The sequence below is a fragment of the Colossoma macropomum genome, unplaced genomic scaffold (genome assembly GCF_904425465.1).
Source record: "Colossoma macropomum unplaced genomic scaffold, Colossoma_macropomum, whole genome shotgun sequence".
Taxonomy (NCBI): Eukaryota; Metazoa; Chordata; class Actinopteri; order Characiformes; family Serrasalmidae; genus Colossoma; species Colossoma macropomum.
The window spans coordinates 41,739,884-41,884,062 of NW_023494784.1; the positions used below are offsets into that span (position 1 = coordinate 41,739,884).

Consider the following 144,179-nt stretch of genomic DNA (forward strand, 5'->3'; position numbering starts at 1 on the left):
TAAGCGATGCTTCATCTCAACCCCTTTGTGCAGTTTCTGTTCTTCTTAACGTTCGAGCTAATCTTATTGACATATGCAGGATCATTATTACCACCAAGGCGAGTGACGGCGCAGCTAAACCGCTATGCGTGTCAGTGGTGCACGTGATACTTTTATAACAGGCACAACCTCAGATTTTCTCATATGGGCTTTTATCATCAACTGATATTGTCTTTTATAGCCTATCATTTTTTTTACATCATTTTTAATGTTTGCATGGTTTCAAATACAACTGTTGAAAATAGATTTTTTTTGCTAATAAGGCTGAGAGACAAAATTTGCCACCAAAAACTGGCTTTCAAAGCATCACTAACAATGCTGAAATATAATAAGTCTACCCAACCGAAGGAGCTGTTGGAGGAGGATCAGGCAACCGTTTAGCTAGCCTGTTAGCCAGCTTAATTTTGCTCAATTTTACTAGAATTAGCTCTTCAAATTGCTTTGCTAACTATCTAAGCTGCCAGTTTAGCTAGCATGTTCAAATTGACAACAGATTAATGACAATAAATTGCTAATTTGGAGAGCTGGCTGTGGTGTGTGTGGTTTTTGAAGTCAAGAATTGAGAAAGTTATTGTGTGGAACTGACTCAATTCCCAAAATCACTCACACCACAGCTAGCTCTCCAAATTGGCTAGCAAGATAGATTGTTACTTTATGTAGATCATATATTAATGACATTAAGTCTGTGATCTACACCAAGTAGCTAGCTGATTTTTGATTTTTTTTTTTTTTTGTTTGATGCCAACAACACATTCCAAAAAAGTTGGGACGGGGGCAACAAAAGGCTGGTAAAGTTGTGTAATGCTAAAAAAAACACCTGGTGGTTGATTTACAGCAAGTCAGTAACATGATTGGGTATAACAAAGCATCCCAGTGAGGCTGAGTCTTTCAGAAGTAAAGATGAGGAGGGGTTCACCACTCTGTGAAAGACTGTGTGGGCAAATAGTGCAATGATTCAAGAACAATGTTTCTCAATGTAAAATAGCAAAGAACTTTTGCTTTTCATCATCTACAGTACATAATGTCATTAATAGATTCAGAGAATCTGGAGAAATCTCTGTATGTAAGGGACAAGGCCAAAAAACAATACTGGCTAGCTGTGATCTTTGGGCCCTCAGACGGCACTGCATTAAAAACAGACATGATTCTGTAGTGGAAATCACTACATGGGCTCAGAAACACTTCTGAAAGCCACTGTCTGTGAAAACAGTTTGTCGCTGCATCTACAAATGCAAGTTAAAACTCTAAAACACAAAGAAGAAACTGTATATAAACAGGATCCAGAAATGCTGCCACTTTCTCTGGGCTCGAGCTCATTTAAAATGGACTGTGGCGAAGTGGAAAAGTGTCCTGTGGTCCAACGAATCAACATCTGAAATTCTTTTTGGCAATCATGGACGCTGTGTCCTCCGGGCTGAAGACCACTCAGCTTGTTATCAGTGCACAATTCAAAAGCCAGTATTCATGATGGTGTAGGGGAGCATTAGTGCGCATGGCATGGGCGACGTGCACATCTGTGAAGTCACCATTAATGCTGAATGATATATACATGTTTTGGCAACATATGCTGCCATCCAGATGACGTCTGTTTCAGAGAAGGCCTTGATTATTTCAGCAAGACAATGTCAAACCACATTCTGCATGTATTACAGCAGCATTGCTCTGTATTAAAAGGCAGCGGCTAATCAGTATAGATGTGCTATTTGGCTTCCTAGCATAAACTTCAACTAGCGTTAGCTCTCCAGATCACTTTGCTAACTATCTAACTGCCAGTTTAGCTACTATGTTCAAACTGACTACTGATTAATGACATTAAGTCTGTGATCTACACCAAGTATCTAGCTAGCTGGCCCACTAGCTAATTTGGAGAGCTGTGATGTAGCCGCTAATAAATACAACTATTTGGCTTCCTATCATAAATGAAAGCTTCCTGGCCTCCTTCTGCATCAGCTAGTTAGCAGATAAAAAATTCAAACGTCTAGCCATCAAGTACCCCACCTACCTATGTTTACAACCGATGAAGCAATGATTACATTTTTTAGTTTTGTATGGACTGCCCCTTTAAGGCTACTGTAGCTAACTAGGCTATCTGTTGTCGCAACTGTCATCTGGCTAATACTAAAGCTTCAGCCTTAGGACTCTCAAGGATGCTGTGCATTACCATGCCATGGCACGTTTTAGCTTAAATTACTTAGGTTTATACTGAATGTAATACTGTAATGTAATAAAATTTGCATATTTATTTTGTCCAGCAAACATTTCTGACCATATGTCATAGTGTGTACATACTGGACCTCAAAAGTCAGAATCTAATAGAGGATCAGAACTGAGTAGCTGCACACTACAGCTCACAGAGTTGCGTGTATGTGCTGCCTCCATGGCCCAGTTTGCGAGGTGCAGGGTCCAGCCAGGCCAGGGCCGGAGACAGGGCCAGGCACAGTGAGGCCCAGCTGTTCCAGACACGGTGGGACAGAGGGTTAGCAGTGGGAGATGGAGCAGAGGCAGTCGTCCAGCTGTGGCGCACTCGCACCTGCCCTTAACCTGCCGCGCTGCACACACACACTCACACACCTGCCCCCCCACCCCCACCCCCACTCCGCTCCCCTCGCCTGCTTCCTCCTCTGCTCACGCTAGCAAGCAAAGCTGAAGCCATGAAGCCAGACGCAGCTGCATCTCCCACGACATCTGACAACATCGCCCCCCCCCCGACTGTGTGCGCCTCCACAGCGCCGAGAAAGCCCTCGGCTACAGGAACCCAGCTGCAAACAGCTGGTATCTTCTAATGCACGTTTCTGTCAGAGAAAGAGAGAGAGAGAAGCTAACGTAGCCTCCAAGAACAATGCACTTTCCCTTCCTACCCCCCGAATCTGTCCACTACCAACCCCCACTCCGGCTAATTCTCACTGGCAGAAAGACCTGTAAAAATCAATAGGGAAAATGTCCTGAAACAGCCAATCTAGCAACCATCTGCCCCCGGACTCCGCTGAGACAAAGCCCCGTGTCCCCAGGGAGAGCGGAGCGAGAGAGAAGAAGCACAACACACATACAAACTCAATTACTCGCCACCGCTAAAACACTCCATCCTGCTGCAAAGTCGGACCACCGTTTTCGCAGGGCAGCCACTTTGTCATAATGGGAAACTAATTAAAAGATGGTTAAATTCGCGTTTTGTCACGTCTCTCTCATTTTGTCCTGCTAATAACATGCGTTACATCCTAAACATAAAGGTAAATGCAAGTGTGGGCTGTAATTTATCTTTGTAAGAGCAGCAAGCTCTGCTTTGTACAGCTAAGCTCCAGCATTAGCTTTTTGAATGTGGTTCTGCCGTTAATCCCATACAGTAAAGCCTATGTACTACTAAAGGGGAATTTCACCATTTCCTCAAAATTGCATGTTTAGCTTATTAAAACAAAGTCGTTCAGAGTGATGCTCCTCTCCACACTGCAAAAAATGGTATCTTATCAAGTGACATGATCTTAGATCTAACTGATGTATCTAATATTCCCCATTTGAGATGGATGTGCACTCATTATTAGGTTATCTTGCTTATTTCTAAACATTTTTTATTAGTTTTAGGTCATTTTATCAAGTAAAATTATCTCAGACAGATAACTTTGCTGGTTTCAAGCTCATTTCTTAAAACAAGCAAAATTATCTGCCAATACAGTGAGATCATTTTACTTGATAAAATTACCTAAAACAAGTAAAAAATGTAAGGTAAAGGAGAAATATTAGATTTATTGACTATATTTAAGGCAATTTTACTTGACAAGATACCATTTTTGCAGTGTAGAGAAACCTACCAAGTTGTTCAAAATGGTGGTGATGGGAACCAGACGTCTGAAGAGTTTAAAGCCTATATCATATACTTCACAGAAAGTTGTAACATAAGTAGCTAAATATGATCCCTGAGACATTGTTTTATGACAGTTCTGAGGCCTAAAATGTATTTTTTAAGATCCATTCATGCAAAAGAGGTGCAATAGCACCCAAAGACAACCATTATAATGACATAACATGCAGTGCCAAGCAAATCACTGTTAAATTACAGTAAAATACTGGTAAATTACTTTCTCAGTAATTTGCAGTACCATATTAACAAGTGCAGTAACAAATTACACTAAAATAGCAACTCTACACTGCTACTTCACAGTCAACGGGACCACAGATTACTGTAGCTGTAGTCTGCTGTACACTTACAGTAATAATTTGTAATTAAAATACAGTAATTTCCTGTATTTGTATGACTGTAAAAGTAATGCAATGCAGTATCCAGTAGTTTACTGTATATTTACATATGAAAAAACTGGACTTTTAATTTTCCAGATCTGTAAGTATGTTAATTTAAAAAAAACAATGCAAATACATAGTTTACAGACATTTTAACTTATTATAATTGCTTAGAATTTACAAAAATATGACCAAAAACTTAACAAAATACCTGACAATGCAAATAAAAAAATGACATTTGTCTCAACACCTCAGTGCTCCAGCATTTAAACAATAAAAAAGAGTTGTAAAAGATTTCAAAACACCAAAACCTGATTTATGTTAAAATGTCTTTATTAAAATATTTACACGTTTTTAACTCTTAGTCACTGTCATATGCCATAATGCTGTGCAGTACAGCTCAACGTCAGTCTCTTATACGCAATATATCTTAAGCTGAGTTGATTTCACAACAAAATGATGAATACAGTATTTTACTTTGGACATTTTGGGTTACATTTTGTGAAAACTAGACAATAACAGTGTATACAAACTCGGAAGGGTCACTGGTCATATTCGTGACCCCTGGCTCCTATCACCACCAAATCTGAGTTTCCCTACAGCGCACCATTTAGCATCAAATCACTCTGAATTACTTTGTTTACATCTCAGCAAATTGAATTATGCAGAAATTCTGAAAAATCAATGCAATTCTCCTTTAAGGTTGGGCAATTAGAAACTGTCATGGAAGTGATTGAATGTAACATTTCCTTCGCTGATCAAATCTGTAGGCTAATTAAACGACAGATGTTTTCCTACTTGCACCACCCATAGACAATATTAATGATTTTGCCCTATACTGTTAATTGACATTAAACAGAAGCTTCTTTCTGGGGGTCCGAAGTAATGATGGGAGACACAAGCACACACAACTTACTTCTGAACCCAAAGAATGCACATTGTTGTGAGAGGTTGCAGAGTTTAGAGTGGTCATTTTGAAAAAAAGAGAGAGTGCTTGGCCTAGTTTTACTGAATGTCTGTATCTGTTAGTCAGATTGAAGAGAGATATGTGGCAACTCACTGTGTATATATGACTGGCCTATATAATCATGCAGGCATGCGGGTGGGAAAGCCACTTTGTCAAGTTTTTCTGCAGTAAGCAACATATCTTGACAAGGAGTTCAACACATACCGATTTTTTTGTAAACACTGGACTCTAAAACCTTATTTCTGATGTGATGAGGTATGACAGTTGTACTGGGTGAAATAGGCATCTGCAATGTGAAATGTTCCAAAAATAAAAGTTATGGCTGTATGCTTGTATGATTTTTTTCTTTTTAACTTCCATAAATGTCTCATTTCGGCCTTAGGGTTTGTAAAAAGTCATTAAAGATTTTTTTTTTTCATTTTATTTGATTTGTATTTATGTGACAGGGACAATACAGATTGTCACATAGAATGCAACACATGTAATGTATATAGGGCATCTAGCTTAAGCTAATTTGCAGCCCCAGTCCCTGGTTAGGCCTTTAAAAGTATAAATGAAAAAAAAAAATACTAAAATAAATCAATAAATAAATAAAAATAAAAAGGAAAAAAAGTTTATAGCACAACGTATATGGGTGTCAGATATCTCATTATGGCCTTAGGGTTTGTGAAAAGTCATTAATGATCTTTAGGATGTGTTGATTCTCAGCTTTATTGTGGCCTAAATACCTACAATACGTAGGTAAAAATTACAGCAAATATACATATATGCAATATGCATACCTGTTTGTATGATTACATTTGTGATGAATGCATCCTTATGGCTGTATATCAACTAAAACTTGCAAAATGTTCCAAGTTTGTTTCTGTTTTAATCCAATGTTTCACTTTTACATTAAAAACTTTAAGCTCACTTTGTGTTTTGATTTCTAACGGTAAAATATTCCATAGCCGATCTTTAGGATGTGTTGATTCTCAGCTTTATTGTGGCCTAAATAACTACAAATTGGTTCTGCCCAATGGAAATCAAGTAGTGATGTTAGGACTTCTCTTCAGCTCCTGAAGTCCTCATCAATTAGCTACATCTACCTAGATACCACAGAGAAAAGCAATTCCTGATTGGCCAATTTTCCACCCAGCGTTTCAAGAATTGAACCCTTTTCTTTCCATTCTGTACTTAACAATGAAACAAGGGCAGTGCTGCATTGCAGGCAGACCTAAAATACAAGCATAATTCTATTGAATACAAATTAACTAAAAATTACAGACATGGATTTTTAGAATCATTAGACTATTAGGTAGGTGGCCTTCAAATAAAGTGGTGCCAAAAAACCCACAAACGCTATACTTGTTTGTGTGTGTGTGTGTGTGTGTGTGTGTGTGTGTGTGTGTGTGTGTGTGTGTGTGTGTGTTTGTGTGTGTGTTTTGTTTGTTTAAATAAATTCCTCTTTACGGCCTTAAGGTTTGTGCAAAGTCATTAAAGTTCAGCATATATTGATTTTCAACTTCCTCGTGGCCTGTGGGTGTTGGATATCTCATTATGGCCTTAGGGTTTGTGAAAAGTCATTAATAATATTTATGATATTTTGTTTGTCAGCTTTATTGTGGCCTAAATACCTACAAACTGCTTCTGCCCAATGGAAATCAAAATGTGATCGGTTGATTCCTGTCACTTCACAATGATGCCGATAGTTTGTAGCCTTCTCTTCAGCTCCTGAGGTCCTCATCAAATAGTTACATCTACCTAGATACCACAGAGAAAAGCAATTCTGATTGGCCAATTTTCCACCCAGCGTTTCAAGAATTGAACCCTTTTCTTTCCATTCTGTACTTCACACTGAAACAAGAGTAGTGCTGCATTGCTTGCAGACCTAAAATACAAGCATAATTCTATTGAATAAAAATGAACTAAAAATTACAGACATACATTTTTAGCTCTCAAAAATCATTAGACTATTAAGTAGGTGGCCTTCAAATAATGTTTTCCCAAAAAACACACAAAAGCTACACTCATGTTATTTTTTGTTTGTTTGTTTGTTTAAATCTTCATAAATTCCTCTTTATGGCCTTAAAGTTTGTGCAAAGTCATTAAAGTTTAGCATGTATTAATCCTCAACTTCATCGTGGACTATGGGTGTTGGATATCTCGTTATGGCCTTAGGGTTTGTGAAAAGTCATGAATGATATTTATGACATATTGTTTCTTTGCTTTATTGTGGCCTAAATAGCTACACATTGGTTCTGCTCATTGGAAATCAAAATGTGATTGGTTGATTCCTGTCCCTTCACAATGAGGCTGATAGTCTGTAACATGTTAGGCCTTCTCTTCAGCTCCTGAAGTCCTCACCAATTAGTTACATCTACCTAGAAACCACAGAGAAAAGCAATTCCTGATTGGACAATTTTCTGCTTGGTGTTTCAAGAATTGAATAAAAATGAACTAAAAATTACAGGCAGGCATTTTTAGTTCTCAGGAATCATTAGACCTTTAGGTAGGTGCCCTTCAAATAAAGTGCCCCGCCCCCCAAAAAAAAACACACAAAAGCTACAATTATATGTAATTTAATTATTTATTTGTCTAAGCCTTCATAAATTCCTCATTATGGTCTTAACATTTGTGCAAAGTCATTAAAGTTTAGCTTATATTGATTCTTAACTTCCTCGTGGCCTGTGGGTGTCGGATGTCTCATTATGGCCTTGGGGTTTGTGAAAAGTCACTATTTAATATTAAGGATAGACTGATTCTCAGCTTTATTGTGGCCTAAACACCTACAAATTGTTTCTGCCCATTGGAAATCAAAACGTGATTGGTTGATTCCTGTCACTTTACATTGATGCTGATAGTCTGCAACATGTTAGGCCTTCTCTTCAGCTCCTGAAGTCCTCACCAACAGGAGGGCTCTCTTAGCTACATCTGCCTACACACCACAGAGAAAAGCAATTCCTGATTGGCCAATTTTCTGCTTGGCGTTTCAAGAATTGAACTCTTTTCTTTCCATTCTGTACTTGACATTTGAAAAGAAGGAGTAGTGCTGCATTGCTTGAAGAGTTAAAATACAAGCATGATTCTATTGAACAAAAATAGGTGGCCTTCAAATAAAGTGCCACCAAAAAAACACACAAAAGCTACACTCATGTTTTTTAAACCTTCATAAATTCCTCATTGTGGCCTAAAGGTTGGTGCAAAGTCATTAAAGTTTAGCACATATTGATCCTCAACTTTATCGTGGCCTATGGGTGTCGTCGGTTTGGAATTGTCCATTACAAACCAATAACCGGATCAATGTGACGAATCAATATGACCAATTATGTAACATGAGTTAATGAAGCTATACATGCTGGGAGAGCCAGCTCCATCCCCACCATCACTACGGTCCATTGGCTGCTACCATTAAGCTGTGGTGCCTTTTCTTTCGCATGCTCAGTCTGATGTCGGTGCTTTAACGACATTCAACTGCAAGACGAACGTCTTCACCTCTTTTTCCCAACTTTACTGTCCATGCAGCACAACGACAGAGCCTCAATTAGAAATATCTTTCTTAATAATGACCATAACAGGAGAAACAGCTTTCCCTCTCCTCCTCCTCGCCTTCTCTCAGCCCGTGTGTCCGAGTCCAGCGTGCCGAGGCTGTTATATACCTCTCTAAAAATAGCTCACCTTTCACTGCCATCTACGGCCGGACTGACAGGCGCGCGCAGCCAATCGCGGCCCCTGGCCCCGCCCACCGGGCCGCTTTAGCGCCGCCTTAATTGGACGCCAGTGAGATCATCAGCCCTATTTGCCTTATATGGTCACGCACGGAATTGACTGGCAGCTGGCCACGCCCACAAACCCCACTCAACGCTCCACCCACCCCCTGAGAGTCCCCTCAGCCCCCCGCCCCCCTTCTCCAATCCACACCGACTCGATCTGCTGGAGCTCAGCAGAGAGACTATACCTGGATTTACAGAGAGAGAGAGCGAGAGAGAGAGAGCGAGAGAGAGAGAGAGAGAGAGAGCGAAGCAGCCGGAGATGAGGATCTAGGTGGCCGCTTCTCCTCGCCACTCTTTTGCATCCCACTCTCGGGCTGAGCGCGGGATTGCAATAAAAGTGAGACTAAATTTGAAACTACATCTCCTTTTTTTCCCCCCACCTCCCACCTTCTTGTCGCTCATCTGCGCCTTCTTTTCTCCTTTTTCGCCTCTGCATCACCGCCGCACTTCCAGGATCGGATCTGAAGAGTTGTTATTGTTTATTCTCACTGTTTTTTTATTCTTGTTGGGGTCTTTTTTTTACATTCTTGCGCTCGCGTTGAGGATCACCAGCAACAATAACTACAAAAAAAAAAAGAAAACAATCTGATTTGCGAGCTTCAGGATGGACGTGTTGGCGAATTACAGTATCTTTCAGGAACTTCAGCTCGTGCACGACACCGGCTACTTCTCGGCGCTCCCGTCGCTGGAGGAGAACTGGCAGCAGGTGAGCTCGCTTTGCTGGCTGTTTCGGTGTATTTGTTTATTTGTTTGTTCGTCTTGGGAAGCGAAGTGCGCGGAAAGTGAACTGAAGTGAACGTGCGTAAAGAAACCACGCGCCTCCGTCTAGGCCGGCGGTCACTAACCCTGCTGTCCTGCAGAGATGAGTTCCAACCTGCGTTTAACGTGCCCACTTAACACAGTCCGGTCCAGCCCATTGTGGATCTCTGGAGAAGTTAAGTGCAGGAAGGACCTCCAGGAACAGGCTTGGTGACCACTGATCTAGATGGTCAGCACTGGGTTTAGGATGCTGGTGGTGTTTTTTAACGTGTTTGCTCGCGCTTTTAGTTGGCCCGTTCGTTTGGTTTTTGGTGGGAGGCTAATATTGGCTGCTCTGTCGCCAAATCGACGCCTGGCTTTCTGTTTTTCTACGTGCGCGTGTCGCCTGGCTTGGCTAATTCAGGCGCGCGCTTGACTAATAACGAGAGACTCGTCATTAAATAATGTATCTGCAGCTGTCAGCCCTGCTTGGTTGTTTTTCAGCCCCCGTCGGTATGAGGAGCAGCTCCCGCTCCTAATGCATAATGCATTAGCCTTAGCTATCTCCTGCAGGAGTAAAGAGAAGAGCAGGAGGAGGAGGAGGAGGAGGAGGGGGGGGGTAGTTGTGGTCAAATGACCACTGCTTGGGCTGCAAAACATCACAAACCGCGCGTTAGCTGCGAAACTGCGATTTAAAAAAAAGGGGGCTCGTGCTGCACGCGGTTCATTCATTCACTGAGTCCCTCACTCGCTCACTGGCAACGTAAAGCACGCGCGGTGGCACGCGCTCGGCTGGAGTTGGCGTCCCTGACAAGCTCGCTCCTATTTTATTAGCACGCGCCATGCGCTTCAAGCTCTGCTCCGTTACGTGCGATGCATTTGAAACTGCTTGGCAGGTTTTCGGAGACGGATAAATTGTCTCGAGTCAATTTTCGTAGCGCTGCGCTTTAGGGTTGGGGCTCACACGCGCGCTTGTATTCCTGCGTTTGTGGGATGTTCCATGTGCTTCTGTATGTAAATATTGCTGTGCTACACCGAACCACCCCCTACACCTTAACCTCAAAGTCTTTTTGGACCTTTTATGGATTTTTGGGGGGTGGAAAAAACATTTTTCCTCAGCTGAACATCATCCTGAGGACGTGGTGGTCTCCATAAGGAGCTGAATACACACGCGCACGTGCTCAAGCTGTGGGAGAAACGCCAGATACATTCGAAATCTGTGCTGCATCCTGGTTGTTGTCTTGTCAGGGATCAATTTTTGGCATCATGACATTGTGATATTGCAGTGGTAAACAATGCAATGCCCAATGCGATTAATTGCAAGTGCATTGTTTCATGGCAAATGACCAAAGTTGGCTAATGATCAGCACCAATCACCAGCTCACTCCAGCAACCCCCCTGCCTCCCAGCTGTAGTGTCATTAGTAAGTTGGGCAACAACACGATTATAGTCCTTTTTCTTCATTTGTTGCAAATATTGTAAGAATTTGTGAACCCAGTATCGTGATTTGGATGAAATCATGGGCTGAGTGTATTGTGGCACCCCTAGTAATTAGCCAGACCGGACCTGGTCTGCATCACCTCACATCTTTGACATATCAAACGATAGAGGCCGTAATGAGACAATAGGTTGTGGCGTATGTGTGCATGTGGTGAAGTCAATTAGCTGCGCAAGCACACATGGGATCACAGTTTTTGCCTGCTGCTTTGCATCCGTTTGAACAGAAGGCCATCACTGGTGTGTGTGTTATACCACAGATAGTCCTTTTGATTACCTGTTTTTTTTTTGGACGATGTGATAGTACAGGTTAGTTACAGATAAAATCTTATTGATTATCAAGTTTGCCCTATATTTTACACCACCACAGCATAGGAAAGCAAGCAGAAGAGTGTTTTTACCTTCACAAAGCCTGAGCAGTATATAGTGGATCGGCCTTGCGATGCCTGATAAGAAAACATTCAGCTGTGACCCTGCACTCGTCTCTGTTGACATGCTTTCTTACTGTTGGGAGGTCCTCTGTTCAGGTTTTAGAGCGAGAAGAATGTTTTGGGAAGTGCAAACAGTAAAAGTCCTATTTAATAGCGAGAGAGTATGAAGGGGAGGAAAGCAGGGCCTTGCCAGCTGACAAGTAAATAAAAGAGGGTGGCTGTTGAACGGCAGCGCTGTTAAAAGTCTGATGCTTTTACTGGCAGCGATGGTTTGATAGTGTAGCCCCAGATCTGCCCGAGGAAGGGAAACAGCACCCTTCATCCTGGGGACAAGATGGATGGGCACTCTCGGCCCTGAGCGAGCGGCGCATGAATCAGACCTTAATGGACGCGATATGGGCGAATTGAGTTTCAGTGTTCCGGCTGGGGCCAGGGCTGGGCTGGGCTGTGTGGAAGGGAGAAAGAAAGCAGGACGAAGCACCGGGAGATCAGGAGGGTTTCGTCACCCAGCTGTGATGAAGTTCTCTCTGGCCTGCTGGCACTGCCCCTCCATCCACCCCCCCTCTTCTTTGAACAAAGACACCATCTCTCATTGCCAGGAGAAGAGCAAAGGGAAGAGGCAGCGAAAGACACGGTTTGGTGTAATTACAGCATGCCGACATTTTTTTTTTTCACAGAGAAGGGAGGGATTATTTCGGCAGTGACCCACGAAGAAGGTTAATTCAGAGAGCGGCTGTTTGTGCAACAAGGGGGCCCCTGTTGTCTCTCATTCCCCTCCCCAGTAGCACCACCCAGAGAGGCTCTCTCAGCTCCATGCTAGAGGCGGTCGGAGCAGGTGGAGAAGCCTGGGGAATCAGTCTGTGGTGGTAAACAACACCATTAGAAGCGAGTGAGGTAGCCGAGCCAATTAGCAAAGATCACCTGAGAGACTGATTGTGGGTGGGTGTCTGAAGGGGAGGGGAGTGTTTGTTAGTGTCTGTCCATCTGTCCCCTATGATCCAGGGCTCCACGTGCAAGTGTTAGTTTGTTTTCCTCAGACGACTGACCTTTTTTTTTTTTCTCTTCGCTGGCCGCTGTGAAAATGGGTCATTCTGTGCCTCTTTGTCTACCATGCCTGGCAGACCTGTCTCTCAAATTTGCCTTGTTGTTTTTTATTCCCCGTGTTTCTGCTTAGAAAGTGTCTATTTTGGGATAGCCAGGAATTTGAAATATCCTCCCTCTCTGCTTTTGTTTCAGAGAGTATTATTTTAAGCTCAGAATCAGAGCCCATGTGACAAGAAGTGACTATCGAAAGCTAGCAGACACATTTGTCCTGAAAATCCCAGAAAGATTATGGTGATAGACTTGAAAGTTAGTCGCTGCTCTGGTTTGACCGCCTGTTCCATTAACACCTTTCGTAGGTGTGCCTCACAGGGACCTGATCTGGCTGAGGGGGTTTTGGTATGTCCAAGCATGAACCCTTCAGAGAAACCTCCAGAGAAAGCTTTCCAATACTGCAGCTGTGCAGGTCAGATGCCTAAGCCAGAGAGCCACGTTGCAGTCAGTATAACGGCCGTCTCAGACCAGGGTCGTGTAACCCCGAGAGAAAGGCCGCAGGCAGCCATCCGAGGTGACGGCAACGCCGGCTCTCATCCAGGGAGCTTGCCTGTCCCAGAGTAGCCAAGTTTGACAAGATAATGAATCACACTGCATGCATATTCTGTGCTGCAGTTTTTCACATTTCACAGCCCAGTAACTTTCGGAACAGCGGCAGCAGGGGGGAGTGTGTGTGAGAGCACCCAATACCATTAAAAATGAATTCAGATGGAGTTCTGATGGAGGCTACGTTTCTGTGTTTCTGAAGCCTTGTAAAGCCCCTGTCCGTCTCACAGCAGCCCCCTCAACTTCCCCAGCCCACTCTACTCCAACTCCCCCGCTGTGGGTGAAGGCCTAGGCAGCGGCCTGCTTTACATTTCATCCCAGACTTTATTTCTCCACTGACTGCGTTGAGCTCAGTCCAGCTGAAGACGCTCCCATTTTCTGTCGGCTATGAGTGGCCGAAATGCATGTTACATAATTCTCGGAGGAGCGCAGCTGGTTTCTCACAGAGTATCCGCCAAGGGCACGGAGAAGGCTCAAGCCCAATCTCTCGACTGGCCCCCGGCCTACTCTGCCACTGGAAAAGCTCCAGGATTACAGCCAGACAGAGCTGCCAGGCTGGTGAGCTGCAGGCCCTGGGAGAAAGCCTTGCCGAATCCCTCTGCATTAGGGATGGGGGCGTGGAAAGAGTGGAAACACCTGGACGGTCTTAGAGCTGGAGACACTGCTCCCCTCTGTACTTTATTTTTGCGCCTGCTGGAAGTCCATTCTTTTGCACATTCAAACTAAAGCAGTTGTTTAGTTCAGCTGTTTCCCACTCTGTCTTAGAGCATGTTCATAATCACAACTTGTTCACATTGTTGCATCTGACAGACCTTGCATTGCATGGAGGCCACTGCACCAACTAACCACCAACCAGATTTTCTGGTTCCTCTTTTTAACTGATAACATGGCATTCTGTGTGCGTTGATATTCAGGCATGTAGGAAAACGTGAGGACTCGCAAGTTTCATGTTCAGCCTGATAAACCCACTGCTACAAAGTCAACTCTTGGCCAATGCATCTTTGCTTGGCCAATGCATCACTGCCTTCGCACTTCCACTTCTATAGCCATGACCTCAACGGCCCCGGAAAGGCATGAGTTGTGGACGGCGCAGTGCAGTTTTTTTACACATTTATTATGTGAGCAGTTCATAGGTAAACTGAGATTGATTGCAGTCTATTTGTCCAGTAGTTTTGCTTTGCTCAGTTCCTGAAACCTGAATCATAGACAGAAACTGTCAATTAAATGAATGTGTTCCAGTAGCAGTAGGTTTAGGTCTGTGTCTCACATGCCACATTCTTACTTCTGTACTACTGTACCTTGTTGAAACACAGAAATGTTGAGACAGAAATGCTCCCCGCCATTTTCTGATTAGTGTGCTTTGCAACTTTTAATTGATCCCTTATCAGGCCTGTGGTATCAGCTCTTCTGTTTGAATGGGTTACCAGGAATCAGCATGTGCCAGACAGCATTGAGTCACCCACAGGGATTTATCAGTGTGACATCAGAAAGCCAAAGCATTGTAGCAGGCATTTCCTGGATGCTGTCTCTGCCACAGAGCAGAAAGGGCAAAATCAACATAGTCTGGGTGGAGCGTAGCCCGTATTCACACTGACTCATGGGCTGGGATTAAAACAAATGCGGGAATCTGCATCTCCTCCCCTCTGCCTCTCTTCCTCATTTGCCTCAGCCCAAGGTACAGTAAAGGGTACAGTAGGACCCAGCTGAAGCAAAGCTGGGACTCTCTCTGTCTCTTACTATCTTGCTCTGAGACCCAACCAGAGCAGATCAGTCAGCCCCCAGACAGCTGACAGTAATTAGACTCTGGCATGAGGCAGCAGGGTCTTTCATGTGCAGGGCTGCACCAGGTCTCCTTTGAAGTGAGGGGGGGGGGACTTCTACTTGCGCACTCATGTTGTTTTCGAACATACGCCTTGCTTACACACGCTACTTCTTACACAAGCATGCAATTTTGTGTCGACATGAAGAATTCTTTTCCAAGGCTTGTAAACAACCAGCTGCACCAAAAGAATGGACAACTTCAGATTGAATTAGCTGAGGAAATCCATTCAGTCAGGGAAAATCAGCTCTCGATCGTCATTCTGTCATTCGGTGGTGTGAAATTGCGTCCACGATGTTGTGCGCATTCCGAAGCGGACACTGAGGCCTCACCCATCACACAATGCTGTTTACCAAATATCTGTTGCCATGAAATTTGACAATTGCTCTATAATTTATTCTCTCTGCTAGAGGTAGATCAAAGTAGGCGTCAAATTGGCAGTGTGTAGGTCTTCTTGCAGCAAGGTTTTGGTAGAATGAGAAACCGAGAGGATAATTAGCATTTCTGATGCACAATGGAGAGAAAACAACCATTAAGGGAGATATTCTGTGTGCGGAGAAGGGAATTGGCTCAGAAATTGTCTGTATTTTTCTTTTAGGGATTTAGCAACTGTAAAAGGTCTTAATCAGTAATATTTAAAAATATTGTGTGAAAGAGAATTTATACTAATTTAAATCTTCACATTAAAAGAGCATCAGTGTAGTTATTAAGCTTGTCAGCTGGTAAGTGGGGGTGCTGCAAAACTATACAACATAAGAACCTGATAGTAAGAAGGTAAAAGACTACCATATAAAGCCAAGAAAATAGGTCCAAGTAAACCACAGCCTGACTCAGAGATGTTGAATAGCAAGACTCCATAGGCAAGGCTGTTCAAGTGTTCACTAGGATTTGAATCAGAATTACAATCAGGATTACATCTAGGAAGTCCCATATTGCTCCACCAAATCAGTATTATATCTACCTCAGGACACTTGCTGACCGTTTCTGGGGGTCCTATGACATCCTGGTAAGGGGACATACAGCCATCTGTCCCAATCATTCATTTGTATGCAAGAACAGAACAGGAATTAATAATTCTGATCAGGAAAAAATATGAATAAGCATTGATTCATTTAAAAAATACATACTCAGGGCACCCTGTCGGCTCAGGTGCCGTAAGCAACTGCTTATAGGGCTTGTAGCAAGAAACAGGCTTGCATGCGGTTGTGAATTCAAGAGCAAACGTTACTCAGAAAGATGCATGCTCACTCCTGGCTCGACAAGCCGGGAGCACTGAGATGTTTCCCCTGGCTGTGAGTATTTACACTGCGGTTTGGTGACTCCTAGTGAGATCATGATGACTTTGCTTATGATTGATGGCTAAAATTCACTCTCTTTTTGCATTTCCACCAAATGCGAAGGAGGGACGACGGGAAAGTCAGTGTCCTCCAGCAATTAAACTAAACACGCTTACATTCATCCTCCCACTCAGGGCACTCCTTAAGCCGTGGACAGGCGCTGACGGCCTAATTATCCCTTCACCTGTTGGAGCACTGATGGACGCAGGCTTGTTATCGGGAGATCAAGAGCTTCTCAGGGGCTGCAATTGAGAAGAGGGTGGACGGAGGAGTGGTGAGGTGGCGGGGGCGAGGTGTGGAGGGGGGGGGGTCATTTGTCTGACCGCTTCTCAAGTGTCTGTTAGCCCGTGGAGAAGAGGAGCAGCGGAGGGATGTAGACAGAACAAGAAGCAGAGAGAGAGAGGAGAGAAAAAGACAGAGAAAGATGAGAATGCGGAATGCATCTTTATGCATGAGGCCCATCGTCCCCTCAGCCCGATGGAGAGGCAGCTTAGCCACTCAAGTGTTTGATTAACAGCCTGCAAGGAACCAGCCATTTTTCTCTAAGTGCAAGTGCCCACACACACTGCTTAACACACACACATACACTCAGACTGACAGACAGCTTGATGGCATATTTTGCCTCTTTTTTCTCACTTTAAAAGATGGCAAAATTCACGCCGAGCTTTGGAGACCTTCTTTTTTGCCGTTTTCATGCGGCACCAGCTCTGCTTTTGCAGCAAACCCACCTCTCTGTATTCCAGCCTAGCATGTTTAACATAGGCTAGGAGGGAGTTGCTGATGAATAATAGATAATGATATTTTTGGTATTCCTAACCAGCTATAAGTAGCAGCGCAGACTGTCAAAACAGCTAAAGAAAGAGGGAGTGAAGGGAAAGGGAGAACAAGAGAGAGCGAGAGACGAGTCATGTGAAGATGTGAAGGGCATCTCAGCATGGAGCAGAGAGCTTATGTTTATTCAACTGCTCCTAGGGTTGGGGAGGGGTGGCACAACCTCCCACGCCATTCTCTCCGTTCGACCTGCTGGAAATTCCCTCCTTGCGTCCAGACACAAAATGTGCACAGAGCGAAACACCGGGGCTGCTTTCGGATTCACTACTGCTCATTTTCCACAGATGGTAATGGCAGAAAATGGAGCAGGCCTTATCATCTGGCTCGAAAATTACAGCGCCAGAGGGACAACATTTGCCCTTTGTTTTTGTTTTGTGTTTTTGAGGCACCTGCGTGTCGTCTGCACACGGAGATTATTCTGTTAGACTCACATTTAAAAGCTGTACTATACCTACAGGTCTAACTTTCAGTTATGGGATGTCACAGTTGGGTAATTCCCATGAACATGACACAACAATGACCTAATATTTACTCCCTTTTTTTGGTTATGCAAGCAATGATGCCTCATAATTAAAAAAAAAATAACCCTAAATGATTTCTCTTGATTTTTACTAACATTTTCCAAATTCAGTGACCAAATTCTCATCACCGCCACACAGTAAGATATGAAGATAAATCTGTAAACAATGGGTTTTTACCAATTTATTATAATCTGTTGTTGGACAAAGTGTTGTAAAGCTAATTGTCAAAACACATGTATTTTATCTTATTACTGAAACAACATAGACAGCCATTGCATTTTATTTTTACTTGGGCAGCATAAAATGTTGCTGTTTTGGTTTTCTTAGAGTTCACAAATAAAATATTAAAGTTAAAGAAGTCAAAGGCTGAATGTTATACAAGCCAATTTGTTCTAATAAGAAAATATACTATATAAACTATAAAATAGAAAGTATATATATATACATACATATATACATACATATATACATATATTGATGCCTTAATGATGCCTTCCCAGATGCCATAGGCACATGACAGACTTGAAATTTGTGCTGGTAATTTCCTTCATTGGCCCAGGGAGCACACCGTCCATTATTCCTATAAACAATCTGTGGGTTGATTCGTCAGGCCGTACGTCTTCACTGTGCATCAGTCCATTTCAGATGAGCTTGAGCCCAGAGAACTCGGTGGTGTTTCTGGATGTTGCTGACATTTGGCTTCTGCTGTATGTACTACAGTCTCTGTGGACGTATCTCTGGATGCAGTGATCAACACTGTTAGTTTATCAAGGTATTCCAAGCCCATGAGGTGATATTCATTACAGAAGCATGCTGGTTTTGATGTATATAATGAGAAACAAATATATGAACACACTGCAATACTGAGAAATTCCCCAAAAAATTTTGCATTAGAAAATGAATAATTTAATGTTTTGCTGTACCTTGCAGAGCTCAAGTTGACCTACTAAATTATAAGAATTTTGTTTATCTGTATAATGATTGACACTAAAATATTTGTGGACATGGTTTGAGGCAATTTCATGATAACTTCCCAGCTGCCAGCAATGAGTAAAGTATAATTTTATATTAAATTTCTATAATAGGCATAATAGCTTTATTTAAATAGCACAATTTTACTTATAACATCACAGGGTTCTTTACACAGGAAGATAAGTGAATTGTTGGACAGATAAAAGTCTACATGTGAAAAAATGAGCTATGGTACACCAGAGCTATGCTAGCATGAAGAAATATGCTTTTAATTTGGATTTTAAAACACCCAACGAGCTTGCATTCCTAATAGTTTCTGGAATGCTCTTCCGGAGTTTAGGAGCTACACAGGAAAAGCAGCTGTAAGTGATCCTAGGAGTTAACAGTAAGCCTGTCTCACTCATTCAGAGAAAGTCATTTGAAAAGTGTGCATTGTAAGCAAACAGTTGATATTTGTGGTTGTAAGTAGGAGACAGTTCGCTGTGATCTTGTTAGTGCGGTCTTGTTTTGTGGAAACAGAAACTTTATTTCACTTTTTCCCATTTTTTTGTTATTGACATCAAGACAAACCAAAAAGAGTCAAAAGTATTATTTGAGTATTATTTAAGTAACAGTATTAGGGCTGAACGGCTTGGGGAAAATATCTAATTGCGATTGTTGTGGCAAATATTGTAACTGATAAATATTGTAACTAATTTAAATTGTGATTATTGTCTATAAATTAAGGCCTGTTTTTTGGCCAACAAGACCAGAATATCCATTTTTCTAGCTTGAGGCTTGAATCCCGAATGTAGTGTGCCAGACTGCCTGTTAGCTGTGGTTGTGATGTAACAAAAAGTGTGTATTTGCTTTTGATTGGTCTAACTCATCTTTGTTTATTAGGTTAAACTTCGCCACTTAAACCTTAAAACAATGTTGACTATAATAAAAATCGTAGCTCTTGTGATTTAAAAAATTGGACTCTTTTAAATTGTGATTTTGATATAAAACTGCTCATATTTCAGCCCTATTCAGATTGTAAATTGAATGCAAATATAATTTATGTAATTAACAACGTCATTTCATTACACAGTACAGCAAAACTGCAGTAATAACTCCAGCCTTCTATGGATTAATCTTGATGGAGGACAGAAAAATCCGAAAAAGTGTAAGTGCCCGGATGAATCAGATTCTGAAAACAAAACCCGAAGGCCTTTTGTGAATGTGTGTGCGTTTAAGTGAGCGCGCATGTGCTAACAGGGCAGCAGCTCTGGTCTGGATCACCAAACGTCTGTTGTATGGCTGCCAGGCAGGAGCGGTGAGCTCATCTGTTTGTTTTGGTAGCAGTGAGGTATGATGAATAGGCATCAGACACAACACTGCCCGCACGTTCAGCAACACAAACACTCAGGGAACAACAGGTACTTTTCCATCAAGGCTAAAAGTGCCTTTGGGGCTGTTTCTGTGGCCTGGAATAGACCCTGAAAGCGAAAGAGAAACCAAACAGAGAGGCCAACCAAATGTCAAAGCTGGATGCGAGGCCTACACGTGAGACACTGTAATATGGGGGAAGTGCTTGTCCTGGAGCAGTAGGTTTAGGACAGTGGTAAGGCAGTGCAAAACAACAGGGACATAGTTCGTTTCCCCCAGGTTTTCAAAAGCTGCAGTGTGTGATAATTTGTTTGTACTGGCGTGTGCGCGTGTATTTGCATATGCTCTGCGTCTGTGTCTCTGGTGGCCGCGTGACCTGGCTACTCTCCAGACTCCCATTGTGTCGGAGCTGGGTTACGCTCGACTTGCTCATTTCCACTCATTCCACTCTCTCTCTCCCCGCTGCTGCTGCAGGCAGGGTTGGCATGCATCGCCCCTTCGCAGAGCTTTCTGCCTACCTCTAACAGCTCTTCCCACTAAAGGGATGGAGTGAAAATAAAAAGGGCAGATGCCCCCTTGGCACCAGGTCCCGGAGCTCTTCCCGTGCACGTCTAAGACCCGGCGCTGGCTTAGCAGAATGCCGTACACATGCTGCTCTTTGCCCTAGTGAGCAGAGCAGGTCCCGCGCGGAGATGTCGCTGTCTTTTGATGTTGGTCTTCCAGGACGTGTCTTTGAGTACGGTTCTGGAGGTGGGACTTCCCCATTCGAGTGCAGACAGCAGGCCTGAAAACACAGTTGACAGGAAGTTGGCAGTTTCACTATCGAGAGGGAGGTTCTGCTTGTGGAGCTGAAGTGAGTCTGCGTCACTCACGGAGGTTGCCAACTTCCTAGTAGCCGTTTCAGAGCAGGACAACGAGCTCTTCATTTCAGAATTTCTGCAAAACTAAACTGAAACTTGACAAGTCAGAATCATTCACAGTGGTGGTGATAGGAACCAGACGTCTGAAGAGTTTAATGCCTCTAAAAGTCTGCTCACAGAAAGCTATTACATGAAATGGTTGTAAACACTGCCTGATGCCTGAGCCATTGTTTTACATTAGTTTTGTGTTAAGATTTGGGCCTAAACATATTATTTAAAACCCATTTATGGCAGGGTGCTGTAAGGCAAAATAATCCTATACACATTTTATCAGTATCAATAGTATATATAAACAAGCCTGTAACATGTATATGTTTACTCATGGTTTTGGCTCCTAAATAAAATGGCTATTTTTGTGTTGTAGACTTTATGACCCCTGGTTCTTATCAGCACCACTGTAAACAAATCTAAGTAACTTTCTCTATGATGAACAATTGAACCTTTAAACACCAGACCCCTCTGAATGACTTTGTTTACATCTCAACAAATCAGTTATGCTAATGTACTGGTTGAATTCCAATGTCATATTAGGACTCCGCCCTGTGATGGACTGGTGACTTGTCCAGGGTGTATCCTGCCTTCCGTCCAATGACCGCTGGGATAGGCTCCAGCTCCCCCCCGCAACCCGGAAGGATAAGCGTCTTAGAAAATGTGTGTGTGTGTGTGTATTAGGGCTCCTTCACTACAAACCTATGTCCACTCTTGGGACAGCATAAACTAGTTGACTAGCAACTGCAATGCTGAAATAGGGCAAAAACACTTTTGCTATCCATGACCACTGCAGAAGAAGCATCCACACCATATGGTTGTGGTCAAACCAAGAGCAGAATCAGAGCCAGAGCATTTTATGTGACACTGAAAGTGACTAGGATAGTTAAGCACTCAGTCGAGTGTCTGCTGTGCTGAAGGCAGGTTTGATGTTGTTTTAATTACATGCTTCTTTTTTGCCAGCAGCTTAGGCTAAATGTGCATGTAGATGCATTTTTACTAATTTCAATCAGCTGTCGGAAGAAAACTTTATATCTCCATTTTTGTCGTTTTTCAGTTTTTGACGTGATTTGAAAATGTCTGTTGTCCTTTACATTGTAAATTTCATGATGAATGGACCAAAAGAAACAGCCCAAAAATGACTTGGAAAAAATTCTGGTTCTGCTTACATTCAAAGTAAAGTAGGTTTTTTCCTTTTCCTCTAAAGTTGTCATTTTGGAGACATGAGGTTTTCTTCCGACAACAGTGAAATGTAGTCTGCTTATAAAATACTCCTTATTATTTTTAGAGTGTCTTTTTTTAAGAAGTCACCTACTTTCTTGAATTAGTAGTTGACTAGGAAAAATAATGATTGTGCAACCCGTACTCTACTTTGCTTTATTCTCACCTCCAAACACCATTTTCCAGAGAGATGTAGATGTAGATATTAGAGATGGCACTGATCTCATACCATGTGACATGGTGTTGGTGTCCAATCCCAAAAAGTTGTTTATGGGCATCAATTTGATTTCAGCAGAAAATGCTGTGTATTTCTTCCTGTGGGGTAGCTTGAGTGTTTACGTAGCATTCTTGCCTACTTTAAATGGTCGTAAGTGAAGTGTTTTAATTAAAAAATGTCTATTTAAAAGCTTAACAGATTTTATGAAAGAAACTCAATACTCTAATTACTCAAGGTACTCAAAGTACTCAAGGTTTCAATATCAGTACCAGCGTTGCAAAAGAAATTGTGATATCTTGCCATCTCTACCCTCTACTCAAATATCGGCCCTGCCTCATAGACAGGTGCCAGCCTCCTCACCATTTATCATCCATCCTGCCTTTCCCCACTACTTGGTTACAGCCCCTGGCCATGGCCGTGAAGCACTATGTTGTTAGGGTATTTTTTTCTGTATGTGCTCTTTATTTTAAGCGCTCCCTAGCTTGTCGCATTCTGGGCTGTGCCAGGTGGCATACTGTATGCCCGATATAGCTCTGGCTACGGATTCACCATCTCTGCTGTCTCCCCTCGGAGCGTCTGCGTGCCGTTCTGCTGCGAGACCCACCTGTTCTCCTCTGATCCACTTTGGCGGGGAAAAAGACAAACGAGGCGCTCTGCATCCTCTGCCGTGACCTCACGTCAGAATCAAAAGAGCAGCCGCGTGCCAGGAGATTTTTCCTATTTGACATTAACGTCCCACAGATGGGCCATTCATAAAAGATGCACGGTACAAAAAAAGGAAAGAAGCGCGTTTAAGTTAAGCCATAAAAATTAATGAAAAGACCTTTAGTTCCCTTCCTGTGTAACAAATTAAAGCTTCTTTTTTATGCTTATGACCGCAAAAGATATTTAGGCAGTTAACAGAAGCCAAATGTTTGGCTTTTTTTTTTGGAGTAGCAGGCTGTGCTAATAACCCCCTAACCCCTTAAGAAGCTCCCTAGACTTCTTCCCGAGCACATGTCCACTTTCTGGCTAAACGTTGGTCTGTCCTGAAGGTTATGTACCAGGAAGGCTGGAAAGTGCTTTTGGAGGGGGTGGGGGGGTGGGGGGGGGGGACTGTGCAAGCATGTTACACTCAGCCATTAGGGCTTGTGTACGGCGACGTTAAATGGGTCACATGCGGAGTCTTGCCGACCTTGGGAATTTGTCCTGCTCATTGAGACGTGCTTCTTTTCTTTGTTTTGCCAGCCAAGAGCTATTTTTCAAGGGGGTGAAATTAAACCTAGCAACTTTTTCAAATCATCACATTTACTTGTGAAAAGGTTCATAGAGATCGATTTTGAGAATATCTTTTTTGCGCTAGTCACCTGGATTGGAGTTGTGTGATAACGTTCGCACCATCTGTTTTAGAAATGGGACGAAAAGGTAATTATGATCAGGAAGGTACGGGCGGGCGCATTGGTGGTGGTGCATGGAGTGCAAAGTCTGTCTCCTCTGAAGGGGAGGCTGAGCCAGTACGGAGCTATGTGGGTCGTCAGCTATTTTAATCCACGATGTTGCCGGGAATACCTGAGGGAATGGCCAGGCTCTGTCGGAATGGGGGCTGTCGGTGTGCAAGTGCCAGTGAGTGTCTGGATGGGTGGGTGGGTATGTGTGTGCGTGTTTGCAAGCAAGTGTGCGCACACAGGCATGTGAGCTGCGTGTATAATCCAAAAAGGTTTCGTGTGCATGTGTGTGTGAAGGAAAAAGAGAGAGCCCCACTGCACTGATGCACTTTAAGGGATGAGTATTGAGTACTTTTCCCCCCTTTTCTCGGGTTCATTGGAGCAAGCGGTGTGCTTTTAAGCATGGGCTGCTGCTCTAGACTGACTTTCTCCCTTCCTTTTCCAGTCTACTTCCATCCCCACACACATACTCGCACCAGCCGGAGCTCTCTCTCACTCTCCTAGGCTATCCACAGACAGGTCAACAGCTTCATTCTCCACAGAGAGCGCCAGTGACTCATCTCCCCTCTTCTGTATTCAGGATGAGATCACTGGTTCTACCACTAAAGTGCTTAGAGTTGCTCAGTCCCATCCACACTGTAGATTCCTGTAAAAAATGATGAGGTAATGCTTCTGACTGGTCCTGGTTTGCATTCTTCCTAGTAACCATGCCGTCACTGCTGCCTCTGTGACCTTGTGGTACGCTGGGGAAGGCAGCAAGGCGGAGTTTTGGAGGGAGTGCATCAGGGCTACGGCATGGGGCCCCCTGCGGTGCTGACAGGTGTGATGGCAGCAGGGGCACCTGCCGCACCAGCCCGTCCTGATGGGGAGCGCGGCAGCTTCAAAAAGCTCAGCTCCCAGCCGGGTGTTATTTATACACTAAACAGGTTGGGCCGCCTCGGGTGAGCACGCCAATGCTGGAGGGGCAGAAAAAAAAGACGGGGTTCCACATGGCCGGCTGCGGAAACATCACCGGCTTCCGTGGCCTACCTTTGCAGCGCACTCTTGGCAAAGGTCTGCTTTTCTGCGGCTTCCATTGTAGTCAGGAATTAATGGACTGCAAAAGCATTCATCAAGTCCCAGTTAGGTTCCCTTTTATGTCACTGTAGCGGCCGTGTCAGACGCTGGTAATTGGGTTCAAAGTGCCTTCGCTGTAAAAGGCTGCGTGGGAGTGAGTCAGAGGGAGGGTGGGGCCCTTGCCATCTCAGGTGACCTCACTCTCAGGCTGGCTGCTCTGGTGTGTGTGTGTGTTTGGAAGTGGGGGGTGTGGTGGAGGGGAGGGAAGATGAGGTCATTCTTTCATCGAGACTCCGCAGGAGGGAGTTCGGTGCGTGAGTGTATGCATCAGCGATGAAGACGGTGGAAGAGAAGACTAGACGGAATTTTCTTCCCTTCGCATGTGGAAGAAGCAAACATAAGTTGCTGTGAAAAGCGAGGACTGTTTTATTTGTGTGTGTGTTTTTGTGGATCAGGTGGGCTGTGAAAGCGCCATTGTTTCAGAGACAGCAAAACACATTGGTTTCACCCACACTTTGAGCATCGCCCAAAACAGAGGCATTGTTGTCATGCATTGTTTAAAGTCCCTGGTCGTGAGTTGTGGTTTCATACCTTAGAGGAGCATTTTCACGATGACCATTTTCCTCCTCCCACCACTCTCGCTCCCTCTCAGTGCCGGCTGTCTGAGTGGCAGGGCATTGTGTCTGGTGTTTGAGAGATGAGATGAGGCTGATATCACGAAAGGAAAGGACAGCATGCACAGATTGAGACGTCACAACAAAGCCGTGGCACCCAGTTCAGCATTGCAGGCACGTAATAGGAGCGAGATCAGATCAGAGGAGGCTCTATCCACATCTGTGTTTTGTTTCTTCAAAATAGTCTTAAGGGTTTGTAAGGAGGGGGATGTACTCTCATGCATTTGTACTTGACATTTGGTCAGTAAGTGGTCATGTTTTAGAAAACAAGGTTTGATTGCTCCCTCACAGCTAAATCTGAAAATCTGAGTTTTAGAGACCATCCTGTGAAATTGCCTTTGCTGTTTCATTTTACTATCAAAACACAATTATGCACTCCAATTCTCACCATGATAGACAACAGCCTCATTCCTCCCGCTAATATTTCACCAAATCATCTAACAGCAAGCGATTTTTTTCTTTTTTTGTAAATAGCTCCTGCGCCAGGCTTTCAAGGCTTAATTTATCCCAAAGTGCCCATGTTTATCCATTATTTGACGTAAGCACAAGGGGGAAAATAGAGCCCGGGAAAAAGCAAAGGAGTTTGTTGTCCCATAAAATACTGGCTGAGCTCGCTCTTTGTAATTACCACTCTGCAAGATAATTATAAAGAGGACAGAGTCAGGGATGAAAAAGCCATTTACGTGTTCTTAAGTGAGCATCGGCAATTAACTGGGTTGCCTGACCTGGTGCTGAGAAATTGGGTTGGACCAGCATCACGTGCGGTTATCACGCAAAACAGAACCCGCCAGCCCTCTCCTATCTCTTGGAGGTGAGCCCTTGAAAGGGGGCTCGCGCAAGTTGTTTAATTTTTTTAAGCGGCTTTGCAAAATCGGCGTTCTTCGTTTTGTTTTGGAGCCTTTCGTGCGTAAAAAATCCCCATGGCACAAAGGCTTTTGGCGGCAGTGCTGCTGGATTGGATGAGGGCCCGAACATGGGAGGGACGGAGGGGGGGTTTGAATTCCTGTTATCTTAACTGCCTTTGTCCATCACTGCTGGCTTATCCGGAGTCTCGAACAGAGATTGGATGGGATGACGTAGCCCTCTATGCCCCCCTCCTCCTACCTTGGGTAGCATGCCCACACTGGTCCACAGTGACCCAAGCCTGGAATGTGCCAGGCAGAATCTTTTGTGTGTGATTGTTCTTATCAGTAGGATTGCAACTCGTGCATGGAGGCCAAGTAGCATTGCATAACCTGTTTTGTAAGTCAAGGCACAGATGTAGTATCGGCAGTCAGGCACGGATGCCTGTATCCTACCTGTGCAATTTCCTGTCCTGTTTCCTGCTGGCCAGGCCAGACTGAATCACTTTCTTGGTTGGATGGGACAGGAAGCAAGCTCACATGTATGGAATGTGTTTCCTCTCCACTAGGGCGTCTATGTCACTGCTGTCACACTCTCTCAGCTGGTCACATCCTGTGGGTTGGGTACAAAGGATCACCCAGAGTTATATTTAGCGCAAGTGTGATTGCAGTTTTTAGGGCTTCACGCATTGCGCAGGGTGAAATCATCTCAGGAAATGCGTTAACAGAGAACTTTATTGTCCTCTTTCTTTCTTGTGGTTAACACAGAACTATACAGAATTGTACAGAAGCTGAGAAGCATGTTCATCTGGCTCAGTACATGTTGAGTAAGACTGGTCCCTTCAGTTCTCCCTTGCTGCTTCATTGTTGGATGTGTAGTTCCTGTGGTTTTACAACTTACAGGCCTCATGCTTGCTTTGGTTAAGGAAGGGGAAGCAGGAATCCCTGACTGATAAGTGTAGGGCACTTTTGAGAGGGCTTCATAGGACAGGTAGAAATGGAGAGAAGTGGTGACCTGAGCTGACGGGGCACATTGCTCTGACATAACTCAGAACAAGGTAACTCTACCACCTCGCCTTCATCGTTCGGTAATTTTAGCCTCTCACCATGTGGCTTCCCGCTCATAATGCAAAAGTGCCGATGTGTGCTTTGGACAAAAGCCCAGAACCACTGAAAGAGGAAGAGAGAGAGAGAGAATTTGGATCTGCAGTCTTAAATGTAAGGGTTTGCAAATGGATGAATCAAATAGACAGATTTGGTTCAGTAATGGTTACATTAAAAAACCCAGAGAAAGAAAGTGCTCACAACTTCCTTGGTGACATAGTTTTGTTTACTGAGAAGTCAACTAGGATTGTACACTTAAATCAGGGGTCTTGCAGTCTTGGAAGGCTGGACTCCAGAACAGTTTGGTGATTTGTCTGCTCAAACACAAGTGATTCAACAAACCAGTTAATGACTATGTGTATTTGAACTGTGCTGTGAGTTTGACCCCCCTGCTCTTAGATTAAAAAGCCTTGTGCAGGTGTTTATAGGCCAAGATTCATTTGAAATAACAGATTCTGCTTGAGTTGGGTTCTTTTATAATACCCTGCACATTTGCTAGGTACTTTAGGGGCCTTTCACTCTCTGTCTGTTACAAAAGTCTCTCAGGACTTAAGCTAGACCTTATGACACTTCTGTAGCTGGCACTGACTCCCTCAAAGAACTTGGCCTGATAGTCAGATCACTTGCCTGTACCCCTGTGTATGTAACTGGAGCTCTCCACACAAGGCCCAGAGGACCATCCATCTTATTAGACAAAAAGACCCACTGTCAGCCCCCGCCTCCAACTCTCTTTGTTGCCCATCTCCCTTTGTCTCCCCACATTCTCCCCTCTTGTTTCCTTTTGTCTTCTGGTGTTGTATCCACCGCTCGAGCACCAATCTCTTGGCATTGTGTAATGAAGATTAGCCCATAGTGTGGCACAATAGGACTCCCCCCTCACTCACACACACTCACACACCAGTATCCCTCACTTAGTCTCCCCAATCTTATAACAAGCTGTTAACCCCATTTAAAAGTGTCCCCTTTCAATCGGCTTGTGACGGGGAATAATCCCGCTTGAGCGATTTAATGTAAATCGCTGTATCCTGATTAGATTACCCCAGTGCCACCAGCCGGCAGCCATTAGTCGACCCGTACACAGATAAACAGCAGCTCGTTCCCCAAATCCAGTTAAGGGAAGACAGGGATCCCTTCTCTAGAGCTCAGCCCGGCTCTCACCAGCCCGCTGTCTCACTGCTTTTGTTAGTGGGATTACCCCACATTTGGCATGTCTTTGCCGTCAGTTGAACCTCCTCCTTCTCTTTGCTCTTTGCCCACTGCATCCCACTCCACTTACTGGGCGTAGAGTTGAATTTGCATTTATAACTCACTGCTGTCAATTTGTCACACTTTTCACAGCCATTATTCCACCAGTTTCTTAAACTGTTTTATTTCATTTATTCATTACTTGTATTCACAAGTCATTATGCTAATTCTTTGCCAGCCAAAAGGGCGGAATTTGATCACAAACAAAAGCTGGTTATATTTGAATGGTTTCTGAGAAACATTCAAATGTTTGAGCTAGTGTATATGCCTGAATGGTGTTTATTTATCTCTTAAATCCTCCACTGTTGCCTCAAAGGGAGAAGCGCACACAGGGAAATCTCTGTCCCTTTTCCCAAAACAAGTTCATCTGTGGCCTTGTCCCCCCTCCCAAAGTCAAGAGTGTTTGACTGGATTTAGGGTGAGGGTTAATGGGACCTGTGTTGGTTTGGGACTCGATCAAGGGGGTATTGTCTCTTCTACAAACATTTGCTGATAAAGAAAACGAGTGTGGGAGGGGGGTTCGTGCCTTTTCTCTTCTCTCACAGCCCTTTTGTCCCCTCTGTGACCTCTGCTGTACACATTTGGCATCATTCTGGGAGCTAAACCAGTGTTGGTCTATGCATAAACAGCACTCAGTGGCCACACACTAGTGCACCCAAAGGCTGATTGGCACAGGGTCCACCTCCTCCGCCTTTAAATGGATGTATTCATTAGCTGCAGCTGCACAATGTCAAGCTTAAAGTCTCCTTGTGTATCTGGATACAGATGGTGGGGTTGGCAGACACAGCCCTCCAGTGGTGGTGCCAAATAAACGAAGGTGTCCCTTAGAAAAGCTATCTCCCCACTTCAGTTAAGTCGCAGTAAGCCATAATAGTGATCAGGATTGCCAGCTCTGTTCAGATAGGGACACTGACCCGTAGGGGCATGCTGGATTTAAACTATCTAGGATCATTGACTCGTCTGCTCCAAGCCTGTAAACAGCTGCTCTACTGACCGACTACTGGCCTCTAACTAGAATGCAGTCTCACATCAAACTATTGACTCTCTGCTGTGAAAATAAGGTTATGACAGGGTTATGACAGTGCATGACTCCATCAGGGAGTAAATGACCAGTGCTCAGGTCTACACTGTGCATAATCTTTAGTGCAAATGGTGCAATCAGGAGTATTATTTCCTTCCAAGGTCATGTCTCAGTTTCTTAAATGAGGACCCTCAGTTATAAGCTGGCCTTTGCTAGCATGGATGTACATATTGGCAGTAATCCCAACCACCAAGGGTGTGCGGTCCAGATAACACCCGCTAATTACCATGCATGGTCAGCATCGCTCTGTTGCTCATTACATGTACGTCCGCCAAACATATGTAGAGAAATGGGTCATGTGTCTATAGAGAAATAAGGCTTAATGAAGCCCTTCTAGAGTTGTTTATGAAGACAGGAGGATTTCTTCGGCCAGTGCGTGAGTGTTTTAGAGCTGAAGCGAGGTGTTTTCTTCTCCTTAGGTGGCCAGCCTCAGGAGAACTCATGTCATAATAAACCTGTCTCTGTTATGTCATGAACCTGTACGGGGGCCCTAATGTTCTGCCAAGGGCTGTCAACATGGATCAGCTCATGCACAACTTCTGCACCTCCGTCTAATGAATGTTTTCCCATTTCCTCACTTCCTTTCAAGGCAAAAGGCTCTGACAAAGGATGCTTTCTAAAGAAATTGCTCTTTTGCCGCAGATTGCTTGATGGCGCCCATCCATAATCCTGAGGGAGTCTTAACCCGACACTCTCTATTATGTAACTGAATGAAATAACCGTCCACTGTCTCTTGTATTTTAGGTGTAAGTGAAGTACTGGTACCTAAGTGAGTGTGTAGTCCCACAATTTTGGTTGTCAGTTGATAATGGAAAGAGGAAGGGAGGAGTAGTGGTAACTAAGAGGGTCCTGAGGTTTGTTCAGATTTTGCTAACAGCAAAACGTTAGCAGAAAACAGCTGTGCACAGCGGTTATACCTCAAGAAACCGCTCTGTGGTTGAAAAGATATGATGATTGTATTGTTTTTGCTTTAGAAGTTTGTAAGATATTCTATGGCTGCCTCTTTCACTATATGCGGTTTGTGCTTGTGGCAAAGAAAACCAATGGGGGAAAAAAGTTCGTTTTGTACAAACAAAGACCAGATCCAATGCACTTCTCAGATCTTTTTCGAAATTTTGAAACCCAACAATGCGGCTGCCATGGAAACAGCTGCAGGGGCTGTTGTGCTCATCTCTGGCCGAAGCTCTATCTGTCTGTTTCCTCTCGTCTCCCAGAGGAGCTGGCCTGCGCTCGCCAGCCAGAGACACGGAGAGGAAGAGGAAGAGAGAGCTACAGTTCAGCTGCTGCAGCGCCAGAGAGGCCCAATCTCACGGCACAGCTTTAGACACAATTTTTAGCGACACAAAAGGAAACGGAGGCTTCGCGCCGAACGACAGAATAATGAATTCGTCGTAAACCGGCAAATCGTGTTACGCAATGAACATGTAATTAGCTTTGTGGAAGAGGGTAAATATTGATACACAGTAATGAGTGTGTCAAGTTTACAATAATCTTAGACCCAAAGCCAGGCTTAGCCTTTCATAGAAAGCATTTAGGAGGATCATGTTTACTCTGTGTTTCTGGGGTGCTTGCCTGTCTAAGTAACTTTCGCATCAGCCCTGCCTTGAGGAGGTGTTGCTACATTTCTCGGTGAAGTCTCAATCCTTTGTGAACAGCTGGGAACAAAGCTGTAATCAGGCACACCGGAAAAAAAAAAAACTGTGAGATTCGCAAAAGAACATCCGGAAAATGACAGCACATTATCTTAATTGGCATTAAACTATCGAAGATTTTGTTAAAGGCAGTTTAATGTCTGACTAGAAGACTGATGAGGCGAATTAGAACATGGCATAGGACCTTAATCAGTTTACAAAGTGGCTCACTGCCTCCAAATTGCTGGTTTCCTTGCTTGACTAGAAAGTCAGCTGAATTTCTGTGAGACACAGTCTACGTTTAGTTTCCTACATTGTTAGTTTGACTTATCCAGTTCTTTCAGATCGACCGTCACAGAAAGACATCTATCTCAAAGGAAAAAGGGACCTTCTCGTCGGGTTTTGGTGTTGGGCCAGTGATTCAATTACTCTAAGTACATATTTGACCAAGGTCAAATTGGGTGTGCAGGTACTCCTGACATGGTTTAAATTGCAGCCAGCATCTTCATATTAAGCGTGTTAGTCATTACATAACAGACAACTCAGACACTCTCACTCAGGTTTGGCAGCCAGACAGCGTTCCATACAGGGGAAAAAAGAAAAAAAAAAACATTTTGAGAACACGTAGGAAACTCGGCCATGCATGTCGTGTATTGATTCCCTGTTTTCTGCAGAGCCAAGGGTCATGGTTACGCTGTTGTCCATGCTCAATACTGAAAAAAGCACACTTGCAACATGCTGAAGATACAACAGTTAATTCTTTAGAAGATGTTTTGGGTAGAGATAAAAATATATACCTCTATATCTAAGTATGATGTTCCAGGTAAATGTCTGTAAAGGGTAGTTTCACTGTCCTGTCCTCATGTATAAATTTAGTAGCGTTATAAATGTTTAAGCCCTTGATTACAAGTCTATGAACATTTCAAGGTCACATTCTTTGGCTATGTAAGCCCCCTGAAATTCGGTTTTCAGTCTGTGTTGGCTGCCTGGCTCATAAGCTGTAGGAGTTGCTTTTGCAGATAGACACAAGGGATTTAACTATCACCCGGTAACCAGGCAACCGCAACAATAATGAAACACGTATGTAAATGCAGGACTGGAACTGCGTACAGTCGGCCTCTTTTTTTCCCCTCGGAGAAATCAGGTGCAGAGTTTCCGCTTGTGGAGAGGCGCTCTGAAAAATCTGGCGCAGAGGATGCCGAGGCAACAGGGCAGGGACGGCCTGAGGGCTGTCTGCAGTCGCCCATCAGTCACTGTGTGTCTGGGCCAGCCAACTTGCTAATAGGGATCTGTCCTTTGTGAGCAATTGGCCTTTTATTTCTCTTCTCCACAATCTCAGTGGTGTAAACTTCCAGCTATGCAGTCGAGATTTCGTATTAACCCATTCATACATGCTGTATTGATGTCAGAGGTGGGATTTGATGTGCTTTTGGAATGGAGCTCTTTCTCTTGCATTAACAATCAGTGTTTGCCTTTTACCACTGAGAATTTGCCCATTTCCAGACTACACATCTCAGCTTTTTTTGGCTGTGCCAGGCGGCTATTAGAACATCACCCGGGAATGTCTAATGGAACGAGGCAGCGTTCTTATCTGACATTAACTATACATTTTTTACAAATTTATAGAAACATGACTTGTGACTGGAGCAATAAATCTGACTGCTGGAAGCATCTTGTGTTGCTTGCTTGTGCTTCGTTTAAATGCTCCGCAAAGAAATGAATCGTAGCCTCTGATTTTTTTTCTCTCTCTGTTTGGACAAATGCCACTTGTCAGAGGGCAAGACCCGAGACTTGACAAAAGACCCAGTGACTTTGTGTGTGTGGCAGCCCTGCCTCGGTGGCCAAGGGCCAAAGGAAACGGGATTAAATTATCCGTCCAAATTAAAAGTGCATATCTGTCCTGTCCCTGCTAACAGCTGTTAGCATTTTTCTTCCACATGGGTCTCCTCCATTCATTTGTTTTATAACCCATGGTTATTAGGCTGAGCATGTGGAGGCTGGAGTGGGGTAGAAAAGGGAGTGTGGGTAGTACCCGGGTGCCAATTGCCTTGCTGTGCTATTGTGTGTATATATGTGTGTGTGTTTGTATGTGTGTCCATTGTTGGGCCATAAAAGGGTGGGTGAGAGTAGGACTACTGTACGGACAGGCAAGAGGAGGTGGGGGGGGTGACACAGGTGCAGAGCCAGGCAGAGAGGAGGGCTATTACACAGCGGGAGAGTCTGAGTGGACTCACTCCATCATAGGCCGCTGATTAAAATTTCATAGAAGGGGGCCATGGGGCTGGAGGCTGCGGCATAGCGTCCAAACTGCTGTCCACAGAGGTTGCTGAATAGAGTTGCCTTAGGATTACTCTTAAGTGTTCAGGTTAGGGATGTCCATTTTGAAAGGTTGGTGTCAGCGCCGATCAAGGCTTGTTTCAGTGGGTCAGTATGGGCTATTTTAAGCCCAAACTAAACTTGATCCCTTGTTTAGGCTAACCTACCCCACTGTGCTTCATTTGTGCCACTATTTTAGTTGACATAATTGGACATTATCTACTTGCAGACAGTATAACTTGCAGCATTGAGGTGTACTCACAGAAAATAACACTTAGAGTAAATGTTTGGGACTATTCTAAAGTGAAAAAATAAAATTTTACTAACTTTATCTATAAAAATGCCAACACTTGGACTTGGTATCAGCAAATGCTTGACATCAAATAACTCGGATCAAGATCAGGCACAAAAAACTTAATCAAGACATCCCTAGTTGAGCTTTGTTCAGATGTTCGCTTGTTTGTAGTTACGCGTGAACTGCACATGGAGGTTTTGTATTTTCAGGGCCACTGAGAGCGGCTGTGGGCTCCCTGAGCCATTTGTTGTTCACATGTTGCAGTTTAGCAAGAGTGGCGGCTCATGGAAAACGATTGGATGATCAGTGAGCATGTCTCCCACCCTGCAAAAAGATGATGAAATCCCCTTTGTGAGAACAGCGATTCTGATAGAGGGAGTCTTTCATTCCAAAGGCTTTGCTTTGATGGGAGGAATCGCAAGCAAGATCAAAGGGAATCCGCTCTGGCCACTGAGCACTGTACCGAGCTGGTGCTTGTTGACTTTTCACATAAGTGCTTTTCTATTTATTGTCCATTAACCGTTTTATTGAGGAGCTTTTTCATGCTTTTGTTGGGCCTTTTGTTAGGAAATCCAGCCTGTTAGAAACTCCAGTTCATTGGTTTTATGACCACTTTTCAATTGGCCCACCAAAAAGTGCACACACTTGCCAAAATAAATACGCACACACTTTCTCACACATACACACACACAGAAGCACACAGTAAATCACAAAGTGTGCTCTGCCTCATGCTGTAACTGTATCCTCTAAATGTCAGGAACCCTGGGGCTTGGATGTGGAGGGGGATGGGCAGATGACAGTGGATGGAGTGAGGAAGCTCAGGTCTCAGTGTGTGTCAGCTGTTGTCTAAGACTCAGTAGCCCCCCTGTCCGCCTCCATAGCATTACTCACTGCCACGCTCCAAACAGCAGGCCAAAAGTGACAGTCCTGGTCTCTGGGCCCTGGCAGAGAGGGGACTGGGCCTAGGGTGTGGACCGAGAGCTGAAAAGGCGAGCAAATCCGTGAAATCCTATCCGTGGCGGTGTGGGCCTCAGATGACTCTGATGTTCATCCTGCTGTGATGACGGTTTAAATGTCACTGGGACAGATAGGATCTACCTCTGACTGGGAGCGTGTCTCTTTCCCTCTATCTCTCTCTCCCTCTCTCTCCCTCTCTCTCTGTGTGGATGGGATGAGATGGGATGGGACCTGCGGGGGAGGCCCGTATGGGCAGTGGAGATTTGAAATGCTTCCTGCAGTTCATGGTACGCTCCTGCCACTTGGCACAATGGCTCTCCCAGGGTTCCTCTGTAATTGTGGTGTCGTTACGGAGCTAATGGTGCAGCGGCAGCAGCCGCTACAGGCTCCTCGGCCAAAAAAACACATATATATCACCCCAAATGCAGTGAATGGAGAAGAAGCGGCTCTGCGCTCTTGTGCAAACAAGGGAAAAATCCTTCTCCAAGATGAATCAAGGACAGAGTCCCAATTTTACAGCGGGATGGTTATGATCTGCACAGAGTATGAGTGATAATGGCTGTAGCGGATGGACGGCACCGCGGGTTATTGTTATGGGCGCTGCAGGGGAGGGGCGAAAGATGGCAGATTTCCTTCCGGCTCATTGGAAACGTCCGTAGCGTACACCATTTTCCGTGCAGAATTGCTGGAGCCGGGTGCTGGCTTGTTGTGCCCTGGGGAAGCCTTCTTGAAGTGCACAGTACAAACCCCCCAAAAAAATGCAAAAGGGGGTTTATTTTTCATAGCAATGGAAATTCAGGGGGGTAGCTGTTAGTTACTGTTCCATTTTACCCACGCAAACACGTAGGCAATGCGAGCGTACACACGCTTAAGGCTTCCCATCAGCAAATTAGCTGAATAAAGAGCCTCTCTTTGCTGGGTCGTTTGAGTGGCTAATTAGTCATCAACGCATGCTGTGTAGGGAGAGAGAGCGAGAGAGAGTGAGCAGGAGAGAGAGATCATTTTTTCATCGCGAGGTAGAGCTTCAAACAGCATCTGATGAAAGCCAAAGCGCTTTAATTAAAATCTATTTGTATGTGGGAAAAAAAATCATAGTTTCAACCCAAAAATAGAGGGGGTGAGGGAGGGAAGAGAAAAAAAAATCCCACAGTTTTGCGAGATGCAGGCGGAGATATAAACGCATTAGTTTAGATAATGTTCTGACTTTATTATCCACGCAGGGAGCGGAGACAGAGAGAGGAACTGACTCGGAGATTGGCGGTAATTTTCCCTTTGTGTCTAGTTTTGGACCCGAGCCGCATTCGCTAATAACAGTTTTGCGATGCTCTCTCTCGTTCCTCTCTCTGTTTCTCCCTTTGTCTGACATCGCTTTTTAGAGCCACGTATGAACCCCCTGGGTCCACATCTATTATTGATGCTGCTCAGCTAGATGCGGAGAGTCAAGGGGCATGCTTTTAGCAGCAGTCCAGCCAAAGACGAGCAGCGAGTGCACACAGATAGATAGATAGATAGATAGATACATAGATAGATAGATAGATAGAAACCCTAAAGAAAATTATAAAATTACAGCATCTTACATCCAGCTATCCATCAAAATTTACAGAATTTACAAGACTATTATATAAGACTTAAACCTCACAGTCACTTCAACGCAACTGGTTATTTAGTAGGCTGCAACAATTAGTCAATAAAAACAGGGGCTCTCGAGTGGTGCAACCATCTAAGTGTCGGCCCTACAGTTGCAACTTCAATCCCGGGTGTTGGCACAGCCATCCATGGCTGGAAGTGACCTATCTCTCTCTGGATAGGTAGGACGGATCCCCCTGTCCTCCCATTGGTCAGTGTGATGCTAGCAAATGGCAGCATCTGTTAGCTGACGTAACAGAATTGGCCGTTACCACTCTCCTCTAAACACGGCTGTCCAGTGATGCATTAGGGGCAGTTTGAAAGCAAACTGCAAAGGAGGAAGCATGTGCAAGCTCTTTCCCTCCCAGCTTAGTAGCATCATGCCATAGGGGAGACCTAGCTAGCAGACAGAATTGGCCATGACTAAAATCCTCAAAAGTGCTCTTACAGATTGCACCACACAAAGCACTGAGGGTGATATTGGCTTCTACTGTACCATAAAAGAATGAATTGTTAGTTGATTAACAAGCAGTGAAAAAATGGACAAAACAGCCCAGAGATTGATTTTTCAACTGCCAAAATGGTCAAGCGGTCTAAGGTTTCAGACTTAAGGCTTAAGATTTTGTACCTTCCCAAATGAAGGTTTCTGGTCTCCACATGGAGACGTTCAGATCCAACTTCTGATAACTTTTTTGAGATGGGGCAAAAGTTGTATTGGGTGAAACGATTCATGATTCGTGGAAGAAAGTCAGATTGCTTTGATTGGTATAGTGTAGTGGGGCAACTGCAGACTTGAGTTCGATCCCCTGCCTAGGCAAGCACGCTGCGCTATACCAATAAGAATCCTTACACAACCAAATTGTAAGATGCTCTGGATTAGAGCGTCTGCCAAAAGTAAAATGTCAGCCCTAAAATTTACACACAGAATAAATTTAGGTGGTCATCAATGAGATTTTAAAATGTGTAAGTGGATAACACACATATAATAACAGATACAGATAATAACAGATAATATAACGTGCAGAACAACACTATGTGTAACCAAAGAAGTACTAGATCATTGCAGACTGTCTAAAGTGCCCATGTTAGAGAGATGAGACCTATATAAAGTGTCCAAAAGTATCCATACAGAATCCAAGCAGAGCTCATTTGGCTTAGCCTCCAGCCTCATTTGTAAAATATCCCCATCACAGAGCCACTCAGATAAATATATGCTGTTCTCAGGTTTGTCTTTCGGCCGCATCGCTTGTTACAGGAAGTTGTTCCAGTATCAAGTATTCACATCTCCCTGTGTTCTCATCAATGATGCCTCGCCTGCGTCCTTGAAGCATCCGCGAGTGCAATAAGGGCCTAGCAAATGCATAGGCAAAGTTCCACTAATACAGAATTCCTGTCTGCTGCAGAACGTCTCGCTCTGTAACACACAGATAAAAGACTGCTTATCCTCAGTTCGCATGGATAATTCATGCACCTGCCAGGTAGTTTGAAACAGCCTCGTACAGCCGTCCCAAAACGAGCGAGCTTCACTGCACATCGCTGTGTGGTTTCATGATTTGCAGGATGGTTATACGGTCAGAAAGGGCCTACATGTGAAATAGAGCGGGGGTGTATTGTCAGACGAATGCATGGCAAAGCCAGGCCTGGGTGATGGACATTACAGGTTTAGGTTATTTGCACTTCAGGGCCTTCTAGGCCTTTAGAGAAGGCTGGAAACTGAAAAATTAGTTCATTTTTATGGAATTCTTGTACATTTTTACATCATTCTTGTTGTATTTTGTCTCAAGTGCAAGTAAAACTGGAAGTATTGTATTAATTCTACGTTATAGTCACATTATAACAATATTTCTTTTAACCTTCCCATTGATGAGGACTTCAGGAGGTGAACTGAAGGCCTTACACATTGTATTAACTGCCATCATAATTAGGAAGTAACAGTGGGACCGATTTCATAAGAGAGGTAAAGCTGCAACATATGATGTATAATATAGGTTAATATCTGTTGGAGGCTACATCTTTTACAAGCTTCACGTAGCCAGGTTTAATGTAGAACAGTCAAAATGTTGCACCAGCAATAGCTTAATGCTTCCATACTATTAGAAACCACATAGAGGTGCTAGCAGAAATCAGCACTATCTTGTTTTTTGACTGAGATTCGACATTTATAGCTCGAACTGAAAGCCTGGTATCTGTTTGTACAAAGACTTTGTGTAACACAGACTCTCCCTGCAGCCTGAACTGCAGTGTGTCAGAAGAAATATCGTGGTTATGTTTGAATTAAACCAGCCAAACAGACGTTAGAGTTCAATAGTAACAATAGCTGTTTTTCTGCTGTGCAAGAGATTCTGTGTTTAAGAGGGATTCGGTGCTTTAGGATGTCTTTTTCTTCACCATACATGTTTGATGTTCCATTACAAAAATGAGTCACTTAAAGACATATTGAGTCCTATCAATAGTGTGGACAAGAGGCTAGCCAAAGGCCTTCCTGTCTGCAGTGCAAAAGACTTTTTTCAATGTATTACATTTTAGCAGCGCTTATCAGTGGGTTTGGTTTGAAACAGTCACCTCGAAGAAAACCCTTTGATTTATGTTCATATGCAAATGTTTAGCTGTTGGAAAAAAAAATACATTTTCTAACGAAATGAAAAGCGAAGCTTATCGGCATACTGCAGACGCCAGGGAAAATTTGCAGAGGCCCCTTATTTACTCATAGAAGAGAATAGGAAACGTGAGCGTGAGCTGTAGATGCGTTCCGTCATGTTTCTGAAGTTAAGAGAATGGAGTTGCCACTGCTGTAATTTGCACTGATGACATAAAGGAATGAGCCAGAAGGGTTCCCCCCAGCCCACAGCGCTCCTGCGACCCCGCTGCCAAAGTGCTTTTACTGCAACATGCGGAACGGAACACTTTAATATCCAAACTGGCCACTGTGACTGGAGAACAATATTGTTAGACCGTTAGAAAAGAAACTGCTGAGTAGGCAGTCAGTGAGCCATAGACGCTCTCGCTCTCTCTAACTCTCTCTAACTCTCTCTAACTCTCTCTCACCCTCTTTTGCTCTCTCTCCACTGAGTTATTTCTCACTTTAATGAATCCCCCTGCACAAAGGAAGGCTAAAGGTTTATTTTCTTAAGCAAGGAGCTCGTTTCCAGTGCAATAGCGTGGAGCGAGCAGACCATCCGACAAAAGCATAACCTGCATGGGTAAATACCTCACCTTAGCTCTTAGCGAGAGTAATGAAAATTCCTGGGATGTTTTATTTCCCTCCCAGAGAGACGCGGCGAGGGCAGAGTGGGTCGCGGCTCGGTAGAAGTCACCCCGCAGGTGTGATCGATCATTCACTGCGCTGACCTCTCTGCAGCAGGTGTGCTTGTTGACACTCCCAGTGAAGCCGACTGCACTGGCGCAAGCTAGTTTGACAGGCAAGGTGTTAATGTGCCAGGCGGTTTTACAGCGGCTTCAGCTGTGGCTGCCAATACTTCTTTACACTATTATGCGACGTATCCATTGACTCTGGCCTACAGCTTTGGCTTCCACTGCTCTCCCACACATCCACAGGCAGGATTAGGATGGCAAATTGTTTGACAATTGGCAAATAGGTATCATCTTTAAAGCAAACTAACAGGTGATGTTTAAAGCCAGCCAAGTTTTTTTTTTCTTGTCTAGTGTTGTGTTCCAAAATGAGCTCAGTCACTTAACAAGCAAACAATCAGGTGTGGCATAAGAATCCCTCACCTTTAAACAATCTGTCTTTCAACTCAAGCCATGTGGACCCACTGCCCTGCACTGTTTAAACAGTCCTCTACTCCAAATCACCTGATCTAACACCTGAGGGTTTGATAATTAGCTGATGTGCTGGGGTTCAGAATACTTGAAACCATGCAACACAGTGGGTACATAGGACCGGAGCTGGGAATCACTGGATTATTCCATCCGTTTATCAGGAATTGCAATGTAAATGTCACAGAGAGGCTTCTTTGAATGATGCCATAGAATAACCTCTTTTGGTCCCATAAGGAACCAGGTTTGAAAACTATTTGAGCATAAAGTAAATGTTCTTAAAAAATGTTCTTCACATTGACACATCTCATTTACAAAAATGGTTCTCTAAAGAATCGTCCTTTGAACGATTTTTGGAGAACCAAAATTGGCTCTTCAGTGGCAGGGATGCCCAGTCCTGGTCCTGGAGATCTACCCACTGGACAGTACAGATCCAAAACCCTTGGCTCTAATATGCAGAAGCCTCTTTAAAGTCTTCATTTCCTGGATAAGGTGTGTTAGAATAGGGCTGGAGCTTAACTTTGCAGGGTGGTAGATCTGCAGGACCAGGATTGGGTACACCTGTTCTATGATGTCGCTCAAAGAGCCACTCTGTAGCACCTTTTCAGAGTGTAGGGGTGTAAAAATGCATCAGTGCATCATAATCCATCGATCTGAAGGTGGCAATTTAAGTGAATCAATACTGGAATGTTCAAAACCATTATAATCTGTTTTGACAGTGTTCAGTAACGCATGTGCTCATGTGGCCAAACTAAAATTCTTTGCCTATTTTCAAATGTAAAAAATGTGAGAACGCAATGTCTGGTGTGTATTCAGTGTATCTTTAAAATTAATTTTGAATCGAACCAAAACAAATCAAATCTTGGTGAAATTTGAGATTTCATTAAATGTTTGAATCATTGTGAGGTTGGAGATTGACATTCCTGGTCACTACAGTTACCTTTGTTTGACCGTATACCCCCTTCTCTTCCCTGCAGACGTGTCTGGAGCTGGAGCGGTACCTTCAGACAGAGCCCAAGAGGTTCTCTGACCTCTTTGATGAGGAGCTGGACTGCCTCCTGACGCCAGCATTCATGAAAAGGGACAGTGATGAGGACCTGATGGACCCTCTGCTGCCCAGCCTAGCTGACCAGCCTAGTCCACCACCACCTCTGCTTGTGTCCCTACCCAAGAGCCTCCACGCCCCAGCCAGTGGAAAGCCAGCAGACGCAGGGGGTAAAGAAGGTAATGGGGGTGTGAATCCAGCACAGCTGAGTGCCGTCACCTCCCTCACACCACCCTCCTCCCCCGAGCTGGGTCGGCACCTGGTCAAGCCCACGCAGACTCTGAGCGCCACAGCCGACGGCACACTCACGCTCAAGCTGGTGGCCAAGAAAGTGGGTTTGGGTGCAGCTAAGTTAGTGGCGACACACTCGCTACCCTCACCGCCTAGCCGGGGTGCACAGAGTGATGGAGAGGGAGGCGTGGGGTCGGTGGGGGTCAGCGACATTCCGGAGAACAAGAAGAGGGTCCATCGCTGCCAGTTCAATGGCTGCAGGAAGGTTTACACAAAGAGCTCCCACTTGAAGGCACACCAGAGGACGCACACAGGTGAGACTGACCTTTCTCTTGAATCAGGCAATGCTAAAAAAGCATAGTAGATAACACAGCTGCCCTGCATACGAAAGATTTAAGGTTTGATTCCCCTTCCAGGCCGAAATGCCACTGCTATAGCGATAAGAGTCCTTGACTTCTAATGTAATGTTCACCTACTTTTGTACGTTACCCTGGATAGCAGTGTCTGCTAAGTGCAAATCATGAGTTTGGGTCAATTTTATTGGCTTCTATTAGGAATGCCAAGCTCCGTTCCCCTGGTTACAAGTGACAAACTTTGGTAATGAAGAAATACATGCTAAATCAGGTGTACAACAGTGTAGGCCCTCACAGATTTGATGCAGCAAGGTGTATCTTAGCAACACTGCTCAGAATACTACAGTCTTCTCCCACCTCAGTCTCCAACAGCAGCACCATTCAAAACCTGTCAGCGTGGTCAGTAATTGCAAGATGATTGATAGAGCGGCTGCACTAAATCTCATTTCTTGGCTAATTCAGCCACGTCCACCTCTGGAGCCGCTGCCCCTGCCCTCTTGCTGAACCCTGAGAGTGAGTGGCGCTCCATCGTAGCCCTGAGTCCTGCTGCGATGATGGCCTCGCTGCAGCTAATCTGGCTCCTGAGGCCCGCTGTTGACTCGGCAGGTTCCCGCGAGCGGTAGCGATGCTAATCACTCTCACACTGATGCTAGTGCACGGGCAGCACTCTTGCTTTTGAAGAGTGAGAGAGAAAGTGGAAAAAAAATAATGACGGGGGGGAAAGAAAGAGAGAAATTAAAAAGCCTGAAGACACACTGCTGCGTGCTAGCTCAGCACCCGATATGTTCATTACAAGCCGGATTCCGTGATGTAATTAGCTTAATCCTCTTTCTTCGGTTATTATTTCAATAGATTACTGACACAGAGAGATTAAGATTACTGCAAGACTTACTGCAGGGGAGCTTACTCGGAGATCACGAAGGCCCTGTCTTGGCTTTGTCAACAATGCTACAATGCAAAGTTAGTGATTTATCTCCTCGAATACAATACGAGGGGAAGAGGGGGTCTGAGACATAGTTCTGAAAAGCAACACGCGCTGGACAAACCACGAGAGAGCAGGAAAAGCAGGCCCTGTAATTGGATCGCGACTGAAATTCAAACCTCAGAGATCATAGTAGCTCACTCTCTCTATCTCCAGTTGACTGAAGCAATGTAATTAACTGTGGCATATGCACCTAGGCCACTGGTGGGAGTGCAGCGGGGGGCTGTTGATTAGGAGGGGGGTAAGTTGCTAGGAAACCGTTATCAGGGACAGAAGAAAGGCACTAATAGGCTGATTATTTGCAGCTCTGGACACCAGTTAACGGCTACAGTGTGCCAATCCAACCAGCACTCGTCCTCCAGCCAAGGGTCCAGCGGCCCACCCCCACTCCCCTCTGTAGGTTTGAGTTGCCAGGCAACTACATCACTCTCATCTAAAGCGAACAATAATTGGCTGGTGCTGCAGAGTGTCCCTCCGTTGCATACTGCAACTGCACCCTTACTTTCTCTCTCTGTCTCTCGCTCGCTGTCTCTCTCTGACCGGTTGCTAGGCGACTCCATCATGCATCCGTGCCTCCCCAAGTTATAATTGGCTGGCGTTGCAGTTGCCGTGGTTGCAGGTCCAAGCCTGCCTGTCTAAAAGAGGGAGAGAGGAGAGAAAGGGCCATGACAGAAGGAGGGAGAGGGTGCATGGAATAGGCGGGTGCTGTGCGGGGGGGGGTCTCTGGCCAATTACCCAGAGTGCAGTGTGAAACGTTTGCTGTCTCACACCTGCGGCCCCACCACTTTGCAAATGACAGAGCAAGGGAGGGTTCCTGTCCTGTTCCGCCCATTTGCGTGGATATAAGAGTACACGTTGGGGATATTATTTACCCCTGATTTCATAAAGCAGGGAGGCTCAAGGACGAGCAAATCCAATAAAAGCACAAAGCAGGAGACGACACTCAGACCTGCTATCGCTGTGCCTGTGCGGAACAGTCAAAACGACGTCCTGTTTATTGCATGCGCTGTTCTCTGAGGAGCGAAAGAACAAGTGCAAGCAGTTTAGTCGAAATAATGGAAGTGTGGTCTTCTCCCTTTGTCGTCCGTAATCCTCAAAGAGAAACATGGACCGAGGGAAGCAAAGGAAAGGATGGTAGGAGTTACATCACACGGCTTGCCTTTGTCATCCGTGCTGTGTCATCCTTTACATTTCGTTTCATCATCACAGGCTTCCATGACTGGAAGACCAGCAAATCCACAGTATTCCTGCAGATTATGTAAACCTTGGCCTTTTTTTACCTCGCATTGCATCATATTAAAAATGAGAAATGTTCTCTTGACCAAATAAACAAGTACACAAATTTGAGGGCTTCCCAGACATACCAGACATCCTCCGCATGTCTTGGTGCCAACAAGTCATGGTTCAGCCAAAGATCACGTTAAGACTTTTTTCCCTGGAGTCGACCAGCCAAGACATGCTCGGTCTCTGAAGTTTGCTTCATTAGTTGAGCTACAAGGTAAATGTAGCTAACAAGTAATGGAAGCGTCTGCTGCGTTTACATGTTGTGGTTGAAAAAAACGTTATTCCGTGCCTCGGTATGTGACCACTTGCAGCGTGAAGCCACGCAAACATCAGCAGTAAATATGGATGATTATCAGAGGAGAGCTTGAGCAGTGTAAGGTGGAAAAAGTCAGGAGGCTATTGTGTACTCCTTTATTTTCTGTTGTATCGTACTGGGTTCACCCAGACTTCAACAATGAGTGCATTTACATGCACTCAATAATCCGATCATAATCAGATTTCTGCAGTTATCTGATTATTCAAATGGTCATGTAAACAGCACACTCTGATTTTTTAACATCGGATTAAGGTCTAGAAATCCAATGAAGAAATCTAATGAAGAGGCAGGATTTTAGCTCAGTAATCAGATTTCTCAGTGCATGTGGACTCTTACTCTGATTTCTTTCGGATTGCTCAGTCTGCACATGTGCAAAAACAGACTGCGGTACCGGAAGTAAGCGAGCAGCGTTGCCGTGAGATGCAGCAAAACACTTTTGGATCGACGCTGAAACCAAACACATGCTTGATGAAATGAAGGATTTAAATATTCTTCATCTTCTAGATGATGTATGTTCATATTTTAGGTAAAGTGGTGCGATGTTTAAAACAAAGCCGCAGCATGAAGTTTGAGTTTCACGTTACGTTTACGTCATGCTGTCTTCTGTAAGTTTATTGGCTGGTTGCAAAGCAGAAATCATCTTGCATCCGGTGTTTAGTTTTGATGCGAAAAAATTGCAGCCAAATATTTTGCAATGTTTATATATCGCTGTTGTCGGGACAAAACATCTCCATTTTTGTCATTTTTAGTTTTTGACATAATTTGAAAATGCCTGTTCTTCTTTACATTGTATGTAAATTTCATGATGAATTGACCCAAAAAAAAGGGCCCAAAATGACTTGGAAAAAATTTTGGTTCCATAGAATAACACTGAAAGTAAAGCATGTTTTTTTTCTTCTATTGTACAGTTATTATTTTGGAGATGTGAGGTTTTGTTCCGACAACAGCGACATATTGCATTTGATGTGCATGATATACTATTATCTATAGAAATGTAAAAATGTAAAGTTTGGACACACCTTGGTTTTCTTTTTTACTTTTTTACTATTTAACAATCATAACAGGCATTAAACTTATGTGATGGTTCATAAGAAACTACTCCAGTCATAAATATTGGCCTAAATACAGCTGAACAGGACTAAATGGGGCTATTAGACCCTGCCCTTTTTCATCACAACACATCTGATTGGCTGAAATTTATTGATGATTACAGTCATTCCATAAGTTCTAACAAGAAATAATTATGATAAAATAATGATTGTGCTTCCAAATCTAACCAACTGTAAATTTTGCAGGGAAATTATTTGCTTCAAAGTAGTTTATTTTGATTTTTTGACATTTTGTATATAAATATATCGCTGCTGTCGGAAGAAAACCTCGCATCTCCATTTTTGTCGTTTTTCAGTTTTTGACATAATTTGAAAATACCTGTTCCCCCTTATATTGTGTGTAAATTTCATGAAGAATGGACCAAAAGAAACGGTGCAAAATGACTTGGAAAAAAGTCTGGTTCCATTGACTTACATTAAAAGTAAAGTATGTTTTTTCCTTCTCCTGTAAAGTTACCATTTTGAAGATACCAGGTTTTCTTCCAACAACAGTGATATTTGTATTTGAAACAAGTTTCAAACTTTTAAGCATAAGCACGATCAGGTGTGTCCTAACTTTTAACAGGCTGTATACACCACACACCTTAAAACAATTTCAAAGGCTGAAATCTATCCCTCCATTTTTGGCCCCAGTCATCATTCTATGCAAGAATTCCGTCCATTCCTCTTTTAACATATGGAGAAAAAAATAAGTCATCTAATTGCTAATCCCTTCCAGACAGGCTTTTTGGTCACTACCCGTCTTTATTAGTCAGCGCGAGTCAGCGTCCTCAGGCCATTATACCAGTACCACAGACATCAGGCCATTCCTCTACTGTACCATCGCCTGCAATTTGGAGAAGCGCGCTTTTCCGATCGAGCGGCCTGAATCTCACTTTAAACGGCACTTTAGTCTAGTTAGGAAGATTGGTGGACGAGGCTAGGAGTGCCGACGCTGGCAGCTGGCTGACTTTGAGTGCGGTATTACTCCCCATTAAGCGTCATTAAGACCCCAATTATCCTTACCACCCCTGGATCTGAATCAGCGCCGCCGACACCCCTCCGGTTCCTCCTCCAGGCCTGGAGGCCTACAGCCAGATCCTAGCATCTGCTCCCCAGGAAAGGTAGCTTGAGGCTGGGGTAGAACCGTGACCACGGAGGACCCCCCCTCCCTCCGCCACTCCTCCCCATCCCTTTAAGGCTGATAGATAAAAACTACAGCCTGTTGAACAATAGGGTTCTCCTCTACCATCTGCTTTAACTTCATCTGAAATTCACGTCGCTCGGCGGGGGGTGAGGGAACACTTAATGGAAGTGTTTTTTTGTGTTTTTGGAAACGTGACTCTGGATTATGAATTAATGTGGTCGCGGTGAATGAGTTCCTTTAGGCAGCTCGGTCTAATTAATTAATTTTTTTAAAACAGAATTGGGTGAAAACGGAGGAGAATTGCCCTGAATTTCAGCTTCATTGAGTGTCAGCAAGAGACAGAAACAGAGAGAGAGAGAGAGAGAGAGAGAGAGAGAGGGAGAAAAGGAGAGAAAGAAAGAGAAAATAGAAGAGAAAGGGAAGGTGAGAGAAAGAAAGAACAAAGGTGGGAGAGTGAGAAAAAGAAACGGAGAGATAGGAGAAAAAGGGAGACTAAAGAAGGGGGAGAAAGGGAGATAGACAAAAAGAAAGGAAATGAGAAAAAGGCAAAAGGGAGAGAGAGAGAGAGAGAGAAAAGGTGTGAGAGAGAGAAAGGGAGAGTGAGGGACAGAAAGGGAGGACAGAGAGAGAGAGAGAAAAAGACAGGAGAGAGAGGTAGGGAGAAAGGGAGAGTGAGAAGGAGAAAGAGAGGATGGGAGAGAAAAATTAAAAAAAAGAAATATATGAGAGAGAAGGAGAAAATGAGAGAGAGAGCAAAAGAGAGAGTGAGTTGCGGAGAATGAGTTGGGGACGAATAGCAAGATAGAGAATGTGAGAAATAGAAAAAGAGAGACTGCAGAGAAAGAGAGGGTGGGGAAGGAGAAAAGGAGAGAAATAAAGAAAGAGAAGAGAGAAAAATAACGAATGCAGGAGAGAGAGAAAAGAAAGGGAGAGATAGAAGGAGAAAGAGGGAAACTAAAGACGGGGGAGAAAGGGAGATAGCCAAAGAGAGAAAGATGAAAAGGAGAGAGAGAGAGAAAAGGTGAGAGAGAGAAAGGGAGAGTGAGGGACAGAAAGACAAAAAGAGAGATGAGAGAGTGAGATAGATAGAAAGAGAAAAAGAGAACAGAGAGAGAGGGAGGGAGAAAGGGAGAGAGAGAAGGAGAAAGGGAGAGTGGGAGAGAGAAAGAGAAAAAGAGAGAGTTATGACAGAGAAGGAGAAAGGGAGAGAGAGCAAGAGAGAGAGTGAGTTGTGGAGAGTGAGTTGTGGGTATGTAGTGAGAGAGAGAGTGACATAAGGAGAGAAAGAGAGAGAGAGAGAGAGACAGAGAGAAGACACAGGTGATCAGTGAAAGATAGATTGAGATAGAGGGAGAGAGACAGTGAAGGAGAAGAGAGATTGGAGTGTAATAAATATAATAACTATGTTATAACAGAGGCTGATTTTAGTATGTATTTGAATGCAGTGGAGCCATGTTGCATGTTCCTCATTAGAACCTGTGTTTTCAGTCATCTGAGCTGAGACAGACGTGCTGAAGATGTGTGTGTGTGTGTGTGTGTTTGTGTGTGTGTGTGTGTGTGTGTGTGTGTGTGTGTGTGTGCAGGTGAGAAGCCGTATAAATGCTCCTGGGAAGGCTGTGAGTGGCGTTTCGCCCGCAGCGACGAGCTGACTAGGCACTACCGCAAACACACCGGCGCCAAACCCTTCAAGTGCAACCACTGCGACAGGTAACACACACACACACAGACACACACACACACACACACACACACACACACACACGTACAGAGCGCTTTTCATACAGACTGCATGATTAGAAAACACTCTCTCTCTCTCTCTCTCTCCCTCTCCCTCATGTCTCTCTCTGCACCTGTCTGTCTCTGTCTATCAAACTCTCTAACTCGCCCGCTCACAATCCTCTCACACATAAATACAGCCTGCTCTCAGCTGGGATCCACAGCTAAACTCTACTGCTCTGATGTACTGCTCTCTCTCTCTCTCTCTCTCTCTCTCATTCTTTCACTCTTTCATCTCTCTACTCTTTCTCTTTACATCTCTGTCCTTCTTTTCTCTCTCTCTCTCCCCCGATCCCTTCCTCTCTGTATCTCTGATTGCTCTCTCTTTCTCTCTTCCGTCTCTCTCTCTCTCCCATTCTTTATATTTCTGTCCCCTTATCTCTCTCTACCTCTCCTCCTCCCTCTTTTCCTCTGACTGCTTCCACCTCTCTTGCTCTCTCTTTCTCTTCCTCCTCCTCTTTCCTCATCCCTTTTTTCTCTCCTCTCTCGCTTTCTCTTTCTCCCTCCTCCTCTTTCTTTCTCTCTGCCTCGCTCTTTCTCCCTTTCCTTTTCTAACTTTCTCTCTCTCTCTGTATCTTTCTCTTCCTCTCACCCTTCTTTCTTTTCTTTCTCACTCCCTTTTCTCCACTTTTTTCTCTCAGTCTCTCTCTCATTCTCTGTCACAGTCAGTATCCTTTTTTTTATCCCCACTCGCTCTCTCTATCTCTCTTCTCTCTCCCTCCCTCCATCTCTCTCTCTCTCTCTCTCTGTAATTCTCTCTGAAGAGCAGTGGTGGTGTTTTGCTGGGACGGATTGTTTTGGCAGCGTGTTCAGGCCCCTCGATCCCTCCAGAGCAGTTTATTCACAGTCCAGTCCTGTGATACCCATTACCAAATTACTGCACTCCTCCCCCCACCTCCCTCCCTCTCTCCCTCTCTCTCTCTCTCTCTCTCAGTTCAACTCTTTATGTATATGACTGTATTAAGTACACTGTTGTCAAAGAATTAAAGAATATTACAGTTTAAAACTGAACTTACCAGTAAAATAACAGTAACTGTGATAATATTAATAATCATAGCAATAAAATATGTAAATAATAATAATAAGCAGGCAAACAAAACATATTCATTATATACTCTCCCTCTTTACCTCTTTGTCTTTCTTTTCTTCTCTCCCTTACTATCTTAGTCTCTCTCTCTCTCTCTCTCTCTCTCTCTATATATATATATATATATATATATACACTCACCTGTCTCTCTCTTCCTCTCTCTCTCTCTTTACCTCTCTCCTTAAGTATCTCACTCTCTCTGTATACACCTGTCTCTCTATCTTTTCCTCTCTCTCTTTTTCTATATCCCTCACTATCTCACTCTCTATATGTCCACATGTCTCTCTTTCTCTTTTCCTCACTCATTCTTTTCCTCTCTCTCTCCCTCACCATCTCACTCTCTATGTAGACCTGTATCTCTCTCTCTTTTCCTCTCTCTTTACCTCTCTCTCCCTTACTATTTCATTCTCTATATATACACCTCTGTCTCTCTTTTTCTTTCTTTCTCTCTCTCACTATCTCACTCTATAGATGTCTCTCTGTCTCTCTTTTCCTCTTTCTGTGTCTCTCACTCTTTTCCTCTCTCCATCACTATCACACTCTATATACACCTGTCTCTCTCTCCCTCTCTCTGCTCTGTCCTCCGTGTCGTCTGTGTGCCGCCGACACTTTGGCTCGAAAGCGGGAGAGAAGATAAAATAAGGGCGTGTTTTTCAAAGCGTGGAAGTTATATAATGCGAATGAAAGGAACTCGGGGAAGGTGCTGGAAGATGGGCGTGACATTCTGGAGCGTTTTGGACGGAAAAACCTGGCCGCTCTCACAGCGAGGCAGGCGCAGTTACAGACGGCCTCATCCAGTGACTGCTAATGAATACAAACAGGAACTTTAAAGAGCCCATAACCACGGAAAAAAACTACATTTTCTCTGTTTTTTTAGTTTTCAGGTTTGACGTCACCATTGTTAAAGTTTCCGTTTGTTCCTCAGTCCATGTGGTATATATCGGAAAGTAAGCCTAAAACAGAAAACAGCCTATTCTGAATTGATTGTTTTTGTGATGTCACAAAACCAATGCATTTACATATACCTCCTCATTCAGCCTACATCAGTTTAGCCCCACCCATTTACTTGGCGTTTCAGGCCAGACTGCTTTTCGAATGAGGCAGCCAATCAGAACAGAAGTCATTTACATATATCAGTCTTAAAGGCGCAGTAACAAAAAAACAGCCTGTTAAATTTATAAAATGGTCATGAACAAATGAACTATGACTTGTTTTATTATAAAACACAAACACCGAAAGTGGACCTCAAGTGGAGGATGTAAAATACGAGAAAAATGTAGATTATAGACCCTTTAACCCTTGTGTGGTGTTGATGTGTTTGTTACTCAGTGGTCTGCTGGACCCACCACATTATTGTTTTAAATCAATACAGCAACAGTATATGTAAAAATACCAGTTGTTTAAAATACTACAAGTGGCCAGTGTAGGGTTCTCCTTTAGCAGCTGTAGCCAGTCAGCAGCCTGTCTATGTTGTCCACCCTCACACACACACACACACACACACACACTAACAGCAGGCCATGTAGGAGGAGAACAGAGTGAAGGACACAGCACATCCACACTTTTACTCCCCGTGGGTTCACCCAACACCACATGTGTGTGGGGGATATACAGAGTGAAGACACTGAAAATGTGTTATTTTATATGTTCTTCACAGAAAATGAGCAAAGACCAAGAAATAATAATAAATCACATAATTTCTTTCCCTTGGTAACTGTTTCAAATGGGTCCCACAGACCTGAACACCACACAAGGGTTAAGTGCATTATCAGGCTAGGTTTTCTGAAGCGCTCCAGCTTTTGTAGACAGCAGTTTAGCTAGAAAACAAGCTGAATCAGTTCAGGCAGCTTTAAATGAAAGCCGCTCAGAGCGTTATCATGCTCGGAGTGAGAGACGAGCACCTACACACACAACACAGACACAGCACATGGAAACATTGTCATTACATCCCACAGTCCTGTCAGAAACAAAGGCTCTCTTTGTCTTTAAGTGATGTGACAGTGATGGGTTTGGGGAGGACTGATTGAGCGTGTGTGTGTGTGAATGACAAAGAGAGAGAGAGAGAGTGTTTGAGAGAGAAAAGAGGAGCGAGCGAGGTTGCCGTGCGCGCGGGGGTAGCTTTGAGTGATAGCCTGTCAGGTGACAATAGCGGGATGCTGTCACTCGGCCCGGCCGCTCCGCACCAATTACACGCCGGCGTCCGCGTGTGCTCCGCTCCAGGTGGAGGCGCAATTAGCCGCCGCTCTCCAGCCGGCTGCCAGCGTGCCAACCTGCGCCCCGGCCTGTCCTCTCAAATAGCACCCGTCCACCTCCGCTCCTCCGCTCCTCCGCTCCTCTGCTCCCTCCCAACACCAACACTGCCACTTTTGTGCTTTAAGCTTAGCCAAGAGCTCCTGATTAAAGGAATAGTTTGGTAAGAAATCAAATTTCTTAAAATGTAGTTTTTCTCTAAATGTAGGTGATCAGGGAAGAGATTTTGGTGTCTGAGGTTTGCTTCTTTAGTTTTGCACTGGAGCTATAAGGCTAATGTAGCTAACAAGTAATAGAAGCTTATAGTCACCGGGTTAGCATTTTGCAAACACTGTCTCCAGTAGGCTTGCTTATGAGTTTTCTGACACTTTTGTCTATAAAAATGGGCAGAACTACAGATGAATTATCGAAATTACGGAAATTCAGGCTTCATAATGCCTGTTGATGCTGTTTTTAGCTATGCAATTTCTACTTTTATAAATAACAGGATGTCATAGAATGGCACAAACCACATAAGCAAGTTTATTTAAGACCACCTATCAACTCCACACAAACTGTATGATGATTTAGGCATGCTACCTCACTGGTTAGCTGCATTAGCCTTATAGAAACTAAAGTGTATGATGATTTAGGCATTGCTAACTCACTGGTTAGCTGCATTAGCCTTACAGAAACTAAGGAAGCAAAATTTAGACGTGTGCTGATTTGGGGTAAAGCTAAGAGGGGAGTATTCCAACATCATTACTAAATGCAAAACACCATTGATCTCATAAGAAAAAAGGGAAAAGGGGGAGGTTGGGGTTGGGGTGGCATGTGGATCCAGAATGTAGCGTTTCTAATTGACTCTGCACTATGCCAAGGTTTTGACAGAGCTGCTTCTGGAACTTAAGACCCAGTCCCCCTCCTCAGCCCCCCATCAGCCCCTGGGGATTTTTTAAATTGGACCCTCCTGGTTCCTGTATTTTTGAATTGGGCTTAGTATTAACCCCTGTGGAACCTCTCTCGAGTGGACTAATCCGTTTGGAGTGAAAGCCACAAAGTACATTTGCTGGCGGACGCATCCACATTCATTTAGCGCTGGAGGTGTTTCTGTTTGTTTTGATAGACGTGACCAACACAGAGAGCTTCCTTTAATAGCACTGATCTCAGTTCAGCTTTACAATGTTTACCAAAAATGGTAAATAAAGATAAAGATGATGGCACTATGTTCCTGTCGCCTGTCAATATCAAGACAAGTGCTACTACCACTGATCTGTGTTCTGATTGGCTGACCTGTATTGAACGTTCCAAAAGCAGCACTCCTTATAACGTCAGTGTGAGTGGGCGGGGCTAAACTGCAGTAGGCTAAATAGGCAGATATATGTAAATGTGTGACATCACAACAGTGAATTCAAAATGGGCTGTTAATTTCCATATTCGGGCCACATATAATGGAATGAATGTACGTTTTGGCACATACTACAGTCGTGTGCAAAAGTTTGGGCACCCCTAGTCAAAATTGCATGTTTTGTGAAAATAAAGTGTACGCTCATTTTAATGCACAATTACAATTTAATTTCCTGAATGTAATATTTTTGGGGGAAAATGAAACAAATATAAAGTAACTAAAATGTGGCCTGTGCAAAAGTTATGGCACATTTTATACTTCATGTTTTTTTTGTTAACATATTAAGTTTATTGTGCACTAAAATTTGCCATATTTAAGTCTGTCCCCATAGAGCATGCGTTCAATTATTTTTAATTAAAAAAAGTAAACAAAACGTGTAATTTGACCAGTTTGCAAGCTCTTTTATTTCAAAAAGGAAGGAAAATAAGAATGAAATGGGCCTTTTAGAAGATTAAACATGCTAACATAGCATACAGTGCTGGTAATGTCACTGGCACCGATGCTAATTGGTATCGGTTTGCTTTCATTCACTGTTAGCATCATTAGCATTTTTGACTGGCTTATGGAACTGACTTACAAAGAGCCTTAACTCATCCTCAGTGTAGCTTGAATAGCCACTTACATGCTTTAATGTCTCGAAAGTGATGCACAGGCAAGTCGTCAGCTGGCTCTCTGTCCTCGCACTGAGCCGCTCCTCGGGGGGATTCGTCGGTGTGTCAGGAGGATCCCACATTACCATCAGAATGGGCCGCTCTGAGCAGCAGCAGCAAAGTTTAACAGCAAATACAGTCAGCTAGCACGCGCACTCGCGGCTCGTCATTAATCCTGCCTAATCAAGCCCCCCAGCCCCCCTGTTGGGTGTGGAGTGGGGCTGAGTGAGGGTGAGGATGGGGGGGTTATGGGTGTGCCAGCTGGTGTGGCGGCCAGTGTCACCGGGCCATCTGTCCAGCAGGCCTTAACACACACACACACAAACACACACACAGAAACACACACACACACACACACACCTCTGCTCTGTCAACTTTAGATTCCTCACTGCAAAGACAAACATCATTTTTTGTTTGATGATCTTTAGAGCAGCTTTTCTGTTGTTTTTAAAGCAAAAAAAATTACACTGCAAAAAGTCGTATCATCACTGATGCACAAAAACTTTTACTTTTTTTGCATAGTTTAAAAACTCCAGTAACCATTCGCATTTCATGATGAACTGAATGATAGATATGATGCAAAATTACTTGGAAAATAATTTTTAGATTAACTTTCATTACTAATTAAGAATGATTTTCCCTTTTCCTGTAAAGTTACCATTTTGGAGTGGTTTGGTTTTTGACAGCGACAATATTTTGGCCAAAAAAATCACCTTAAATCTATTCAATTACATCTAATATTTCCAAATTTGAGATTTTTATAAGATTCTAAGACTGTTCAGCTCATTTCTAGACTTGTTTTAGGTCATTTTTATGTAGTTTTATCTATTCTTAAGCTGTTGGCTGGTAACTTCTGTTGTTTCCTAAAACAACCTACATTATCTGCATTATTTCCATAATCATTATTACAATTATTAAGGGAAATTCCACCAATATTTCAAAATGTCTGCATAATTAACTGCTTAAGATGTAAACAAAGTCATTCAGAGTGGTTTGGTGTGAAACGCTCTCTTCTAGAAAAACTGAGTCAGAATTGTTCACAGTGGTGGTGATAGGAACCAGACATCGACCTATTAAAGCAACTTTACATAAAGTTATTACACAAAATTGCTTTTATTAAACAAAATATGCTGCTCGATGCCCCATTGTTTTGTGCCTAAAATGTATTTTTTTAAATGTGTTTTAAGGCAAAATGGGCCTATTTTTTCAGATTCATCACTGTTTAACCATCATCAACATTACATATAAAAAGATATGTTCACTGGTGGATTTAGACAGTAAGACATCTCAGACATCATGACCCATTTCCAATCACCACCACTGTGAAAATGTTACATCAAACCACTCTGAATGACTTTGTTTACACCTCAATGATTGAATTATACATGATTTAAAAATGTCCCTTTAAAACAAAATTATCTGCCAGTAGAATAAGAAGAATAAGACAGTTTCTAGATAAAAGATACATATATATGTATATAGATATATCATTTTGTGCATTGTAGGTTGTCCCCATAAAATCCCAGGCATATGACATACTAAGGCTTATTATTCAGGAACTACAGGGGTTTGAGCTATTCTTGGGTTATAGAAGTGTATAGTAAAACTTTGGGCCATTTATGGGGTTAATATACGGAGATCATTTCTATTCATTATGAAATGTTCATTTATTATGAAATGTCACAAGGTTTTGATGGGACAGCAAGGATGTACACACTGCAGATGGCAAATGATCACAACCCTTTACACAAAAATGCTAATGTGGCTAAGAATCAATGAAAGCTCTTGGGGATCAGTTAGCCAATCCCATTAGCATGATGCCAACTGGACCCTGCAAGGTTTCATTTCGCATTTTTATGGGAAATATTCATTTAAAACCAGGCTTAAAGGGAATTGAACAGATTTCTCAAAGTGTCCACATAATTAAGTGGTTAAGATGTGAAGCCATTCAGAGCAGTTTGGTGTGAAACACTCTAGAGAAACTTACAGAGTCAGAACTGTTTACAGTGGTGGTGATAGGAACCAGACGTCCACCTCTAAAATGTACATATATATATATATATATATATAAATACATGAAAAAAGTTATGAATATGCTGCTTGGTGTCTGCAACATCCCCAAAGATCAGATTTTCTATTTTACCATCATCAGCGTTACATATAAACACTCAGAGGACAGGTGTAGGTTGAGTGGTCGATTTGGATAGTAAATAAAATGGTTATATTTGTGTTGTAGTCATGGCGACCCCTGGTTCCTATCACCACCACTGTGAACAAACCTGCACATTTCTCTATATTAAGTCAAGTCAAGTCACCCCTTTTCATCTGAAAGACTCTGTTTACATCTAAATAATTGAATTATGCAGAAAGATTGCAAAATCGGTGAAAATTCGCCTTTTGTTCTGTCCACCTGTACGTCTTCTCTGCTGCTGTTCTTCTCCATCTTCTGGAAAAGCACCGCAGGATTTAACACCATGGCTCTCTACTAATTAATAATGGATACAGCCACAGGCAAATTGAAATTTTAATTCTTCATTTCTCTCCCACACTCTTTTCTCGGCTTTATTCAATCCAGTTGCGATTCATCTTTAGCTGTATACGAATGTAGTACAGCGATCCCCATAGTCTAATAAATGTAAAGCAGATATGGCATCTCTGACTGCAGATTTTCCTCTGTTGCTTTTATTTTTCGCTCCCACCAGTCGCAATTACTGCTGGTGAGCTTAATCGATTATGACAAAGAAGCCCCTGGCCCAATCAACATCCAACCACCATGAGTCAAGTGCTACATAAGTGTTGCAGTCATGCGATTTATACAATTTTTTTACCTCCAGTGTTGAAATAAATCACTAAAACCGTCTCAAATTGTTGATACATTTAAAAAAAAATACGATTATTGGCATCCATGCGTTTCGTAGTTTGTGCAACTTCCGTTTGCCAACATTACAGTATTGATCTACTGCTATAATGCTTGAGAGCAAGGAATCTAAGACCACTCCTCAATATGGAATCTCTCCAGATCCTCCAGGGTTCTAGGTCCTCTCTTTTGGACTGTACTCTTCAGCCCATCCCTCAGATTTTGAATGAGGTTCAGGAAACTGGGATGACCATGACTTAACCTTGATTCTGTGGTCACTGAACCCTTTTTGCATGCCTGTTTTGGATCTTGGTCCTGCTGGAAGATCTAACCATAATCTAGTTTTAGCTTTTTGGCAGATTTCCATGTAAAATGTCCTGGTATGTCATGGAGTCTGTGATACAGTGTATCCTAACAATGTTTTCAAGGCAAAAAGAGGAAAAAAAAAACAGCCCAAAGCATCACAGATTCTCCACCCTACATAACAGTGGGGTGATTTTCTTGTCTGTATAACCATCTTTCTTTTTACACCAAATCTTGAGGGTTACTATTTCGATGGTCCACTTCATTTTGATAGTCCACTTCAGATGCTTCGTAGATATTAAATTTACTTTCATGTTACATTTAACTAAATATCTACTAAATTGACAATAATTTTCATTTCTCTAAACCTGGCTCTAATCCTAACCTTAACCCCAACCCAAAACCTAAACCCAGCCCTCACCCTGGTTCTAGCCCTAACCCTGGTCCAAATCCTAACCCTAACCCCACCACTGTTTAGAACTGATTTTCAACAGATTTGTTAACAATTTGAACATCTGTAGATAATCTATAGTGGACTTTCCGAATAAAGTGAGACCAAACTTGGTTCCAGCCAAAGTTCCAGTAGCATTTACCTAACTCCAGGTGCTCACATTTGTGGTTAGATGAAAGGAAAGGCTTTCTTCTGGCATAGTTTGTTGATATGGAGTTGATGTCAAAATGTTGACCCCAAAATGCTACAACCATCATCTGCAAATCTCCATCCTACCTGGAGACTTTTTTGTCTTCTCACAGTTTGTGGGGGCAAAATATATTCACATCCATTTCCAGGCAGGTTCGCTACGGCTCCGGTTGTTCTAAAGTTCTTAATTGTTATGTTAGCAGTGGATGTGGGATCTTTGGGATATGAGGCTGTTTTTCATAGCTGTTCCTTGATTTATGAAGATCTTTTTCTCTCGTTTCGTTTACACATTCTCATATCTTCTCCAAGTTGATGAATGAAGGGAATTTGACCCCTGTGACACCTTATATAATAGAACACTCTTCTGCTCTTTTGATGCACAATTAAAGTTTATTTGTTGAATTTAACACATTGGAAAATCAGCAAAAAACAGAAATTGGGCACTACAATTCGCAGAAAAATCTACAAAACATGTTATTTGACCAGAGGTACCCAAACTTTTTTGCACACAGCTGTGAAAGAAGAAGTCTGCATACAAGCTTCAGTTACATTCGTGACACTTTATTTTGAGTGGTTCTTTTTAAATTAAACCAACACCCAAAGGACTCCTCTGAAAAATATGAGGGTTGAGGTTAAGTTTTGGGTTGAGGTTAAGGTTAGGCTTGGGATTAGGGCCAGGGTTAGGTTTTGGGTAAGGTTGGATAAGGTTAGGGTTGGGATTAGGCCCAGGGTTAGGGTTAAGTTTTGGGTAAGGTTGGGTAAAGTTAGGGTTAGGATTAGGTTTTGGGTAAGGTTGGATAAGGTTAGGGTTGGGATTAGGCCCAGGGCCAGGGTTAGGTTTTGGGTAAGGTTGGGTAAAGTTAGGGTTAGGATTAGGTTTTGGGTAAGGTTGGATAAGGTTAGGGTTGGGATTAGGCTCAGGGTTAGGGTTAAGTTTTGGGTAAGGTTGGGTAAAGTTAGGGTTAGGATCAGGTTTTGGGTAAGGTTGGATAAGGTTAGGGTTGGGATTAGGCTCAGGGTTAGGGTTAAGTTTTGGGTAAGGTTGGGTAAAGTTAGGGTTAGGATCAGGTTTTGGGTAAGGTTGGATAAGGTTAGGGTTGGGATTAGGTTCAGGGTTAGGGTTAAGTTTTGGGTAAGGTTGGGTAAAGTTAGGGTTAGGATCAGGTTTTGGGTAAGGTTGGGTAAAGTTAGGGTTAGGATTAGGTTTTGGGTAAGGTTGGATAAGGTTAGGGTTGCGATTAGGCTCAGGGTTAGGATTAAGTTTTGGGTAAGGTTGGGTAAAGTTAGGGTTAGGATTAGGTTTTGGGTAAGGTTGGATAAGGTTAGGGTTGGGATTAGGCCCAGGGTTAGGGTTAAGTTTTGGGTAAGGTTGGGTAAAGTTAGGGTTAGAATTAGGCTTTTGGGTAAAGTTGGATAAGGTTAGGGTTGGGATTAGGCCCAGGGTTAGGGTTAAGTTTTGGGTAAGGTTGGGTAAAGTTTGGGTTAGGATTAGGTTTTGGGTAAGGTTGGATAAGGTTAGGGTTGGGATTAGGCCCAGGGTTAGGGTTAAGTTTTGGGTAAGGTTGGGTAAAGTTAGGGTTAGAATTAGGCTTTTGGGTAAAGTTGGATAAGGTTAGGGTTGGGATTGGGCTCAGGGTTAGGGTTAAGTTTTGGGTAAGGTTGGGTAAAGTTAGGGTTGGGATTAGGCTTTGGGTAAGGTTGGATAAGGTTAGGGTTGGGATTAGGCCCAGGGTTAGGGTTAAGTTTTGGGTAAGGTTGGGTAAAGTTTGGGTTAGGATTAGGTTTTGGGTAAGGTTGGATAAGGTTAGGGTTGGGATTAGGCCCAGGGTTAGGGTTAAGTTTTGGGTAAGGTTGGGTAAAGTTAGGGTTAGAATTAGGCTTTTGGGTAAAGTTGGATAAGGTTAGGGTTGGGATTGGGCTCAGGGTTAGGGTTAAGTTTTGGGTAAGGTTGGGTAAAGTTAGGGTTAGGATCAGGTTTTGGGTAAGGTTGGATAAGGTTAGGGTTGGGATTAGGCTCAGGGTTAGGGTTAAGTTTTGGGTAAGGTTGGGTAAAGTTAGGGTTAGGATCAGGTTTTGGGTAAGGTTGGATAAGGTTAGGGTTGGGATTAGGCCCAGGGTTAGGGTTAAGTTTTGGGTAAGGTTGGGTAAAGTTAGGGTTAGGATCAGGTTTTGGGTAAGGTTGGGTAAAGTTAGGGTTAGGATTAGGTTTTGGGTAAGGTTGGGTAAAGTTAGGGTTAGGATCAGGTTTTGGGTAAGGTTGGGTAAAGTTAGGGTTAGGATCAGGTTTTGGGTAAGGTTGGGTAAAGTTAGGGTTAGGATCAGGTTTTGGGTAAGGTTGGATAAGGTTAGGGTTGGGATTAGGCTCAGGGTTAGGATTAAGTTTTGGGTAAGGTTGGGTAAAGTTAGGGTTAGGATTAGGTTTTGGGTAAGGTTGGATAAGGTTAGGGTTGGGATTAGGCCCAGGGTTAGGGTTAAGTTTTGGGTAAGGTTGGGTAAAGTTAGGGTTAGAATTAGGCTTTTGGGTAAAGTTGGATAAGGTTAGGGTTGGGATTGGGCTCAGGGTTAGGGTTAAGTTTTGGGTAAGGTTGGGTAAAGTTAGGGTTGGGATTAGGCTTTGGGTAAGGTTGGATAAGGTTAGGGTTGGGATTAGGCCCAGGGTTAGGGTTAAGTTTTGGGTAAGGTTGGGTAAAGTTTGGGTTAGGATTAGGTTTTGGGTAAGGTTGGATAAGGTTAGGGTTGGGATTAGGCCCAGGGTTAGGGTTAAGTTTTGGGTAAGGTTGGGTAAAGTTAGGGTTAGAATTAGGTTTTGGGTAAAGTTGGATAAGGTTAGGGTTGGGATTGGGCTCAGGGTTAGGGTTAGGTTTTGGGTAAGGTTGGGTTTTGTATAATGGAAGTAACATATTAACAAAACATAATAAGATATTTACTTCAATGTATTCGGATGCGGCACTGCTGCTACTTCACTGAGACGTTGTTGATGTGTTACTGATAATCTCTTAAGGGTTTATAAATCATCTACAAAGAACCACTCCAAACAAAGTGTTAGTTACATTTGGTTCATATAAATTTCTAGGAGTGCCAATGATTGTGACGTGGTTTTATTAGGGTTTTTGTCTAATAAGCCAGAAATGTTTTCATGACCTTTTTCTAACCCGTTTTTACAAAGGGTGCCAATAATCGTGGAGCTGACTATATATGATCGTTAACCAGTTTCTTCAGTGCAGTCACAGCTTGCCTCAGTGAGCTGGCAAGACGATCGCTTTGAGACGATCTGTTGTTAAGAATCGAATGCTTAAATATTCCCTTTTTTTTTCCTCCTGAGCACCAAATGTTGTTTCTTTCTGTTCTGACAAAGCCTGAAAGACTCCATCTGCAAAGCCTGCGCTGACTGTCATATGGTGCCCCATCCCTCTCTCAAACCCAAGCCTGATCCATCAAATGCTGTTATGCAAGGCTAGCATCTCACACTAAGCTCTCTTTCCCTCTCTCCCTGCAGGTGTTTCTCCAGGTCTGACCATTTGGCTCTGCACATGAAGAGGCACATCTGAGGGAGGAAGAGGAGAGCGAGAGCGAGAGCGAGGGAGGGTGGGAGAGAAAGAGAGAGAGAGAGAGAGAGAGAGAGAGAGAAGGGGAGTGCGAGAGAAGAGGTTCACCCAGAGAAGAAGACCCCTGCGGAGAACTCAAAAAACAAAAGCTCGAGCTTCCTGAGAGGAGATAGAGGGGGAGCTTTTGAGCGAGAATCACGAGGCGAGGAGGTTTCTGAGGGCAAAGCTTACGGGATTCTTCAGCAAGTCCGCAAAATCCATTGCCATTTTCGCATTTTTTGATCCGTTTAATTAGCCCGAGCGCTTGGCTTGGGAGTCAGACACTGCCAAACTGTTGCTGTTGTCTTTTCCTTCACTATTACTCTTCTTTGTACAGTAAAATCACAACATGAGACAGGAGAACCTGTGAACACTGCATTATGTACAGATCCCTCCAGCGCACATCACGTTCCACACGAAAAAAAAGAAAATGATGCTTCTGCTGTAGAAATGTAAATGTCCTCTCAAGAGTCGTACCCTCTGACACTGGACCGGAAAGTTCGCTTCCTTGTTCTTCTTCCGAGGATTCGTCATCGCGACGTCTTCGCGCCGTGTACAGCGAGCTCGCCAACTTTGGAAGACGACGTTGCCAAAAGACAGGCTTCCGGACGGTGGCCAGAGCCTTGTGGTCCAAAGGCGAGGTCCGGGCTGACCTCCCCCTGCTCTCCGCTTCAGAGCGTGCCTCCCTCTCTCGTTCTTTAGGCAACTAAAATGCGCAGCGACACTTTCTTGCCTTTGTTTTTTTGTTTTCTTTCTTTTTTTTGTAAAAGACAGTGTTACGACAAACAGAAAGATTGTTTCTGAACTGAAAATGTCTTAAAACTTGGAAAACAAGAAGACGAACTTTGCATACACGAGCGTGAATGTGCACATACGAGCACTGGGAATTGCTTCGGACAAAGCGGCCTTCCCTGCATGCGCGAAGTGTTCAATCCAGCGGCACCTATCTAGCACTGACAGGAAGGACGTTTGAAGAAACGGACAAAGGATCTGGGCTCTACTGGCTTGCAATGAAAAGGGAAGGATGCCCCTCTGGTTTTCTGTTCTGTTTGCTCCATTCCGAAAGCAAGCGCTTTTCTACACTGGAAAAAACGCTCGCTGGCTCTGTGCTGATACCGGCGCCCATATTGGAGCTTCTACGGAGGACTAAAAGGCCCGTCTCCAGCTGCTCCTGCAGAAACTGGAGGCAAGCAGGACATTCTGCCTCTTGGAATTTCTCAGACTGGAGACGCCTGCTGGCATCAGAATTCCCGAAAAGGAAAAAAAAGAAAAAAAAGGAACACAGTGGCATCAGGCCAGACGAACTGTTGCCTGTTTCGTATCCATTGTCTGCACTGACTTTTTTCAATGTTCTCTGTGCTTTTTTTTCCATACAGATGAAAAAAAAATAAACAAAATAAAACAAAAAAAGGTCAAAAATACCACGAAACAAACAAAAAAAAAACAGAAAACGGTTAAAAAAATGATAATAAAACAAATCTCTCACATAGACGCGCACGCAACAAGAAAACACAATGGTTTCTTAGCTCATGGCTCTTTTTTCGGAGCCAAAAAAATCACAGGAGAAATAATTATGGAGTTAATGAACAGAGTTAGAAACAGAACACTGCATGGCAGCCTCTCTCGAACATACACACACTTAACGCGCACGCAGATTGCTTCCCGGCATTATTTGTTCTACTACGATATCTTCGCAGTAGGGTTTTTGTTTTGTGTTCTTCAGCGGAGGAGGATTTCTTTGCGCCTGAAGTCAAGCTTTGAAGTTGGAAACGCGAGAGCTCATTCATATGTTCTTGCAGTCGCGCTAAACTAGGCCTAGGCTTAGCTCTAGCTTAACAATCAGCTTTGGAATCTGGGGATGAGTCCGCGTGGTTGTTCCCAAGGTTGTGAAGCCTGCCAAGGACCTACGACCTTCTTCTCTGTTAGGTTCGGGGTGCGGGGGTTTGGGGGCTCTGTTACATTGAAAGGGAGATTCAAAGCCATCAAAAACTAAACGGACCCAATATGGACTTCAGGGGAACCTCGCAAACCCGATCGATACCAAAAAACCCGAAGCTGCCCAGGCGCCGCTCTCCAATACGAAACCTGCTGAAGGCAGCTCCTCCTCCACCAATACACCCACACACACACACACACACACACACATGCGCGTGCACACAGGAAAACACTTTTCGACTACAAGGACGTATCAAATCTGCTCTAGGCAAACCTGGATTTTTCGGTTTTCGCGAATCGCTTTTGGATTTATATGCTCAAGACCTTTTTGGATTTCTTTCACTTTTGGTTTCCGTGCCATGGGTTTCGTTTTTTGGTTCTCCACTGAGATGCAAAGGATGCCAAACTCAAAGTGGAGGGATGACGTTATTTGACCCCTCCCACACTCTACGTACAATCAGATTTTGGGGTTATCGTGTGGCACTTTTTCCGCTAGAGGCGGCACGCGTTCGTGATGATTGTAAGTCTTGTCGATGCAGGGCACATTCCAAGAGGAATACTGGTATAGTGTCATGTTAGCATTGTGAATAACACTACACCGCCCATTTGACGGGGGCCAGTTTTTCAGAATTTCTTCACTGAGATGCAAACAAAGTCAATCAGAGTCGGTTTGATGTGAAATGGTTCATTGTAGAGGTCTTCATAGTGGTGATGATGGGGAAAAATCTTATTTACTGTCCAAAACAACCAGTTAAACTACACTTTTTGGGGTTTTTGTACAGTATTGAATGTTGATGATGGTAAAAAAAAGATACATCTGAAAAAGAACACCTTTTTTGGGTGCCTTACAGTGCCACCTCCCTGCCATGAATCGATTTAAAAAATGTGTTTTAGGTCAAAAGCTTGTTGCCAAACTATCGTAAAACAATATCTCAGGAATCAGGCCTCATATTCTTATCCATTTCAGGTAATACGTCCCTGCAAGGATACTTTTAGAGACAATAAATGCTTCCATAATCTGGTTACCATCAATGCCACTGTGACTTCTTTGGAAAGTTTCACATCAAACCATTCGGAATGACTTAGTTCACATCTTGACTATTGAATAGTGCAGAGAGTTTGGAAAATCGTCTCCTCTTTAAGGAGTTGTGGGACACTGCAATGAGCACTGGTCGGTTGCATTAGCCAAAACGATGCGATCAAACTCAGAATACATTCACCCTTGAGGATCTTCACCCTAAGACCTTGAAAGATACAACCAACCTTGACCAAATGCCCTTCAAAGAAACCAAGAAGTGTTGATTCCGGTCTCCCACAACTCTTAATGTACTCTTCACTTGTGCTAGCCACCATTTGAGAGAAAGCAGCAACCAGAAAACAGTGTCATATAGTTCCTTTTTATCGAAGGAGCACGAAAGGAGCCTCCACAGCTTCTAACGCCCGATGATACATCTGTACATTGCCATTGTAAATGCATAAATGCAAGACTAATAATGCGAAGAACTTATTTTTTTGCCGAGAAAAACTATAACGTTCCAGAACGTACCAAATGAATATGACATAGGCCAATCCAATAGAATAGCAATCAGCATGCTACAGACGTCGCCTGCACTTGCTGAGTTTTGAACGCCCACCCCCTATCCCCTCCCCTTCCCCCACCTCCTCCTCTCCCCCCCCCGACACCTCCTCTCTCCTACACTACAGTAACGACAGCAGTGATCAATGCACAATCAACTGCCAGAACATCAAATGCACGCTCACCCTTTGCCCAAAGATTTGCAAGTAAACTGCTGGGTGAAAATGAGCGAGAGAAAGAGGACGTTTTTGTTCGTTTTTTTTAGTTTGGTTGACCACTTAACGAGATGCTATCCCCTCCCCAAAGCCAAGCCCATTGAATTTCTTTTCCTGAGCATCAGCGTGTGACCACTGCCATGGTCTTTTGGGTATGTGTGCTTGTAATATAGTCATGCCGGTTTGTTTGCCAAGCCGAGGGTGATTTATTTGATTCTTTTTTGCAGAGTAGCAGTGCAGCAGCAGCAGCAGCAGCAGCAGCGAAGTAGTTGCACTGGTTTTAGTACATTGCATATATTACCGTGGAGTCTAATCTTTCTGAGGGATGTTTAAGGTGAAAAAAAGAGTCTTCGGGAGGTCAGAATTGCCTGTCGAGTCGGGATGCCTCTTGAATGTTGTGTGCGTTCAGCAAATCACTGGTGATGCCCAACATTTTCCCAGTAATCAAAGCAAATTTGCTTTTATTTGGACTGGATTCGGGCCACACTTGGCAGACCAACAGCAGTCTGTAAAAGAGTGAAAGGTGTTTTTATGTATTTATCCTAAGAAGACAGGGAACAGTTAGCATCCTGTAAGCCACCTTCCAGTGAAACGAATCCCCAGCTGTTACATTTTGGCTGAAGTGGAGCTTTTAGGCAGATAAGAACGATGGAACAGGCAAATGGTCTCGGTTGACTTTATCCCCTCATACTCACAGATCGTAGATGTTCCATTGCTTAGTTTGAACAGAACTTTAAACAGAACCATTTCAATACATACCATACGCACTTTGTGTGTACTGCTACAGTAGCTTAGTCTGTTAATCCGCACCACTGTCGATTGTCCACTTTGTCATGACTTTTTTCAAGATGTACCTCTCGCAGGAGCACATGAGCTCTTCTTTTGGCTGTTTGGAGTAGAACAGTAAAGTCAGTGAATGGACCATTTTAGGATCATGGAGCTTATAGGATTATAACCCTAATTTGTGCCTGATTGGATAATCTGGCCTTATTAAAAGGGGCAGTAGTCAGGACAGTATGTGTCTACCTACTATGCAGTAAAGTCATCAGTGTTGAATCAACTCCTGGAAAGTGTATCGTCGCTGTCGTAACAAAATCAAGTAGCTTTTGACTATTTCTGCTGGCCCCATTGCCGTGAAATGTACACAATGTAAAGGTCAGCTGCCATTTTCAAATGGTATAAGGGCCATATAGAGGCCAGAAACAATAGAGTTACAAGGTTTTGACATGACAGCAGTGATATCTGAGCTAAATAGGCCCATTTTACATTTCTGGGTTGCCACTTCCTTCAGTTTCAGGTAATTTTAGATTGTAAGTCATCAAATCAAATTAACTTTTAAGGTGTTTTTAAGGCAACTTCAAACAAAGCCTGCTAAATTGGGACTACAGTACTGTGCAAGTCTGAGACCACCCCTCATTTATTTAATCTACATTCAAAATAGCTATTAAGTATAAGTTATTTATCTTTCAGTGGCAAGAAAACAAGCAGAAAATGACACAAAAGCCTCAAAAAATCTTTACAGGTACCATTTTTGCGCTCTCCTGTAAAGTCCTCATTTATAGTTTTCTTTTTGGACAGCGACGATGTTTCCTGTTGTAGTGGCGGGTCAGAAAACTGAAAAGGGCCGAGGATTGAACCATGTAGGAATGTACGGGTCCATACTTGAACCCTGGCGGAGTTCATTTGACACTGTTTACTTTCCTGCATATCATAAAATAACCTTAAAATGAGTGACCCAGTTATTAGGCTCATGTCCTGCGATCACAGAGTGCATCTTGGAGTCAGTCTCTGTCTGCTGTGCTTGTCCGAACTCGATGTGTCAGTATATACAGGATTCACCACACCTTTCCTTTCCTATGTCTCTCGCCCCCCATTCCTCTCTCTCCTCTCTCGTCTGTCCCACCCTGCATAAGCAGGACCGCCGCCAGCTGCTCCCAGATCAGCTCCTAGAAAGCCTTTGGAAAAAAAAAAAACCCTTCAGTTACCATGCCGTCGCTTTCATGCCCCGCGTACCGTGTTCCCGGCTGTCCAGAGACAGTGACCTTTTACTTGTGAACGTCCCCGGCAGTCCACTAAGCAGGGAGCCACTCAGACCAACGACAGACCTCAGCCGACACGCTTCGTCCTCTAACGGGTGCTTTTCTTTTTGGCCGCTTTCCTCCGCCGCAGCCCTCTGGGGGGCTTGGCCGGCGACGGCTTAGCGCAGGTTGCGTCGGGAAAAAACGAAAGGGAGTTCAGTATATGCCATCCTTCATGCGCGTCCACGGTGGCAGGACATCAAAATCTTACACCATTTGTACAGCATGTAGTTTCTAGCTAGAGCAGGGCCCCCTCCATCCACACCTTCATCCTCATCATCGTCACCCTCACCCTCACCCTACCTACACCACAACCGCCCTTCACCTCCCGCTACCTTCACGCTCACTTCCTCTACGTTTGTTTTCTTTTGTTTCTTTTTTATTCAATTCGGTTCCTTCGTTTTTCCGTTCTTCTCCTTTTTGATTTGCTGTATAAAGTGTTTAAAATATTATTATTTGTATGATATAATGTTAGTATGGTAATGTTCTTTATTAAGGAAGAAGATAAAATTTATTTTTGTTACTGGTCTGTTTCATAATTCTTTTTTAAATTGGTATTGTAAGATATCTATGCAAGAACTGTTCAGTGGAGCATTTTTATTTAAGAATGTAATATGTGTAATAAATGGTAGAATCTGAACGCCTGAATGTGTGATGTTTGGGAATTCATGGGACACAAAATTCTTGGGACACAAAGTCTTTTCACATCTGCTACCAAACTTCGGGGCCTCGTTACAAAATTATCTGCCTCTTTATTCTTCTCTCCCACAAAGAGGAACACTCGGCAACAATGGCTCTCTTTATAGCTCCTATTAACGACTTCCTTTGTGCCCAACAGTGCCTTATTCTGAAGAACCGCACACCACCGTTCACAATAGGAGCACACTGCTACTCCTGCTTCTGTACTGGTGGCAATATTTTGCACTTTATTACAAATCAGAGACCCTCATGAATAGCTACGACCCCCTCCCAGGGACACTTCTTGCGTCTCGTCCCTTAATTAGAGCCGTAACCAGTTCACCAGCGACTAAGCCGCCATTTACAAAACCCATGCCCATGACTTACAGATTAAAAGGGGTAATCGAATAACTAATGGCTAATTAGAGAGTAATTATGAGGAAGAAACGGGTGATTCTACAGCACTCAGGTCCCGTTAATGTCTTCCATGGAGCCATTTTTCCCCCCTCAGTCATAGTTGCTTATGGTTGTAATTGAAATCTGCAATGTCACTGTCAGGCTCCAACAGTGACTCCGAGGCTCAGTTCAATTTGGAAAATTAAATACCTCACTTGACTAATTTCCACTTGTGTTGGAAGGCTGTACTGTTTTCTTCTTTTTAATATATAAATAAATATTCCTAAAAGGGTTCTGTGGAGCAATGCAGTAGAAGAACCACTTTAGGTTCCCTGAAGAAGCTTCCACTTGAGTAGCTGCAATTAAGTTTTTTTAGATGCACTGAAAGGTTCTTCAAGGCGATGGCTCTCAAACCACTCCTCAATAACCCCCAGTTCATATGTTTGATCTACCCCTGTAGGTGGGGAGTTGAGATCGAACAAAAAATGCAGACTATAGGGGTCCCAGGTGACCAATTTGAGATGCATTGTTTTAGGGAACCAAAGGTGGTTCTTCAGTGGCAAAGGTCTTTAAATCTGGATCTTAAATCCAGTTTTCACTCTGTATTTTGCAGAAACTGACCTGTCGATGTAACTGATTGGCCATCTGATGTCAGGCCTACCAGTGACTGTAAACTCCACAACCAGAAACTGGATTCAAGGCCTGTATTTGAAAACCTCCACCATAGAAAAACCACTTTTGGTTCCCTAAAGAAGTTTCCAATTGAGTTTCAGCTGGGTTTTAGAGAACAGACACGTTCTTTAGTGCAGTGGTTTTCAAAGCAGTCTTCAGGGACCCCCAGCCCATGTCTTTGATCTACTCCTATGTGTGCAGAGTTGGGAGCTGGGGAAAATGTGGACTAAGGGGGTCCACATTCAAAAAGGTTCTTCTGTGAAAGACATCTTTAAATCCAGTTTCTGGTCCTGTATTTTGTAAAAACTGACCTGTGGATCTAGCTGATTGGCCACTTATGGTCATAAGTGTCAGTGAGGGCAAAAATCAAGACCAGTAATTGGATTTAAGGCCTGGATTTGTAAACCTCTGCTTTAGAAGAACCACTTTTGGTTCAATTTCCAGTCCTGTGGTTTGTAATCACTGGTAGGTAACTGACCTATTGATGTAACTGATTGGCCACCTATTGTCACCTACAAGGGATGGTGAAAATCACGACCAGGATGTGGATTCAAGGTCCAGATTTGAAGACCTTTGTTCTCCAGAGAACCCTTTTGGCAGGAGTCTATAGTTCCATATTTCCAAATATCATTTAGCCACAACTCCACACTACCAACTATTGGTTGGGGACAAAATAGCAAGAAATTTGAAATTATTATATGAAATGGTTCTATAAGACTTCGCATTATAGACTTATCTGTCAAGTAGAGGTCTGCATGGACATGAATTTGAAGCCTGAACCAGACCCAAACCCACTCACACACTGAGATCAGTTTCTAGAGCTTTGCTTTGTTACCAAGCGATTGAGCTGATAGGCAGAAAATGTCATGCTGGGATAGACGGGTATTTTACACATCTGTAATACACTAACAGGAGTTATCATCAGCAAATTTTGTGTAATTGCTGATTATACCTGGCAGCATCCTGCCTCCTCTGATCAACTGTCAATTGCTCCGCTGTGCTTAAGTTCCTAAAGTAGTTTTCTGTGGCAGAGCTTTCAAATACAGACTTTAAATCCAGTTTCTGGTCTTGGAGTTTACAGTCACTGCCAGATATGACATTAAGTGACCAATCACTTATATCCACAGGTCACTTATTACAAAATCTAGGTCTGGAAGTTGGATTCAAGGTCTGGAATTGAAGACCTCTCTCTAGAGAACCCTTTTGACAGTTCATTAATAATTCATAATTCCATATTTCCAATTAAGCCACAATTCCGCACTAGCAAATCTTTGTTAGAGAAAAAATGTGAAGAAAAATAGGATTGTTACTTTGCATCACCAAAACTTGATATTGCGTTGGGTCCTGTCAGGATTGGGTCAGGTAGTAGATGCCTACAGCAGTGTCATAGTACTCATGTCCAGTCTCGGTCTCGAGACCATAAACTAGCAGTCTTGGTCTTGACCTCATTTAGACTCGGTCTTGTCTCGGTCTCAGGGTTAGGTGGACTCAAAAATTGTTGTCAAGACCAGCTGAGTGTGTTGCCTCCATCTGAGGTAACTGGAAACTGAATTATAACTGAATATCAGCAAAATCAGAATAAAACAGCCCTTTTTCTACAACAGGCATTCCCAAACTTTTGCACACCCACCCGCCCAACTTCTAAAAGTCCAAACAAGTCTGTGGTCTACAAGATAGAACCAATGAGACTGTTTTGTTCTGACTTGCCTAATGTGATAGCTGATGTTTGGCAGCTACACAGTGCTGGATGTCAGGCTGAAGAGAGGAATGCTGAGGGGTTTTGGCTCAGTTCGACAGATTTAGATACATGTTTGTAATGTTTAGTCTCCAAGTGATGGTGCAAGTTGTTGGGTTTCAAAGCTTCGTTTGAAAAGACCCCTGAGCAAACAGCCCAGAGCAGAGTCACTTTAGTTTCCATGCCAGTGAAGCTCAGAGCTAAAAAATATAATAATATAGTAGTATTTTGCCAGAACAAGCAATGAGCTTATTATAAATATGATGATATTGTCTATATTGTAATGAATTTTTGGGGTAAAAAAAAAACTGACAGGTGTCCCAATACTTTTGTCCATGTAGTGAATATATATATATATGGACAAAAGTATTGGGACAACTACACATTACACCCACAGGTACTTTTATCACATCCATAGGCATTAATATGGAGTTGCCCCCCCCTTTGCAGCTATAACAGCTTCTTCTGGGAAGCTTTCTACAAGATTTTGGAGTGTGTCTGTTATTTTGCCCATTAATCCAGAAGAGCATTTGTGAGGTCAATCACTGATGTTGGGCAAGAGGGTCTTCAGCACTCAGCAGCCCCACTCTGAGTTTGGGTGGTCTGTTACTTCGTGGCTAAGCTGTTGTTGCTCACAATTTCACAATAATAGCACTTACAGTTGACAGGGGCAGATCTAGCATGACAGAAAGTTCACAAACTGACTTGTGGCAGAGGTGACATCCTATGACAGTGGCATGTTTAAAGTCACTGAGCTCTTCAGTGCGACCCTCTACTGCCAGTGTTTGTCTATCGAGACTGCAAGTCTATGTGCAGGTCCCGGTCTTGACTTGGACTCAAGTGGTCTGAACACTACTCTACAGGTTAGTGTATAAGGCCTCATTTCCTTCCTGACTGAAAGGCCTAAGCTCCACTGTCATTTTCTCTATATGCACGTAGGCTCCTGTATGTCAGGCTCCTGCATGTCAATTGTCAGCCAACAGACCGAATCTCAACTTCAGCAGTTTGACCAATAATGCTGTATTTTCCCTACAATATAATTTCACAGCAATTTTCTCCACATAAGGAACGGTGCTGGTTTATCTAGCTGCCCCTGCCAAACACTTATTGCTTTCTTTCCTGCTTGTCAAGCAACCAGGATCCACACAGCTTAGCTGAGGCCATTTTGCTTAGCTAATTTTTCCATCATCAATGGTCATTCATCTGTGGCAGTAGACAGTAAGGTTACCTAAACAGGAGAGAAAGAAGGCAAAGAAAGGCAGAGGGAACATATGAAGAGGAGAAAAGCCCTTTGGAGAAAGAGGCCTTCAGAAATAACTGATGTTTGCCAGTAAGGAAAAGCATAAAAACAAACAAACAAACAAACAAACAAAAACCAGTTGCTCTAGCATGGCTCTTAATAACACCATGAAGTAATTGAAGGCATCTACATAGCCAATATATACATAATATATAGTAGCAAATATACAGTCATGTGAAAGGTTTGGGCACCCCTGGTGAAGTGATTGTTTTGTTTTCAAAGTGGAAATATGTACGCATCATCCATGCATATTTTGATGGACAATTACTGTTTGTTTGCTGCATTTACCATATTAGGAAAACAACAACATTAAATGAGGTTTGTGCGAAAGTTATGGCAAATCATATTTTATGCTTATTTTTTTTTCCAGTATGTTAAACTTGAATAAATAGACATACTGCACTAAAACCATAATTAAGTTTTCTCACTGTAGAGGAATAACTTTTAACTTAGAAACGAGAATAACTTTAACTCTTTAAAATGGAGAGGAATTACTTTTGCTTTGCTATACTGTACAGATGTAACTGCACATTTAATGATTTAATAAGTTACACAATGAATTACATTTATGTTCTGTACCTTTTTGTTTTGACAAATATCAGATGCGGCAAAAAGATTTTTTTTTTTGTTAAGGAAGACTGTATACAGCTTTTTTCATCAAAGTCAGATTATAAAATTTACATTTCTTTTCATCGTAGACACTGAATAATTCATAGTAGTACTGAACAATTCATAGTAGATACTGAATAATTCATAGTAGTACTGAATAATTCATAGTAGTACTGAACAATTCATAGTAGATACTGAATAATTCATAGTAGATACTGAATAATTCATAGTAGTACTGTATAATTCATAGTAGACACTGAATAATTCATAGTAGATACTAAATAATTCATAGTAGTACTGAATAATTCATAGTAGATAATGAATAATTCATAGTAGACACTGAATAATTCATAGTAGATACCAAATTGTTCATAGTAGTACTGAATAATTCATAGTAGTACTGAATAATTCATAGCAGTTACTGAATAATTCATAGTAGATAATGAATAATTCATAGCAGTTACTGAATAATTCATAGTAGATAATGAATAATTCATAGTAGACAATGAATAATTCATAGTAGACACAGTAGCACATTTTATATGTGTCTACATACAGTTGCACAGATGTAATCAGCCATAAACCACTGCAAATATTCAACAACCCAAATCCATCATCATAGTAATGTAATCAGTTCCAGCCTTTCCTGTTGTTCGCTATGTTTGTTATCTCAGTGCCCACATCCAAATGTAGCCATTCTCACTTAGATAACTCAAAGTCAAATCTTTCCAATTCAGCTTTTTCGTGAGTCTCTGGAGCTCTCTGTCAGAACCACCCGCTCACCCCCCCCCCAGACAGACACGTGGCGTTCATTAACGTAAGCTGCGTCCTCGTGCCCTCGCGTACCGAAATTAGTGTGTTGATTAAAATGGTGCTGATGTGATTATTGGTGTAATGGGGGTAAAACCCCCCTGTAACTCAGGCTCACTAACAAAAGGTCATTTAATTAAGCAGGTGATGGCTGTAGATGTAGGGCGTAATTTACAGAGAGTCGCAGCAACAGCCGAGGGGATGTGCGAGGACGGTCTCGCGAGACAGCCTATAAAAACATCAAAAATCCCCAAGAAAAATAATAAACAAAATAGGGACAACATGAATAAGGCTGGTTACTGTTTATGGACTAGCAAAGCAGAATGTTGGGATGCCTTTTAATGTTAATATGTCTTTCCTCAAATATATCCTGTTACTAACCTAAAAGACAAACTTGATTAATAAAAATAAACATTTTAAAGACATAAAGGCATAAAACCCTAATGTTTCTGCATTTGAATGCACTCAGCAGAGCTATCCTAGCAGAGAAATCCACATTTTCACAGATTTACTGATACAGTTCTCCCAGAACGGTTCTTCTGGGAACCCTAATCAGCGTTCTACTTTGGATCCAGCACTAAACATCTTATTATTTAGAAAAATGAATGAAAAGCATTAATATTTCATTACTTTTGATAATATTTTGGGGGAAAAAAGGTGTCGTATATAAATAAATAAATAAATAAACAAACAAACCATCCAATTAAACACTCTTTAGGGCAGTGGTTCTCAAACCAGTCCTCAGGGACCCCCAGACGGTCCATATTTTTGCTCTACCCCTGTGTGTTGGGAGTTGGTATGCAGCAAAGGTTAGACTGTGTCCACTGTAGGGGGTCTCAAGGGCTGATTTTAGAACCATTGCACTAGGGAACCAACAGACCTTAAATCCAGACCTTAAATCCAATTTGTAGTCCTGCAGTTTGTAATAAATGACCTGTTGATGTAACTGATTGTGAACTATTGGCTTATTTATCATGAAATTTTGGCAATTTTGACATAATGTAGAGAGCAGCTGACATTTTCAAATTCTGTACAAAGCACAAAACAACAAAAATAGAGATACAGGCAGCATCATAAACTGAGTGTTTATTTGCCCAGAAAACCACAAATATTAAAATAAATACAGATAAGATTTTTTTTTAAAACAGTGATTTTATGTATGTCAGTGTGTTTGTCTAACCATTTCCAAACCTCTCCTTGAGAGCCCAGAATCAATTGTAGTTTTAATCCAATATCTAGTCAATCTAATCATTTTTTTATTAAGTTCAATAAAATCCAGTGCATCTCAACATCTCAACTACTGTTTTAAAAACACATTCTTGTTACTTTTTAATGTATTTATGTTTGTTTGTATTCTGTGTATATATAACACACTTAGTGCTGCAATAAATGGCTTTAAAAGGTGCACAGTCCTGCATGTCGCTGCTGTCGGAACAAAACCTTGTATCTCCGAAATTATAACTTTACAGGAGAAGGAAAAAACCTGCTTTACTTTTAATGTAAGTCAATGGAACCAGAATTTTTCCGAAGTAATTTTGGGTCATTTCCTTTGGTCCATTCATCATTAAATTTTAATTCAATATAAAGGACAATACACATTTCCAAATTATGCCAAAAACTGAAAAACAATAAAAATAAAGATGTGAGGTTTTGTTCCAACAGCAGCGAAGTGTGAGGGCGCCCCTGTGGCTCAGGAGCACAGGAGCCTAATCCACTGCTCACATCATTTATAGCAAGAAACGATCCCACCTTCTCCTCTGACGTTCCCATTTCAGAGACATGAGGTTTCGTTATGACACTGATCATAAACGAGTCTGTGGTGTGAACACAGTGAGCGCATGCTGGTACAATAGGAGAGTAAACACCGTTCCAGTGGGAGGGTGGTCCGTGCTAAACAGAGGAAGAGTCAGGAGAATAATATTTACTACAGCGGAGGTGATGGCCTCTGCAGGGGGGCGGGGCTAAAGAGCACAGGCCCAGCGCAGGAAATGCTTTCCTTCCTGATGAACCGGAAACAGGAAACGAGGGGAAACGGGGTGGTTTAATTAACACATGCTCCACACAATGTGAGCATTCCAGCACAGACAGCCCTGCTCTGCTCCGGAGCTTTTCACTACGAGCACAAAATAAACACTGAGTACTAAATGGAGCGGAAATCAAACAGAATTGATTTAGCTTGGTTCTAATACTGCACTTAGTATTTGGAATTACCAAGATTGTGAGGTTCTAAGTGGGGAAATGCATTCCGATGTGTTTTGCGGCCTTAATTAGGCCAGCCACTTGATGATCCGGTACCAGGGACTGTAGATGCTTTTTACCCTTTAGAACTGGCCGTCCTGCCAGCGAGATGAAATTCTGTGCCATCTTCAAAGCGTCACTGCGCCTCAGTAATGTGAGCTAGAGAGATGTGCTTTTTCCCCTTGAAACTAGAGAGACAACACTGAAATACAAGCCCAAGTTTATATTTGTGAAGATATATTATCACTAGGGGATTAAACTGGAAAATCACACTCCAGAGACTAACATGGACCACTGTAGGAAATAAGTAGGCAATGTTTTTTAACAGATTTAGCAATGGTTACATGCTCATTTATGCTCAACCCAACCCCTACCCTAACTCTAATCTAATCTCAACCCTACCCCTAACTCTAATCTCAATCCAACCCTTAACCTAACCCTAATATAATATCAATCCAATCCCTAACATAACCCTAATATAATCTCAACCCATCTCCTAACTCAACCCTAATCTAATCTCAACCCAATCCCAAACATAACCCTAATCTAATATCAATCCAATCCTAAATCTAAACCTAAACTCAAACCAACACCTAACCAAACTTAAAAAAATTTCAACCCAATCCTAACCTAATCCTAATCTAACTCTAATCTAATCTTAACCCAACCCCTAACCTAACCTCATCCCAACCCATAACATAACCCTAAACTAACCCTAATCCATTCTCAACCCGTCCCCTGACTCAGTCTTAATCTTATTTCAACCCAACTCCTAACCCAACCATAATCTAATCTTAACCCAACCCCTAATCTCAACACAACCCCTAAAATAAATGTAATTTTAACCCTAATGTAATCTCAATCCAACCCTTAACCTAACCCTAATCTAATCTCAATCTAATCCCTAACCTAACCCTAATATAATTTAAACCCATCTCCTAGCTCAACCCTAATCTGATCTCAGCCCAATCCCTAACGTAACCCTAATCTAAAATCAATCCAATCCTTAATCTAAACCTACACTCAAACCAACCCCTAACCAAACTTAATATAATTTCAACCCAACCCCTAACCTAATTTTAATCTAACTCTAATCTCAACCCAACCCCTAACCGTAACCTAACCTCATCCCAACCCCTAACCTAACCCTAAATTAACCCTAATCTAATCTCAACCCATCCCCTGACTCAATCTTAATCTAATCTCAACACAACCCCTACCCTAACTTTAATCTAATCTCAACTCAACTCCTAACATAACCCTAATTTAACCCTAAAGTAATCTCAATCCAACCCTTAACCTAACCCTAATATAATCTCAATCCAATCCTTAACATAACCCTAATATAATCTCAACCCATCTCCTAACTCAGCCCTAATCTAATCTCAACCCAATCCCAAACATAACCCTAATCTAATATCAATCCAATCCTAAATCTAAACCTAAACTCAAACCAACACCTAACCAAACTTAAAAAAATTTCAACCCAACCCCTAACCTAAGATCATCCCAACCCATAACATAACCCTAAACTAACCCTAATCCATTCTCAACCCATCCCCTGACTCAGTCTTAATCTTATTTCAACCCAACTCTTAACCCAACCTTAATCTAATCTTAACCCAACCCCTAATCTCAACACAACCCCTAAAATAAACGTAATTTTAACCCTAATGTAATCTCAATCCAACCCTTAACCTAACCCTAATCTAATCTCAATCTAATCCCTAACCTAACCCTAATATAATTTAAACCCATCTCCTAACTCAACCCTAATCTGATCTCAACCCAATCCCTAACGTAACCCTAATCTAAAATCAATCCAATCCTTAATCTAAACCTAGACTCGAACCAACCCCTAACCAAACTTAATATAATTTCAACCCAACCCCTAACCTAATCCTAATCTACCTCTAATCTCAACCCAACCCCTAACCGTAACCTAACCTCATCCCAACCCCTAACCTAACCCTAAATTAACCCTAATCTAATCTCAACCCATCCCCTGACTCAATCTTAATCTAACCTCATCCCAACCCCTAACCTAACCCTAAATTAACCCTAATCTAATCTCAACCCATCCCCTGACTCAATCTTAATCTAATCTCAACTCAACCCCTAACATAACCCTAATTTAACCCTAAAGTAATCTCAATCCAATCCTTAACCTAACCCTAATATAATATCAATCCAATCCCTAACATAACCCTAATATAATCTCAACCCATCTCCTAACTCACCCTAATCTAATCTCAACCCACTCCCAAACATAACCCTAATCTAATATCAATCCAATCCTAAATCTAAACCTAAACTCAAACCAACACCTAACCAAACTTAATATAATTTCAGCCCAATCCTAACCTAATTCTAATCTAACTCTAATCTAATCTCAACCCAACCCCTAACCTAACCTCATCCCAACCCATAACATAACCCTAAACTAACCCTAATCCATTCTCAACCCGTCCCCTGACTCAGTCTTAATCTTATTTCAACCCAACTCCTAACCCAACCTTAATCTAATCTCAACCCAACCTCTACCCTAATCTTAACCCAACACCTACCCTAACCCTAATCTAATCTCAACCCATCTTCTAACTCAACCCTAATTTAACCCTAATTTAATCTCAGTCCAATCCTTAACCTAACCCTAATCTAATCTCAATCCAATTCCTAACCTAACCCTAATATGATTTCAACCCTTCTCCTAGCTCAACCCTAATCTTATCTCAACCCAATGCCTAACTTAACCATAATATAATATCAATCCAATCCTTAATCTAAACCTAATCTCGAACCAACGCCTAACAAAACCTTAATATAATTTCAATTTAACCTAATCCTAATCTAATCTCAACCCAACCCTAATTTAACAGTAATTTAATCTCAATCTAACCCTTAACCAAACCTTACTCTAGTCTCAATTCAAGCCCTAACCTAACCTAAACTAATCTCAATCCATCCCCTAACCTAACCCTAATCTAATCTCAACCCAACCCCAACATAACCCTAATTTGACCCTGATTTAACCTCAATACAACCCTTAATCTCAACTCCACCTCCCACCCAACCCTAATCTAATCTCAACTCATGTCCTAACATAATATAATCTCAGCTCCACCTCCCACCCAACCCTAATCTTATCTCAACTCATAACCTAACCCTAATTTAACCTCAATCCAACCCCTAACCTAACCTTAATCTGAACTCAACCCAAGCCCTAACCCAATCCTAATCTGAACTCAACCCAAGCCCTAACCCAATCCTAATCTAATCTCAACCTAAGCCCTAACCCAATCCTAATCTAATCTCAACCTAAACCCTAACCCAATCCTAATCTAATCTCAACCTAAGCCCTAACCTAACCACAATCCTAACCCTTTGGGCTGGTTTCCTGGAGTTTTCCACACTTCTTTTTAAATAAAAGTGTTTGTAGCATGTTTCAAAGCACACTGTTCACTCCCCAGTCCACACCGTCCATATATGGAAACTAAACTGCAAAAACTGCCCATTTTGAATTCACTGTTTTTGTGATGTCATCCAAACCATCACATTTACATATAATCTGCCTGAATATGTAGAATGTGAAGAACAACAAGGCTAACAAGTATAACAAGGCTAAGTATACAGAGAAACAGATGGACTACAGTCTGTAACTGTAGAGGTACAAAGTGCTCCTAAATGGTCAGTGGAGCTGATGAAATGGACAATGAGTGTGGAAACAAGGTAGGTGTACTTTCATGTCCTAAAATTGCACGTCTATAAACTTAGCAGCAGAAGGCATGTTATCTTTTTCTTCCAGATTCCTTTTTCGAAGTAAGGAGAAGCATTAAAAACATTTCGGACCCAGTGTAGCGTAAAGTGTGAAAACATTCTCAAGATATACTGTATCCTGCTGGAGAAGAACAACGTGAAGCCGACCTCTTTCCAAGAATAGCAGGAAGGAAACTCGAGGGCAGCTGTGGAGAGAGAGGCTCGCCGCTACATCTAAATGCTGAAGTAATGTTTCAGACACTTAAGCATCCAGCAGGAAACAGACAAGAAAAGGAAAAAAAAACAGGCGTGTTTGCTGAATACCCGGTGAAGGATTATGGAAATGATCGCATTAAACATGGTCTCAAAATAGTCGTCTACGATACCACAGGTTAGCAAGCCCAGCTCCTGTGCCCACCCCACCTCCACCAACCTCAGGTGCTCTACAACAGACAAGAAGAAGCAACCCCATCCAGCAGCAGATTAACCTGCAGCTTAATTAGCTTAGCAACTTAGCGCACAGCTCTGCCTGTTTAGCCTAGCAGCCCTGAGAGGCGGCTTAGCGGAGCCAAGCAGAGTTTGCCAACTGGACCTGAGACCTGCAAATGCGGCCTGCTAATTTCTATTATTAAGGAGAATAGGAGTGGATTACATTGGCAGCCGAGCACGAAATGCGGGGTTGGCGTGTTTGTGTGAAAAGTCTCCTCTAAAAGGTGCTTAAATGCAGATTTAGCCGCATTTGAATTTCAATGGAAGTCAGTGGGTTCTTCATTTATTACTCACAATACACGGTGCATTAAAATGGTCTAGACCTGCATTGTGGTGACCCAAACTGTGGGGGGAAAAAAACAATGAAACAGTCAAGGTCAACGTCCACATACATGTACATACACAGGGAGGCAAATTGGCTCTGTCAAGTGAGGCGGTCCAGTGTTGGGGGCTCTGGCCTACACACAGCAATTAAAAACCTAACATCAACATTTTGGCTTAGTATCTGAAACTGATGACTTACTATGTCTAAACACATACATACTTAAGAAAGATGGTTTTTCAAGAGTTCTTTAGTAAAGGGAATGGTACTGTTTAGAACCACAAGTTCTATACAGAACAATTTCATGCTTAAATGGTTCTTTTCATGGTGAAATGCTTCTTCAGATTGACAAAGTTTTTGCCTTTGTCCCTCCTGACTGCACAAACCCATTTTCCTCTGCTCATCGCCAGCTGAGAAGCCATCAAAATTCAGGTTGGGTTGCTTTTGTTTTAAGCTCAAGCACTTGGGTTATCTGTACAAGCTCTGCTAGACCATTGTTGTTATTGTTTTTGGAAATGTTAAAAGGGCCTGTTGGAGTTTTTCAGCCATGCTAACTTATGTCCAGGCTCGTTGTTCGTCAGACAATGTTGACGAACTCAACAATGTTGACCATCACCTCTTACTTTGAGCTCCACCTTCACAAGATGTTAGATTGGTTTAGAAATTTTACACTTCTTTAGCCCAGAATTTCTCAAAATTGTCCCCAGACACTCTAGTCTGGCCTTGTAAGTAATCCAGCTCATAATATTTATTGTTCAATTCATAAACAATCAATGTAAACATCAGTAATCTGTTGGACGTACGCTACAGTTGTTTTCAAGCCTTTTTGATTCCCAGAAGTGCAGTTTGTGACCCCAACACCCCCTGAAACACATGATGGTAAGCACAGAAAAACATGATAATGCTTACTATAACTAATCAAAACAACAACAATTTTGGATCTATTTAATGTGAGAATGTGAATATTAGCAGACACCCTACAGTTCTTTAGCAATTCATCATTTTTTGCCTTCTTTTCCGACAGGAAAATGCTCTAAATGTGGACTGTATTCTAGCCAAATTGGCATAAAACTCATGTAACAACATACATACAAGGTGGCAAAGTTAGCTGCACACTGCCAGAGACTTCTGGGAACAACAACTCATCTTCACTCACACAACCAGCCTGGCTTGGAGGTACAACATGATATCTATGGTGTGGGAATTATATGGGAAAAGGCTCTGTACCCTTTTCGAAAACCATCCCCCAAAATTATTGCATAATTTAAAAAAGTGTGAGGGGGACATGCCCCACCAATCACCCTGGATTTTGCTCCAGTGCACATCGAGGCCATCTAATGTAGGTGGCTCTCAACACGTTGGTCTGGACAGGTTTTATCTCTGATTGAGGTTCAGCGATGTCCAGACAAAGCCTCTTGATTGCAATTTCGGCCTACAGTTCCCTGATAGGCCTCGTCCACCTCTTCCATGATGATCCCAGTATCGAGCCAGTGATTAACAACCAAGCAGTCGATTCCACAGCACTGAGTAGGAGTCCTCACTGCGATCGGAGAGAAGCGAGCGCGGTATCTTCCGGTTGCAGGCACACCAGCGTTCGATCCGAGCGTGCAGGTGTTTACTGAACTGCCAAAGGTCAAGGCTCAGCAGGGTTAGAGGTTACCGAGAGGTCGCCTGCTCAGAGAGCTTTAGGCAAATCTCCTTAGAGTGTTCAGACAGCTTTAACTCGATAAGTGAGGCAATTACAGAGGATGGTGAGGAGTGCTAGACAAAACATACTTCTAAAACTTATCTCTCAGTGACAGCAGCTTAAGGGCTAGTCAAGACGTGGACTCTTCAACCTTTATTTTCTGCCCACTCCTTCCTGCTAAACAAACACAAAAAACACTTCCTTCCCGTCGTCTTTTTACTGCACGGTTCTTGCCTTGTTTCCTTAAGGAACAACTCGTACCACCAGCTGAGACCAGCCCTCTGCTGAGAAATCAGTGCTGATTCTGCTGCTTAAATAAGCTTGGAATTTTTTGACTGTGAAATGTGTGGGCTGGCCAAATAAAGGGGAGTTTTAGAAGGGCTCTGAATCAATATGCAGAACAAAAATGAAAGAGGTTGGATGAATAAGGTTGGGCAGTATAGTGGTAATAGGTATACGACAGTGTTTAACCCCTTAAAATCCAGGCTTATTACATGCTAAGGCTTATTATTCAGTAACTACAGGGACTTCAATGCAAACTGGCTGAGCTATTCTTATGTTATGAAAGTGTGTAATAAAACTGGCCTTTTAAGGGTTTAAAATGACACCAGTGTTTAAAACTGATGATGGTATTTCGAAATTATGATGTGTCAAATTTCTATTCCACGTCTGAATGGCTTAATGAACCAATTCCACTCATATATTTAGATGGGTCACTGATTGGTGGGGTGGGAGCTCGCCGATTGGTGGCACCGATAGAAAGCGGGGAAATATTAGAGCCAGGAAAAATCTCAGAAAAACTAAGCCTGATAGCAGATCAGCGACGGCTAAGAGCTACACTCACCACAGAACATTTCAGCTTCCACTCTAACACCAGTCACTCTACTTTGCACTCTCAGATATCCACTAAACCACTGTTTCCCAGCCCTGGCCCTCAATGCCCACTACACATTTTAGTGCTTTTCCTGCTTTAACACAGCAACTTTAACTCAATAATGGGCTGTTAATGGGCAGATTAATTGGATCAGGTGTTTTGGCAGCAGGGAAAACATTGAAAAGTGCAGGGCAGTCGGCCTCCAGGACCAGGGGTGAGAAACACCGCTCTAAACGCAGGACGAGGGAAGAGATGGTACAAAAGGCACACAAATATTTTTATATCATTTAAGATTTGTGAAATCTGAGCGATTGTGTTTAGATTTTTAATCCCAGACTGGGGTTCTGGTGTATTCTGGACCATTTCCACACCTGGTAAAACATACTGTAGGATCCTGTTACTGGCTCATGCAGCTGTGGATGTGCTGGAGCCACGGCCATGCAGAGCAGCCACATGTACAGCCTCATGCGAGGCCCCACGGCTGCATTAGGAGAGACTTTAATCTGTGAATAAGTTGGTGTCGTTCGTTGGAGAGGCACCTGTGTGATGCATGTGTCATACAGTGCTGGGCTGTAGATGGAAAGTAGAATGTTTCCTGTATCTTTTCTTCACTGATGGAACAATCATATACTACAAAGTTGTTACATTCAGAAGAGAAACTTTCTATGAATGTCACCTTTGTAAGCATCTATAAACACATTTATAACATGTTATAATGTATTCATAAGGCATTATAAACATGGTTATAAATATTTATAAAAAGGAATTACACTGACACTTTATAGCCACATTATGAATTGTTAATATAATCCATTATAAATAGTGTTAATAACATGTTATAATGTCAGTGCCAAAGAAGTCAGTCCCAGCTTGGAGAGCGTAAAGTAAAGACAAATACCAAGCTAACGGTGGTGTACATTACCTTTCCCACATTGGGTAAAACACTGATGGCAGCTCTAGTTTAAACTCTGACATTTGAAGCCTGTAATGTGCTTTATTGTGAATGTTTTAGTGTTTCAGTAAATCCTTCAGTAAATACTTCAACTTGAAGCCTCACTCTGAACACTGGAGGAGGCTTTAGTACAGTACGCTTCACTTTACTTAGAGCAGACAAATACGACTTATGAGCTCTTATAATTTGTTATGATCAGTACTTAGAATGTATTATGTTAACAATTCATAATGCATAATAAACATGGCTATAATGTATAGTGCATTTTTATAAATATTTATAGCTATGTTTATAATGTCTTATGAATGCATTATAACATGTTATGATTGTGTTTATAAATGCTTACAAAGGTGACATTCATAGAAAGTGTTACCGAGAAAATCTCATAAAAGTTAGGCCTTCAGTTTTCCAACTTTTCTTAAGTAAAGTTTACAGTGTTGCCAATCAAAATCATAACCATCTTTGCAATCTTTGTCATCCAAACATTTTGAATTTGAAACTAGGCAGATAAATTAGCTTCTTTACTTTCATAACAACCTTTGGGAAATAATAATAGGCTATATCACATGTTTTGATTCATAGCTGGTAACACTTTATTTGAAGGCTACATACATAACAACTTCAACACATGTATAAGTAAATCACAAGGTCAGATAAGATGTGTTATAAAGTAAATGGCATTGTACTGATATGATGCATTAAACATAAGTGTGAACGTTTCTGTTATGAAGCCTCATTTCCAAGCAATGGAAGAAAACCGAAGCCCAGTTAAGACCAGCATCAGTTCCCTGTATTTCTACTGAAGTTGAAGCACAAAAGTACAGTTTCCTTTAAGGAGATCTGAGACATGAACTCTGCTTCATAAGTCCCATTACTTGTGTAACAGTGTTATAAATGAAATTAATGTCACTTTACCTTCTTAACATTCAAGTATTGCTTTATAAATATGTTATTCAATGCTTATGCATGTATTATAAAGCCCCTATAGAGGTAGCCTTACTATTTATTTCACTTTTGTTTAAGGACCCTCATGATGATACAATGTCATTTATTTCATAAACCATCTCATGTCAATATGCAATTACTTGTATAGGCTGGTTATTAATATTCAAGCATTGCTTTATAAATACTTTATTCAATGCTTATACATGTGTTATGAAGTAACTATGAAGGTCATCTACATATTTTGGTCATTTTAGTTCAAGGACTCTGACGTCAATACAGTGTATTTACTTTCTAAACTATCTTAACATGCAATAACTGTTTTAAGCTGTTAATGCTCAATCATTGCTTTTTTAAATATGTTATTCAAAGCTTATACATGTGTTATGAAGCCCCTATGTAAGTCTTCTTATTATTGTGTAAGTTTAAGGACTCATGTCAATAGAATGTTGTTTATTTTGCAAACCGTCTTATGTTAACATGAAACTACTGGTATAAGCTGTTATTAATATTCATATATTTCTTTATAAACACATTATTCAGTGTTTATGCATGCATGATGTAGGTATTCTTCTTGGAACGCAAGGATGGAAACACTGAAATATAGGTTCAGCTCTGAGTGAGTTTTATTTCTGCTTAGCTTTCAAGTTGAAAGCTGTTTAATGTGTCGAACGCAATCAACAGACCTCATTGACCCTCATCTTGTCTTTCTATAGCCCTAATAGAGTCGTACCGATTGTATCAGAACATTTGAACTAAATCTGATGAAATCCTCTATCCCGATCCCTTTTCTGGTGTTGCTGACTAGCCATGCTAGTGAGATCTGAGTAGTCAATAGCGGTGCACATATCCCTATCTACTGATTGCTGGGACACGTTCCTGTCACTGGGCATCTTTATCAGACGCTAGCTGGAGTGTCGCCCCTTAAATTATTCAGGGTAAACACACACACATCTGAAGAGGTTCGAGAAGGCTTATCTCAAAGCCCAGCCTCTTGTTTCTCGCGCCTCTCCATCTCCAGCTGCAGCGGCTGTCCCCACCATCTCTGCACGGGCTCAGTCATTCTGTGCAGTAGCTGTCAGTCCGCATGCTCAGATCACTGCAGCTTTATCTCCAAAGCTGCCTTTGCTGCTGATGGACCTTATCGTCGCCTCAGTTGCCGATAAATGTCCCTTTTAAATATTGCAAAGGGATGCTGCATATTTGGCCAATGTATATGACCCAGATTTCAAAGTATGGCTGCATGAAAGCTCCACAAATGTTCCTCCTTTCTGAAATGACTACTTGCTTCCTTTGGTGGTTACTTTCTGTTCAGGGGCCAAATAAATGCCTTCAAGTTCAAAGAGCGTCATAATTATCTCATAATATCTCTAAATACATTTGTTATAAAGAGAACTACAACCACTGATAAAGTTCCATATATCATTCAGTGTGTTTTTCATTCAGTCACACACACGGTAAACCATCCAATCACAAAGCTAATACCGTATTTAGCCATGCAAACCTGCGAGTAGTGTAAAAGGCTGACAAGTTCAGAAACCAACCTCCTGTTTGGAGGCTTAGTCCCCCCAGGAGAAAACCTTAGTGATTTTAAAATGAAAATAAAGCGTTCTGGTGCACTCTGACAATAATAGCAATCACTATATAACTAAGTAATTGCTATAGAATGATTCAGTTCACTGAGTTCAACAACTATGCTAATATACATCATGTCAAAAAATCGCACTACTTTCCAGGTATTTACACTTATTCGTTAAAAATCTATTGCTGACCATACCAAGGTCAAAAGGTCAGTATGTATGAAATTTGGTAGGCATCTGCTTTTGCCTTCCCCTCAACAATTATAAACAGAACCCATTCTTCATCTGCTGTCAGGCCTATATTGACTGCACAGGGCATGTAGTGCTTGGACCCCGATAATTACCGCTTGTGATCTAATTTGTAGATGGTTGTTTAGATCTTATAATCAACATCAATCAATGTTTCTGTCCATTTCAGTTAAAATGAAGAATTGACGGATTGTCTTGGTTGCAAATAATGATAATGAACACATTATCATTTTTGCACTGCTGTTTGAAAGCTATCGAAGAAAGAAATCATATTTGTGAAAACCAAACCAACTTTACTGTTCTCAAAACTTTTTTCCTGCGTCACATGTCTAAAACCGCTATGTATGTATGTAAAATGAGCATGATCTGCACTGGGGAAGGTGATTCTTGTTCAATATTCAAAAGGGTAAATTTCACCGAAAGGTTTGTGCATCAATCAATGGTGTGCTTGTAGGTAAAGATTGACAACAGTGGTGGACTTAAAGTGCCCATCAGATTCTTACCATTGCCAGTGGCCCAGTGGCCCTGTGGCCCTGTGGCCCCACCTCTGGATCCACCCTTGCTTCCCTTAATTTGACAAGCAGGGGGTGATTGAAAAGCTACTTCAGAGCAGTCAAATTTTCGCTTGTTACCTTTGACAATGATTGCAGTCAACTTGTTATGACCTCTCAAGGCCACAGCTACCACAAAAAGACTCCTGTATAATTCTACGGTTTAAATAAGGTAAACTGATTTACTTGAATACTAAAAAGTGTAAACATTCTACTTATTATTCATTCATATTAGACTAAACTAATCCAATCAAAAGCAGAGTTTAAATATCAATTAACGTAATATATGGATCATTCTACCAGTCATCATTCTAGACGGTACATGACTAACAAACACAGCTTCGGTAGTGACGATTCTTAATGTTTCACACTGATTTTCAGACTTTGGGACATGTAAAAACAATGGGATCTAACTGCTCACCGTGTGGACATGAGGGCCAGGGATGCAGTCTCACTTAGCTACACTATTGTACTTTTGGGGGATGCTGGTCAAACGACGTCTACCCCCTGCCCTGCTGCCAATCATGGCTCATCCTTTGCTAAACTAGTCTTTTAACCTTAGAAATTGATGTGAAGCATCTACTTTGCGAAATGTCTGGGGCAAACGTTTCTTTCGAAAGGAATACGTGAGCCTGTAGACCTCCGGTTCGCTTGAAAAGAGCGAGGCCGTTAATTCCTCTCCGTGTCAAGTTTCAAATGTTAGACCAGCCTTTGAAGACGAAACCTGAAAGGAGCTGATTTCTCCCCCACTGCACTCGTAAGTAAACAGCCCCTGCAAATACTCGCACGAGGCGAGAACCTTTCCGGGACTTTGGTTTTCTCGCTCGCCGAATGATGAAAAACACAAAAATGCGAGTTTTGTGTGAAATCGCAGAGCGGGACCCGCACACGTGTAGCTCAAGGCTCGGGTTCTTTCAGAAGGGAGGCTGCTCGGCTGTGCAAGTGGCTGATTCGAAAGTTCTGGGAGGAACAAAGTCCCTTTGTCTTCCATTCAGCATCGGCTCCAGCCTCACGGCAGAGTAGGCGTAAAGGAAAAAAGGAGGGGGAGAGCAAGAGACAGAGAGAGAGAGAGAGAGAGAGAGAGAGAGAGAGAGAGAGAGAGAGGCAGGCTGTCTTGTCTTTCATCCTGTGTTTTTCCTCTGCGTTATCAGGCCCGAGAGGGGAGAGGAAAAGGAAGCCCAGAGTGACACACACATACAAACATTCTCAATGGCGGTGACGAACACACGTGCTTCCTTTTACTCAAGGTCTTTGTGCATTGTTCTGACCACAGGTGTGGATTAGAGGGCATGAGTTGTAGCTCTGCTCTCTGAACTAACTGGCAGCAACAAAACACGCATACCACACATGGTGAATGGTGCGCCAGCTCTGCAGCACTTCCTTTTATAGACAGAAGTTTGTCCCCTGAATTTATAGTGACATTCATTTATTCTCTTTTGCTTGACTGAAACCTTTACGGTTCTCCAATACAGTCGCTCAACTGGAGCGTCTAGTGCTGCTTACTTAGCCCACAGTGGAGAAAACAAGCATTCAGACACTGTTTTTGTTGTTTAATACACTTCCAGTGTATATATTACCTGGCCAAAAGTATGTGGACACCCCTCCTAATTATTGAGTTCTGGTGTTTCAGCTACACCCACTGCTAACAGGTGTATAAAATCAAGCACATAGCCATGCAGTCTCCATAGACAAACACTGGGTCCTGCTAATGCTTCCCATTTCCTTCATCCGCCTTTTGCCCTGTTCTTCAATGGTCAGGAGCCCCTCAGAGCCACACTGCAGTGACACTGACGTGGTGGTGATGTGTTAGTGTCTGTTGCGCTGGTCTGAGTGGATCAGACACAGGAGTGCTGCTGGAGTTTTAAACACTTGGGCAGCATCCCGGGACCAATGATGAAGGACTAGAAGATGACCAACACAAACTTTGCAGATGAGCTACTGTCTCTGACTTTACATCCACAAGGTGGACCAACAAGGTAGAAGTGTCTGATAGAGTGGACAGTGAGTGGAAACAGTGTTTAAAACCTCCAGCCGCACTGCTGGATCCACTTGTACCAGCACAACACACACTAACTCACCACCACCACGTCAGTGTCACTGCAGTGCTGAGAATGACCCACCACCCATATAATGCAAGCTCTGTGGTGGGCCTGTGGGGTTTCAGACCAGCGAAGAACAGGGTGAAAGGGGGTTAACAGATGGACCGCAGTCTGTAAGTGTAGAACAACAAAGTGTGCCTGTACGGTCAGTGGAGCTGATAAAATGGACACATTGTAGATACAACGAGGTAAATGAAGTGGCCAGTCAGTGTATGTTAATGTCTGTTACAAGCTTCAAATGTCTGCTTTTAATCTAGAAAAGCCAAATAATTGGTGTTCATGTGCATTGCAAATGGCATGCTACTAGAACCCCATAGGGGTGCTAGCAGAAATTAGCATTGTTGTGTTTTTTTCCTCATTTTTTGACTAAACTTTGACATTTACGGCCTGAACTGAAGGCCTAGTTCTACTGCTGATGGTGTGCAACTGCAGGAAAGTATGGTGTTAGAATACTATGTCAAATCAGAAATATAAGAGCAATAAGAAGATGCACTGCGGAAGGAGCTACTGCTTTCTCGTCTTTGCATTCCAGCAACAAGCACCACAGGAAATCTCCCACAGCGACAGGAGCGTATTATGCGGACGAGGGGAATAAGAAAGTGTCCAGCAGGGATGCAGACAAATGTAGGCCCAATATGCCCAGACAGATGCCCCTGGAGTGGCCTCTGAGAGGCTTTCGTATGTTATCACATGGCTGTAGAACAGAGAAGAGTCACCATGACAGACCGTCAACTCTGACCGCCAGCACTTTTATGACAGTTGACCTGGTTTCTACACACATACACGCACACATGCCCACATTACCCGGCCGCACTTCCTAGAGTCCACCGAGGCCTTGGATGACTCTGCACTGACTAACACATCCCATTGACTGCGGCTGCAAACAAGACAATTTTAGGATCCATGTAGGCCCACAGGCAAAACAATGGGAAAAAGAGAGCTCATTGAGGAAATTTCACAAGCAGTGGAAGGCAAGGGCAGGGGACAGGCCAGCCAGGCGAAGACAAAATTATTCCATTATCTAATCGCCAGTGCAGCCAACACAATGTTTTTTCGGACTGCTTCACTACGAGCGTGAGACTCCAGACACTACAGAGTGGGGAATTCAAATCACAATCAGATTTTCCTAGACAACGTGTCATTGTTACCTTACTTGCCATTGCTATAAAGTGAGGGCTCCAAATAACAAAGATGTCCACGGCTCTAAAAATAGCATCAATATATCAGTAATGTGTGTCCTGACTTGCTGAGTCACTCCAGTGGGGAGTGATTACTGTGATTATTGTAACCTGCATAATGCATCTCTTTTATTTGCGATGCAGAGGGAACCCTCAAGGCCTTCCAGGTCATCAGAGAAGGCAGATTGATTGACTCAGATTGAGTTATACAGACATTCCGGTTTCAGGAAGGATAAATGGTCACTCTGTTCCACCAAAAAAATTATAAAAGTACACAGTACATTTGTTTATCCTCAACAGCATTCTGACTTGTAATTAGGCAAAAGTTTCAAGTCTGGTGGACCAACCGGGAAATCTGTTTGCAGCACGGAATGTTTAACTAGTATTTCATCATGAATTAAATACAATTTTTAACAAATAGTGTTTCTAAGCTTTTATATGGTTTTCTTTTTCACTTTTATTGATTTTCATGGCTCATTTCCGTACATTTTGCTGCAGCGTGGTAAAAACATGTCAGGTCTATTCTCTAAATTCGGGGATGTCTGAGACACTCTGCTGCTTCGCAGCCTGTGTGAAAGCGCTGACCAGTTAACATGGGCGCCAAAATGAATAGCAAGACTTCCAACGTCGCTCACGCCATGCAGACACAGTATGTGTGAATAGGGCCTCAGGCACCATTTAAGGTGGAATCGGGAAATATGTACAAGAAGCTGGAGAATGAGTAGCTGGCTTCAGCCTTGTAAAAAGTCGAACGTGGAGAGACATTTCACAAGAAACTGCTCTACTTTTGAGGAAAGGTTTCCTGCTGGAGATGTGAGAAAAGCCGCTATAGCTGAGCTAAAGCTTAAAGCAGAGCAAAGTAAGTCTGCGTTTTTGTTTATTTTATATTTCTAAGCCTATTCTAGTACACTAGCACATACTGAGATATATTTACTGCCAAGATGATAAAATGGACATAAAATGTTGTGGCGGTTGGTGGTTTGATTTTTGTTGAAAGGACAAAATGGCTCTTCTTAACATTTGGGTTGCCGACCTCTGGCCTAATAAGTAATAACGTAAGTGACGGAGAAATCAAACAACCATGGTTTACTTTCCACTGGGTGGGACCAATTTTGTGAAAAAAAAAAAATATCTAAAGTTCTAGATATGTCACTGTTTATGAATCAAATAATAGGCTAACTAGCTTTCAATTAGTTGTTAGGAATGGAAAACAGTGGTGGCACTGATACATACAACGTAAATACATATGTTTATATCTGTTACCAGCTTCAAATAAAACATATGGGATGTCTTTTACAAGCATCAAATGTGTGTGTTTAATCTAGAATGGCCAAAAAAAAATCATATGACTCACTGTTAGCTCAGCGCTAACATACTACTAGCAGTTTTACAGAGAGACATTTAGGGCCCAAACTGAAGGCCTAGCTCTAGTAGTCATGGATCACAACTAGTGATTATTGTAACACACTTAACGCATCTCTCTTGGTTGCACTTGCAGTGGGGTCAAAGTCAAGAACCTTCTGAACACTAAAGTGCCTGGGCCTTCAGCTCTTCTGAGACAACCCTTTCTACCTTTTTATTGTGAGTGTATGTGAGGACTTATCTCGCTCGATTTCTTCCTTTGTTTCCCCTCCACCACTTTCTGTTTCAATGGAGACAATGATCCAATTAAGTCTGGGCTTACAGCTTATCTCTTGCCAGTAGCCTGGAGAAGTGAATGGGCTCTAATTGCCGTCCTTAATTGCCGCGCTGATACACCTGGAGCCGGGGTCGGGTAGCTGGGAGCTTCACGCCCCTCCTGCAGCAGCCGTATGGAGATGAAGGCCTAATGAAGTTGCAGGGCGCCCCAACTCTGACAGGAAGGTAATCCGGGTCCGGGAGGAATCGCAGCTTCCTGGGAATTCTGTTTTGCTGGCTTTTGGGTTCCCAGCAGAGCTTCTTTCTCTCAGATGTGCTTTGGGCGTGAATCCACCACCTCTATTATTTTGTGCAACCTTAGATGGTGCATTTCATGGATTAGCACTGGAAGCCTTCTGACACCTACTCCACGAGCAGACTGACCTGAGAGCCCCTCTATTGATTTGGAGTAAATTTGTGAATCACATCAAAATGAGAGGAGATCAATGAAGATTAAACCACCTCAACAAGAGGATCTTATTAATTGTAAACCTGACGTGATGTCTTTGAAGACAAAAGTTGTTCTAGCAACATCTGAAGTGGGTGGCTTCAGTCCTGATTGGATTATACTTGACATTGAAAAACACAAATCTGGAAGTGGTCAGACCACAGAAGGGAGGCTTGCTATGTAATGCTTTTACAGGGAGGATACGAGGGGATTCCCCAAGCAAGCAGCCGATTCTAGCAACAGCGGGCCGCTGGGTTTCTTACATCATGGAAGTATGACCACAGCGTATTTTTCACTTTCTGACTAATATAGTGTGGTTAACGTCTTGCTAGAGTAGCATCATGCTATGCACAGACTTAAGTAGTAACAGAAATACATGTAACAGTGTTATGTAAACAGGATGCAACGAAAAAGGTTGCAGATGTCAAAACTCGGAGGACAAAACCCACCACAATGATAATGCTAACTTCTGCTAGCGTCCCTATAGGATTCTCATGGCTCGTCAGCACTAAGCTAACAGTGATTTACATGAACACTTTCTGACGAGGCTCAAGTCAGCATCTTATTTGAATTTTTTGTTCCACCTTTTAAAGGCTAGAAAATAACCCTGCTGATGGTATATCTTGAAGATGGAAGGAGCTAGCTGGCTAATACATAAGGCTAACTTACTGCTAGGAAGCCAAATAACACGTCTGTATTAATTAGCCACTAAATCAGTGGCTTTGCTAGCGGTTAAGACTTCTTTATCACTATGGGGGGAGTTCCAGTGGTTGTATGACATATTTGCATAATGCATGCTGGGTATTGTAGTTAGATGAGGAGGACAAGCAGCTCAAACCAAAACACTTGTCTCTGGTTGTTGTATTTAGCATGTATTTTGTCATTTGGATCAGTGGCTAGGCTAGCAGTCAAGATTGGTTGATACCACAGGGATTCCCAGTGGTTGCATGCTGGGTATTGTAGTGAGAGAACGCTGACAAAAGACAAAAACAGGAAAAAGATATTGAATAGAAATTGACCAAAAATTACAGACATGTATTTTTAAGTCTTCAGAAATCAACAGGCCTTTTCTGAAGGCCTAGAAGGCCCTGAGGGCTCCCCTCTGTGTTTACATATAGAGATTACATTAAGTTACAGGTAATTAGTCCTTTATACCAGCATACATTTTAAAGTAACCCTCCCAAACTAGACATGTCAAGCAGAGCATGCTTGGTTGGGGTTAAAGGAATTTGCATAAACCTTCATGTCACATTCGGTAGAATTCAGTATTCATTTCTTCACCGGCGAGGACTGTTCCTTTCGGCTAAAGATTACAAGATGACTCTTTAGGCCACGAATCAGCATGCATTCCAGATTTCGCTTCCTTTCTGCCTCAGCCGTAAAGCTGCTACATGTTGCCAAGGGGGTCTGTGTGTCATAAGAGCGCCGGTGTGTCCTCTATTTCGCCCTTGTCCTGATTGTTTATGCATGGGACACGACGTGGTGCTAATACTGAGCGATTAACACCACACCAAGTGGCGGGGGATCGACACGCACAAGGAGACACTCGTGTGTGCTCTCAGCCAAGAAGATTGGATTGAGCGAGACACTCTCGAAGCGTCCCCTGCACTTCAGCGCCTTGGGCCGGTCTCCAGCAACGGTGGCAGCCTTCCCAGACCGACTGGTGGAGTCGAACCCCAGGTGTGGATCAAAGAGACACTTTTAAACCTCTTTCTCATCACACCTGAGGGGGGCAGCCAGGTGGATGGAACAGGGGGTAACAATATTGGCAGGATCAGGCTTAGAACAGAGACTACTATTGACTGTGGAAAGTGGCTTCACTTTGACAGTTAAAGGAGGCAAGGCACACTTAGTCCACACAAAATGTTTGCAGTGGTCAGAAGCAGGCATAGACAAAAGGGTCAGACTCATCAGGAATCCCAACTACAACCTTGGCCCGCGACCTCTGGCAAAGCTGGCTGATTGGCCAGCCCTCTGCACGGAGGCGTCTCCCTGCGATTAACATGTCTCATGGCTCGGTGACATCGCATCTGAGTGTTGGCGGGGTGGGGTGTTTGACGGCAGAGGAGTGTGAAATCCGCTAATTAACGTGACCTGCCTTTGATCCGGGGAGAATACGCAAATGACATCTGAATCAGGAGGGGCAGCGGGAGCGGCAGGCCCCGCCCAGACGTGCTGGCGCTTGGCACGCGGGTTGAACCCCTCTGCCACACCGCACCGCCTGCCAAAAACAAAGATGTCACAGAGGTTGAGGCTCCGATGAGCTGTTCGAAAACAAACAGCGACCTCCTTCCTCCCCTTTCACCGGCTCTCTGTGTAATCAAACATGAATGTGTGCTTCTGTTTACCGCACTGCCTTTCCCTTTCTGTCTGAACCACTACAGTCGTCTTAGGCCACCTGAGAGAATTACGTCTGTGTTTATTTGCATGCAGCACTAACTTTTACATATTTGCAAACAACCATTAAGGGGACAATTTGGCCAATATGAAAAATGTCCCATCACCTCATCTGTAAATATGCCTGCTTGCCTCCTCCAGTGGTGTCACAATAGCCTCCAGAGTGTGATTATTCATTTTAAATGCTAGAAAATAACCCTGCTGATGGTATATCTTGAAGATGGGAGGAGCTAGCTGGCTAATACATAGGGCTAACTTACTGCTAGGAAGCCAAATATATAAATGTCTGTATTAATTAGCCACTAAATCAGTGGCTTTGCTAGTGGTTAAGATTTCTTTATCACTATGGGGGGAGTTCCAGTGGTTGTATGACGTATTTGCATAATGCATGCTGGGTATTGTAGTTAGATGAGGAGGACAAGCAGCTCAAACCAGGACACTTTTCCTCAGTTTGACTTCTTTTCTCTGGGTTGAAAGGGTAAAATCTTGTCTCTGGTTGTTGTATTTAGCAGTATTTTGTCATTTAGATCAGTGGCTAGGCTAGCAGTCACGATTGGTTGACACCACAGGGGTGTGAAACATATTTACATAATGCATGCTGGGTACTGTAGTGAAAGAACAGTGATGGACAAAAACAGGAAAAAGATACAAAATCAGGAATACTGTGAGATCAATTAAGCAAAGAAATGCAGCGCTACGCTACAAAATATTACACAACACAAAAAATAGCATATTAAATGCTAGTTTTAGGCCCCTTTCATACAATAAACTGTGATTTTATGTCTGTCAATGTGTTAAACCACTTCCAAACTTAGTATTTGTACTAATTACTATTATACTATACTATACTATTACAAATAGTGTTATTAAGTACTATTTGTACTATGCAATATCTGGATAAATTAATACATACATACATCATCTAAACCACTTATCCTTCTGGGTCATGGTGGGGTGCTGGAGCCTATCCCAGCCGTCATTGGGCGGAAGGCAGGATACACCCTTGACAGGTCGCCAGTCCATCGCAGGGCAGACAGACAAACATACACAGTCACACTCACACCTAGGGGCAATTCAGCATGTCCAATCAGCCTGACTGCATGTTTTTGGACTGTGGGAGGAAACCGGAGTACCCGGAGGAAACCCACGCAGACACGGGGAGAACAGGCAAACTCCACACAGAAATGACCCTGGTCACCCGGCCGGGAATCGAACCCAGGCCATTCTTGCTGTGAGGCGACAGCGCTACCCACTGCACCACTGTGCCACCCAGGATAAACTAATAATTAAACAAATTAAGTCAGGCTGCTGTCATGAAACTCAACTAATTCATTCAATGCTTGGGCTGCGTCAACGAGCAGAGGAGCCAAAACTGAGTTCTACTAAACATCTCACATGTTTATTAATTTTTGCTGTTAATATTAACATATAATGGCATCTAGTTTAGTGTTATATAGGGTTCCTACAAGTGATGCTGCCCAGAAAATTAGTCTTAAACAGTTTTCTTGACTGGCCTAAAGCTGCAGTCACACTAGACTTTCGGAGGTCTTGTGTGTGACCGTGACTAGACTAGTAAATTAGCAATGAAAACAATCCTCCATGTTGGTCAAGCTAGCTTGCTAACTTGTTAACCATAAACAGTAACGACACATAAATGTGAGATAACTATATACTAGATAATTGAAGTGGTTGGCAACAGTGGGGTGACTTGTATGCAGCTATGATTAGCCACGGAGCTAACATAGCCATTAAGCTGGCTAACTCACCTACCATAAACAGTAAAAACACAAAACTAAACATAATATTATCAGTTAACTATATACTTACCACTATACAACGCTGCACACTGATCTGTAGTGAACAAGGGTAGATGACTGGTGACAGTCAGGTAACTTATGTACAGCAGCAGCTAGCCAAGAAGCTAACATCGCAGTTAGCAAGCTGGCTAACTTGTCTAAAACGATTAGTAAAACCACAGCAAAGATAATAATTCAGCCTCCTGACTGACTGTGTATCATGCAGTGTCTCTTTTATATGTTTATTTATGGTCAATGTGGAAAAATTTTTAAGGTTCATGCTTAGACACTGTTAAAAGTAGCATTTCCTCCATTTTGGAGGTTCAGTCCAGCTCACATGATGGCCACCCCTTCAGAGGTCAACACAGCCAAAGCAGTAGCACTACTGGGACGTGAGGACATGAATTTGCATCACCAAAGTTAAATTAAACTCGGAAGCCAGTGACATGAAATTACTCATCATAGCAAATTCCATTGAAACATAGAATTTCGCTCACAAAAATTCACTGACAAACTCAAGAGTGACGGAGGCTCAATACTTTTGCACCATCTCTTTACCCTGCTGCCTGGTCCAGGGCCGTCTCCTGGCTGCCAGTTTGCGCCAGGTCTGGGACGGGTGGCCCTCACGCCCCTCCCAGTCCCACAGATGGCAGAGGAGGCCCCCCCGCCTGGAAATGTGTTGTTGTGCTGTGCACTGAGGCGCACTCGATTAAGGGAGGAGGACACGTCTTTTCCTCTGCTCTCTCTCTCTCTCTCTCTCTCCCCCTCCAATCTGCACATGGGGCTTACCCTTACCCCCCACCTGCAACACGAGCATCACCAGCCACATAGCCCGGGACAGATTGCAGAAGGAAAGGTAGTGAAGTGGTGGTGGTGGTGGAGGAAGGAGGGGGGTCTTGTCAGATGCAATTACACTCCCTTTTCTCCTCTTTTCCTCCAGACTGCTCATCACATGCCGAGGTAATGCGCAAGCCTGTTCGCTCCCTTCCCCGTCGCTCTGTTGCATATGTAGCGACACGGACGCTATTTCCTGCGCTAAGTATCCGCAACCCACAGGGGAGCATCGCACACATACCACGATAATGACTGTTTACCTGCACCCGTGCCATCTCGATTTTCCACCGTCGACGCAGGAGAGACGGCCTGCATCCCAACAATGCCTCACGGGTTAGCCGTGGAAAACAGAGGAGCGACCCTGTGTCTCGCTCAGCATCCGGCGGTTTGCTTCGAGAGATCACAATCATGTGAGCACATGATAACCAGCTCTGTTTACCACGATGACCTGTTTGACATATTGCAAACCCTACTGAACCGAATGTGAAGCTGAATGACAACACAGATGTCTTAACCTCTTAAACTGTTGAGCTCCTCACTAGCAAAACTTCAGAATAGTAGCTCCTGAACACTTTTGAGTATATCAAAGATGTTCAGAAGCTGCTTCAAGCGAGGTGATGTGAGTCTCAAGTCTTTAGAAGAGAATTTAAGTTATTCGGTTTAATTCGGGCTTCAAATAAGGTGCCTTTTATATATATAAGGTGCCTATTATATATATTTTAACAACTTGAAACAGAAGTAGTTTGTATAGCAGGTATCCTAGCTAGTTAGCATGAAAGCTAATCTTACATGAATATGATCTGTAACTGTGTAAAACCTAGCTAAATTAGCTAATGTGCTAGCTAGCATGCCTGCAATCCAAACTACTTGTCAAGTGTTTTTAAGTTGTTTTGTGTCTTTCCTGCATGTAGTGCTTCATCTTGTCCTTCAGACTGAAAATGTTTCTATAAAAGGCTTGTTATCATCAAATCCTTCTGATGATGTATCTTGAAGGTGGGAGGAACTTTTAAAAATCTATAAGAACTCTAAAACATAAGGGCAAGATGTTTGATCATCAGTGGATTTCTTTATCAGTGCATGGGGATGAAAGACATGCTTGAGTAATGCATGCTGGGTACTGTAGTGAAAAAGCTTTGGACAGAAATACAAGGATGGGAAACTGGCTGTGTTTACATGCAAAGATTTTTGGCAATCCGATTGAACACATCCCGATTATAGATTAAGGTGTTTATATGCTCACTCTACTCATCGATCCGATGGACAATCTCCATTTACATTCTACAAGTAATCAGTAAATGATGCGCATGCGTAGAGAACCTCTTAGTGTAGACGTTACCACGACAGCAAGCATCACGTGAGTCCAGTCAGAGTGAGATGAGCAGCAGTGAGCAGCGCTTGTGTTTTTAATCACTTTAAAATGATGTCAGACTCAGGAAAACGTCCTTCACATGTCCTTATTAAAGAAGGCCGAGAGGAAGACGTCGTATTCTGAGACACATAAGCTGGACGTCCGTCCCACCGCCGTCTTTTAAAGACCAGAGCATAAACTTCGTCTCCTCTGCAGACCAGTTTCTGCTCCGCCATGTTGAACGGTATAAACTTTCACTACGACGCGACGAACATGATCAGAACGGACTTAAACTTTCCGATAGGGAATGTAATCAGATACAGGCGTTTACATGGATATTATTCTTCTATTTAACTGATTATTTACAGGATTACCCACCTCGATCAATCAGATAGAAACTGTATTCCAAATGGCCTCAATCAGATTAGACTATTCCGACCGAGGTGTATACATGGACGTGTTTTATTCTGATTGAGCTTTTAGTTGGATTATTAACGGATTATTAGGCTGCATGTAAATGAGACTACTGTGAATTCTGTCAAACCAATGAAGCTGAGGGATGCAATGCTGCACTACATAATATTAGCTAACAAACCAAATAGCACATTACATTTAGGCCAGGGTGCTCCTTTAAGAATGCTAACTGAATAAAATGCCTTGGGGTCAAGCAGTGTAGAAGCCAATCTGTGGTGTCCTCCATAGTCCAGCGCTGAGATGGTGCTTTATCACTGGCCCGAGGAAGCATCTCCAGGCCAGGAGTGAAGAGTGGGAGGCCGGTGGACGCGGCATAGTAATTCAGCGCAGCCTGCTCTCAGACAGCCCCCTATCTATTGGCTTTTACGTAAGAGAAAAATCAGTATGGGCTGTCAGATCTGTGGCAGGCTGTCGGAGGCAGATTAAGAACGCTATCGTGGCATCAGGCAGTGTCTACAAGCACTGCCACTGGAAACAGATTACCGCCACCTCCCCGAGCTCAGAGCCACAGCCACTGCTGCTGGCAGCGGATACGCCCAGGATGGAGCTCCTTTCCTCCACAGCCCAGCCAGACTGCTGCTCACCCATTAATAGCGCGCTAATTAAGCATTTCCAGGGATTTTGCCTTCTGCAGTGGATAAAACTTGCATGTAAATGTTTGAGCTGACTCAAGTGATCATTTCCTATGAGCACAGTCCGTATATATATGTACAACTATGTTTGTGTGATTTTTAAGAATCTGACAAGAGCTGCACTAGCGAGGGACTTCTGAAAGCTCTTTATGAATAAATGTCTGTGCCAGTTGTAGCAGCGTGCTCCCAGGAAGGCATCTGATCACATTTGCTGATGAGCTTTGATTAGTCTTCTGCTGGGAGACGAGGGACGTCACTGCACACCCGGCATACAGTTTTGTCAAGTGCTGTGACAACTCACATCTGGTGATGAACAATTTAAGACTAAAATATGCACTGACTTTTAAAAAAATAGGACATCTACCTAGCATAACTATAAAGGACCAACATATAGAAATGGTGGATGAATACAAGTGGGATTCCATCTTGTTGACAGATTAAAATGGGGCAAACACTTGCAGTCTGTTCCAAATAGTTTGGAAAAACGACACTATGTACTGGTTAAGGAAGGCAAGATAGAACTTACAAAAGCTGGCCTATACAAGTTTAATAAAAACAGGGCCTTAGATGGGAATTCCACTGATTTTTTTACAGCCCCAATTCTAAAAAAGTTGGGAGACTATGTGAAATTCTAATAAAAACAGAAAGCAGTGATTAGTAAATGATGTTTCACTTGTATTAAAGTGGAAATAGTACAATAATACTTCAGTTATACAAGTATACAAGTATACTTCGGCTGTGCAACCATACAAGGCCTTCATTGCCATATTTTGAGCCTAATACATGTTTTCAGGTCTGGACTGCAGGCATGTCAGTCAAGCACCTGCGCTTTCTGATTACACAGCCATGCTGTTCCAACACATGCGGAAAGAGGTTTGATGTTGTCATGTTAAAACGAGTATCCCAGAAAAAGACGGTGTCTAGAAGGCAGCATATGTTCCTTCAAAATGTGTTCAGCCCTCACAGATGTGCAAGTTACCAACTAATACTGCCCATTCCATGACAGACCCTGGCTTTTGAACCTTACGCTGGTAACAATCTGGACGATCCTTTCATTGTTATGGCCCGGAGAACGCAACGTTCATTGTTTCCATAAACAATCTGAATGGTTGACTCATCAGACCACAATACACGTTTCCATTAAGGATCTGTCCATTTCAGACCAGCTTGAGCCCAGAGAAATCGGGGGTGTTTCTTGATGTTGGACATATGGCTTCTACAGTGCATAATACAGTCTTAACTTGCATTTGTCGATGCAGTGAACAACAGTGTTTATTAACAATGTATTCCTCAACCCATGTGGTGATATCCAGCACAGAAGCTACTGGTTTTTAATGCAGTGCCATCTGAGGGATCGAAGGTCACCAGGCATTCAGTTGGGGGTTACGGCCTTTTCCTTTACTCTAGGAATTTAGGAATTTACAGAGTCAGAATTGTTCACAACGGTGGTGACAGGAACCAGACGTCCACCTCTTTTTTGAGTGGCAAAATAATCCAAAATAGTCAGTTTACAATCATCGGTATTGCACATAAAAGCTCAGAAGACAGGTGTAGGTTCACTGGTCATTTTGAATAATAAATAAAATGGCTATATTTGTGTTGCAGACATCACGACTCCTGGGTTCTATCACCACCATTATAAAGAAATCTGAGCTGATAATTTTCTCTAGAATGGAGAATTTACATAAAACCACTCTGGAACACTTAGTTTACATTTTAACCACTGAATTATGTCAACATTTTAAAAAATTAGTGGCATTCACCTTTAAAAAAAGCAGACAAATCTTATGGATTTACAATAAGGTCCTGCCCCCAGGTTTAGGCTACATGTCTGTAAGAAAAACAGATCCAGATGATCCTTCATCCCGCATGTTATTTACCTGCTGAGCTGTCTGTAGTTTAAGCCCTGTTCATATCATACCCGCTTCTATATCTACACACGGCATCACAGAGTATTATGATATATTTTTGTTTGTATGATGTGTCTGTCTGGCGTACTAATCTGTTCCTCAGAAAAGTCTTATATATACCCATATTCACCAGCCCAAGGCTTCTTCGTATTATTTACATGTCTTAACAATATTTTGGTTTGTGATGAGCGACTATGAAACAGGATAAAATCAGAGAAATCATAAGGGAAAAGTGTTATTTAGACTTAGGTCAACTGTGTAAATGTACATACTGACTTTTGGAGCTGAGCCTGATGTTTTAAGCATCTTTTTAAGCCCTGCAGCCTTTGTGACATGGTTTCCCACTGCAAATGGAGAATGACCCCTCTGTTTGGCGCTGATCTCATGGAATGAGTCAACCCACTTTCCCACTTAATGGCAAAAAAGTGGACCGGACTTCAGAAAGAACAATGATAGGAAATGAAAAACTCTCATTTAGTCATTTCCAATCACAATTTTTTTTTTTTTTTTTGCATTTCAATTGTAAAAACTACCCAAAAAATGTAAAGTAGTGCATGTTTAAAGCACCACTGCTGTGATTTTGGGCTGAATCCAGAAAAGCACTTTCGAATAAATAGTATTTTCTCCGACCATATAAAAATCACTCTACTGAACAGCATCCCAGCGCATTGACATCACCGTCCACTGAAATGGTTTCTGCTCGATGGTTAGCAGTATCTGCACTAAACCTCGGGTTGAACGCAGCTCGGGGATGATGTTAAAGCAGTTTTGATTGAATTTCGCTGCAGCGCTAAGTGTGCATTAGCAGAGTCAGGGAGAGGGGAAGGTAATGAATCGGATTAAGACTTCCATCACTGGGAGATTTTAGGAGACTGTTATTTGATGTAGCATATCGTGTATCAAATTGGCAAAAGGAATATCGTCGGGTACACAGTCCTTTAAGCCCCTAACAAAATCAGAGCCTTAAGATCTGAGACGGGACGCGCCACTATTTGCTTCCAATTAAAGATGAACGATGATTAACTGGATGGTGCGAGTGTATCACCATAGATATATGTGGTCCATATGGCACGCTGTTTTCATAATATATTCATAATCCAGTACCCATCGCAATAATAACAGACAAACTGCGCAGTGATGTGCCATATGCTGAGCTGTTAGTGTCATTCAGAAGATCCCTGCAGTTCAGAGCGCTGAATTTAGAAATTGCCATCGTATGCAAAAGTTTGGGCGCCCCTGGTCAAACTACATTTTGATGAATTTTTAAGTGAAAATACAGTCTTCTTCGAAAATATTGGAACTGCAAGGCCAACTTTTTTGTTTTTGCTATACACTGATCAGGCATAACATTCTGACCACATGTCCTTGTTTCTACGCTCATTGTCCATTTTATCAGCTCCACTTACTATATAGGTGCACTTTGTAGTTCTACAGTTACAGACTGTAGTCCATCTGTTTCTCTGCATACTTTGTTAGCCCCCTTTTACCCTGTTCTTCAGTGGTCAGGACCCCCATGGACCCTCACAGAGCAGGGTGGTGGATTATTCTCAGCACTGCAGTAACACTGACGTGGTGGTGGTGTGTTAGTGTGTGTTGCGCTGGTCTGAGTGGATCAGACACAGCAGTGCTGCAAAGTGCACCTATATAGTAAGTGGAGCTGAGAAAATGGACAATGAGCGTAGAAACAAGGATCATAATGTTATGCCTGATCGTAAACTGAAGACATTAAAAGATTAATGTGGCACGATAGATCAGAATTTCAGCTTTTATTTCCTGATATTTACATCTAGATGTGTAAACAACATCGAACATGGCATCTTTGGATGGCAGAACACCCAATTCTCAGGTGAACAAAAGTATAGGAACAGATAGTCTAGTGAATGAAAGTAAATAAAAGTAAATAACACCTAATCTTTGACTGCATATCGCTTGCTTGCATTAAGCCGGTGAGCCACTGACATCACCCGACTGCCACATCCTTCTTTTGTGATGCTTTTCCAGGCTTTTACTGCAGCTTCTTTCAGCTGTTGTTTGTTACATTGGCTTGTTTCCTCTTCAGGGGGTGAAATGCATGCGCAGTTGGGTTAAGCTCTGCTGATTGACTTGGTCAGTCGAAAACTTTCCACTTTGTTCCACTGATGAAGTTCTGTGTTGTGTTAGCTGTGTTTTGAGTCATTGTCTTGCTGCATGACGACGTTCCTCCTGATTAGATTGGCTGCGTTTCTCTGTAAAATGGCAGAATGTTTCTGTAATCTACCATCATGGGTTACATCATCAGTAAAGATCAGTGGGCATGTTCCAGAAACGGCCATGCAAGCTCAAGCCATGAAACTACCTCCACCATGCTTCACTGATGAGCTTGTACGTTTTAGATCATGAACAGATCCTTTCTTTTCCTACACTTTGGCCTTTAGTAGAGGTTAATCTGGGGCTCATCAGTGTATAAAACTCTGTTCCAGAACTTTTTTTGCTCTGTATTTCTTTGCTGGCCTTCTGATTCTTACTGCTGATGAGTGGGGTTTCATCTTGTGGTATGTCCTCTATATTTCTGCTCACAATGTCTTCTTTGAACAGTTAATGAACCCTGCCCTGTGGAGGTTTCTGGTGATGCCACTGGTGTTTTTGAGTTCTTCTTTACAGCTTTCACAATGTTTCTGTCATCAACTGCTGATTTTCTTGGCTGATCTGTTCGATGTCAGGTTGTTAGCACACTAAAGGTTTCTTTTATTTTTCATTCCAAATTGTTGTACTGGCTATGTCCAATGCTTGTGCACTGGCTCTGATTAATTTTCCCTCTTTTCTCAGCTTTAGAATGGTTTGCTGTTATCTCATAGACACATATCCATGTTGTTTTGTCCTATTTAACAACAAATTAAGTCTTACAGACAAAACCGAGGGCTCAAACCAGGAGTAGACACCCAGAGCTATTAACTGTTTAAACAGCCCATCTAACAGGGCACACCTGAGCAACAAGAAACACCTGTCAGTTGCATGTTCCAATATTTACACTCACTTGAAAAATGGGTGGATCCGAAAAAAAGATGCTATGTTCTAAATTGTTCAACACATCAGGGAATGAAAACTGAAATTCTGATCTATAATCTCGTTCATCTCAAACCCAAACACCTTCTGTGTATAGAAAAACAAAGGAATTTAACAAGCATTTAATAAATAAAACATAAAGTGTGGCCTATGCAGAAATTATGGCACATTGTATATTTTATGCTTTTATTTTTTTCAACAAAAACATAGAAATTGTGCTCTGAAGTTTGCAGAAGAATTCCATATTTAGGTTTGTTAAACTATTTTCACTCCGAAAAAAAATGAAACATGTAATTTGACCAGGAGCTCCACAGAAAGAGCTGTGCTTGGATTGACAACGGACGTAAAATCAAACAGAACCAGACGTTTGCCCAGTCCAGCACCTCGTCTGGAACGGATCTCCAGAAATATGAACTGTCTGAGACTCGGAATAAATGAACGTGCTAAAAAATTCAGTCTGTCTCCTCTTTGAAGGTCACATTCCTCTCCTTTTCATTGTTGACTCTAATGTATTCCTCCGCAGCGGACCCGAAGCAGGCGAGGGGGCTGAATATTTCCAATTATTGGCAAAGTGTCAGGCAAAGCTGCTGTAATTAAAACCCAATCAGCATGGAGGAGCGCTAGCTCGCTAATAGGTCACCAGCCCACCTGCTCTAGGCACCGTTTTTCACATGCAGTACTTACAAACCCCACAAACCAATTACAGGAAGTAATCTGGGCTCCATAAGCTACAACTGATACCTGTTAGCTGCTTCCAGCTCGTCAGGCGGTAGTTTTCTCTGAAGAGGAACTGCGCATCATTGTACACATGTGTGTGGTTAATGTGGGAGGCAGAGCTGTCAAAGTTACTGCGTTAATAACTTCATTTTTAATGCTGCTCCCTTGCAAACATAGCATTCTCCTAGTTTGTCTATAGTATTGCAGGCCGGAGCCCAGCTGCAGCACAAAAAAAAAAATAGGCTAAGTTCAAAATATTAATGGTTTTTAGATAGTTCTGGCCTGGTCAGAGTTTTGGCCTGGTCAGAATCCAGATTTACACCCTACAGAGAATATTTGGTCTCACATTACACACAAACTAGCTTGTCAATGTTTTTCAGCTGTTTGAAGCCGTCAATGCTAAGTGGAAAACTACTTTCTGTAAAAGCTTGTCTGCAAATTTATACACAAAACAAGAAAAAAAGAAATCAAACTTCATATGAAGTAACTTCATCTATTCATTTAATGATTTGTTGTTAAGACCATTAAAAGCTTAGTGTTGTGCCATTTTTTTGACCAGGAGTGTATGTTGCTCCGGCAGACCATGCTGGACAGTGCTCAGTGGAGATCTATGGATAAATCTACGAGTAGCAAACATTTATGGGCACTGAGAGAACCTTCAGGTTCTCCCAATTGGTGCAACTGCCGGGAACACTAAATGAACCCTGCTACGTAATTTCAACATAGCCATGCTGTAAGCATGCTATCATGAGTTATCATTACAGAATTTGTCCAATAATATGACAGTGCCATGTTACCATTACTGGTAAGACTGGCTTTACATGATGAAACTTTCATGCAGCTAGTTGTATGTTGCATGCAACTTTCTGAGTTGAAATCAAAGTTGCATGTATGTTTTATGTTCTGGTTTGTTAATCCAGTGAAATCAGTCTTTTAAAATTGTGTTGTTTGATGTGATAACGTGATGCTTTATTGGCATTTTGATTAGCTGTTTCATGAAACGTGTTTCACGAAGTTTAGACAGTTGTAACTGTTGCGGCTAAGTTTCAAGGGAGTTGCAGGACACTTTACAGTATGCAATTCAAGTGCAATTTCTTCTAGTTAGTCAAATGAGCAGCTCTCATTTTTTGATCATTGCAGTGGCCCTGCTGCTTTAAAATGTTGAGTTGTTTTGAACTTCAAATAATGAGTTGATGAGGCATAAAACAAGTTTCTTGTTCTGATAACTATTAGAAGTTCAATTAACTCAGAATTTTGAGGTTGCCTGAATGCTGCCTTTTTCAAGGTACAATTTTTTAGTTCTTCATTATACAACTGAGTTTTTATTTTGGAGTGCAACAGTTTTATCTTACTTGATGTCTTGCTCATTCCATCCTAGAAGCACAGGTTCATTGCGGAATGCATCTCAATCATTTTCATGGTTTGGATCCAAAATGAACCCAAGCTTGGTGTAAAATTAAGGGACATGAAAAGATGAGGAAATGAATCTAACTACATAAATCATGATAACAGCAGATTAGTGGCACAAGCAGCTGTTTCAACAGCTGTCTGCGTTAGCTGGCTAGTTAAGGCAGCTGATTACAGATACGTTAGCTCTGAGAAACTCAGGTTTATTGTCCTGACTCAGGAAACTGACAAAATCAAAAACTACCAACCTCGAGTCAGTCACGGGAGGGGGTCCTTTTTATCCACCCAATAAGCCATCTTTCATTTTATTACCTCGTCTATTGATCCAGTGGAATCAACCGTTAGAAAGTATGTGATGTGATCTTGTGATGTGTCGGTGGTATTTTGATCAGCCATTTCATGAAACCTGTTTAGTCAGTTGCAACTGTTGCGGCTGAGTTTCAAGTGAGTTGGATGTTTTCCATTATACAATTCAAGTGCAATTTAGTTTCATGTAGGTTTCAAGCAAGTTTAACTGTGTAAAGCCGAAGTTTCACAGTGTAAGACAGATAATGACCTCGTTTAAAAGCATCTTTACCAAACAATTCACCATTATTCGTCAGCACTTCTTTCCTAAAAATTCGCGAAATAATTTGTTTTATTTCTGAACATTTTAAATGTCATTTAAATTTAAATTTCATTTAAATTTCATTTAAATTAACATTGTTTTCTTTTCTTTTGGCAGCCAAACAGAGTTTTACTTGGGGTACATCTTTAATATGTATGAGCTCACTTACATGTGGATAACGTGGAAAATAGCACAGCGTTAAAAGACACTGGTACACTAATCACCTAATGAACAGCTCTTATTTACCATGATGCACATTTTGCATGTCGTAGCGCTGAGTTGATATGGCTTAAAATGTCATATAAACTTATGACAGCATATGCATCTGTCATGACATGATTATGGCAGTGTTATATCAACATTTATGTAGCATTGCTCGTCCCAAAATCCAGAGGTTGTAAGTTTGAACCCCAGTAAATGGGGTTGAACTAAATTACAGATGTTTTCAAATACAAATGAAGCAGAAATAAATTGTTAATCGTACATGTTTTAATGCTATACTATCATTAACGTTTATTATTTTGATACAGTGTTAAGATCTTATTATCACAGCTCCTTTCTACAATATGAAGAACAAGCCAGTTCATTCTGCATCAAAGATGTCGATTCCTGACTTTGAAGGGTGTGCATGTAGTGCTTCCTAGTGGGAAACGAATATTTCCAACACAACCGAGACCACTTGAAAGCGGCATTAGACTGAATGGAAGTGTTGTCTCATGTCCCGTGTCCCATTTGCTCTCTGCTACCTCACTGTGTTTTTTAAATCTCGTCTTTTTGCTGATGCGCTTTTGCGATACGATGTGTGGTGGTTTCATTTTTAGAAATATCTTTTCGTTTTTATCGTTTTTTTGCAAGCCGAGCATGTGTGTGGCACATTCCAAGGAATATTTGACAGTTCTGTCACCTGCGTGGAGACATAATGTCAGAGGGAGTTTGGGGCGAGCCTCGCTGAGAGAACGGCAAAAAAATGTACTATTCAAATCCCTCCAGGTCGAAGCGTTCGTGACATGAATGGCACATCCGTTACAAGGTCAAAGGCAGAGGGGCGGCAGGACGAATTCATGTCTATACAGAGCGCAGGACATAAACACGCTGTTGTTCAAGTAGCAGGCAGGCCCACTTACACCCCCAGGGGTGATGAGGCTGGCCGATATGTACATAAATACATATATATCTGGACACAAATGCATGCGCATGCCACAGGAGAATTTTTATCAAGTCAAATAAGGTGCATGTTCAGGCATTCAGATTCAGGCTTCTGGATTTGCTGACGTCTGCTCGGGGGCAGAGGAGGTCCCTGCCCACCACTCGCCCACCAATCAGTTTCTTACACCATTCCTAGTCCAAAGCCAATGTCTGATTCGTCCAAGTCTCACAAGCCAGGCTTCTACACTTATCATCAGAGCATCTGGTGGGTTTTGTCCCTTAAAGCCGGGGTTACACTACACAACATTTACCCCGATTTTAGCCCTGATTCTCAGTCTGGTTGAGTCTGTGCTGGTCGGCTCTAGTCTTCAGCTTTTTGGGTCAGTCGGAGTCGACAGTTGGGGAGAGAGTCGAGTCGTGTGCGAGGGGCGCAGACTCAGATTTTTGGCCTTCAGACCAGTCAGAGTTTATCAAACATGTTGGATTTTTTCGACCCGACTCTGAGCAAAATCTGGTGTAAACTGGTCAGCGACTCAATCTGAACAGACTCCTGCAACAGCCAATGAAATCTGAGAGCAAGAAGGAAGAAAATACAGCAAGTAAACAAAGAAAAATGGTGAAAAGTCTCTCACGTGTCGAGCGAAGCTTTTTAATGAGCTGAGTTTAAGGCACAATTGAGTTTAAGTACATTTAAAACTCTAAAAAATACCAAACTGATCACATTTTTAAATCCATGAGCTTCTGAAACGTTTACCTTTTTTACTGCGTCAGAGAAACGGCAGAGAAAACTCTCCACGTTTGTTTATTTGGGTCTCTTAATAACGGGAGAACGCGAGAGTTTGCGAGAGTTTGCATGATTTCAGTGAGCTCCGTTCGGTTCAGCAGCAGCTTAAAAGGTGAATGGTGTGTGACCGTTTAGTGTGGATCCCCAATATTTCAGTCACCCAAAATAAAATAATCTTAAAAAATCCAGTCAGACAGTAGCCACGTTTACATGCAGCCTGATAATCTGTTAATAATCCGACTAATAGCTCAATCGGAATAGAACACGTCCATGTAAACACCTCAATCGGAATAGACTAGTCCGATTGAGGCCATTCGGAATACAATTTCTATCCGATTGAACGAGGTGGGTAAACTTCTAAATAATCCGTTAAATAGAAGAATAATAGCCGTGTAAACGCCTGAATCCGATTACATTCCAATCGGAATGTGTAAGTATGTTCTGCGCATGTTCATCGCGTCATAGTGAAAGTTTATATCGTTCAACATGGCGGAGCAGAAACTGGTCTGCAGAGGAGACGAAGTTTATGCTCTGAGCTTTAAAAGACGGCGGTGGGACGGACGTCCAGCTTATGTGTCTCAGAACACGACGTCTTCCTCTCGCCGCTTCCTTTATAAGCACATGTGAAGCCCGTTTTCCTGAGTCTGACATCATTTTAAAGCAATTAAAACACAAGCGTGCCAACTGGAAACTCATTTCACGCGGACTGGACCTCACGTGATGTTCGCTGTCATGGTAACGTTTACTCTAAGCGCTACTCCACGCATGCGCGTCATTTTGCATCGGATTACTTGTAGTGAGCATGTAAACGAAGATTTTCCATCAAATCGTTGAATAGAGTGTGCTTATAAACACCTCAGTCTGAATCTGTAATCGGATTGTATTCAATCGGATTGGCAAAAATCTTTGCATGTAAACATAGCCAGTGTGAGACGCCCAGTCTTATATAAACTGTTATGGTTTTAAAGTCCTGTAGTGAACCCAAAGCTTAACGAGTCCACAGGCCGTCTACTTTGACAGGAATGGGCCTACATGACTAGGAGTGTAATGACACATTCTCAGATTTGATATGGTTTTTGATTCTGAGCTGCACATTTGGTTTTATATTTGATATAGTCGTGTGCAAAAGTTTGGGCGCTCCTGGTCAAATTATGTATTTTGGTGATTTTCTAGCTTAGCTATCTTTCTCTACAGAGAACACACCTTTAATACACAGTTACTGTTTATTTGCTGAATTTAAAATTGGGGGAAAAAATAAAACATCAAATTTGCCCTGTGTGGAACTATGGCACATTTTATTTTGTATGTTTGATTCATTTTCCAAAATGATAAACCAGGGGTGCACAACTCCGGTCCTGGAGAGCCGATGTCCAGGACAGTTTTGAGCTTTCCCTACTCAAACACACCCATTAAACCTGCCAATTAACAGATGAGCGTATTCAGGTGTGGTTGAGCAGATAAATCAGCAAACTGTGCTGGACACCGGCCATCCAAGACCAGAGTTGTGCACCCCTGTGATAAACTCTCCAAATAATGTGCATCATATCACAACAACAAAGAACCTACTGCTGGGTGGATAATGCAGGCAGAGCTGCACTGATACAACAGGTTTTTTTTAGCTAATCCTGAGAACTATTAAGCCAAGATACTGGAAAAATAGCTTTTGTTAAACTCATCTTACCAGATTAATAACTTGTGGTCAACAATTATGAACTTGCGCCAGCCATTCATATAATTACAGGCTTTATTAACAAAATACTCACTGTATAGGGTCCACTGCGCATTCAAAAACAAAGACCCAAATGGGAATCAACAGAACTTTTCTAGTTCTACTTCATTTTCCACCTGCTTGACAGACTAGAACCATTATAATAACTGTGATTAATGATTTAACCTCTTATTCTCCAGGGTATATTTTGTTTTTTCCTGAATTTCTGAATTTACATGACCAAATCGTAAGGCAAATTATTCAGTGACTGCATGAAATAACTGTACATTTTTATTTTATTTGTTTATTTATTTATTTAAATAAAATCTCCCCTCAAATTAACAGAACATGTGTTTTATGATCATACACATATTGCTATATGCTTACAATTTACTGCTGAAAGCCAAAAATCCTAGACGCTTATTATTTTTTTATAAAAATATTTTTTACAGAGCGGATCACTGAAGAGACGCCATCTGTTTATAGTTTATAGCGCAGATTTGTGGAAAAATGGGCTTCTTTTATTATAAGGGTTTAAAATGACATCACCCATCTATTTGACTGGAAAGAAGACAGTTACAGCTCTCATACGACCCCCACCTTTAGAATGTAGCTTATGAAATATGAAAGTTATGAAGAATATGATGAAGTGCGTTTTGGAACCACCGGTGGTTCCAAGGAGATTAAGAGGCTACCAGTCTTATTTGTCCTTTTATGTCACTCTAAACCATCTAAATAGGCTAACTGGCTACTTTACTTACCAGATAGCTTATCAGCTTAAATGAAATGATATAATGCACTGCTCTCCATGCATTCACACTAATGTCTACATTTACACAGAATTATGTGTCGAATCTAACAAAGCTTTCATTTTTCCCTGCTGAGTGTGAAATATGAGCAACAGCACTCACTCTGTGGCTGCTAGCATAAATGCTAATAGCGTTACCCTGATAGTAAGCATATATAGGACCACTGGCTCGATTTCTACACCTTTGAGCACAGCAGCTGTCCTTTATACTGTGTGAAAAGATCATTATAAATGGACCAACAGAAATGCTCCAAAACTGCTTGGAATAAAATCTTTTTACATTGACTTTGTCTACACTTAAGTAGCTTTTAAGTGTTTTTTCAGTAGGGACTTTAAGGTACTTTTACTCCAGTCATTATTTCATGTCAGTAAAAATACTACACCCATCAAAACGTGTTTCTTCAAGGGTTCTTTAGTAAAGAAAATGGTTCTGTATGTGATTATGCATGATTAAAGGGTTCTTTGCATCCTAAAAGGGTTCTTCAGATGTGCTGAAGTTCTGAAAAGGATTCTATGTAGCACTAAAAAGGGATTCTTCTGTTGTAACAAACCTGACATCATAATAATTTGGTGCTTTTCAAAAAGGTTCTCTGTAGAACCATCTACGGCACATTCTCCATCAATCTGAAGAGCCCTTTCACGATGTAAACAACCCATTAATCATACCAAGGGTTCTTTGAGTGTTCGTAGTTCTATATAGCACCATTTTGTTACCTAAAGAACCCTTTTAGAACCATCATTTTAAGTGTGTAGCTTTAGGCCACTCTACTCACCTCTGATTACCATACAACACACATCAGATGGTCCATGTATCTCTGTGGGTTGAGGCTCTGAGGCTGAGACTCACCCTAACTCTGATTTCAAAGCAGTCTGACGGGCAACTTCCACCTCTATGTGTGCTCAGGTCTTCCCCTCCCTCCTCTCTCCGCTGTCTGCCGCGGTTTAAAAATAGCCGTTGAGAGTCGATTCCGAGACACAGGCTCTCACACGCTGGTTTCTGGGTCAATTCTTCCATAGACATAGAGCACAATTAAATTGTGCTGCTGGCATTGATACAGATTAACTGCCATGATCCAAATAGCTTCAGATGGGCCCAGATGAAGCTAGCGGAGCATAACCCGCCGCATCTCATCAGAGAATACTAATGGTCTTGCGTTTTGCGCTGGCACATGAATGCTTTATTCTGGATCGCTCCCATAACTCACTGTTAAACACGGAGTACACTCCCCGCATCCCTACGAGCCTGCTTTATCCACGCTGACCTCAAAACCCGGGAGGAAAAAAGACACAGCGCTCGTCGTCAGGTGGCACTTCCGAGACCACGGCCACCGACTGACCCCGAGCTTCAGCACTAGCCTGTGCCTGATGTCGTATAAATGAATGACCAAAGCTAACAACACACTCTTAAAAAAGATGGTTCTTCAGGGTTCTTTAGTAAAGAACTATGAACACTCAAAGAACCCTTTGTATGGCTACAGGGTTTTGGCATCGTCCAGGGTTCTTCAGTATGATGGAGAATGGGGTTCTATGCTTGTAACCAACTAAAATATAGAATAGTCCACCAACCAAAAACATCCAGCCAACAGCGTCCTGTGACCACTGATGAAGGACCAGAGGATGACCCACACAAACTGTGCCTCAGCAGATGAGCTATCGTCTCTGACTTTACATCTACAAGGTGGACCAACAAGGTAGGAGTGTCTAATAGAGTGGACAGTGAGTGGACACAGTGTTTTAAAAACTCCAGCAGAACTGCTGTGTCTGATCCACTCGTACCAGCGCAACACACACTAACACGCCACCACCACGTCAGTGTTACTGCAGTGCTGAGAATGACCCACCACCCAAATAATATCTGTGAGTGTCCTGACCATTGAAGAACAGGGTACAGAGAAACAGACGGACTACAGTCTGTGACTGTAGAACTACAAAGTGCTCCTATATGGTCAGTGGAGCTGATGAAGTGGACAAAGAGTGTAAATACAAGGAGCTGTACTGAAGTCAATAAATTTAAATATATGTAAGTGTTAGTTTTTAATATTTACATATATGTCAAACATGCATGGACATATATTACACACCTAACCCATATTTTGAAAAATATATGGAAATATATTTCCTTTGCATATGAGTGGTAAACGCATGGCTAACATAACTAGTTTGCTGGCTGAGAGTCAACCGGAATTCATAAATGTTTGATGATGTCGCCGTGCACCAGTGGGTGGGGCAAAATAATATTAACCAATAATGTGAGGTTTAACTTCCCCCTTCCACCCCACCTATCATGGAGACAAAATGCTCAGCTAGCTCAGAGACCCCCACTGATACCATGCTTCAGCCACGTATATGTCACTAGACAGAAGGGTCTGTGTTATGTCCCACTGACTTTTATCTAGAACGTCATTTTTCCATTTTGACATATTCCTGCAATGTAAAATGTGGATAGTGCTACACTTACAGATGTAAGCAAATGTCTATGACCTAATCACTGACTACTAAAACTAAGGTGTGTTTAAAAAAAAGCTGGCTAGTTAGCTAGATTTAATCTAACTACGCTCTTAGAAAAGGTTCTACAAAGGGTTCTTTAAATGATGCAATCTTTGCAGAATATGTTCTAAGCAGTACCAAAAAAATGTAATGTTTAATGATTTGTAACAACATCTCCTTTTGGTGATATTTTTGAAAGGTTCTTTAAAGAACTATAAACAACATAACGTTAATATTAACATTATGCATTCAAATGGTTCTTTAAGGGATGGTTCTATATATAATCATTACGCTTCCTAAAGAACCTTTGAAGAACCACCTTTTTGAAGGGTGTAAAAGGAGCCAAAAGAAATTATTTGTGCCATAGAACTACTTTCGGTTCCCTAAAGAACCTTTTAATGGAAGTTTCTTCAGAGAACCGTTTTTGCCATTGAGATGCAAGTGTGAAGAACATTTTAAAGAACCTCCACATAATGGAAAGATTCCACAAAGAACCTTTAAACTGGTACATTTTTAAGCTTTTACAGTTTCAAACATCTATGACTCACGTTCAACTTTTTGGGTGGGAACTTGGTTCCGATAATTTCGATAATTCCAATAATTACGATCATTCCGATGATGATGCAGTCTTTATGAAATGTGTTCTAAAGAGTACCAAAACATTTTTTAATGATTTGTAACAACGTCTCTATTTGGTGATATTTTTAAAGGTTCTTAAAAGAAATATATACAACATAACGTTAAAATTAACATTATGCATTCAAATGGTTCTTTATGGGTTTATGGTTCTATATATATTTGCCATTGAGATGTGAGTGTGAAGAACATTTTAAAGAACCTCCATATAATGCAAAGATTCTGCAAAGAACCTTTAAACTGACACATTTTTAAACTTTTACTGTTTCAAACATCTATGGCTTAAGTTCAGCTTCTTAGGTGGGAACTTGGTTTTCCGATAATTCAGAAAATTCCGATAATTCCGATAATTTCGATTAATCCGATAATTCCGATAATTTCAGGAATTTCGATAATACCGATAATTCAGAAAATTCCGATTATCCCGATAATTCCCGGACACAAAACCAGCGTCAGCCGTGGCCGCTGCAGCAGCGGCATGTGATGCTCCCGGTTCCTGAGAGAGCACCTGGTTGTGTAACGCCCTGCCGCTGCTCCGCGGGGGCCATGCATTATGCAGCGATCGCATTTCCGTGCCTCTTCCTCCTGCGCTGCGGCAAAAATAGAAACTTTAGGCATTCGCTCTGCTGTTCACGGCTGAGCCGCCTTCTCTCGCTCCAGACCCTTATTGCTCTCGTTACAGCCATCCTCCTCCCAAAACGCACACACGCTGTAGCCTATATAGAGACAAACACGCGCTTCCCACCTCCGGTCGCGGCAGGTGGATATTAGGACCAGCCGGAGAGAGCCATAGAAGGAAATGGAGATGTGAAAGATCCCTTGCCACCGAGCTTTTTTATTGCTGGTTTATTAAAACGCCTACCTCGGTGTTCTCCTCGCCTCCCTGACACGGACCCGCCGCAGAGATGGGGTTAGAAAAAAGGTCCGCGGATATCAGAGGCAGCGTCTGGGAAGAGAAAAGCAAGATAAATTCTATCTGACCCGGGTTATCCAACACTTCCAAACTAATGCGCTTTATGCATCAGAGGGTTTTCTTTTTTTTTCATTTTCAAGGTGATGCTACACAGTGACTTTGTGTCAGTTTAGTCAGTCAGACAGCAGAGGTGTTTGCTGCTTTATCTCCATCTGTCCAAAACCCAATGCAATTCCCTGAGCGAATACCAAGTCTCCATCTACAGTATCCTCTTCTGATGTCTATTATAAGGAGCAACACAATGTGAAAACTGAGAAGAGCGCTGCCGTGCAGTCAGTAAGCCAGAGCCTTTGAGCCCACGCATCAATAAAGCAGTGGCTTGCGCGAGATCTGCGAGACTGGAGCGATCAGCACTGCTGAAATAAAAGAGCGAGGGAACGAGAGAGAGAGAGAGAGAAACAGGGCTCGAGCAAGAGACAGTCTGAGACAGAGCGAGAAAGTCAAACAGTTTTTGGAACTCGGCTGTAGACGTCGTCTCGCTGAATGAAAGCAAGGGTTCGATACTCATTGAGAGACACAATAAAGCGATTTGTCTTCTCTCGTCTCGCAGCCGAAGGCAAAGTAAAGATGCGTCGTTAGCGAGTCGCCTCCTTTAGGTGAACGTCGGGAGCCGACGGGGACTTTTATTGGTAAATGAAAGATGCAAAAGGCAATTCTGCTGAAAGGACTACAATCCACGGCCTCTTTTCCACTATAGAGCCAAATGGTTCTCGGGGCCGTACTGTGCCGTTCCGCGCTGGTGCGGATTCGTGAGACCGGTTACGGTTTCTTTTCTGAGCAGCTAAATCAGAAAGAAAACACCACCGTCAACCACGACACGTTTGATTCCCGTTGTCACTCCAACATCCCAGATACCAAGTATATATCGGTCTGCTGGTTTGAAAAGGTCAGCACCCCACTGACTGTTTGCCACTGCTGGTCCACCCTCGGACCACCCAGATTACTGTCATGCATACAAGTTTTAACCATTTTTTTATCTCCTCAAACAGATTTTAAATGCATAGAGACTTTTATTTTAGAAAATAAACTAAGACAAATATTACAAACAAATGAGAGAGAAAAAAAAATGACCAGTGGACCACCAGATTTGCCATCAGTGGACCGACAGTGGTCCACTATCCTCTTGCTATCAGGGACTAGTCTCTCAGTGAGCTCTCAGATTCTTTGTCCTGTAATCGGGGGTTATTTGAGCATCAGTTACTGAAACTGATCAGTTAATGAAACAGCCTGTACTGCAGGGGGCGGCACCTGTAGCTGGCTAACTATGCTAGCATTAGCGTAGCCCAGCGGGGTACAGCTCAAAGCACCACATACATACATACATCATCTAAACCGCTTATCCTTCTGGGTCGCGGTGGGGTGCTGGAGCCTATCCCAGCTGTCATTGGGCAGAAGGCAGGATACACCCTGGACAGGTCGCCAGTCCATCGCAGGGCAGACAGACATACACACTCACACCTAGGGGCAATTCAGCATGTCCAATCAGCCTGACTGCATGTCTTTGGACTGTGGGAGGAAGCCGGAGTACCCGGAGGAAACCCACGCAGACAATAGGCAAACTCCACACAGAAAGGACGCCGGTCGCCCAGCCGGGAACCGAACACAGGCCCTTCTTGCTGTGAGGCAACAGCGCTACCCACTGCGCCACCATGCCACCCTCAAAGCACCACAGAACAATTCAATTTTTTTTCCTTTCTGTCACTTCAACCAAACAAAATGTTCAAATTTGTGCTCTCACACTTGCTAAACTGGTGTTTTTAAGCATGAGTTCACTGTGACCGAGCCTGTACTGTGGCTCATGTTAGCTTAGCCCTCATAGCAAGAGGACAGTGGACCACTGATGGCCTACTGATGGAAAAACTGGTGGTCCACTGGCGTTTTGCTCAGCGTTTTCTGGACGGCCCATGGGTTGTTAAGCAGAGTTTTAGACAAAATTCCACTTATCATCACTCATTATCTTTCCTTTCTTCCTTTTTTAGTTATCCTTCGTAAATTAGCTTAGTAAATAATTCTAATCCAGCACAGTGTCAGCAACATTTTCTATAAAATCATTTTATATCAGGCCTAGTCATTATTTTTGTTTTCTCTCAGTTGTTTGTAACATTTTTCTTAGTTTATGGTCTAAAATAAAAGTCTCTGTGCATTTAAAAACGGTTTGAGGAGATTAAAAACTATTCAGAGCTTGTATGCAGAACAGTAGTCTGGGTGGTCCGAGGGTGAAAATGGCAGCGCTGTTGACTGCCTGGCCGGACCGAACACGGCATCTAGGTATGTATATCTATGCAGAATACTGATATAAACGTAGAACCTGTTAGTGAAGTTGTAGTTACATCGTTACGTCGTCCCATTGAATGGCTCTGTGCCCTGAACGTGGTAGCTAACTAGTGTTGGAATAAAGTGTGCTGGGCCTGGTTTTTGAGCCACTATGTCCATGTGGAAATGCCACCGGAATGGTCACCCTCCGTGCTCAGAACCAATCAGCCCTGCAGTGAAAAAGAGGCCGAAGTTTTATAGAAAGAAGCAAAACAGCTTGTAATGGTTGACTAGCATGCAGTTTAGATGGCAAGTTAGCTAGTGCGACAGCTAATTTTGACTAAACAGTCAAATCTAGCCAAAGTTTTAGCAAGCAGATCACATTCCAGCCTGATTTAGACCCACAATGCCATGTAGAAGATGACACTGTGATAAAACCAGATGTTTAACCTTAAACAGTCTGAGGTATCAGTCCATATTCACTCCTCTCTGCTGTGTCGCTGAGTTGTGAAGTGTAATAATAATACAGGCCCGGCGCTCTGGAGTGAAGCTCCTGCGTCGCCTGTCTGTTTTTTCATGTGTTTGTTAGCTCACTACAGTCTGGGACGTGACTCCAGTGGGAAAACTCCCAGACTTCGCCATCCTTCAGCTTCTCGGCTGAATAAGTAAGTGAATGGGAATCACGGCAGGACTAGAAATACGCGCCCCCCTTCCAACACACCCCCACACTTCGGAGGTTTCACCGCCATAATGCCCCGGATATCATAAAGAAAAATTAATAAGATGCAAATAGGATTTTAGGGATGATCACAGAGGTTACTTGTAAATGTTCATCCCATGCAAAACTCGGGCGTCAATGATTTATTAGGAGCTCCTAATCTGTGCGCTCCTCAGTTTTAGTGGTTTCCGCGGCTGAAGCGCGGCGAGGCCTCCGAGCGCTCTCCGTTAACCTGAGCTGGGCGGGTTTTACTCCTCCACAGGAAAAAAGAGAGAAACATGCCATGAACTTCCTTAGCTGACCTGCAGGCCTGACAGCGCAGAAAAGGCTTTGATATTTCACTGTTTTTATGATTTCTGTATCCTTACCGCACAACAACCCCCCCCCACAACCCCAACCCACTCACTACCACCCCCCACCACCCCCCGTACCTGGAGTGAAAAAGTGCCCTAAAATGAGAGAGAGAGAGAGAGAGAGAGAGAGAGAGAGAAAGTGAGATGGAGAGATGTGAGAGAAAGAAGAAGAAAAGAGAGAGACAATGAAAGAGAATGGAGAGAAAAATAAAAAAAGAGAGGAGAGAGAAAGGACAGAGCGGGAAGATAAAGAAAAAGATGAAGCAAAGACCAAGAGAGACGGAGCTGTAGAGGAGAAGAAAGACAGAAAGATGAGGAGAAAGAGTGAGAGAGAGAAACGGACAGAGAGAGAGAAAAAGAAAATGAGCAAATTAAGATGGAGAGAGAGAAAGAGAGATTGGAATGGATGAATATAGAGAGTGCAAGGGAGTGAGATGGAGGAGGGACGATGTAAAAGGAGAAGAAAAGAAAGAGCGAGTGACAATGAAAAAAAATAGTGGAAAAAGAAGAAAACGAGAAACAAGAGAAAGAGAGAGAAGGAGGATAGAAAAGGAGAGAAAAAGGAGGTAGAGATAAAGAGAGTCAGAGCTGTAGAGGAGAAGAAAGACAGAACGATGGGGAGAAAGAGTGAGAGAGAGAAAGTGAGAGAGAATAAAGGCAAAAAGAAGAAAAAGGAAAAAGATGTGAGGGAAACAGGGAGAGATAAAGACATACAAAGAGAAAGAGAGAGAGAGAAAGGAGGAAAAAAGAAAGAGAGAGATGAATCGAAGAAAAACAGAGAGAGATAAAGAGAGAGAAGAAGTGAAGGACAGAGTGAGTAAGAGAGAGAGAGAAAATGAGCAAATGAAGATGGGGAGAAAGAGAAAGAGATGAAGGGAAAAAAGTGAGAGAGAGAGAGATTAGGATTGATTAAGAGAGATAGAGCAAGAGAGTGAGATGGAGGGGGAAGACGTGAGAGAAAAAAGAATAAAAGAGAGAGGGAGTGACAACGAAAGAGAATGGAGAGAAAAAGAAAGCGAGAAAGAGACAAACAGAAGATGAAAAGAAGAGATAAAAGAGATAAAGATAAAGAGAGAGAAGAGAAGAAGAAAATCAGAGAGAATAGAGGGAAAAAGAAGAAGGAAAAAGAAAGAGAGAGTTAAAGAGAGATAAGTGAAGGACAGAGAGAGAGAGAGAAAAACAAGCAAATAAAATGGGTAGGGAGAGAGAAAGAGAGAGAGAGGAGAAAGGAGAGAGAGAGAGTGAGATAGAATAGGGGAAGAAGAAAGAGAGAAAGAGATGAAGGGGAAAAAAGTGAGGGAGTGACAAAGAGAGAAGAAGTTAGAGAGAGAGAGAGAGAGAGAGAGAGAGAGAGGGAGAAGAAGCAATAGAGCCAGGGATGAAGAGGAAAGAAGAGAGAGAGAGAGAGAGAGAGAGAGAGATACAATATAGAATAGGGGGAAAAGGAAGAAAGAGAGAAAGATGAAGGGAAAAAAGAGAAAAGAAAAAGAGCATCTGAGGAGAGAGACAGAGAAAGAGAGAGAGATAAAGTGAGATGAAGTGTGTGTGTGTGTGTGTGTGTGAGAGAGAGAGAGAGAGAGAGAGAGAGAGAGAGAGAGAGAGTGTGTGTGTGTGTGAGAGAGAGAGAGAGAGAGAGAGAGAGAACAAAGACCAACTATGATTCGCGGCTCCCTTTTCAAGGTCAGTCTCTAAACTGTGTCCCACACAGAGAGTGTGTTTTTGTGCAGAGAGTAAAATGAGATCTGAGTTTTCCTCTCGACATGTTTATATTTTTAATATAAAACCTGCTTCTGCCTTCACTGCGTAACCGTGACTACATGCACCAGCAGGCGTCTGCATGCAGGGCTGTAGATGTTGTGTGTTTTGAGATAATAGAGCCAAAGTTAGTATCGATTTTGTCGTATCATGGCCGAGTTTCCCCCTCCAGCTCCGCTCCACGCCGTCACCGTCGTAAAGATAATTTCACATATTGGACGAATCTGTCACTTTCCCCCAGCAGGCCTAAATTCGAGGCTGTTCATTAACGGGACGGGGTCAATTCCCCAAACAATGTGCTCTGTGTCACAATAAAAGGCAGGTTTTATGGGTTGTAGCGGTGAAGCGCTATTAAACAGATAAAACACACCAAACTGGCATCTGGAGGATTATAAAAGGAATTGCCATGAAAAAAAATATATATATCTCACACTCCCACAGCCGGATCCATTCAGAGAGAGGGAGGTGAGCGAGTTCAGCGCTTTCTACACGCCGTGCATGTGGTGCCATCTTCAGGACCAAAACCATCCAGCAGCTCAGAACGACGGAAGACCAGCCAAGCTCTCCAACCCCAGGAGAGGGTTAATACTGCCCCCCACTGTTTACAGAACAGCATCATGGGTTTACATAACCTTCAAAAAATCACAACTACAAAACACTGGGCGGCTAAAACAGAGCGCAGACTGTAAATTATCCCTCAAAGTCTTCATAGAAGTAGTATTTATGGCCTTGAACTGGATCAGGCCTTTAGAAGTGCTATCATAACATACCTTTATAAACACACAAATTCATCTGATTTTACCCAGACGTGGCAAAGCGGACGTAGAAAGTTAACCCTTATTGCGTTTATTCAAACTAGTCTAATGATCAGCCTTAAAAACCTTGCAGAAATGATCTGAAAAGAAGACACATGCACTATTTTATATCCTCTAAACTATGATGTGCATTTATAAGTGCAATAATCAACTCTCAGAACTCCCAGATTCCCAGACCAAGATTAAGCCTAATCCTAGGCTAAAAAGAATTCCCAATTCACCATTAGCACTGCGACTTAGACTGAGACTAGGCTTAAACCTGCCCTAGGTTTATTATTCAGTTAGTAATCTTAACAATAAATTGTTCAGAAACTACTATGAATAATTCAAAATCTACTGTGAATTATTAAATAAGTTAAGTTACTATTACTATAAGTTATCCAGTATGAAATATTCAGTGACTACAATAAATTATTCAGTATGAATTATTCAGAAACTACTACGAATTATTCAGTAACTACCATAAATTATTCAGTATGAATTATTCAGAAACTACTGTGAATTATTCAGTAACTACCATAAATTATTCAGTATGAATTATTCAAGTTACTATGAATTATTCAGTGACTACAATAAATTATTCAGTATGAATTATTCAGAAACTACTACGAATTATTCAGTAACTACCATAAATTATTCAGTATGATTTATTCAGAAACTACTATGAATTATTCAGTAACCACTATGAATTATTCTAGATCTACAGTGAATTATTAAATAACCACTACAAATTGTTCAGTATCTACTCTGACTTCATCAGTGGTCACTATGAATTACTCAGTATGAATTATTCAGTAATTACTAAAAATTATTCTGTTGTTATAAAGTATTCAGTATCTACTATGAATTATTTAGTAGGTGGTATGAATTATTCAGTAATGACTACAAAATATTCAGCATCTACTCTGACTTATTCAGTTAGTACTATAGTTTCTCAGTAACCACAATAAACAATTGAGTAACCATGATGAATTATTCGATATCTACTTTTAATTATTCAGTAGCCATTATTAATTATTCAGTATCTACTTCAAATTATTTACTAACTACTATGAATTATTCAATAGCTACTATGAATAATACTGAAACCATTATATAATCTTCAATAACCACTATGAATTATTCATCACCTACCACGAACTTAATGTGTAAGTTCTGCAGTTATGAGAGTGAGGAACTAAAGTGTGGACATACAGAGGTTAATCTGATTTGAACGGTATTATTAATCCAGACACAGCATAGAGATTATAAGGGACTAGAAATTACCTATGCAACATTAACATAAACTTAAATAATATATTTGTTTAGAAATAACGGTTACTGTCACCATCATATCCACATCTTTCAGCTATTTTATATTGAAAATATCAAAACAAACGTTAAACAATGTATAGTATAATTTAGGCTACATTTACTTCCACTTCAGTCTTTATTTCACTAAAGCAACAACACTTAAAGGTAATCCATCTGCACAACACACATCCAACTTCAATGCTCCTCTACCCACGTTCGAGTCGTCTTCATCCACACCCTTCACACTTTCGTAGTACTCCGCCTAAACCCGAGTGCACTTCGGCAATCTTCGCCCGTCGTTCGATAAGTTCCGTCAGCGCTTCGGCTGCGCTGCTGAAGCTGGTCGTGCTTGTTGTTGTCCTCGGTGACGCGGCGGAGGTGTAGCCTGACGCGGCCTCTTACGTGTCGGCCTGAATAAAAAGTGGAGCTCCGAGGGCTCGGGAGTGACGGAAGGAGTCTGTAATTGGTAAGAGAAGACGAGTGTCCTGGGAGCGGGGTGGAGGGGGAAGGCAGACCGTCCCCGATAAGACCGAGGCTGCGGTCGGGCTCGGCCCGTAGCAAACAAAGCGATCATGGCGGCGGCGGGGTTGTTGTAGCGGGCAGCCGAGGAGGGAGGGAGAGAGAGAGAGAGAGAGAGAGGGAGGGAGGCTGCGGCTTCCAGAAACGGGCAACGGGGCTGCTGACTAGCCGGAGAAAGAGAGAGAGAGAGAGAAAAGAAATGTCGATTGACAGCGCGGCGTATAATCGCTTGTTCTCATCTTCTCTGAGCGCGAGCTCTGTTGCCCCCCTCCTCGGCTAACTTTGCTAGCAGTGTTTCTAGCTCTTTCTGGCGTTTTCTAGCAGTGAAGCTGCCTCGAGAGTCAGCCGAGCTGCTGGGTTGCAATGGTCTGAACTGCCCTCCTTTAAGGCAACTTATTCCGTATGAGTTATGAGTTTGTTGTTTATCGTACATTGATAACTTGGTTAAGCACTACGGAGCCCCTCAGGGTCCCTGGTTTAAAGTAATGGCATTGCATTCCCTCGCAATAACTTTGCGCTCCCTCGCAATTATTTTGCATTCACCTGCAGTGATTTTGCATTCTCTCGCAATAATTTTGCATTTCTTCACAATGATTTTGCATCCTCTCGCAATGATTTTGCATTCGCTCAATGATTTTGCCTTCACTCGCAGTGCTATTGTGTTTAATCGAAATTATTTTGTGTTCATTCGCAATGATTTTGTGTTCTCTCGCAATAATTTTGCATTCCTTCACAATTATTTTGCATCCTCTCACAATGAATTTTCGTTCACTCGCTATAATTTTGCATTCTCTCGCAATCATATTGAGTTCCTTCAGTGATTTTGCATTCTCTCACAATAGTTTTGCATTCTTTCATAATTATTTTGCATTCTTTTGCAATGGTTGTGTTCACTTGCAATGATTTTGTGTTTACTTGCAATAATTTTGCATTCTTTTGCAATGATTTTGCGTTCACTTGCAATGATTTTGTGTTTACTTGCAATAATTTTGAGTTCCATCACAGTGATTTTGCATTCTCTCGCAAATATTTAGCTTTCACTCACAATGATTTTGCCTTCATTAGCAGTAACTCTGTGTTCGCTCACAAACACAATGACCTCAAAAGTGTTGCAAGGGAACACAAAGTTGATGTCGCAAATGTTTTTTTTCCCCACAGTGACACTTTAGGGGTTCAGTAAATCACTGTCTGTATTTGTATCCTGAATAGCTAACTGTGTAGGTAAATTCCAGTGTTATTGCACAGTATTTTACAGTGTAGCTGCTGCTGCTGTCTCACTGGTCCTTTCCACCCAAACAGACGTTATACATTTTGATGATACTGTAGTAATAATGAGTTGAAATGTGTTGTAAAGTAAAGCTGCTCACATCTGTACATTAGTTTTTAGGAAATAAAGGTTATTAGTGTAATGTTACAGAGGGCCACGTCAACCTTTCCACAGATGTAAATGTTCCAAAAATGTCATTATTAAACGTTTCTGTTGTATCAGTAATGAATGGGTTATGTTGATTGTTATTGGGTCAGTAGATTTGATGTTTTCACTCTGCCCAGCCGGAACCTCACCAGCAATCTCTAGGAGACAAACTGCAAATACAGAGTATTCAGCTGATTTTTCAACATTTCTGCATAATTAAATGGTCCAGATGTAAATAAAGTCATTCAGAGTGGTTTGGAGTGAAACGCTCCGTTCTAGAGAAGCTTTCCAAGTTAGAATTCTCACAGTGGTGGTGATGGGAACCAGACGTCAGAAGCGGTTAATGCTTCTGGAAGCTCCCTCACTAAAAGTTATTACACAAAATGGTTTGTGAATATGCTGCCTGATACCTGAGACATTTTTAATGATGGATTTGTCCTAAAATGTATTTTTAAAAATGCATTAGAGGCAGACGGGTACAGACGGGTACAACAGAACCCAGCTTTTTTTTCAGATTTACTTCTATTTTACCATTATCGTTAAACGGGTCATTCTACAGAAACCTCCACTTTTCTGTCTATCCAGAGGAGTCACTGGTGTTACCAACCCTCACTGGTGTTACACATAAGAAAGGGAACACCAGAGACATTTTTAATGAAAAATACATTTTACAAAATATCTGCCGCAGAGCATCAAACCACATGTTGTCAGTCATGGAATATCCACTAAAATATAAAATTTAATCCATTTGTGTTCTATTTTTTCACAATGACCTCAGAATAAAGTCGGTCACACCAGTGACGTCGGCTAAAAGCTTCATATGAAATCATGAGCTAAATGAGAAAATCTCTGATAACTGAAAGACACAGTGGACTCACCATGTGCTTTTCTTCATAGATCCTCAGAAAATAGGTAAAAGGAAGTCGAGTGATGTCATCCGTGTGATTTTTATGTCAAAGTAAGAGTTTTTGTTATGCGGTAACACCAGTGACACGACTCCTGGGGAACTTTCATTATATATTTTATAATATTGATTTGTTTTGTTTATGTCATTTAATTCATATATTTCATAGTCATGTATAGATTATTGCAGTAAAAAATAGCAGAAAAATATTTTTTTCTTCCTGAAAACATGGCCGCACCCTTTACACATGACTTTGAGGACGAGCTCTTCTGTGGTGAAATTCTATAGAAAAACCAATATTGCTAAATTGACGACTCAAGAAGGTGTAATTTTTTAAATAACTTATTATTTTACTTTAAAATATAAATAAATTGTAACCCTAACATGTTTTTCAAGCGTATTATTATCTGTAAACGCTAGGGACACCAAAATGGACGTTTCCATAAAATATATAAGGGATTATAGAAGGGCTACATTTACGTTGCAGACACTGTGACCCCTGAAAGCTTCTATAGAAGAGGGGTGTCCATTCCAGGTCCTTGAGATCCACCATCCTGCAGAGTTTGGTTCCAACCCTGATCTGATCCACCTGATCCGGGTAATAAAGGCTTTCAGTGGCATCTGAATAGACCCGGTTGGGTTGGACCTGAATTTACCAGTATGATAGATCTCCAGGACTGGGATTAGGCCTCCCTGCTCTAAAACACTTCACATCAAATCACAACCGAATGACTAAATGACTTTGTGTACATCTTTGCAACTGAAATATAATGCAGAAGTTTTGAAATATCAGTGAAATTCCCCCTTAATTGTTTAATAGTGAGAGTAGGTGCAGGAAATATGTCTAAGTTTATCATAATTGTGGTAAAATACATCACTTTACATCTCAGTACTCCTTTGTGAGCACATTGCGGATATCATCAGTGCTTCAAGAGTACCGAACTGCTGCACACTGCGTGTTTCAAAGCATAACTAGGCCTGTTTAACTGGGTTCAGTGCAGCACAGTAAGTGAAAGATGTAATAAAAATCATAGTTTTATTTATATTAGTTCTTAAATGTGGCACTACTGGTTCTTTTATATCTGTTCAAACTGATCAAAAGTAAATAATCTGATACACTCTTAAAAAGAAGGTTCTTCAAGGGTTCTTTAGTAAAGAAAATGTTTCTATGCGGAACCATGAACACTCAAAGAGCCCTTTGTATAGTGAAAACATTCTTCAGATTGATGGAGAATCTTGTCTATGTGGTTCTGTATAGAGCCTTTTTGAAAAGGGTTCTATAGAGCGCCAAAAAGGGTTCTTCTATTGTTACGATGTCAAGCTTGCCACAATAGAAGAACCCTTTTCAAAGAGGTTCTGTATAGAACCATCTAAAGTACGTTGTCTATTAATCTAAAGGACGCTTTCACTATGCAGAGAACCCTTTAAGCATGCAAAGAGTGTTTCTACATAGAACCATTTTCTTAGCTAAAGAACCCTTGAAGAGCAGGGTTCATGCAAAGGGTTCTTTGATTGTTCATGGTTCTGTATGGAACCATTTTTTTTTTTAAGTGTGTATCTTTCATCGTCAAAATTAATAGAAGTAATGTAGTACAGTCGTATGCAGAAGTTTGGGTGCTCAAGTCAAATGAGATGTTTTATTGATTATTTATTTATTTACTTATTTATTTATTAATTATGTAAATTATGTAATTATGTAATGCACAATAACTGTTTACTTGCTGAGTTTAACGTATTGGAAACCTGGTGCAAAAGTAATGGCACATTTTATATTTTATGCATTATTTTTTTTCCAGTATGTTATTACGGCATTTTTGCCAAATAGCCCACCTTACCTGAAAGATCTGTCACCTGTACCGGTGTGCTGTGATGTCATGACCACCTGATATTAATTTTCATATATCCAGTTCATCCCTAAAAATACTGCCAACGTGTAAATACAGTATCGCAGTATAGCACTGTTAACTGCGTGGTCCGGTATGAGCTTTAGGGCCAGTTTTATCAGATGTCTCACAGCCTACAAGGCATCCTGGAAGATGCCTTCAGGGCACATTCCTGTGTAATGATGTATGTCGGCCCTTGAGGAATGCGTTCGTGCGTAGGCACTTCCTTACCTTCATAGTCTAAACACTAAAGGCAGATTGGACACAAGATCATGGGCTAAAGTGAACAGTCAGCAGTGATTATTTAGACCAAGACCAGGTGTACTCTGCGTCATCAACTGTTTATGAACAGTGAAGCTGTCTCGTGCCCTTAGTTTGAGACCCCTGCAGTAGCTTATGTTGAATATAGTGATATATTTATAACAGAAAGATTAAATAATAATGTTCATTAACAAATTAAAGTTCACCAATCAAGCATAACATTATGACCACCTCCTTGTTTCTACACTTATTGTCCATTTTATCAGCTCCACTTACTATATAGGTGCACTTTGTAGTTCTACAGTTACAGACTGTAGTCCATCTGTTTCTCTGCATACTTTGTTAGCCCCCTTTGCTCTGTTCTTCAGTGGTCAAGACCCCCATGGACCCTCACAGAGCAGGTATTATTTGGGTGGTGGATCATTAGCACTGCAGTAACACTGACGTGGTGGTGGTGTGTTAGTGTGTGTTGTGCTGGTATGAGTGGATCAGACACAGCAGTGCTGCTGGAGTTTTTAAACACTGTGTCCACTCACTGTCCACTCTATTACACACTCCGACCTTGTCAGTCCACCTTGTAGATGTAAAGTCAGAGACGATAGCTCATCTGCTGCTGCACAGTTTGTGCTGGTCATCCTCTAGTCCTTCATCAGCGGTCACAGGACGCTGTTGTCTGGATATTTTTGGTTGGTGGACTATTCTCAGTCCAGCAGTGACACTGAGGTGTTCAAAAACTCCAGCAGCACTGCTGTGTCTGATCCACTCAGACCAGCACAACACACACTAACACACCACCACCACGTCAGTGTTACTGCAGTGCTGAGAATGATCCACCACCCAAACAGTACCTGCTCTGTGAGGGTCCATGGGGGTCCTGACCACTGAAGAACAGAGCAAAGGGGGCTAACAAAGTATGCAGAGAAACAGATGGACTACAGTCTGTAACTGTAGAACTACAAAGTGCACCTATACAGTAAGTGGAGCTGATAAAATGGACAATGAGCGTAGAAACAAGGAGGTGGTCAGACTGTTATCAGTGTAGTTTGAATCTGGACGTAGACATAATGAATGTGCTGCATGTCGGCTACATTCAGTTTTATCTAAACTAACCTTACCTGTGAAGATGGACAAATGTGAGAAAAATCATAGTATGAGCTACAAAAATAGACCAATCGAGCTGCATTAAGGATCGTTTTATAATTACCTCCTGGCACCATAAATATACATATATGGCATTTGGCAGACGCTCTTATCCACAGCGACTTGATCATTTTACACAGGTAGGCGAAGGTAGTGTTAGGAGTCTTGCCCAGGGACTCTTATTGGTATAGTGTAGGGTGCTGGGCTCGGTGGTGGATTGAATCCCAGTCTGCAGCATAGAAGGCAAAGGTTTTACCCAGTACACTACACCACCATCAAGTCTGATTGTTAGATGGCTAGAGATTCCAATCTCTACTTATGCTATGTATCCATTTGCAAGAGAACAGGTTTGAAGAATGACAAAACACGTGCTTTTATTCCTGTAAGAAAGGTTTTATGGCCCATAATCATAGCTTGGTATTTATTATATGTATAAAGCACCGTCTCAACACCATAAATAATGGGGGGAAAAGGTGTTTAATATGTTTTAAACCCTTAATTCGTTACTTTATTACTGTGAAAAGTTTTCATTTTAATGATTTGCTTACTTAGACCTTATTTCACTACATTGAACGCTTAGCTTCTAGTTTGTTTACACACCATTAGCACCTATCGGCCAGTCTCGCGGGCCCAGAAGTGATCTTGTAACGAAGAAATCTGGAGCTAAACGTGGTGGGAATGTACAGTTATTAAGATGGGAACATACTGAGCATGAAATTCCTAAACGATGGTGCGCTGGACAGCGTTGTACGAACCTGTCGTTAGCTCATGGATGTAATGTAAGTTAGCACAGCTGAAAAATCCCCCGTGAAAACTCCAATTAAGCATGTAGATGTTGTATGTGTGGAGAACGCCTTACGTTTCCTTGTTAGTGGCACTGCAGTCCAACAAAAGTCTGAAGTGTTGCTCTTCAGAAGTGCTCACTATCAATTTAACCTTTACTTCATATGGATCAAATTGTATTCGTTATTCAGTCTTTTTTATACCTGCATGCAAAACAGAATGACTCGGGTTGGTGGCGGGTCTCTGTGTAGGATGTCGATTGGGGCCCATTAATATTCAGAACAGTAACGTGGTCTTCCTGTCTCCTGGCCTCTCCAGAGTTCACCGAGTCCAAATCATTGATTTACGGCTACTTTTCCCGAGCAGAGAGAAACAGCAGGCTTCCGCTTGCATTTCGGAAGAACGCGCGGCGGCTATTAATAGAGTCCAATCGCCGGAATGTTTAAGTTTGGCCTTTACATTCTGGAAACTATCAGTAATTTACAAGTGGCCTCTTTCCTGTCTTGTCTGTCGCGGAACGGCGGCTGGATCAGGCTTTTTTGCTCTAATACGAGGCCCCATGGTTCGCATTATACAGTGTTTTCTCATTTGTTTTAAAAGAACCGAACTGGGTTCTGTTGAAGGGAACCAACTGCAAATGACCTCAGTTCATTTTGTGTTCACAATGTAAGTGAACTATAAAGAGGACTCAGTTTTCTTTCTGGTCCTTGATCTCAGACCACTTTTTGTTTAGACCTGAACTCCATTAGAGCTCAGACCTCTTCCACGCCACTCACGGTGGGCGCTCGCAAAGTGGGCAGCGTTCTCTGATGAATCTGACCTTTCAGGTGGTGACAGGAACCACCAGACCTGCCTGCTGCTCTCCTATTGGCTGCGCTGTAAAAATTGGCTGAAGTGCATCGCACAAAAATGGAAAAATGACCCTGGGGGTCTGCTGCGGTGGGCTCCGTTTTCGGCTGTCTTCACTGAGCTCCGCCCGATGAAACTTAGCTGCTAAAGCGCTGAAGACTGTGGCTGTGTGTACGGCGAGCATCGAGGTGTCCACTATAAAGCAAAGCTAAAGTGGACTGTGGCCGTTTTGTTTTCACAATGTACAAATCAATCGAACCACAAAACGAGCGACAAACGAACCGAACTGGCTCTATTTAGACCCTTTCTGCACCGAAAAGCACCGAAAAAGTTTCTTCTGTTGTCCCAAGCTTGACATCATAGCAATAGAACAACCTTTTTTGGTGCTATATAGAACCCTTTTCAAACAGGTTCTATACAGAACCAACTACAGCTCGTTCTCTATCAATATGAAGAACCATTTAATGATGCAAAGTGTTGTTTGAGTGTTTATGGTTGTATATAGAACCATTTTCTTTACTAAGGAACCCTTGAAGAACCATAACTTTTAAGAGTGTACCTAAGAGATGTCGCCTGTACCGGTGTGCTGTGATGTGATGACAGCCTGATATTGGTCAGACCCCTCTGGGGTCGTTTAGAGGGGTCCGAGTTAGTTTGGCACGGTCTCAGCGGTCTGAGTCCACTTCAGACGCTGAAAGGCCAAAGTGGGAAAAAGCCCATAGTGCTGCCTCCATCTTTAAACAGCTGTGGGTTAAAAAAGTCTGAATACCCCTCAGAATTGTGTCCCAGAGTTTTCTACATGTCGAAGCACAGAAGACGAAACCTTTCTCAGAGTTGCGTAACTTTCCGGATGGCGTCCAGGTGGGAATGGCCTGCTTGGCTGTGCTATGTGATTGGAGGTGTTTGTTTAAGAACACTTTTGCCCCTGAGGGCAAACCAGGCTGGATAGAGCGATAAAATCCAAACAGGTTACCGGTTCCTCACAGCAGCCCGACTCTATATAAATAATTAATAAACTGCTGAATAAATAACTATCGGTCCTAACAACTCGGAGAGCGGTCACTTTACTGGCCAAGGAAGTAAAAAATGCTCTGTAACTATAAAGGGCCTATATGCTAAACATATTCTTGGCTCTTGTTGTATTTTTAGGTCATTTTTATTTGTATGTGACCATTTCTGCCTTTTTTGGTCTCCTGCAAATGATTAAACTGTTTTTATTACTGCACCTGTAAGATTCATGTATGTAAATGAGCTCTATTCTGATTGGCTGCCCTGTATTGGGCTTCATTCAAAAAGCAGTCCAAGCTGAAACACACTTTATAACATTAATGTGAATGCACAGGGCTAATCTGCTTTATGATGAATAGGTGGATATATGTAAATGTCAGGGGTGGAACGATTTACAAAATTCAGTTCGATACGATACAATAGCGTCTCGATTTTGGTGTCTATAATTTTCAGTACAGCAAAAATAAAGAATGGCTAAATGTTAACATGTTAATATTTCCTTTTTTTTGCTTTATCAGGGCATTCAACATTTATATAAAAGTACAATATTTGAAACAGAAGCTGTGCTTTATAGTGTCCAGATCTACAGCTCCAGCCATAAGCTAATATACTAGTCACAATAACACAATACAATTGTAATGTAGTAAATATGTTGTTTTCTCTGAAAATAATTTAATAATTTAAAAAAGCTGTTTTTCAGAAAAGAGGAAAGGTCAGTGGTCTGTGATTTAGGTGCCTTATTGTAAGAAGGTTTAATTCCAGATGATATGTATATATCTGGTGGTATGCAAAAGTTTAAATACCCCTGGTCAAATGGATTTTTTCTTCTTTTCTAAGACAAAACGCACAGAGGACAAACTCAAATGTGGTATTTCTCTGCAAATTTGAGTTTAATATGTTAGAAAAAATAAAATGTGCAATATAAAGTGTGCCATAACTTTTACACAGGCCACATTTTATGCTCTATTTTTTAACAGTATGTTATTCAGTAAATAAACAGTAATTATTATACATTAATTTGCAAAAGTGTGAAAATCTACAAAATGTGTAGTTTGACCAGGTGTTCCCAAACCTTTGTGTAGGATGTACACAAACTGGCCACTTCATCATTCTTTATCAGCTCGATGCACTTTGTAGTTCTACAGTTACAGACTGTAGTCCATCTGTTTCTCTGCATACTTTGTTAGCCCCCTTTTACCCTGTTCTTCAGTGGTCAGGACCCCCACAGGATTATTTATTTGTGTGGTGGATCATTCTCAGCACTGCAGTGACCCTGACATGGTGGTGGTGGGCTGGTGTGTGTTGTGCTGGTATGAGTGGATCAGACACAGCAGTGCTGCTGGAGTTTTTAAACACTGTGTCCACTCACTGTCCACTCTATTAGACACTCCTATCTTGTCAGTCCACCTTGTAGATGTAAAGTCAGAGACGATAGCTCATCTGCTGCTGCACAGTTTGTGTTGGTCATCCTCTAATCCTTCATCAGTGGTCACAGGACGCTGCCCACAGGACACTGTTGACTGTATACTTTGGTTAGTGGACTATTCTCAGTCCAGCAGTGACACTGAAGTGTTTAAAAACTCCAGCAGCACTGCTGTGTCTGATCCACTCAGACCAGCACAACACACACTAACACACCACCACCACGTCAGTGTTACTGCAGTGCTGAGAATGATCCACCACACAAATAGTACCTGCTCTGTGAGGGTCCATGGGGGTCCTGACCACTGAAGAACTGGGTAAAAGGGGGCTAACAAAGTATGCAGAGAAACAGATGGACTACAGTCTGTAACTGTAGAACTACAAAGTGCTCTATATGGTCAGTGAAGCTCATAAAATGGATTTTTTTTCGAATTATCCCATCATAGCTGTCCCTGTTAGGGCTTAAATGAACTCTGGTTACGTCCACAACGCTGCCAGCAGGGTGTAAAATTAAAACACAAGGGTCCGGAGGGTTTTAGTTCCAGTGATGTCATTTTTTCCCCACTCTGTGGTAACATGTTGTAATTCGCCCCACCCTCTCCGCAGCTAACTCGATGACCATGGAGTCGGGAGCCGAGGCCCAGCAGGGTGCAGACACAGCTGTGGCTGAAACCGAGAGCCAGCAGATCACTCAGGCCCAGATCGCCACTCTCACCCAGGTAACCACTGACCATGACCTGATTGCCAAGCTGTGCGATCATGTTTACAAGAGCTCAGGAGCAAAAATAGGTCCTCGAATCACATGACTGTAGCTCAGTGTTTTTAAGTTAGTGGGAGATTTGCTGGACATGTCAAGTCATCCAGATGTTCAGGCAGCTGTTAAAAGTGGTTTGTGCCTCTGTACATTACAATGCTAACTTAAGTTTATTGATTTGCGTCTCTGCGGTTATTTAATTCTCTAATTAACCGTAGCGGATGTGCGTTTGAAAACCTTTGCAGAGCTTTACTCGTGCTGGAAATTTTGGTTCTGGAAGTTCAAAATTCAGTCTGTCCAAAAATGGTTTTAAACCTGAGCCCAGCCTGAATCTTCCCGCCACCAACTGGAGACCGAAAAAACTCCACATTCATAAAGATTATTCCAGATTATTAGCATCTAGCATAGCAGCAGTGACCGCCATCATTAGATCACCGCTAAACATTTACGTTTACATTTACGGCATGTGGCAGACGCTCTTATCCAGAGCGGCTTACAGTTTGATCATTTTTACACAGGTAGGCGAAGGTAGTGTTGGGAGTCTTGCCCAAGGACTCTTACTGGTATAGTGTAGGGTGTTTACCCAGGTGGGGATTGAACCTGTTACCGTGAATTGTTACCAACTACACCAGAGGTAGTTAATTAAAATTCAATGAGGTCCAGTTAGAGAAAATTTCCTCAAAGGTCCGCAAAGGTCCAGAACATCATAATGTGTAAGTTGCATCATGATTCAGTGCCGTATACTGTTTACTGAAGTAGCCTAGTAGTTACATCAACATCTTATGCAGTTAATAACTGAATGTCAAACCAAATAAAGTACAGTTCAGTCATATTTCAACAACATTTATTGTCAGTTTTCACTTTTTAGAGCACGACATGTGAAATAACTTCCCTCTGACTCACTTTCTGCTGCTTCTTGCCTCGTCCCTCCCCTGTGTGAGTCTCAGTGCTCATCGTAATGCACAGATCTGATTGGTCGAGTAGCGTCACGTGTGATATTTACAACGCATGCGATTGGTCTGTGAGTCTCCCAGGCCGCTAAAGCGAAACCGTAAGGGCTAGACGAGTTACGCCGATTAAAACAGGACCACCCCATCGAAATTAAATAATTCTCCATAGTTTATCAGTTATAGGTCCAGGTCCGCGTAGGGCAGCGTCTGGGTCCGGACTCGGACTGCGGTCCGCCTATTAGTGACCTATAGTGCACTACACTATTCCAACCTCAAACAAAATTCAGAAAATGAGCAGCCTGTTATAAGCTTTCCAAAATGATGCTTAAATTCCACTTTCAGTAGTTGATTCTTTCTGGACCAGTCTGACCACCATGGAGTTTCCTGCTGAACAACGCTGTGCAAACCCTACCTGTACGCCACCGACCCTCCTGATGATGCTGCTGCATTTATTTTTAAATCAGACTCATTGCTTCTCCTGCTTTCGTCCTTTTTCCGTATCTTATACTGATGATCAAATCTCACTCTCTGCTGTTCTTGTTTGCTATCCGGTGTCGACCAGAGGAGGATGGCTTCCCCTTTTGAGTCTTGGTTCCTCTCAAGGCTTCTCCCTCTTGCTCTTAGGGAGTTTCTCCTTGCCACTGTCACCACTGGCGACGCTCATGGAGGCTTGGACATGGATTTTTCTGTAAAGCTGCTTTGTGACAACGCCTGTTGTAAAAAACGCTATATAATTAAAATTACTTTGACATTTATTAATACTTATAAATAAATACTTTGACCTGACTTGACTGACTAGTGCCTTCAGTAACAGCCTAAAAGCCTGTAGTCTGGATAGACTAAACTGTTGTTTTCTTGCTGGTCTTGTGGACCTCACTACCAGCAACACGAGTGACTCGGTGACTCCAAAGTGCAAGATTGAATATTGTTTTAATAAAAGAAAGGAAGACGAAAGGAAGAAGAAAACCTAAAGCAAAAGGCCAGAAATGAGGTGAACTGAGCCGTGAGAACCCCACCTATTAATTTGATCCTGAGAAATAAAATTCAAAGCCTAATTCCAGTTCAGTGGTCCTAGGCAGTGTTCAGTCAGTAGGGCTCCCTAGAAATAAAGACCATCTTCACAAGCTGAAACCCCATCCTGTTCCCTCGTGGCTAGCCACTAAAGGGAGTGGCCACAGAGGCTGGTCACAGTCAAGGTATTCCACTGTTCTCAGGAAACACAGAGAGTTTGTCTCATATATATGTATATATATACATGCATTCATGTCGCTGCTGTTGGAACAAAACCTTGTATCTTCAAAATGGTAACTTTACAGGAGAATGAAAAAACCTACTTTACTTTCAATGTAAGTCAGTGGAACCAGACCTTTTTTTGGGCCGTTTCTTTTGGGCCGTTTCTTTTGGTCCATTCATCATGACATCATGTTTACATACGATATAAAGGACAACAAACACTTTCAAATTATGTCAAAGCTGAAAAACGTCAAAAATGCAGATACATATGTTTTGTTCTGACGGCAGCGATATTCATTTCAAGCTGTGAAATATAATCAATCTAGCCTTAAGTCTTGTATGCCTTGCGCTATGTGTTTTCTTTCTTGTGTCTAGGTGACCGTTGGTGCAGGTCATGCCACCGCTACCGGGCCCACAGTCACTCTTGTGCAGCTGCCCAATGGCCAGACGGTCCAGGTTCACGGAGTGATCCAGGCAGCCCAGCCCTCCGTCATCCAGTCACCGCAGGTGCAGACAGTGCAGGTCAGTCACCGCTTACAGACCAGCTGCTAGGAAACATGCAGTTGTTTGATTTTGTTGTCCTGGGCTGTCTTAGCCAACAGGGCAGGAAAAGTAGTGGGATCCAGTTAGCATGAGGTATTTAAATTAGTGGAAACCAGCATTTTTAGCTCTCTTCAACAGGCTTCCATTGTTTATAAGCAACTTAAGCATTCACAGTTCATGTCTGATCCTGGGTTAAAGTTTCTGAAGTCAAAATTTCAGCATGATTCACTTATTGAGGAGTAAACTCGATAAGTGAAAACGAATAAAAGAAAAAAGGGGGTCATTCTGAACCTTTTCTCCAAACTTTCTTCCTTGATTTTTGGTTTGGTTTTGGCTTGGTTTCCAAAACTTCTGGGGAAGTTTCAAGAACTTACATACAAAATAAAGTTTCTATACTTCTTCTCTGGAACTGATAATAGTTGGAAGTGTCAGATAATCTTTGTCTGTTGACCAGATCTCTACAGTAGCGGAGAGTGAGGACTCGCAGGAATCTGTGGACAGTGTGACCGACTCTCAGAAACGCAGAGAGATCCTCTCCAGGCGCCCTTCTTACAGGTATACACTGATATTTCTGTGCTGCTCTTATATGGAAAACCACAGTGGTGTCTTTTGTTATATCCTAACAAATGTTCCTGGCACTGCAGGAAGATTCTGAACGACTTGTCATCAGATGCTCCAGGAGTGCCGCGAATCGAAGAGGAAAAATCGGAGGAAGACGCTGCACCTGCCATCACTACAGTTACTGTGCCAACACCAATTTACCAGACAAGCAGTGGCCAGTACAGTACGTTTCAGTCGCTCTCTGCAAGCCTAATTCCTACTGAGAACACTTGGAACTAATTTGGTGCACATGAAGATATTGGATGAATTGTTTTTGTAAAGGTACAAGATGAGACATTGTTGTACAAATTCAAAAAGCAGTTGCTCTAAATGAGTGAATATGAAACAGAACCCCTCAAATCTACTACCAGTTAGCCATCAGTTCGGGTTGCCAGGTCAGAAACTTTATCTTCACTTTGCTTCTTTGTGTCTCCTAGTCGCCATCACGCAGGGCGGAGCCATCCAGCTGGCCAATAACGGCACAGATGGCATTCAGGGCTTGCAGACTCTCACCATGACCAACGCGGCAGCCGCCCAGCCGGGCACCACCATCCTGCAGTATGCCCAGACCAGTGACGGTCAGCAGATCCTGGTGCCCAGCAATCAGGTGGTGGTGCAAGGTGAGCTTCTATCACGGATTAGAGCATCTTTTGTGTCCATTCAGTTCTCTTAACACAGGACTATTAGCACCAACTTGACATACGTGTGAATATGTTACTAGCAGCTATTACTTGCAGCTGTTATTATAAGCTCAAAAGTCTAGACCTAAAAGTCTTTTTTAATTTTCTGAGTAATGTTTGACTTTTACTGTAACTTTTCAACATTGAAATAACCTGCAAAGGCTCTGTTAACATAAAACAGCCATTTCTTAACAGGTTTGGTATATTTAGCTTCATCACTCAGGTTCATGTTCATCAAAGTGTCTTCCTTAATTATGAAGAGCAGGTTTTGAGTAATGATTTGAAAAAGAAAACTCTTGAACTATTGTTGATGGCACACATTGAGACTCCCAAACATGGTTTCAGTGCTGATATCACAACAATGAGGTCAAATGTATGGCCATATATTTGCACGTGATGTAGTTTCCCTCAAATAAAAAAACAATGGTTGGCATTTAATACCTTAAATTATTTTAAATCAACAAAGAAATGATTCTTATTTATTTTAAAACATTTCTGAAAGCTAAGTGTTGTTTTTGATGGGCAGCGTTGCTCATTATTTGCCATCAGCAATGCTTTGATTCAGTCTGTCAAGCACAGACAACATTAGTTGATATTGTGATCGAAGACTGTAGGTTTCATCTTCCTGTAATGTAATATCTCACCTATGAAAGATGAACCGTTGTTTTGCATGTACACTGGTTTGCCGTCGTGATCCTGACTGTTGTTGTGGCTCCTCTGCAGCTGCTTCAGGGGACGTTCAGGCGTACCAGATCCGCACAGCACCGGCGAGCACCATCGCCCCGGGAGTGGTCATGGCCTCGTCACCTGCCCTGCCCAGTCAAGGGGGCGCAGAGGAGGCCACACGCAAAAGGGAAGTGCGGCTCATGAAGAACAGGTAAGGATACTTAATATAGACCATCTGTGTCCATTTAGTATTATAAATAGGGACAGGTGTGGTTATGGGTTACAGATATACAGACTTGGTATCTGCGTAGTCAGGCATTCAATTAAGGCGTGTGGAGTTTGTAATAAAAAGGGAAATAAACCCTGTTTTATCTTCTAAGTTGTAACTATGTTTATGAGTAAGTGTGGGGACACATGCAGCTGATGTGTCTCAACGTCAAAAGAAATGTAAAAGCATTCTGGACGTTAACTGGAAATATGTTTAGTCACATAGGCAAATCAGTTAAATTGATCCAATAATCACTTGTCATGCTGATTGTATGTAACAAGCATTTATTAAACCTGTTTCCATTTTTATTCATTTAAGTTTTATGTATCATTCCAATATTGTATCGTGCAAAAAACACAGTTCTTTTCTGAGAGAGTGCCTGTGACCTGTGGCGTGCCCCAAGATTCAATTCTTGGGCTGCTTTTATTTTATTTATACATGCTTCCTTCCAATTGTGGCCCCAGTTGACAAAGAGCAATAGAAGAGTCCTGACGCCAGACACCTATAAATCTGGGCTGAAAACTTTGTCACTTGAGAAGTTTTCAGATCAGTTTAAAACACTGTTTTAATTTTTTAATTTGACTTTGAAGTTCATGTTTATTTTTTTGTCTTTCAAATCTATTGTTTTCAGTCATGCTTTTAATTTTTATTCCCCCCTTTTTTTATTCTAATTCAAACTATCTTTGTATTTTCTAATGTGTAAAGCACTTTCAATAACCACAGTTTATGAAAAGGTGCTGTATGAATAAACGTGCCTTGCCTACATATTATATTGTGAACTTCTGCATTGTTATACCCATAACAATTACTGTAAACTACTATATATTATTTAGTAACTACTGTGAATTATTTGGAAATTACTGTAAATTATTCAGCAAGTACTATAAATTATTCAGTAACTACTGTGAATTATTTGGTAACTACTATAAATTATTCGATATACACTATGAATTATTCGGTAATTACTATGAATTGTTATTAACTACTATGAATTATTCATCAACCAATATGAATTATTTGGTAGCTACTATAAATTATTTGTAACTACTATGAGTTATTTAGTAACTACTATGAATTATTTAGTAACTACAATGAGTTATTTGGTAACCACTATGAATTACTCGCTAACTACTATGAATTATTTAGTAACTATTGTGAATTACTCAGTAACCACTATTAATTACTTGGTAACTACTATGACTTATTCAGTAACTACTATGAATTATTCAGTAACTACTATGAATTATTCAGTAACTACTATGAATTATTTAGTAACTACTATGAATTATTCAGTAACTACTATGAATTATTTGGTAACTACTATGAATTATTTAGTAACTACTATGAATTATTCAGTAACTACTATGAATTATTTGGTAACTACTATGAATTATTTAGTAACTACTATGAATTATTCAGTAACTACTATGAATTATTCAGTAACTACTATGAATTATTTAGTAACTACTATGAATTATTCAGTAACTACTATGAATTATTTGGTAACTACTATGAATTATTCAGTAACTCATACATTTTTCAGTATGTAATGTAAGTTATTCCTTAACTGCTATAAAAATAATGTATGTGTTATGAGAATAATGAACTAAAGTCTAGGCCCACATTCAGACATTGTACAACTGGTCTAATCCCAGTTCCATCTCTCTTCTCAGGGAGGCTGCGCGCGAGTGCCGTCGGAAGAAGAAGGAATACGTCAAGTGTCTGGAGAACCGCGTGGCCGTTTTGGAGAACCAGAACAAAACACTCATTGAGGAACTGAAAGCTCTAAAAGACCTGTACTGCCATAAATCTGAGTAACGTCCTCGTCCACGTCTGTCCTCCGTCTCGGTGGGCTCGAGTGTACCTGTACGGAGACTGTGTGTGAGCTCACCCCCGGACCGGAACGCATGTTTTCTAAATGTACTTTTTTTTTAAACACTTCAGACTGCCTGAACGAACACGAGAAACATGCAGGGACTTGCACCCCCATGGCCAAAATCTCATCAGCACCAATGGATCACGTCATTACCGAGAAATTGGCGGACGGCATTATAAGACTTACGATGGATGACTCTTCAACTCCAGACCCCTTTTTAACTCAACAGGTTTGCTGGGGGAAAAAAAAAACACATACTGGTTATTGCTGTTGTTATCATGTTGGTTTAGAAACGACAGAGAAGAGAAAATCAAATATATATTTTAAGAGCAGCTCGGTTCTGCTGTTTAACTCTGTCAGAATGTCTCTGCAAGTCAAAGAGTCAGCCAGAATCATATTATCTTTAAACGGATGTAGAGAAAAAACAAGTTTTTTTTTCCTGAAGTGTCAGATTTTGACCTATATTTGTCTGACTGTTACTAACATTTGGTGTCAAATGTTTGCATTTTTTTTAAACTCACGTTTATACCATGAAAAATATTGTTAAATTTACTTTTGATGCCTTTTAAAAGATATAAATGTATGAAAGTAGATGTAGAGAATATAAGGCATTTATAAATTAATTATCTATAGGAAATTATTCTAGCCATGTACATTTTTGCATTTGACTAATGACTGCATTTTGTTCTTGGGGCATAACCTTGGTGTCCAGCCAGCAGTGGTCATCTGGATCTGTCGCCATTGATCTGGCATGACCCCTCGTTTTGCAAATGGACGTTCCAGTACGAGTTACTTCGCTTTCCATGCACACTTAAGAATTTTCTTGTCTAGAATATGGCTCTGCGTACTGGTTGGCTGAGTGGAGGTGCTAAACTGGAGGTGGGATTGTTCAGTTAAAGCAGGGGTGGGGAACTCCAGCCCTGGAGGGCCGGATTCCTGCACAGTTTGGTGACTTTCCAGCTCAAGCACACCTGATTCAGCAGTTAATTACCAGGTATGGTTGGTGTGCTAGAGCAGGGAATCTGCTGAACTGTGCTGGCCCTCAGTTCCCCACCCCTGCATTAAAGGCCTTTATACAACGAGCGGGATTTTATGTGCAATTTATCCATAAATTGATGATATCTAGCAGACCGAACGCAATTTTTAAAAAAAAAAAGGGTTTTTTTTGTAATTTGCCCTCAGTTTGATTGTTGCAAACTGTCACAGGCGGCGTAAACTCACTCAACTAGTCACTTTTGTCTCTGGTGTTGTCATGGCAATGCCCAAGCTGACTGATTGGTGTTCCAACAACTAAACTTTTTACTTTGACAAACGTCAGTTCTTTCACAGGCGGAGCTGCATCTCCAAAAACGGCAACGTCTCCGTTGTATACGAATGTTTACGCGCTGCTGATCCAATGAAGTTTTGTTGATCTTCTAAGTGAAAATAAGTGAACACATCCTCTTCAGAGAACACACTTCAGCACACTTTAATGCACAATCACTGAGTGTGTTTACATGCACTTAATGATCCGATAACTGCAGAAAATCAGATTTTGTCAGTAATCAGATCAACGTTTATATGCACTTAAGTAATCAGATAATGGGGAAACTCCGGGTCTACGTGAGTCAGGCGGTAATCAGATTCCAAACGTGACATAAAACACAAACTTCTTGCCGCAGCTTTTTTCGCTCCACTTTTCCTGAAAATATGAACCTTCATCATCTAGAAGATGAAGAATATTTAAATCTTTAAATATTAAAATGTAGTCAGTTTCAGCTTTGCTCCAAAAGTGTTTTGCTGTGTCTCGCAGCGACGCTGCTCGCTTATTTCCGGTACCGCTGTCTGTTTTCGCTCATGTGCAGACTGAGAAGTCTGAAAGAAATCAGAGTAAGAGTTACATGCCTGAGAAATCTGATCACTGAGCTAAAATCGAGCCTCTTTATCAGATTTCCTAATCGGATTTCCAGACTTTACTCTGATCTAAGACATCTGCTGTTTACATGTCCATTTGAATAATCAGATAACTGCAGAAATCTGATTATGATCGGATTATTGAAGCATGCAGACACACTCAATGTTTATTTGCTAAATTGAACATATTGAGAGAAAACGTAAAATGTGGCCTGTGCAAAAGTTATGGCACCTTTTCTGTTACATGTTTCATTTTTATTTTACAGTATTTTAAATTAAGCACGCAAGTAGAAATTGTGCACTGAAATTGGCATTAGACATTCTTTGTTCTGTTCCCAAATATTTTGCATATTGTTTGTCATTTCGCGTCTCGTTCGTTGTTTAGCAGGTGGGGAACCAATCTCATTCCCTTCCACTCAGTTCCACAAAGAAAGCAGATTTTTGCGGAACTCATCAAGGCTGTAAAACTGGCTCGAGCTGCTCTTGTTGCCACAGCGTTTCCCATCCTTGCACAACCGAAACCTTTGCGATGGGCTCAAATTCATTTGGGCATTCGGTTTCCAAATGTCATTAAAGCAGTGATTCAAACTGATACGATTAAACATGATCAAAGACTTCTTATTTCACTGGTTTGAATTCTTCTGATGTTTCTTTTTTTCAGATTTGTCCTCAGATCTGTTGAGCTATTCGTGAATTTTTTTTCTTTAGCTTCTTCTTAAGCACCTGAAAGGCATCCTGTATAACAAGTATTAATATCTCTTTGGCATTATGGCATGTTTAAACTTATGTTTTTGTATATCATTTTTAACTTTGATATCTATGGTTATTTTTTTGCATTATGTCACAATGGATATGGATTCGATGTCTTTGTATTTGATGCATCAACACGTAAATAGAGGGTACAAGTATATGTCGTTAGTCTACCATGACTGTTGCATTTTTGGCAGCTATTTCATAAAAAAGACGTGTGTGGAAACCAGTGTGGTCTGATTCTTTGTTATATTGTGTGTGTCCTAGGTGTGTATATATATATATATATATACACACATATATGTATAATGTATATATCACTGTTGTCAGAAGAAAATCTCTCCAAAATGGTAACTTTACAGGAG

The 144,179-nt window shown here is 42.2% G+C and overlaps 2 protein-coding genes across 2 annotated transcripts; both read left to right on the forward strand.

Moving 5' to 3' along the window:
• The first annotated feature begins 9,092 nt into the window (after positions 1-9,092).
• klf7b (Kruppel-like factor 7b) lies at positions 9,093-62,736 on the forward strand. The gene is made up of 4 exons (XM_036571691.1): positions 9,093-9,694; positions 41,477-42,089; positions 48,529-48,652; positions 61,392-62,736. Exons 1-4 carry the CDS (start codon positions 9,593-9,595, stop codon positions 61,441-61,443), a joined length of 891 nt encoding a protein of 296 aa, XP_036427584.1. The 5' UTR covers positions 9,093-9,592; the 3' UTR covers positions 61,444-62,736.
• A 60,838-nt stretch (positions 62,737-123,574) lies between these two features.
• On the forward strand, positions 123,575-144,040 carry creb1b (cAMP responsive element binding protein 1b). The gene is made up of 8 exons (XM_036571701.1): positions 123,575-123,884; positions 134,208-134,320; positions 136,914-137,060; positions 137,536-137,636; positions 137,726-137,865; positions 138,119-138,301; positions 139,085-139,238; positions 140,969-144,040. The coding sequence occupies exons 2-8, from the start codon at positions 134,216-134,218 to the stop codon at positions 141,111-141,113; spliced, it is 975 nt and encodes a 324-aa protein (XP_036427594.1). The 5' UTR covers positions 123,575-123,884; positions 134,208-134,215; the 3' UTR covers positions 141,114-144,040.
• Positions 144,041-144,179: the final 139 nt, after the last annotated feature.

Bases quoted from the DNA above. Each gene is read 5' to 3' on its own strand.
- klf7b (XM_036571691.1), top strand. From the start codon at position 9,593: ATGGACGTGTTGGCGAATTACAGTATCTTTCAGGAACTTCAGCTCGTG. The intron at 42,090-48,528 runs GTGAGACTGACC...GTGTGTGTGCAG, and splicing joins ACACCAGAGGACGCACACAG to GTGAGAAGCCGTATAAATGC. The intron at 48,653-61,391 runs GTAACACACACA...CTCTCCCTGCAG, and splicing joins AAGTGCAACCACTGCGACAG to GTGTTTCTCCAGGTCTGACC.
- creb1b (XM_036571701.1), top strand. From the start codon at position 134,216: ATGACCATGGAGTCGGGAGCCGAGGCCCAGCAGGGTGCAGACACAGCT. The intron at 134,321-136,913 runs GTAACCACTGAC...TCTTGTGTCTAG, and splicing joins AGATCGCCACTCTCACCCAG to GTGACCGTTGGTGCAGGTCA. The intron at 139,239-140,968 runs GTAAGGATACTT...CTCTCTTCTCAG, and splicing joins GTGCGGCTCATGAAGAACAG to GGAGGCTGCGCGCGAGTGCC.